The 143,722-nt window shown below is 43.7% G+C and overlaps 3 protein-coding genes across 3 annotated transcripts in view; all 3 read left to right on the top strand.

The window, feature by feature from the left end:
* The first annotated feature begins 31,720 nt into the window (after positions 1 to 31,720).
* Positions 31,721 to 88,625, top strand: ACER3 (alkaline ceramidase 3). The gene is made up of 11 exons (XM_048294325.1): positions 31,721 to 31,918; positions 51,479 to 51,589; positions 58,721 to 58,773; positions 62,935 to 62,987; positions 65,133 to 65,214; positions 66,343 to 66,378; positions 74,362 to 74,420; positions 77,673 to 77,774; positions 80,180 to 80,284; positions 81,825 to 81,870; positions 82,376 to 88,625. Exons 1-11 carry the CDS (start codon positions 31,816 to 31,818, stop codon positions 82,427 to 82,429), a joined length of 804 nt encoding a protein of 267 aa, XP_048150282.1. The 5' UTR covers positions 31,721 to 31,815; the 3' UTR covers positions 82,430 to 88,625.
* Positions 88,626 to 102,587: 13,962 nt separating this feature from the next.
* Positions 102,588 to 143,722, top strand: part of CAPN5 (calpain 5) — a 53,026-nt gene continuing 11,891 nt past the window's right edge. Inside the window, exons 1-5 of the mRNA XM_048294728.1 lie at positions 102,588 to 102,676; positions 118,262 to 118,438; positions 134,457 to 134,588; positions 142,902 to 143,110; positions 143,526 to 143,718. Of these exons, the coding sequence (XP_048150685.1) occupies positions 118,277 to 118,438; positions 134,457 to 134,588; positions 142,902 to 143,110; positions 143,526 to 143,718 (696 nt within the window). The 5' untranslated portion in view covers positions 102,588 to 102,676; positions 118,262 to 118,276. The remainder of the gene's footprint in view (positions 102,677 to 118,261; positions 118,439 to 134,456; positions 134,589 to 142,901; positions 143,111 to 143,525; positions 143,719 to 143,722) is intronic.
* On the top strand, positions 136,100 to 139,275 carry LOC125321617 (olfactory marker protein). Its single transcript, XM_048294729.1, has one exon. The coding sequence runs from the start codon at positions 137,788 to 137,790 to the stop codon at positions 138,265 to 138,267; it is 480 nt and encodes a 159-aa protein (XP_048150686.1). The 5' UTR covers positions 136,100 to 137,787; the 3' UTR covers positions 138,268 to 139,275.

Consider the following 143,722-nt stretch of genomic DNA (forward strand, 5'->3'; position numbering starts at 1 on the left):
GCAGACAGATATTTTTCTAAGGCAAAGGGCTCTCTCTGACTATTTCTCAGCAGTGAAAATGGATTTTCCACATAATCCATCTAGAGTAACCTACAACTTCATCTAACAAGAAAAGAAAATTTAAGAGAGGCTGAAACTGCCTGTAAACACAGGTTGCTGTGTGGTCTTCTACACTGTCTGACTGGAGAGGATGCTAAAAAATCCCAATTCAGCAGTGTCACAGATGAGGTGTGGTAGCCAGAAGTCCAGACTGGTGATTTTCCTTTTTTTTGTTTCTTTTAATTATATATCTCTGAGAGGAAAATTTTAAAAAGGAGGGGAAGGTAAAGTTAAGACATGCTAAACAATGCAAAATAATGTCAAAATTTTCATTATGGACAGAAAGTGAATACCAAGCATTAAGCCACAATGAAGTTACTTTCAGTGGTTTCTATTATTTGGTAGATTTTTTTAAGCATCTCACTGAAACCCCCTTGGAAGACCCCTCTTGCTTCAAACAGAAGGGAATTTTTTTTTATCATTTTGATATCAGTCAGTGAAGCACAAAATCCAATTTCAGTTCAGGTCTCTCAGACAGCCCTGGGCACTGGTGATGCAGAGGCCTCTGTGCAAGCAGGAGCAGAGAGCGGATGGAGCCATCCTAGTGAACACACACACTCTTACACACTGCAGGAGTGGGTTTGCAAAGTCAAATCATGCAGGGTTTCAACCTTTCCCTCCTCTTCTGCTGTCTCAGGTCCCTGTTCCCAACAGGAAGAGGATTCTTTTTAGCCTCTTCTGCATGATTCCACACAGATCTTTCTCCCATGGGCTGAACTGGCTGCAAGGTGACCCTTCTGCCAGTGGGGCCTCATCCAGCTGCGTGGATGGAACTCTGCAGTGACAGGACAAAAGGGATCCTGCAATTGTCAGGGGCTGACCATTACCGATCGACAGGGGTGGGCCTAGTGGGAGTGAAGGACAAATAAGAACATGTATTGGCCCGATCAAAAGACCCCTCTGCCCACCCAGGAAATGCCCAAGAGGGTAAGTGCTGCTCCCCAGAGTGATTTCCTTGACTCCGGACACAGCCCTGGATTCTCAAGAGGCTTCTAAGCTGGGGCTGGTTTCTAACAGGCCCCAGTGGATTTAACTTCATGAAGCTAACCAGTTTCCCATGGAATTTATGTGACTTTGTCACACTGCCATGGTTCTTCAGCAAGGAATTACTCATTGCATGAAGAACAACCTGTGTGTGAGAGAGAGAAGTAATGAGGAGACAGGAGAGAGAGAGAAAGAGAGAGAAAGAGAGAGAAAGAGAGAGAAAGAGAGAGAAAGAGAGAGAAAGAGAGAGAAAGAGAGAGAAAGAGAGAGAAAGAGAGAGAAAGAGAGAGAAAGAGAGAGAAAGAGAGAGAAAGAGAGAGAAAGAGAGAGAAAGAGAGAGAAAGAGAGAGAAAGAGAGAGAAAGAGAGAGAAAGAGAGAGAAAGAGAGAAAGAAAAGACTAAAGCAGCGGCCCTGTCACTCCCTCTCTGTCCAGGGCTTTCTGCCACAGCAGAGATGGAATTACAGTGCTGGAGGAAACTCAATGAAATAATGATTACCCTTTGGATTTAATTAGCACAGAGCTGAGGCGGTGTTGAACAAGCATGTCTGTACATCAAAACATTCCTTGTGGCGCCGGGGAGCTCAGACCCAAACCGCTCATGCCTGCCAGGCTCAAACCAGGAATGGAGGGCAGAGACCTGGCTGTTTGTTCCCTGCCCATGATGCCAAGCCAGTCCAGGGCACATGCCTCGCCAAGGACATGGGGTCAGGGATGGCCCTTTCAGCCATCAGATGGGTCTGTGGCTGGAGGGCCAATCTGATCCTCCAGGAGCACTTTGTCATGCTGTGCGCTGCACAAACTTACTGAGGGTGCCATCCCCCCTCCCAAAAGACTGGGTGGTGCTGAAGGGAAGACCATCTCATCATGGAGCTTCATGTCCCCTATCCTTCAAGGTACATCTCCCACAGAGAGATAAATTCCACCCCCCATGCAAAAAAGCTGCCTGTTATTGACACGTCACAGGGAATTAGGATGAAGAATGGAAGCATTTCCATGCCTGAGACATGGGAGAACCATCCCTGAGACATCCAGCCTTCTCCAGCAGCCAGGTGGGGACAGGACAAAGGGACTGGGAGGACTGGGAGAAAGCCTCAGACATGGAGCAGGGCTGTAATGGAGGCTCAGGAGGCAACTACAAACTCACCTCCTGTCCAAGCGTCCCTCTATGATTTGATTCCAAGAAAAACACTTCTAGGAAAGCTGATTTCCCTCTTCTTTTGGCCACAGGCTTTGTTTCGGGTGCAGGACAAAACCTCAAGTGAACGGTGCTCAGGGAGGCTGGGAAACCCAGCAGGACCAGGAAGTTCACAAAAGCTCTTATCCCCAGGTGCTTGATATCCCATGTTTTCCATGCCAGTATCTTCCTTTTCCCACTGGGGAAACTAAGGCAGAAAGCACAGAGCTGGGATCATCATGCACCCATAAGACTTCCCACTACACCAAACAGCAGCAGGAATAAGATCCTGCCTGTCCATTCACAATGGACACCTTGCAAGACCAACCCTGCAATTATAGGGGCCAGTAACAGAAAGATGTTGAAGGTGAGTAAATTAAGGCAGGATTGATTCACTTACAGACAGAAAACAGGCACTCAGAAGGAATGGCAGGTCTTGGGTTTCTCAGCAAGGTTGCTGAGACCAAGAAGGGAAACACAACTCTTTTAATTTTAATTAACTCTTAACTGCAGCTCAGCAGTGACGTGTGAGCAGCACTTGACCACTTCTATCCTGATTTTCTGTCCAGTCCCTGCATCATAGAATCACAGAATCATAGAATGGTTTGGCTTGGAATGGACCTTAAAGATCATCTGGTTCCAACACCTCTGTCATGCACAAGGACACTTTCCACGAGACCAGGTCACTCAGGGCCTCGTTCAGCCTGGCCTTGAACACTTCCAGGGATGGGGTTTCCATAGCTTCTCTGGGCACCTTCCCCTTCCTTTTTATTACAGCTACATTTACCCTGCATGTGTTTGACTTTAATCGTGCAGGTATTTGTGATGACTTGGGCAGCAGTGTGCGAGCACCATCCCCTAAATCTGAAAGTTCCCTGCTCATTCTTCCATCACCTGAACATATTTGTTAACAGCTTGGCAAGGTAATCACAGTATAAATTATGCTGCTTAGCTACATGTGCAGCCCTTGAGATCCTCACACCATGATCACAACACCAGACAAAATCCACAGGATGCTGACGCTACTTCTTCATCCCTCTTACCACAAGGATTTTCCTGGGATACACAGAAAAGGAATTAGGTGGTCCCCACAGCTGGTTACAGGGGCTTACAGTAACAAGATGCACACTCTATTAGGTCTAAATGAGTAACATTGTTGGCTACAGGGTCTGCTGAGTGCTGGCAGCTGATCTCAGATGGTGTGTAGCTGTGGTCTTAGGAAAGACCATTTAAAAAAGTGTGAAAAAAAATTACAGCTAATTGCATTGTCACAACACTAGCACTGTAGTTTCCAAACACATAAAACTAAAGGCTATTGTCACTTCTGGCAGCATCCAGCATCATCAGACAGGGCTGAAATTTCCAAATTTTCCCATTTAATGGGTCTCTATGGAGTGTTTTTCATAGCCTGCCCAAGCATGACTCTTCTGCTGGCTTGAAATAGCCAGGGGCCAAGAGTGATTTCTTGGGGTTTTTTTCCAGGGAAGATATGCAGCCTTACCAGAGGGAAGACAGCCACACTCAGGTCCAGGGAGATTAAATGAGCCAAAATTACTGACTTTTTGGTGGGTGGGAAACTAACAGATTAAGGAACTCACTCCATTTTCCTCTCACCTGCATGTCTGAGAGTTGAGCCAGTCTGTATTAAGCCCTTCTCTATACAGATGATTTTTGCTCTGTCCCATGGTCTGTAAGCAGAGGACTTGGATCTGGAGCTGTTTCTCTTCTTTCAGCCAAGAGAAGGATTTTATTCCTTTAAAACAAACAGCTGACTGCCTTATTTTTCAGCTTGCCATGCTCCCCACTTTTATAATAAATAGGATTCCACCCTGGACAAGGGGGGATCTCAATATGCCACTCCTAGTCAGAAATGTGTTCAGGAGAAAAGAGGAGGGATTAACTTCCTCATAAATCATTTGCAATGAAATGGGTGGGGAGGCTAATGATTTTAAATGGGTACTTTGGCAATTCCTTTAATGAGAAGGAGGTAATTACATTGACCTTGAAGATCACATTATTCTCCTTGAGCCAGAGGAAAGAAGATATGAAGGATTGCCCCAGTTCTTGCTAAGCACAGGTTGAAGTTACTGAAGACTGACATGGTCAATAGCTAAATAGGTATTTAATCATAGCTAATATCTAAATGAGGCATTTGCTGTGTTGTCTGATTCATTTGTTACCTCCTAAGTGAAACATGGAGTCATAGAATATGATGAGTTAGAAGGGACCCACAAGGATCATCAAGTCCAACTCCTGGCCCTGCACAGGACACCCCCAGAATCACATCACGTGCCTGAGAGCATTGTCCAAACACTTCTTGAACTCTGGCAGGAAAGTACTTGTTCTTGTGCCTAGTTTTCTTTGTCTTTTAATTTTGGATCGGTTAAGGCCCTTGGGTTTGATTACCATTCCTTCTTGTGGAGGCAAATGCAGTGGATTGGAGGTAGGGATCTGAGTTGTCTTTGCACCCAGAATTCTGTCCAGGAGCCTGGGCCTTGGTGAGATCTGCACAATGCAGAGCCACAAGAGTTATGCCCTCAAACTAAGATGGTCCTAGAAAGCAGCCTTCTGTATTTTCCCAATGGAGCAAACTAGAGAAGTCCTCAAGGTTCACCTCTGAGCCTGATGCAATGCCTCATGTAATCCCAAAGCTGAGTTATGCTGAGCAGAAATCTTTCTGATTTAGAGCCACTCTTAGTTATTTGAGAAGACCCTGCTATGACTGTTGAGGGTCTCTATATCATGAGAGAGGTGAACATGTTGGACCAAAAAACAGAGACAGCTCAGGAGCTGGGACAAGAGGCAGGGGCAGAAGGCAAGGATTTGTTTTATCCTATGTAGGTATCCCCATTCAAGCTGGCAGCCCAGACTCAAGGGAGGGGACTGCTCTGTATGAATTAGTTCATCCAGGGTTGAAGATCTGAAGTGGGGGGATCATACCAGAGAAGTACTTCTTTCCCTCCTCTGACTATTAAGGAAAGCCATGGTGTCCAGCTCCATGATGATCCAGAGAGAAGAATCAAGTCCCACCATGGGGCTGTTCAGAGAAACAATTTCTTTCAGCTCTGCCCCCAAACTGAAAATTTCAGAGCAAGTGCAGCAAGAAATTACTCCTGTTGTCCTGATTCCACATAGTTTCCAGACTTTTTGCTGTTCTACCTGGTTTCTCTGTGGGACAAAGCCACAGGCAAAGATGGAAATGGGAATAAGGCTATGAAAAAAGCCAATCTGTTTTCTGCCTAATTTCTCTTTGCCAACAGCTACTACAGGTGGCAGACCAGAGAAAGAACAATTTAGACCTGAAGGGAAACTGCAGAATCTCACTGTATGATTGACTCTTTCAGAGATTGATGCTTTGGGCAGGTGCTGTCAGACATGTCTTAAAGGTTAGGACTGAAATTCTCCTCCAGAAGAGCTGATTTTCAACTTGTCACACTGAGTTCTGCTGTTTCCCCTATCACCTGGAAAAGGAGACACACATCAGCATCATCTGTCACCTCTGCTCATTGAAATAGCATCCAAATTAGTTGGAATAGTTGGGCGGCAGTAAGGTCACACAGTAAAAGGCTGAGGCTCTGATGGAAGCAGTATCTGCTACAAGAAGGTACAGCAGGGTCATGCACAAGCTTGAATGCCAGATACACTTGAGCTATAAGAAAGTCTGCTGTTAAACGTATGTGAAGAAAAGTAGATGCTTGCCCTTCTCCCATTTATTTTCTCCCAGGTTGCCCCATTCATGCCCGAAACTTTCTAGAGAAGAATCCAGTTCGGTCTGTGGCCTGGGGTGACGTTATGAAGCCGCTTTATTCCTTAACCATCTGCTCAATGCCCAAGGCCACTGTTTCTTTGAGATGGACCCAGGGGGCGGGGCCACGGGACCGAGTGCGGGGCAGTTGAACGGCTCAGCCCAGCGGCTCGGGGGCTCTGGGGCTGGGCAGGGCTCAGGAGGGAGTGCGCCGGGAGCGCTGTGCTGCTCTTTGGGTTTCTTTTGTGTCCTGGCTAGCTGGGGAAAGGTTCTGTTGGTTTTTCTTGTTCTTTTTTCCCTTCTCTCCCCCCCTTGCCTCACTGCCTCCCTTCCCTCCTCGCCAGTCCGGGGAGCCCATGGGGTGGCCCTGGCTGGTTCGAGCCCGTGTGTCTGTTCCCTCTCCGGGAATTTGTTGTATTTTGAGGTTTTTTGGGTTTTTTTTCCCTGTTCTACCCTGTTTTGTTTGGTGTTAATAAACAGTTTGCTTTTTTCCACTTTCACTTGCTGTGACCCACTTGTCTTATTGGTGGAGGAAAAGGGGAGGCCCTTTTCCCTTCAGAGGAGACACTCATTCCAGAGTGTTTCCTCCTGAAATTTTGTCTCCAAAACCGAGACCGTCTGGTACAGACAGATGCTATGATGGTCCACCTAACTTTTGATCTTTGTCTAAATTTGCCTGCTGACCCCTCATATCTCCATCCAAACAGGTTAATTCCTTGCTTGGCAACATCCCAGTGGGAACCACTGCTTGGTCTAAATAAAGCCCAAAGGAAGTTGTTTAAGAACTGGAAAGGGAAGGTTGAACAAAACTAAGCCATTTGAAGTTTGTGAAGGAGATTGTGGGCTTGATGGGATAAGGAGCTGCTGTTCTGCAGTGTAGGTGGAAGAGAGGACTTGGCTCAGTGGGAATGTGAGCTTGCCACTTTTCCCTTTTCTTTTTCATTCACACCAACCAAGCTCAGAGATCTTGCTGTGGGAAGATTCCTGCTGCCAGATGGCAAAATATTGGACACTGAAGACCCAATAAGACTGTGCTAATGTCTTTGTCCAAAATATGATCTTTGAGAGGTCTACAGAAGAAAGAGGGGGCAGGAAAAGTGTGATTAGCTAAAGCATAGGAGCCTGAAGCAGCGAGAACTTATGTAAGCATACAACCATCTCGTTCATACTGTACAGCTTCCTTCCTTTTGGGTTGAACTGGGAATACTCTAAAGAATGGCTTTGCTAAACCTGGCCACAGTCCAAGGTAATTTAATTGACTGTTAACACAAGTGCAACAGATAGCAGAAGGCATTTTTTGGTCTCCCGTGAAGGTCCTATGGCTCTCCCTCGCACCCATCTTCACCTATTTACTGCTGCATCTGGGTGGTCACACCAGCCTGCACCACCACTCCACCACCTCCCCCCCCCCCGCCGAGGTCTCTTGCAGCAGAGCTTGGAACAAGGGAAATTTCCCCATAAACCTCCTTTTTTGCAAGTGTTTCTGTGATCAGATTTTGTCCTAACAGAGAAAGAGCCCAAATACGTGATGGAGACGAACTGGGGGGGGGTGGGCTGTGAGCAACAGAACAGAGCAAGGCTCAAGAGTTGTAAGAGAGGAGCAGAAATAAAGTGTGCAAAGGTGTGATTTGTATATGGTATGTGGTAAAGGTGTGTGTGGGAGAGAAGAGTAAGAGCAAACACTGTGGGAGGGAACAGCACAGAAGCATGTGTTTGAAGGAAAGAAATCCCCAAACCCCATTCTAATTTGTTTCGTAGAAACTTCTCCCCACACTTGTTAGAAGGGAGCTGCCCTCCAGCACACGATGGCAACCAGCCACTTACATTGAATTTGTTGAGCAAGCCACCAAACAACTCCCCCAGGGAGGACAATCATTGTGGATCTAATTAAAGCTCGTCATGCTGCTCTGCTCTGCTGACCAGCCTCTGTGTGAATGAGATGACCTCCACTAATTTTATCTGACAATTATCATTGCATCAGGGCCAAATCCCTACATGGGATTTGACACCTGCCAAGAGATGGACAAAACAGCCAGAGCTCTGAAGGTGCAGGAGGGAAGAGGGACCTGGAAGCCCCAGTTATGCACTGGATGGGTCTGGCTGTCTCCTGTCCCAATGGGTTGAGGACACTGCCTGATGCCACACTGGTGAGACAGCAGGTGACACACTGGTGAGCAGAGCAGGCAGTAATGGCTGGAAAACTGGGTCCCCTCTACACAAAAGTATCATCAGCCCTCTTCTAGGAATATGGGACCAGCTCACACTGTCATTCACCTCCACCAGAGCAGTCTTTCAGAGAGTAGGTGGTTATTATTAAATGACAAATCTACTTAGATGTGGAACAAAAATCTAAAGGTATTACCTACACTTTGCTAATAATCAGTGGGCAGATGTTTCTGTCTCCCTAACAAGCTTGGGAAAGAATTTTGAGACAGATGTCTCCTCTCCATCCATGCTCCAGGGCCTCAAGGAGTATAGCTGTGTTCCTGTACCTATTCCCTGCACAGAGTTGTGTCAGGGCTCAGTGCAGTGCTAACCATGTCCTGGTGACAGCTTGGAGCATCAGGAAAATAGCAAAGGCTGGCCTAGGAAAAGCTGTCCAGCATGACAGACAGACAAACAGACAGTGTGCTACAGCCCCTGCATCTCTGCTTGTGCTCCCTGATGTTCAGCAGGTGGGGGAGTTGAATATCACTGCTCTCAACTGCCTGTTGGGAATGGTTCCTGCCCCATGTTATCCCTTGAAACCTGCTCAGGAATTGAGCAGAGATGTCAGCCAAACCACAGCCCAGTCTGGCAACACAGCAACAGATAATTGAAAGGTGCGCCAGTCCCCAGAGAAAGCCCTGGCACTAGTTAATTGATTAACATGGAAAAATGGGAGCAGATTTTTGATCAAATTATCCTTCATAAGATCCCTGAAGGAATGAGGCTTGAGAGAATGTGAGAGGAATCTCATTAAGCAATATCATTCATTTGTAGCATTTAAATAATTCCTCTGAAGACACACCCCTTAGGAACATCAAAGAACTGGGAAATTGCGGTGCGTCTTCAGGTGATAAACATGGCCCTGAGTGACCTCTGGGAATTTGATAGCTGCATAGTGCGTCTAAGGTTGAATCAGTGTGATTGACTTAAAACTGCTGTAAAGTCACAGGTAAATAACAGGGAACACACACACAAAAAACCACACACATTGCTCTGTATGGCAGCCAGACCAGAACTGTAAACCTCTAAGAGCACCTGACAACACGAGATCTCAGCTTGTTATTCTCTTGTTAGAATCAAATTCCCTTTTTAATATAAAAGCTTTTAAAATTATTTTCTTGTAGTCACAATATGAAGCCCCTGTGACCCTCTCAGGATCATCCTGCACACCAGAATGCACAACTCTCTCCAATCAAAAAGAAAATACGAGTTGCCAAAATCCAACATTCTCATTAGCATGACCAGTTAATCAGCTCTTACATACCTAATTAAACAAGTGTCTGTTGTACAGCAAACATCCCACCTGCTCTGATTCCTCTCTGTTTGCAAGGTCCTGTTTGTGGAGGGGCTGGACACAAGGGCCATGAGCTGCTCTCCTGGCTCACAGGCTCCATCTCCAAGCCATCCTGCCAGGTGGGCACTCAGGTGATTTATGTGATATCCTCAGCCTGGGGATTTACAGCACAGCCTTAAATATGAGAAACTGCAGCTGAAGCTTGATTAAATTTGCTTGTTCCTTCTCTGCTCTCATAGCTGATGGAAACAGTTTGATGCTATGGCATATGGGGTCATTACAGGTATCTAGTCTTGGAATCCAGAATCTGTGGAGAAAATGTGGGGGGTTTTCCTTTTGTTTTGAGCAGACACTCAGAGAAATTTGGTATTGGTTGCATCTGATGAAGCAGCAACATCTCTCATCAAGACATAAGTATCAAACTGTGGGGTCCCTCCCATCAAGGATGTGAGTGGGTGATTCCTTGAGCTCATTTAAGATGGTACAGGAAGATGAGAGCTTTGAGAATCTCTTGGGAAATATATGAAGACCAGAATTACATGAATAAGACCTTGAAAAAACATGAAAACCACAAGGTGGGAAGCAGTGTTCAGTTGCTCAGCTCAGTCAAAGTCACTTGATTACAGCAACAGTTTTCCGACTCTTGATTGTCTACCTGAGAGTGAAATAATGAAATATTCTAGAGTCAACCAAACTGAGATGATCCTTATGCAGCCATACAAATCCAGGTATTTGTGAGGCAGAGAACAATGATTAGTGGGTGCTTTGATGCTTCTGAAAGGCATTTTAAGAAGACATGAAAAACCTGTTACTGTTTTCCTGAGAGGCTAGCTTCCAAGAAGATAGACTTAAAGCTCATTCCTTGGTGATAACCAAGACAGAAGACACCCAAGCTGAGTGTTTGATGTGAAAACAAGTAAGCAATAATCAAAGGAAAGGATCTGTGAGGGAGGCAGAGGGTTGTTTTGTCTCTTTCAGGCTGCCGACTAGGAATTGGTCTCAGGCAGGAGATTCGGGGTCGCTACACTTTTGGTGTAAAGACTGACTCTGTTCAATACCACCTTTTCTAGTAGCACCACTGGATTTCTGCTTGTCTCCCTGAATCTCCACATCTGAGGAATCTGGTTCTTCTTCCTTGGGTTACTTTTTTCCCTGGCACCTCTGCATTACTTATTGCACTAATTGTCTCCTGTGTCAGACAATTTGATTCTAACACTGATGATCTGCTGCATCACCTCAAGATAACTTTACCAAAAACAATGGGCTAGATTCTTTGTTTAATGAGAGCAAGAGTCCCAGTTAAACCTATAGCTTTAGCTTTTACCTTACTAGTAAACCATCCAACTTACCCCATCTGTGGATCCAGCCATATGATGCTACACCAGACACCAATCCACAATACATCAATGGAAAATAAAGGCCACTTAAGACTGTTAGGTTTTATTACAGAAAACAAATGTTCCTCTGAGTTGGAATTACAACTAAGATATTCATATTCTGATCTGATTCCTCCAGCTCAATGTACTATCTCTGAAAGATAGAAAGATATTAATTCTATGTGCAAAGAATGTCTGGCAAACTGCCAGGGGTTTTTTGTTTGATTTTTTTTTTTCCTTTAATTACTGGAAAGTAAGATGGGGAGCTGGCTCCCTACCTAAGAATTGGAGCTAAAAGCATTTCATGATGAGAAATAACTCAAGCAAACATCTTTCCCCTTATCTCTCACAGTTCCTTTAAGTTTGTTTTGATTTATTTTTTGTTCTTAAAACCAAACCCTGTGTAGTTAATAAGCAGAGTGATAAAAAGAAAGCAATGCTCCATATCCAAACTGATGTATTTCTGCTCTGAGCACAATTTTACCAGCATGTCTCTTAAGGTCTCACTCAACTTCTCTCTCTGTTTTGTTTTTCCGTTGGTCGTTGCACATCAAATAAAAAGGAGAAAAAAGAAAATCAGGCTGAAAGGTGGGATATAAGATGTGAAGATGTAGAGAATAAAAGGTATATGGCACTGTCCCTATGGACAGGCTGAGGGAGAGGCAGCAGTGGTCTGCAATTGGCATTGGTTTGACAGTGTAAGAATTTCACAGTCACTGTACTCACCTCCTATCACAGTTGTGTTTAAGGTCTCAACCTGCCATGACTCTGCCCTTGGGGTGAAGAGGCATTTTATATTGTTACTGACGCTATTGACTAAGCCCTGCACATTTCAACTTTGAGTTCCTCTGTCTTATCAGTGCCTGCATGAGTTATACTTCCCCTAGGAGCAGAAAAAGTGTCCAGGTGTAAAGGGATGAGCTCCTACATGGTGTGATGAGGTCACCCCAATTTGCTGCTGTATCTGTCTACCATGAAGGTTCCCACAGAGTAGTTATTGGTCTCAGAGCACATGAGCTAGGACCCTCTGCATGAGGACTTAGACTCCTTCTTTGCTTTAGCTTTCAACACCCAAATAAACAAGCAGCCACAGATGTCACGTACCTAATGCCTGAAGACATGAGCACAAGGTCACATTACACTGTCTTGAGATACTTCTTGTCAGCAGCCTGCAGATAATGAGGGGTAATCTAGTTTAGGCTCATCCTCTGCACTCGTGAGCTAAACTCAGACCAATAATAGTGCTTTTGCCTGGCGATGAGTTTACATCCAAGAAATTGCTGCGGCTCAGCTGATTTGTTGTAATCTGCTCATGCAACAAGCACCAACAATTTCCAAGGCTGCTGTAACAGCTTGCTCCAAGGACAGCAGCTACAGCTTGGCAGCAAGACCATTTAGCTTTAAAGTAAAGGCTCCTCGAAGAGCACCGCTGCCTTTAAGGCTGGAAGCAATAGGCTCTTGACCTCTATTTGGTTCAACAGCTATCGCTGAGAAGAAATAGGAGTCTAGCGCAGCACAACAGCTTGGAGATGTTGCATTCCAGAGGGTACCTTTGCAGCAGGGATGCTTACAAAGCAGGGCAGGGGGTAACTGGTGGAAATGTCACCCCTAGTTTAATTCAGACCATAAAAACCAGCAGATTCCTGGTTGCATTTTTGGGAGTGGGCATTCCTACTCAAGTGAATTAATGAGACTCACCTTGTTCTCGTGCATATTTGATATTTCACTGTCCTAGGGCATTTAGAGGAGCTGGGTTGAGTGCCTGGTTTTTCGTAATCCATGATATTTTCTTTATCTTTCTTTGCCTTAGATTTCACCAAGGCTTTCCATGTGTTCAGTCTATTAAACCCACCAAAGGGAGACATTTGAAAATGCTGTTGTGCCTTGCAGAGTTCAGTCACAATGGATTTCACAGGCCACGCTGCTCCTACAAAAAAGGAACAGGATTTGGTCATGCGAGACCTTGCTGAAATACATCAGTTTAATTAGGGATTATTTTGCAAGGGTGGAAAATATTTATCCTGCATACAAAGTGGAAATGACCAAAAGTTGCCTCATTAATGTTGATTCACTGCAGCCAGCACAGAGACTGGAGCTCCCTGATGAATGGCACTCCCTTCATGCCAATATACTCCACATCCATAATGGCTGAACAAGGCTCATTTTATGGGAGCACTGGTGTGGACAAGAGGCAGGACCATGGGCACACAACCTGCACATGGACCAACACCTGTGCAGCCCCAGAGGTTGGAGCTTGGGGCATCCCTGAGGGGATGGTGCTTCCTCCTCACAGCCCCCAAGCCCATCCTGGATTCTGCTCCAGGGATCAGGCAAGAATGGCAAATTAAGGGAAGGGAAAAATTTGGGATTAAAATTGGGAATTGTCTGCAGTGGGGTCTTGGCTGCACTTTCATTACCACTGGTCTCAGATACCACTTTTCCCTAGGCCAGGAGTTTCTGATCACGCTGTGAGTCTTGGCACCTTTCATTATCAGACACAGGTGACACAGGAGGACACAACCCCGCCCCACACATGCTTCTCCCAAATGGACAAATCAGTGTGTCCTGGGTATACACCTGCAATGACAGGGAGAACCAACACCATGGAGTCTGAATCACGATGAGGATAAGGTTTGCCATCATAAAGTGACTTTAATGCATATGTCAGGACAGCCTGGAAGAGGACAGGTGTGACAGAGGTGTTTGACCTGTACCAGACAAATTCCTTCATGGAGCTACAGACTTGTGTACAACAGCTGAGATAGCTAAGCCTGTTGCTTCTACTCTCTGCTGGCCCTTTGTGGAGGTCTCATGGACTCACAAACATCAGTAGACCACATGATTAAACTGTTCTTGTATACCACACAGGGGTGTGACCTTCAGAGTGAACCAAAGCACTGCCCAACACCTCTGGGGTTTATTGTTGTGCTAAATTGATTTTTGTCTACATTCCTAAATACTTGGAGAAAATCCTTTTGCTGATTTGGCAGGTGAGGCTTGGTGAAGTTTTAGTGGGGCTGTGTCTCAATCCTTTAAAACTGGCTTAGGCAATCCAAGTCACTGAGGGGTTGTCTCATTTCGTGTTAGAGCCACGATACATTATCTGGCTTATCCCAAGGCAGGGACCTCACATGAGTTGGGGAATTACTTTAGCAGTGGCCATTTATTTTCTGTGACTAAAAATGGGAGCTGGAGGTGGCTCAATCAAATGGAGTGGAGATGTTTGCATTTAGATGTGTGAAGGAAAATTAAGTTCATCCCACCCGGTGATGGATGTGGCTTGCATGTAGCTACACAAGGATGCAGGAAAAGGAGACTTTTGTATTGTATGTATACATCATAGAAAAAGATGGAGATCGTGTTAAGAAAGCAGAGGATCAAGCAGGAAAGAAGAAAGGAGCAAAGATCATGTTCTTGGTGATCCAATGAGACAACAGATCATTATTTGAGCCATTTGCCACTCAAATCATTGCATCTGAAATTGTCTTACTAACAACCAGGGTGTCTTTAAGACTCTTGATCAGTGGTTGCTCCTTTAGTCTATGAAATAGTGTCACCTTCTGCTGCAGCACAGCATGAGAAATGTCTCTACTGGAAACTGGTTTACTGGGTACCAGTTTTCCTCCCTTCTTTCTCCTGAATTTAATTCAGCAAGAGACATCCCAAATAAAGACCTGCACAAGCCTTGAGGACAACTGAAATAAGCAGTGAGCTGTACTCTCCTTTCAGTACCAAAGTTCATCATACTCAGAAAAAGCCAAAATGGAGGGCCATTTTTTCCCAGGGACTGAGTGCAGTCTGAAAGACTGGATCTTTCAAAACCCCAAGGGTCAGTAAATGCCAGTCCATTCTGACAAAGAAATCTTTAGTAGTAAAATAAAATCTTCCCTGAGCAAAATTTTCCCTCTCCAAGGAGAGAACCACTCATTTTCAGTCTAGTGGTACTTTTTTTTTTTTCATTTTGGGTTATATGTAATGTCAAAGAAGAATAAAAATAAGGAGGGCTTGGTGGCTGCACTTACAGCGAGACATTTCTGATCAGCTCTCTGTCTGATGACCTCTTCAGATGCATATGCCCTTTTGGAAGAAGCTTTTTCACTTACTCCAAGGAATGAATCAGAACAGAAACTCCACTTTAAATCACGTTCTTTCTAACTTCCTTCCTCTGGAGAGAAGGAAACCAAATTCTCTGTGTAGGCAGTGATTTATATACACAGAGACATCCAAAGCAGCAAACAATAACCCAAGCATCTCTAGTTTTCAGGCTCCACATATCACAGTCGTGTTCAAAGATATCCATTAAAAAAGAACAATTTTCCATCGGAATGCTTAGAAAAGAGCTCTCTTTCTGACCTGTTGGGAACCACGTGGTGCTGGCAGGCCAGCAAGGCCCTTTTCATCTCAAACATCTACGTTTCCATCTCTTTGCACATGTAATTTTGCACCTCATTGCTCCTAATTGAGTGGTTTTGAAAACCCACCCCATAGAGCTGTAATTCTCTGCCATGGCCACTGTGTCAGGGAAAATAAGTTCTCAGACACTTCTGTCTATAAATAATTCTGCTGCTGTGAGGTTATCCAAGGGAGTGTTGAAAACTATCTCATTACTAGCATATTTCTCCCTTTTCTATCAAACTGCTTGTTTTTTCCCCCAGATTCTTCCCAAAAGCAAAGGTGTAGGATTTCAGGGCTTCCTAAATGCAATTTCCAGCATGTTCTTTCTCCCACGATAGACACCACAGCTGTTGTGGGAGCTGTCATCTCCAGAATGGGACTCAGGAATGAGACTCAACCTAAAATCCCTCACAACAGTTTTCTGGAGTGAAAGGATGTCAGGTCTAAGTCTAGTCACAAAGCCAAACTCCAGCTCTGGTAATTATATCCTGCTAACCCAAAGTCCCTCTTACAGTTTCAGCAGGACATGAGTCTTCTTGCTAATACTCTGCTGTGGTTTATCTCACAGACAGATACATTTTGGTGGGGAAGGCAATTTCTGTAGATCTGGCCATCAAAACCAGTTGTGAATTTTGAGCAAACACCCTAATGCCGGCTTTTCTCAGATGAGCATCAACAGCCTGGTTTCTAGCAAGGAAGAGTTGTTACTGAAAAAGGAGCTTGGAGCAACAAATAATGCAGGTATTCATAGTAATTACTGAAGAGAACTCAGAAGCTGAAAGTGGGTAGATTTAGATTGGATATTAGGAAGAAATTCTTTACTGTCAGGGTGCTGAGGCACTGGCACAGGTTGCCCTGAGAAGTCTGTGGATGCTCCATCCCTGGGAGTGTTCAAGATCAGGTTGGATGGGACTCTGAAGTCTAGTTGGCAGGATGGTGTTGCAACTAGATCAGGGGAGTTGAAACTAGATGATATTTAAGGTCCCTTCTAGACCAAACCACTCTATGAATCTATGATTCTAAGCTTCAAGGTCACAATACTTGCTGTCTGACCCAAGCAACCATGCCCCAGGTGCTGCAGGCAAGCCTTCACCTCTTGCTGTCACTTCCCCACAAGCCATCACCATGAAGCAAATAGTAGTGCAGCACAGATTTAAAGGTTCTGCATTGCTTTTGTGCCAAGTCATCAAGTACTTGCACGCTCTGGTTTCTACCACCTTTATGTTTAGTCCATAATTAAACAAGCAAGGGACATAAATAGCTGACAGCTTAAAAGCACCATCTTACACTCTTTTCCTTGCTTTGTAAACACAGACCTTACTTCTCTATACATAAACTACGGAGCACAGCTATAACTCACTCTCCCCAGCACTGCTGGTTTTTGCCTGAGTCCAGGGTATACTGTAATCAGCTGAAATGCTTTTATTTTTTTGCCTTGAAACTTGTCTTTTTAACAGAAAGTGGCTTCGTCCATCCTGAGGATTTTTGGGTACATCTCTGAGCTGGAACAGAGTCTCATCAAAGCACTGTGCTCAAGTCAAGGCAGTACTTGATTTCTATTCCAACATGATGTGAGCCACAGTTCTTTATGAGTAAGTTACAAGAAAGAACTAGTTGACCTTCTCCAGAACAGATCAGCTCTGATAAAAGAAGTTAGTATATTTGTCTTAGCCTGGAAAGCCCCTCTGCCAAGGAAAAATTCTGCTGATAAAAAAGGCCCTGGAGGACGGATGGGTGGAGCTGGAAGATGTCAAAGTGAACATCTAACTTTGAAACTTCATCTTGAGCATTTGGCTCTACAGAAGCTTCAAGGTGCAGTGCCGGGAGTGGGAAAGCCCTGACCAGCTACGTGCTTGTGCCAAGGTGTCCCTGCCCTGGGCTATGGGGCAGAAAAGCTAAATTTGGGGGTCTTAGAGCACCATCTGCTGGCACATTCCCCGAGAAGGAGCTGGGGTGGGATCAGAGATTTCACCATGGCCAGGTCTGGGAGCAGAAAAAGGCTGCTGAAAAAACCCCAAGGTCTCCTTTGAGCCTCCATGGGGAGATGGAACAAGAGAAAACAGACAAAACCCACTCTTTTTTCTGCAATCAGAACAAGCACTGAGATGGGGTGGGTGTCATCTACCCAGGAGAGCAAGGGACAGACAAGGAGACGATGGCTCCAGCCACACTGCAGAGACAACAAACCAGGATTGCTTGCATAAGCCCCCTATTCCAGCAAGGATTTTGGATTGTTTTAATACATCATCTTTGTTGTTCACTTGCTGGACATCATTGGGAGGACGGTGGGCTGCTTCCACCCCACTTGAGAACCAAAAGGCTGTTGGTAGGCAAATATTCTAGGTCTGGGTCGAAATCCTTGCTAGAAGGGGAATAAATTGAACCTCTGACTTTCCAAAGTGTTTCTGATCTCCAGGTCAGTGGATAAAAAGTGGAAAGACAGCAACCACCTCCCTGCCTATTTCACTTTGGCAGAGGACCCAAGCACTGTGTACCATGTGAGGCAGTCCTCAGCATGGCATATGCATCCCAGAGATCAGAGGGGTTTTCCCTGTGCCAGGGGCTGCCTTCTGCCTGGTTTGGAATTCCCCATTTTGTACCAGCTGCTTGTCCTCCCACTGCACAGGGACCTGGGTTTCCCCACTTGGGCAAAGGAACCTAACATCTGACCCCTTTTGTGTGTCCCTTAGCATCTGTGTTGGCTTTCTCCTCCCAAGATTTTACTGTTTCAGGATTTAAATATCTAAATTAGGTGTCAGTACATGCTGTGTTGGCCTTTAGGTGCTTCAAAGAAGTTCATTCTCCATAGGGCATTCTCAGTCATTACCTCAACCATGTTTTCTCTCCTTTGTTACCTTTCCATGCATCTTTCACTTGTATCCTATTTTTAAAATCACAGCCCCACAGGCCATAGTGGCTTTCAACTGCAGCTTGGCTCTTCACTCCTGAAATAGTGTACTTTGGGGCAGATCAGATAGGAGAAATCTGTACAGGGAATTCTAGGCTGCTGGATCCCATCTTGTTCCCAATTGTGGATCTCACCTGTTCCACCACACCTCCAGGACAGAGGTCTAGCACCATCTTCCTGGTGAGCTGTACGGTCAAAATTTGGCTCTCTGTAAAATCATAGAATCATGGAATATCCTGAGTTGAAAAGAAACCACAAGGATCATCAAGTCTGACTCTTGGCCCTATACAGGACAACTCCAAGATCACAGCATGTGCCTGAGAGCATTATCCAAGCGCTTCTCGAACTCTTGGTCCCCACTTCCCTGGGGAGCCTGATCCAGTGCCCAGCCACCCTCTGGATAAAGAACATTTTCCCAATATCCAGCCTAAACCTCATCTGACACAACTTCATGCCGCTCCCTCTGGTCCCATCTTTGGTCACCAGAGAGAAGAGCACTGTGGAATTAGAAAGGATATCTTTGTCCATAGGGACCAGCATTCTCTTTTCACAAGCCACACAACCTGTAACATCCTCCATAAATCCTTTCCTTGCACCTATAATTTAGATGGGGATACAATGTAGGAGCATTTCCTGTATTCATGCAGAAAATAGGCAGTGTTTTGCTGGAAGGAGATAAACTATCTGCATATAATAGCAGAGCAGAAGTGACTGGGATGACAGTCAGAGATATGTAAGTGGCATATTGATTTTTACATGCTGCAGATAGCAAAAGGCAGTTGTCTCTTGATACACTTGGATCAACAAAGCACAGCTTTTGGCACTGGAAGTGTTGCTGCCACAAAGCAGAAGATGGGACCATAGTCTCTCGGCCTTAGACACAAAGCAGGCTGAACAAGTGAAATGCCTGCAGTCCCATGGAAAGCTGGCTGTGAGGCATTCATCAAATATGAGTCACCAAATCACCCTCAACTGAGCCTTTCACTGTTTTCAGTTATCTCTGTGCTACCATGAATCTAATACTGTGGGAAGGTGAGGAAGCGGTGCTGTAATTGGGGTGAGTCCTAGCTCTTGGGATTGTTCAATACAGGGGATTCAATACAGGGGATTCTTAGTCTGAAGTTTTAAGCAGATTTCTAACTGCCTTAACTTGGAAAAAAAAATAAAAAAGAAAATCAAGAACCTGATATATGTCTTACAGGGAAAAGAAAAAGGAAGAAAAGTCCCAAATACTTTATTGGCCCTAAACCAGAAAGGGATAATGAACAGCAAGAGGAATGCAAGGTGGAAACCACAGCCTCACCAGAGAATCACAAAAAATGGCCGAGGTTGGAAGGGATGTTTGGAGTCCAACCTTGCTGATGAAGCAGCAAGAAAAGAAAGCTCTAGAAATGCAGAAGACATCACAGGATGTGGAAGATGCCCTGAGATACAGAAGATGCCAGGATTCAAAACCTGATGTCTAAGATGAACCAGCCCTACTCTAACCTATGCATGCTGCAGGATCCTCCTGAAATATGGATAAGACACTTGGACTTCCGCATTGAAACAAAAGCCCCATACAATAGGAACCTATTTTCCCAGGTACCAAGCAATAGGACATGAGTAAATGGCCTCAAGTTGTGCCAGGAGAGGTTTAGATTGGATACCAGGAAAAATTTCTTCAGTGAAAGGGTTGTCACGCATTAGAACAGGCTGCCCTGGGATGTGGTGGAGTCAGCACTCCTGGAAGGATTTAAAAGAGTTGCAGATGTGGCACTTGGACACATTATTTAGTGCTGGATTAACAGTTGGACTTCATGATCTTAGAAGTCTTTTCCAACCTTAATGATTCAAGGGAAATAAAGATCCCCTGTGGCAGTTCCTTGTTAGCAACAGCACAGTGCAGCAAAAGGAGGAAATTGCAGGGTATTGCTCTTAGTTTTAGACACCCACGTGGCACAGAACAGAAGCTTGTCCTAACTACATTTTCAAGAACTTTTACGTAGGAACTAGTGCCCCTACTAAGAAGCATAATGACACAGGTGAGAAAATGGAATTGGCAGTGCTGGATTAGCAGTTGGAATCAATGATCTCAAAGGTCTTTTACAACCTAAATGTTTCTATGATTCTGTGATTTGAGTTCTCTTTTCAGACAGCAAGCACAGCTCAGAAACTGCTTCAGCCTTGGAGCCAGACCTGTTGAGCACCACTCAGCACTGCTAAATGAATGCAATCATAAGACAGGTATGAAATAGAGGGTGGCCAGGTTGGGGGTTGAGGCACAATACTATCTGCTTGGTTTGGGCAGTGCTGTCCCACCTTTGAAAAAGAAGTAGGTCTGTTCATGTGGGGCTATGAGCAACCTGGTCTAATGAAAGGTGTTCCTGTCCGTGGCTGTGGGGTTGGAATGAGATGATCTTTAAGGTCACTTCCAATTCAAACCATTCAGCCATTCTATGATTTAGGAGCACTTAATCTTTTTGAAGGGGCCATTACAAACTGCAAGATAATCTATTTTCTTATCTTCCCAGAACCCCTAGAGAATAAATCTTGCATCCTAAATTGCTGAAACAGAAGGTTTCCCGCCTGCTGGCAGCAATCCCCTTCCTCCCTCCCTCTCTCTCATGACCAGTCTCTATGGGATAATAAGTAAGTCCCACTAAGAAAATCCACAGACTCTGCTTCCTTGAGTCCTGCTCAGTCATGTAGATGAGCTCTAAGTCCCAAGCACCTCCTCCTGCTCAGTTGAGGGCAAACTATACTGTCCACGAGCTGAGGCAAAAGTTAAAACCAGGTTTTATACCATGGTTTCGCCTTTCCCTTGCCTCCCTGTACCCAAGGTTCCTCTCTGCACTTTCAAATTAGGAGGTATGTCAGGCTTGTGGAACCAAGCCCAAACTTTCCTGAGAAAACACACTGGAGTCAAAGCCATGTTTTGAAAATAAATAGCAAAGCTGGCAAGCAAGGGTGATGGAAGACGGAACTGGCATTGTTAGAAGCTGGTAGGAGTAAACTAAGAGGGGCTCTGCATGGCAGTTTCACACAGGACTCAGCCTCCTGCCAGCAATAGCTGGGGAATATTGCTCAATGACCAAAAGAATGAGCACTGAGTCTTGGGAAGGGAAGAAATTAGAAGTGTCTGTCTAGGCCACTCCAATAACATGAGGAATAATAATAGAGTGGGAGAAATAAGTGTGGAGTGAGGGTTAAAAAAAAAATACAAGGAGAAACTGGGCAACAGAAAAGCACATCAGAGTTATAAAAAGAGACAGAGAAGGGAATTTTATTCATGAGCTTTCCAAACACATTTGCCATTATCGCAGGCATGAGAATATTATTCTGCTGCTGTCAGGGGGCATGTGATGGGGCTCCAGCCATCAGAAAATCACTGCCAGCTGTCAGAGGGCCAAGCCATTAAGGGCCATGGGCCAATACCAATCACACTGTCAAGAAATACACTTGCTTGTCAAGGGATTAGCAGTCTGGCCTCCAAAGCCTTCAGAGAGCGTTGGCTTCAAAACTGGCGACGGTCATGTGAATAGCGCAGTCTCTGACAACGGAAGCAGAGGGTAGAAATGCTCCTTTTAAGTACAGGAGTAAGGACTACAAGGAGGAAGGTGTTCAGCTGTTTCTGATTGGCTATGGTACATAAGGAGCTCTGAGTAGTAGAGAGCATCTTTGATTTGACAGCATTTAAAAAAACCAATTAAATTCATCCAGAAGTACTGCATAGCCTTTGATCAAATGGGCTGATGCACGACAATGACCTCTGAGTGCATTGCAGCTTTCCTAGGGAAGACTGGCATGAGAGAGCAGCAAATCTGTGCTGGAGTCCCACTGAATTTTATTCCTCTTTCATTCAAGCATCAGCAGTACTCTAACCTATGACAGTTGCACCTCTTCATGAATAGGGCACATGGTTTGGGTAGCAAAACTGATGCAGACAATTCAGTCCCCAGCCTTGTTCAGCAATGGTCCCAGAAAAAAGCCAGTCCTAGGACTAGCAGGGCTTATTCTGTGGGTGCTTTCCTTATTTTACAGGTGATGAGCCTAGACTTGGCTTTTGAAGTCTAGCCTACAGAGAAGTGACTGTATCCATTTCCCTGAGACACTCACACTCGAGGTTCTACCAGAAAGCTACAAAGCTATATTAATACAGATCACAGAAATCACACAGTGTTCATGGAGGATGTTCTATGGTTTGGGTTAAGCCTATTGGATCAAGTTTAAACCATACATAAGCACTGCCTAACTTTTAGGTCACACCTACTGTGGAATTTGAATGCAACCACTGAGCGATTCAGACTGTCCACAGCTGCCATGCTCAGCAGTCAGTGCAAGGAGAATTTGCCCGAGACAGGAATTCAGTATTATATTATATTGACTTACCATTGCAGTCATAATGCTTTAACAAAGGCAGAAGTCAGTATATGATTTGTGCCCATGATGTAACTTCGTATGTTATAAGCAGGTAATTCACATCACAATTAAATAATTATGTCATACTTCTGGATGAAACTTTTCAGAAAAGTGTGTCATCAGGGACCCACTCTCACCTGAAGTTTTGATGTGATACACCTATGAATTTTGGGGTGTCATAGAATCAAAAAATCATTTAGCTTGGAAAAGACCTCCAAGATCATCGAGTTCAACCTTTGACCAAACATCACCATATCAACTAAACCATAGCACTATGTGCCACATCCTGTGATTTCTTGAACACTTCCAGGGATGGAACCACATTCCCTGGGAAGCCCATTCCAATGCTTGAGAACCCTTTCAGTGAAGAAATTCTTCCTGACATCCAAAATGAACCTCCCCCAGCAGAGCTTAAGGCTATGCCCTCTCGTCCTGTCACTTGTTGCCTGGGAGAAGGAGCTGACCCCCACCTGGCTACAACCTCTTTCAGGCAGCTGTAGAGAGCATAAGGTGTTCCCTGAACCTCCTTTTCTCTGGACACCCCCAGATCCCTCAGCCACTCCTCATATGACTCACTCTCTAGACCAAAGGTTCATTGCCCTTCTCTGGACACATTCCAGCATCTCAATGTCTTTCTTGTCCTGAGGGTTTCAGGACTGAACACAGGATTCAAGGTGTACACAAGTTCATGGGGGCAATCACTGTGCTGGTGCTGCCGCGCTATTTCTGATACAGTCCAAGATGCCATTGGTCTTCTTGGCCACCTGGGCACACGCTGGCTCATGTTCGGCCACCTGGTTGTCAAAAAGTGCCTGCAGGTCCTTTTCCACTGGGCAGTTTTCCAGCCACTCTGCTCCCAGCCTGTAGCGCTGCCTGGGGTTGTTGTGATCCAAAGGCAAGACCCAGCACTTGGCCTTGACCCATTGATTCAGCCTGTCCTGATCCCTCTGCAGAGCTGTCCTGCCCTCCAGCAGATCAACACTCCCACCCAACTTGGTGTCATCTGTGAACTCACTGAGGGTGCCCTCGATCCCCTCATCCAGTACATCAATAAAGATATTAAACAGGACTCACACCAACCCTTCCTCCTGGGTTACTGGGGGTCTCTTCTGCTCCCTGTCCCTATCTACCAGGCCAGAGGGCTAAAGATAACTTTGCCTTACTGTTAAAGACCGAGGCAAAGAAGGTTTAAGGACCTCAGCCTTATCCTCATTCTTGGTGACAATGTCCCTCCCTGCATCCAATAAAGAATGGACATTTTCCTTGGCCCTTCTTTTGTTGTCAATGTATTTATAAAAACACTTTTTATTATCTTTCAAAGCAGTGGCCAGATTGAATTCTAGCTGAGCTTTCGCTTTTCTAGTTTTTTTTCTGCATGATGTGATGGCATTCTTGTACTCTTCCTGAGTTGCCTGCCCCTTCTTCCAAAGGTCATAAACTCTATTTTTTTCCGAGTTCCAGTGAAAGCTTACTGTTCAGTCAGGCTGGTCCTCCTCCCCAGTTTAGATTGGATATCAGGAAAAACTCCTTCACCAAAAGGATTGTCAAGCTTTGGAACAGGCTACCCAGGGAAGTGATGGAGTCACCATCCCTGGAAGGATTTAAAAGACGTATAGGTGTGTCACTTAGGGACATGGTTTACTGGTGGGCTTGGCAGTGCTGGGCGTCATGAAAATGCACCACCACACTGGGTTAGTAGTTGGGCTTGATGATCTTAACAGGTCTTTTCCTACCTAAACCTGTCTGTGATTCTATGACTCACTTCTGTGACATCAGCTCCACTTCTTGGCAATTGATGCCACAATAAAGTAGGGTCCCTGGTAGAAAAGCTCTAGAAAATGTCTTTCTTTCCCTGTCTAGTAATGAGCTGTCCTACTGAGGCAGCTCATCAACAATTTACTGTGGAAATGAAGGGACACAAGTCACCCCAGAAGAAAGTGTTTCCTTTTATTCCCCTTTTAGTTCATAGGTCTGAAATATCCAAGCTATGCTAATAAATTTGAATTGTCTGAGCAGCCTCTTTTATTAATGACTTGTTAAAGAAAAGACTTTGGCTGAGGTGTAAGTTGATTAGCTCACAGGTAATTAACTGATATCCAGAAAAGTAACAAAGGATTTTGTCAAGTAAATAATGACTTGATTTTTCCTTTCCTCCTCCTTCCTGCAGTAAATGAGAGAAATGTAACATTACATGAGCAGAATGTGCTTCATTTCCAGGCTAAATAGAAAAATTTGCATATGGTTGGGGTAAATATGCCATTTTCCCAGAGATCAAGGAAAAAAATAGCAGCTGCCTTCCCCACTGTTGGTGCAGTGCTACTGAAGATATTTGAACTGATTTTTTTTTTTTAACATTTGACATTTTAATATATGTGCATCTGTTTACCACTGAGACTCTTTGCTTGTTCCTAGTGGTTTTCTCCTTTTGTTCCAGAGATTTTTCAAGAGCAGCAATATAAGGAAATTGCTTTTGCTGTCCATGAGACCAAGTGACAAGCAGTGCACAGTTGGATGGACAGGGTTTATAGAGTATGATAAATCACCTTCCGTATTCAGACACTAATTGATTCATTACACAAAATACAGTTGATGAATGGTTTTTGGATGCTTTCTTCCTCAAACTGAAAGTTATAAGATAAGGGGAAACACTGGCAATAGCTAATTATTCCAAATCCATTCCTACTGCAGTTTTAGGATAAAAAGTTTCAGCCTTTCTCCCTCACAGAGCAGATTAGCCTGTCTTCAAGCCAGTTTCTTGCTTCTTGACAATATTTTTCCTTCAAAATTTGCCTTAAGTAACCCTTGTATCATTGGGACTTCCATTCCTGCAGTAGGTGGTCACTGAGCTGTCCTTGACCAATCCCCAACTGATCACAAAAGAGCTGGGCAGGGATGTTTTACAGGGGCATGCAGTGATAGGACAAAGGGAGATTGTTTTAAACTGGAAGAGGGTAGGCTTAAATGGATATTAAGAAGAAATTCTTTAATGTGAGGGTGGTGAGGTACTGGAACAGGTTCCCCAGAGAAGCTGTGGATGCCCCATCCCTGGAAGTGTTAAGGCCAGGCTGGATGGGGCCTTGAGCAACCTGGTCTAGTGGAAGGTGACCCTGTCTCCCGTGGCAGGGGTGTTGGAAGGAAATGATCTTTAAGGCCCTTCCAGCTGTAACCATTCTATTCAGAAGTGGAATCACCATCTCTGGAAGTGTTCAAAAAACCTATGGATGTGGCACTGGGGGACATTGTTTAGTGGTGAACGTGGTGGTGGTAGATTAACAGTTGGACTCAGTGATCTTAGAGGCTTTTTCCAACCTTAATGATTGCACAATTCTATGATTCTAAGTGAGACTGCTTTCCATAAATGCCTCAATTCCAGCCATCAGAGATCAAAGCAAGTCCAAGAGCCAATTAGGTGTGCACCTTCTATAGATGCTGTGAGTACAGAAAACCTAACAGGAGCTTCACTGACCTCAAACTAAAGTGCAGTTCTTATTCAGAAGAGAGTAAGTACTTGGGATTCATCATCTCACCCAACCTCATCCAGCCAAAAAAGCCAGACATCTAAGCTTAATTCAGTTCATAAAATCATAGACATTTAGTGGTCTTGGAGACAAAGCACCTGAGCACCATATGGGATACTACTCTGGATATAGGGAAGTTCCAGTGATCCCAGGACATCCTGCCTGGCCTTCAGCTTTTGCTCTGAAAGAATCTTCAATGACACAAGATGCCAGCATTTAAGAAAGTCAACTGAGCCTGTAAAGCAGGATTCAAACTGGAATTAACACACTTAAAAATTGTTACAAACTTTGTGTGAGTCTCTTCGTATTGAGGTCTGTGTACGTAAATTAGCAGGCAGAAAAAGACAGCTTGCTATGCTTTTCCTAAAGAGAAAGCTGTTTACAAGTGTAAACAATGAACTGTTATGGCATTTGCTTTTGCTATTTTAAAGCACTAGAAGAATTCCAAAGCACAAAGGCAAACCGATTCCCAGACTCCTTTGAAAGTCAATGAGATTGAGGCACATGCCTTTTGTGCTTTTGAAAAGTCTCCTTCCCTTGACAGATTTTCATTTGATGTTTCAGCTTAAACCAGTGTACATTTACCATAGACATTTTGCAGCTGGTAAGGGCTCTGATTCACATATAAGGGTGAATTAAGCTCTGATAACTGGAGAAGAGCTCTCCTTCCACAATTCTCCCTGTGTCAACTGCTTCTCCCTTGGGAATGAATGAACAGCAGGTTTATCTCCCCCTTTACCAATTTCAACCCTGAAAATTAGTTCGAAGTGACATGAATTTTACTTCATACTAGTAGAATAGGTTGAAAGCTGCAGGTGCTTGGAGAGACCTACACAGGCTGTGCACTTGCAGAGCAATAACCACCAGGTGCAGAAAAGCTTCAGCTTAATCCACTGCTACATGAAAGCAAACATCCTGATATTGGTAAAATGGGGCCTGCTGTGGATGGTATCACCTGCCTCAGCTTTTGATTTTAAAGGGTTTGGGATACATCTTGATAGACCTAAGCAGACAGGCTTTAGCTGGAAAAAGGGTGGAGAGAAAAAACACTTCCCTAAAATCTGCTTTGAGGATTGGGTGTAGGACTGAATCATCCTTTGCATGAGGGAATGTTCTGTCCCTGGCAAGTCGCACCTCCTTCCCTAAATATCTGCACTCAGGAGCCCCTGTTTTCATCAATCCTTTATAACACCATTCAGGTGGTTGTATTCATATCTGAGCCCATCAGTGCTGGGTGCTCACAGCATCCACAGAGCTGCAATCCATGATGTTGTCATTCACCACCGCAATCAGTTGCCAAAATGCAACAATAGCCTTGAGAATATGACTAAGAACAGCCATATTACACTGGGGAAATGATGAATATTTATATGGCTCTAGGACATGAGTCCCCTTGATGATAATTTACAAATGTCTGTCTCCATTAACTCCAGCACAGGCATTTTTGCTTTACCCAGCAATGAGCAGGCAATCAGATCTGCTGAAGTCCATTAAAGTTTCTTGGATCAGATCTTTCTTCATGTCAGGAAACAACTTCTCTTTTTCACTCATTCAGGTGCCAATAATTTACTGTGATATTACTCCAGGTGTAATTATCATCATCTCGGCACCAGTGCTCATAAAGAGCCCTCAAACTTCAGGGCACATTACAAAGAGTCTGATTCAACCTCTTATAATCCTACTTTTAGCATCTTACTCATGCTATCTGCATATAAATCAATGAGATAAATTACATGTTACACAGAACTGGGCTTGCAGAACCTAGAGGTGTTGATGGCCTTTTTCTGTAACTAGTATAGACCAGGCAATTCAGAAAGCTGCCAATAATGACATTTGGAGCTGCAGTATTTAGAAACTGACATTATCATGGAAAGTAAGGCTTTAGAGCTGAGAGTCATGACTCAGGATTCCACACCTGAGATGGTGTAAATGCTATGACCCAATAGAAAGAAAGGCCTTAAAACAGGGGCAAGTTCATAAAATCCTCAGAGGGCAGGAGCACCTCTGCTATGGACACAGGCTGAGAGAGTTGGGATTTTTCAGCCTGGAGAAGGCTCCAGGGAGCCTTCATTGCTCCTTCCAGTACCTAAAGGGGCTCCAAGAGAGCTGGAGAGGTACTTTTGACAAGGGCATGGAGTGGTAGGACAAGCGGAAATGGTTTTGAACTGGCAGAAGGCAGATTTAGATTAGATACTAGGAACAGTATTATTATAGTAATATAATAATATTATTATATTTCTATAATAATTACAATTACTACTATATAATTATTACTATTATTATATAGTACTATTATTACTCTATGATTAAAATTATTATAATAATATATTATAATATTAAAATATAGATTATTTTATATGAGGATGGTGAGGCACTGGAACAGGTTGTCCAGTTAAGCTGAGGATGTCCCATCCCTGGAATTGTTTGAGGCTTTGAGCAACTTGGTCTAGTAGAAGGTGTCCCTGCCTATGGCAAGGGGGAGGTGGAACTAGAAAATCTTTAAGATCCCTTCCAACCCAAGCCATTCTGGGATAATTACCTGTAAAATTTGAACAGGCAATTCGTAGAACAAAATTCAGCTTATTTTTGTGACTGATATCTTTATTTTAACATTATGAGAACCGAGCAGTGAAAACCTCTTCAAGATTTTATATCAGCTTTATCTTCCCCTTTGCACACATACACTGATGAGATGGAGTAAGTACAGTCTTCCCCAACATATGTCTCCATAACGAGTTCTAAACAATCTGCTTATTAGGTCTCATTTTACACAGAAATAAAACAACCAGCAGCACCAGCCATGATAAAGTGTTTGCACAGAGCACAGAGAGATAAAAATGTTCCTCTGGTGTCATTCCCTGAATTTACCTGATCACAAAGAGCTCAACATGTGCCATTTTTGAACAGCAGTCCTTTCCCATTCCTAAGCAAAATACTAGTGGATCCACACACTAAAGTGACAGGACATATCCCTCTAGTGGTGTAAACTGACATGATGCAATTACCCACTGATCAGTTAAGCCATGAGGTTTCAGGGCAACATTAAACTGTATGGAAAGAGGATCCTTTGCCACAGGCAACCTGAGGCCACAGGAAACTACTCCATGGGCATGGCAAGAGCATTTTTAGTAATACTGAAAATAAGCATTTCAGGGGCTCTATGTTTGGTTTTCATTATTTCAGAAACAAGACATTCCCTCCATAAGTTGTGCAGATCAGACAAAGAAAATCCAACACCTGGGCAGAGGTAGGTTTGATCCTTTAATCAGATAGACCACATTTAGATGGAAAGAACTTCAGGATGTCACCTTATATCCTGTGCAGTAATGGACAGAACAAGGCATAGCTCAAGGTTACAGAGGAAAAGTACTGATTTTAATATGTATTTTTGTAACAGGTGAAGCAGTCAAGGTTGGTTTTGTGGAAGACAAGTTGAAGTCTACAAAACATTTTCAGGGGAAAAAAAGTATGCATTATAATAGTTTGGGGCTGCCTCTTCAATATTATCCTTCTGAGTGCAGTGACTGAAAGGTTTGTCAGAGTTCAACAGCAGAGAACCAAGCCACAGAGTAAGTCAGAAGTAAATGCATATTGTGATGGAGAATACTCCAGAAACGTGCCAAATAAATAAAAATTCCCTAGTTATTGAAATTAAGGCCTAGCTATACATTTTTCTTGTATTTCTGTGGAAATCAGAATGGATGACAATCTACATTATTGGTATCAACCACATACAATTTTCATTAATTTATCTTGCCCAGTTTTAAAGCCAGTTTCATGTCTGACTTTTTTTTCTAGTGTGGTGGCAAATCTTCTCATGGCCAGCATGCACATGATGAGAAAAGAAACAAGCATCAATATTTTAAATTATTTCTTTAAAGCCAACTGTAATTCAGTATTACAAAAATTGTCTACATTTTTCCACATTGTTGCCATTTTTGCTCCTGGTGAGCAAATATTTAATATTTAACTATTAGTGAATATTTAAAATATTTCATAGTTCTCTCTTTAGTTTCTGAACAACCACAATTTCAAATTTTAATTATTTTTCTATCAAGAACTTCTAATCTTAAAATGGTTCCTAATTAGAACAAAAGTTAGATCAGAGCCCTACTTCCTTATTATATAAACTGAACCTTTGAAAGTCTGAAAAGCTAAAGTGCATCAAGCAGGCCAGAATCCTCCTCATTGTTCACAGCCAGTTTTGTGCATCTTCATCAGTCTGGTACTCTTCCACCTCAATCTTGAAAGTCTAAATCTGTGGACGTAATCTAGATCTGAAAAATATAGGAAGACAGGTCTGCATATAAAAATCCACAGGGGTTTTAAAGATTTTTTGACAATTATAGTGCATTGTCACTGCCATCACTAAAATAAATTTTATTTTAGTGCTTTATAGCAGGATGAAAAATAGTGATATATGTTAAATACAGCTCTACCTGATGCTGGAAGCAATTATATACAAACTGAACTTCAGAAGACAAGATAGTCTTCAAGATAGATGTATACATTCTGAAACAGCACTGTTTACAGTAGAAAAGGCCTGTGTTTAGATTGGCATTTCTTAGCTTACAGAAGGAAAGGTGAGAAGAAATAAGATGTGGAAAAAGAAGTCTGTGTGTTTATGTGTAGGTATAATAAATTCTGCTGGCTAGCAGGGTGTAAGCACTGTGTACAGCCCCCAGGGTCTGCCCGAAGCTTCTCCTAAAGTCTTGGGATCACCTTCTGAAACATAAAACACACACAGTATTATTAGGCCTTTACTGGTGCACTTTATTCTTTTCCCTTGTGTCTCAAGCCTTTCCAATTTTAGATTGTACTTGCCTCTGGATACCAACTCTGCTTGAGAAGCACTTTGCATATTATGGGTGTAAGTATAGTACGCGTAGTAAGCACTGAGGAAACTAAATAAGGCATCAGATGAGAGGAAAACCCCCGTTGAGTAGGCAGTGCTATAAAAAAACTCCTTCCTTCTCCCAGCCCACGCCTATGAGGATTACTTGCCTCTTCATTGCCTTCAGGAAGAAATTCTTCAGTGTGAGGATGGTGATGCACCGGCACAGGTTGCCCAGAGGAGCTGTGGATGCCCCATCCCTGGAAGTGTTCAAGGTCAGGTTGGATGGCACTTTGAACAACGTGGTCTAATGGAAGGTGTCCCTCTCTGTAGCAGGAGGCTGAAAATAGAGGGTCCCTAAGGTCCCTTCCAACCCAAACTATTCTACGATGTTGTGAAGCTGTGTTTTAACAACAGGAAGGCAGCACGCTGCCTCGCTCACCTTACAAACCCTCCATGAAGTCTATAAGGAAAACAGGGGTGGAAAGCTGGAGGAGGAAACCTCCTCATTGCCCCCAGACCAGCTTGAAAAGTGGGTGAGGAGGGCGCCGTGATGTCGCACTCCCGCCTCATCCCCACGGGGCATCGCGCAGGTTCCCTGAGAGCCAAGCGTGTCCCGCGCCGGTGTTTCCCCCCAGACTTTCCCCGTATCCACGTTTCCCATCACAACGCGTTTCTCCACGCCCTTTCCCCCGTCCGGCAGGCGGCAGGCCGCAGCCCGTCCCCATGGCGACCGCGGCTCCTCCCCCAGCGGGCGGGCCCAGCGCCGGCCCCGCCCGCTCTCCCGCCCCGGCCGCCGCTGCGCTCCGGGCCCGGCGCCCTTCTCCCTCCTCTTCTCCGTGTCCTGGCTCCGCTCTAGCCTGGAGCGGGCGCTGCAATGGCTCCAGCCGCTGACCGGGAGGGTTACTGGGGCCCGCCGACCTCCACCCTGGAGTGGTGCGAGGAGAACTACGCCGTCTCCTACTACATCGCCGAGTTCTGTGAGTGGCCGCTCCGGCCGCGGCTCCTGCCCCGGCCCCGGGTCCCACCGCCGCTTCCTTCTCCCTCTCCGCAGCCCTTCGCTCTCTCTCCCCGCGGCGAGGGAATCCCCCCTCCTCCCTGGCCACTTTCTTGCGGGGTGACGGTGCCGCTGCCCCTCAGCCAACCCTGGTGGGTGGAAATGGGTGTTTCCTACCGCCTTCTCCCGCAAATCCATGTCGTAAGGACGGGGTGGTGTAGCCCCTCTCTCCCCAGCGTGTTGTTTGAGCCTCCATCCCAAGCGTGTCCCTTCGGCCTGTGTCCATAGGGATGGCCGGCCTGGAGCGGGGGGGTGGCTGAGATGAGGTGGGTCCCGGGGTTATCACGGGAGCTGGGGTGGTTGTGTGGCACCACAGGCGTGGGTGAAGAGAGGGGTATTCTCTGGAGTCGTGCTCGGGCTGCCGCGCCGTGAAGCCGCACGGGTCTGCTGCTCTGCTCCCCTTGAGGTGGGACCATCTGCCCAGCCTGGACAGCCAAACCAACTGAAACTGCTCTTGGAGAGAAAAGGTATCTTCCTATGCAAGACACGTCTTTATCCAGCGAGAACACCTTCCCCTAAGTGGTCTTTAGTGCCTCGTGATGACCATCATCAATCTGGTTGCTCTGCAGCAGGTGGTGGGAGTTAAGAGAGGCTGGAAGGGTCGCTCTGTTGCCCTTGGTTGTCTTTTAGGATAGCTCAGAGCAGGCCATTGGTTTGACCTCGAAACTGTGTTGCTCAGAAACAGTCAGGATTTAGCATGTTTTAGGGAAAGAAAGAAGGGGCTTCAGCTACAGAGTCATCCATCAGGTGCTTGAGAAGGGAGTCTGTAGCAGGTGATAAAGGATCAAGCCCTATGTCACTGAGGTTTTGTTGAAAAACAAAGTATTTTTTGCATTCTGGGCAGCGACTTTAAAGGGTGTAGTAGCTATAATTATGTGCTGCTGCCTGGCAGACGCCCTGTACTACGAAAAACTTTCACACATATAAGGTAGGTGCCTGCCTTTGAAGTGTTAGGGCCCTGGGAAAATAGTGCTAAAGTGACCAGGCTCACCTACCCTGAAGTGCTTGAAGTGGGCAATGTGCGGAGGCTTTTCACATAGCTGGGATGCTTCAGCAGCAGTTTAGAAGAGCTTGGCATGCAGAAGATGGAGAGTTCTGGGTGTCCATGCCAAGCTGTGACTCCTGGGTGTACACAGTGACCTGGGTGAGGATCCAAAGTGAGTAATTGAGAAAGAGGCTTCAGAGTGTAGGAATAGGAAGGAGAGCAGGACCTGAAAAGAACAACGGCACATAAGCAGCTTAGAAGCTCAGAGGAAAAAGGAAATTGGTGTGTAGATTTATGGCTGAGAAGAGGCAGGCTGGCTGAAAAGGAAACAAAATTAAATACTCTTAAAAAAGGGACACACTTAGAAGTTTAAATAGAATGAGACTTTTCCAGAGTGTGTATTTTTGTGTTTTCATTGTTGTCAGCCATAATTTTGGGAGATAATTCGCATAGGGAAGAGGAAGCTCTGTTGCTTCACTACTGTAAAAATAAATTTGACTAGCATGTAAATTTTTTAAATAATCCCTGCATTGTTGGCCTTGTTAACTGATACTTCCCATCTACTTTTAGATTATTCAGAAGGAAGATGAGGATGAGTGTAATGGGAGGCAGAAAGGCTTGAGTTCTGAAGAAAAAGGGAGTAATTATACAAAGTCTGGTTCCTCCTTATGGTTTCAGTGCTTGGGACCACGGTTTGTTGGTCGGTCAGTTGCACGGAAAAAACTGTATATAAGGGCTGTGCTGTAAGATGAAGCATTTAAAATGGTCTAAGTTTAAAATGCAAAACAGTCAGTAAGTCTGCTGTGGTTTAGGGTTAGCTTAACAGCAGCTAATTTCAGTCCAGATGCCAAGATGGATTAGATTTTCTTCAGCAGTAGTTCTGTAACACTGCTTTCAGGGTCTGAAGCATTAAGTGTTGTGGGAATATTATTTGAAGTTTTGCCTTACAGAAGAGTGAAAAATCAGTTTGGTACCACTCAGGTAAAGCTGATTGTATGTAAAAATTTTTGCATTAAATGTTTGTTATTAGTAATTTATAAGAAACTTTGGAGGCCCAAAGATTGAAGAATACTGGCAAATCCAAACCAAATAGGTTTCAGGCTGAAGAGCCAAATAGAAAGCTTGTTGTGCAAATTACATTTTCTTGGCATTTAGCAATTTGGTTTTAATATGCTACTTTTAGTACAAAATTGCTACATTGTGTTCCAAAAGCCCACATGTAGTTCCTTGCCGTTCACTCCTTAAAAAACTAGTGTAAATTATGACAGCTTATCAGTTATATGTAGTGAGAGATGTGGAAGTGAGGCAAGGTGGTGGTGTAGCACTTCATACTTGCATTCTCTTGATGTATCCCGAATACAATGACCTGTATTCAAAAATTCTTTTTTTTTGTAATGAAAAATGCTTTTTCTTGCCTTTCTAAGTCTGCACCTAGCCAGTTTTTCTCCCCTGTGGAGGTGGATGACTAACTGCTCTACATCCTTCTGTAGAATATTAAACCAATTTAAATGGAAAACCAGTTGAAAAGAATTGTTTTGCGAGCTTAACTATGTTAAACCTTAAAATGAGTCTTATAGCCCTCACTGATCAAACCCATTGTATGGTATAGTAATTCCTTTTTCAGGGTTTCTCAGGAGTTCTGGATTGATACCTGTGTGCTGGAGAGCAAGTAGTAGACATGCTTTTTTTTTATTCCTTCTTTAAAACTAAACCTTTCCAGATCCCAGTGCTTGAATGCTGAATTACTCAGACTTTTGTACACTTGATTAAGAAAAATAGTAAAGGATAAACCAACCATCCTCCCACACAAGCAAATAGAAAACGGTCAAATATAAGTTCTAGTTTTTAACACTTAGCACTCAAATGTTGCAGTTTACTCCTTATTTTGGCAGGGTTGATGTTTCAGGCCAGTTTAGCCCACGTAGCATTGAGTTTTGGGGGTCTGTTTTGATGTGAATGTCTATGACGGGAGCTTTACCCTTCTTGCATTCAGTCATCCCTGTAAGAAGAGTTTCTCTTGTAGAATATGATGAGTGAATATAATTAATCTTCACATATTCCCTTTCCTGAAAGCATGTACAGTAGTACCAATGTAAACAAATACTTTAAATTCAGAGGAGCCCTGTGTGGTACATGAGGGCTTACAATTCTCAGTCAGGAGAATCATGGGGGCGAATTTGTTGTCGTTATCAACAGAATGCTGTGTTCCAGTTTGGATCAAATTTGAGTCATGTTTCCAGTTATGTTGCTTTGAGCTATCATTGTCCACGAGTAATATGCATCATCTACAACATGACTGGTTTAGAGATAATATATCCTTATGCTGGCATTTACAGTAGCAAGCATCTAGAACATTGCTTCAGGCTTCTCAAGGAGTTGGTGAAATTGTTTCTTTCTTGGCTTCTGGTCTTGTCTCAGCATGTTCTGATATCTTCATAGAAGAAGATATTTTTTTATTGTTATTATTATAATTTCCAGAGTTAAATCCATTAGTTTTGGTTTTCATTAGAGATCTGGTAAGTGACTCCTTGTAACTGGGCTTTCCTTATGGGACTCTTATCTAGAAAAAAAACCCACCCAAGTCATGAGAATCTGCCCATGTTTCTAGCTATTTTTATTCCTCTTCCTTAAAGCCGTCTGATTTTTGCTTCAGACAAGAGATTGAAATAAGGTTAGTGTTACTTGTGTTGTTCAGTGTGAGATATCTCATTATCTCACATCTTGGATGACACAGAGTGCCATCCAAGCATTCTCTACATTATGAAGTGACACAAAAATACTGTTGTTTCTTTTTAGGCATTATTCGGAGAAGACAGCTGCCAAAGCTGCACAGATCTCTGTTTTCCATGGGGATAATTACTTTAGAACTTAAAAACTTGCAAAATTTACTTCACCTTAGAATAATGTCATTAATGTTGCATTTGTACTGCCACATATGGATTGTCACTTGTTCCTCTTGGGTGTCCTTTTGCATTTTGCCTTTTTTTGCCAGAGGCTTTGGAAAGCAGCTAGAGACTGTTGGGCTAGGTACTGTCTATGTGAGACTAAAAAAACTAAAATAAAGCCAACTGTCTGCCTTCAAGAATTCTGCCTGGTCTTTCAGTGATTAAGTGGCAGATGAAGGAAGCATCATCAAGTTTAATTTGGTGTGATCATCTCAACTGCCTGGCTGAGAGGGAATGATTTAAAGATGACATGACACAGATGAGTTCTAAAGAGTGGATTAGCCGAAGACAATGTCACAGGCCCGTAGACTTAATTTAAGACTGAAAGGGATTTGAGTGTGTAAATTTAATGACCTAATTGGAGGAAACCACATCACAAGTTTCCTCTGGAAATTCATCTGGCTTCTTGAGGGAGCTCCCTCAACTGAAGGGACACTGCAGGCAAAAAGGTAAAGGAGACATTAAACTAATTGATGGTGAGTGTAAAGTCAAGTGGAGTGTGCAGAACAGTGCTCAGCTGTGCAGTGCATTTTAGGATGAATGCTTCTAGCTTGCTTTTTGTGCTGCAGACAAAAAGAAGTTGAAAGAGGGGTTTCTTTCTCCAAAGAATAGTATAGCACAAGCAAAATCGTAAGCCAGATGGTGTCTGCTGTCATGTTTTTTTCTTTCTTTCTATTTGATTTTGAATCAGTGGCAAATACTGCTGCATTAATTTATTTCCTTTCCTAGGCTGTAAATGTACATTCTTGGCTTAAGCCTTAAGATAGTCTTGTCGCACTGTTTTGATGCATTTCGCCACCACTAATCATTTATATATTATTTTTAATTCTTCCTTGCTTTTTATCTTTCATCCATGATGCAACTCTACCTTTTATCTCATGACAACTTAATTTTCAGTTTTCCCAGCCTTCATTGAAGGATGGGGCCGAAGGCTCTTGGGAAGTTGATTTCTCCAATCATCAGTTCTCATTTATCCATCATGTTGTGGATATGCTTAAAACTTGGCAGATGCTGTGCTAATGGAGCACGTGTGTGTTTATCTGCTAATATGTGTGTAGTTATTAAGTGACAATAAAATTCTTAAATATGGTTTAACAAAGCATTTGATTACTCTGTAATTAGTGCTTCATATTCAGTACTTGTGCAGCTGGCAGTTAGGCATCTGCCACTCCAAATGGTAACAGAGCGGTGACATTTGTACAATTTAATTTTTTTATGTGCAAACTGAGGCAGACAGGTTTATGAACTGCATGATAGGAATTTGCAGAATATAGTAGCTAGAAATAGGAAAATTAACGTAAAATAAATTATTTTAAAGGAACACTGCTGACTTTTAAGCTACTTTTAATGAGCTTTTAGTCACAGATTAAAAACTTTTGTCATAATTGAAAGACAAAAAGTCTTTAGTCTGGCGTTTGTTGTGTTGTGTATGTGAAACTGCTATTTATGTAATGCATTTTCTATATTTGCTGGTGCCTTTCACAGATAAGTGGGAAAGATTTTTTTTTTTAAAAAAAAGAAGACTGATTTAATATGCACTGCAAAAATGTTCAGAGGAATTCTGGGAATTGTCTCCAGTCCCAACAGCCCAGCAGTGTATGGTTGTTTTATCTTGCAACACGTGTGAGTGCTCATACGCTCGGCTGTTTCTCTGACTACCTCAAGAGGATCATGGAAAGGTTTGTGGCTCGTGAAAGGTTGAGAAAATACAAAGAGTTCTTTTAATTCAAAATACGTATCAAAAAATGACATTATAATACTAGAAGGAGGAGAACCCACTTGCAAGTCGTTATCAGGGCTAAGCTACCTACCTTAGACTGCCTTCTAGCTGGGGGGCTCTTTGCACCTGCCTCATTAATTACAGACATTCTTCCGTCCATTAGCAGAGAAACTGAGCTGCTGCATGAATTAAAGGTGCTTGGTTATTGTGTGGGGAAGTACTACAAAGAGCAAAAGAACGTGTCAGGAAGAGAGAAATTCTAGAGAAGGTTGCAATAAAAAAAACCCCAGAGCAACACTGCTTTAGTGTCAATCATTTACCATTAATTGATCTGAATATACCCATATAGGCAAGCTCAGGGTAGAGGCTCAGTGATTTTGCTGCATCCTGTTTAGATTTAAGGTTTTGGGCGCAGACCCTCCTTTGTACTTGAAAATGCAACTATAAAATATTCAGAGTTTTTGTGCTAGCTCAAAACAATGGAGTGTCTAACCATGTTACTTTTTTCTGTTTCGAAAAATTAATTTCCTTGAAGAAGTGTGCTGCATGTGCACTGTGATCAGTGACTGAAAAACTGGTATTTCTAAATAATCAGTGCAGTCAGCATCTGCAGGATCATTATCTCCTTTACAGTCAGGTCCATCATCTTCTGGCAGAGTACATACTTCAGTGTGTCTGGAGTTCGGGAGGCAGAAGTTGTTCTCTCTGTCAATCTCAGTGGAGAGATTGCATCCTTTGTGCCCCTTCCTCAGCCTTACAAGATTCCTCTTCAGTTCTTTGCCTTTCCACCAACTGGTGACTCAACCTGCCCTGCATATTGCAGAGCTTTCCTGAAGGAAATTCCAAACTTTATTTCAAAATTGAGATTAGTGTCCAGCAGAATGTCTGTTTCCCAGCTGTGTCCTGGGGCTTTTGTTTCTTTTATTTGGTTTTACATTATTCCTTGGTTCCTTTTGACATGTTTTTTGAATGCAGTGTCCTTGGAGTGACCCTGAAATGATACGTGCAGAGTGTGTGTCTCTTAAAAGATCTCTGGCTGGCTTTGTCAACAGGAAGGTATTTTCCCTTAGCCAAGTGCAGATAATGCTCAGATTCTCCTCTCTAACCAAAGGAACTGGAGAAGGGGACAAGAGTGTGGCCTGATTAAACTAGGCAAGGTTCAGGATGTTAGTTTGAGACCTGACTTTTACATTTGAGAAGGCAAGATTTGGACTTCTTCAGGCAGAAAAGCAGACAAGCAGAATTAGGAAAAGACATGGTGTTAGGGATGAGCTGAACATCTGTAGGCTTTGTATGAATTTTATATGTATTCCAACTAGTAGGATTTCCAGGTATCAACTTAATGGTCATAAGACATGACCCTAGAAGCTCTTGATTTATACAGTGCTTTAATGAGCTCATTATTTACAGTAAGCTCAAAATGCTACTACTCTGTAAGCTGGATTTTTAGTAATTGCTAATTCCAGTTGGATAAGGATTTTAATTTGAACAAGAACCAGCGTCTGGGAAACAGATGCAATATTAGCTCAAAGAAGTCCTTTAGAGCACTGAGCATTAAAATTAGTCTGGACACTTTCAATCTTGGGACAGAGTATTTCTGTGTTAACCTGATGAACAAATGACAGATCTCTTCATCTTCCCTGGTCAATACCATTTGTTTGTTCAGGCAAAGACCTGCTTCCTGACTGGAAAGCATGCTGTGATCCCTTCAAATGGGTATTTTAAGCTTCATTGAGGAAACTCAGGGATAATTGAAAAATTACTTGTATGTCTCTGAGAAAGAGGATCTGCAGATCTGGCTTGCTCTGAAATCAAATAAGTCATCTGCAACAAGAAGCTAAAATGACCAACAGAACTGATGAACTGATTTTGTTGTCACAGAGAGGAGTTTGTATTTCTTCTAGGTAAAGTGGGTGTATTTTTCTTCTACAAGTTTCTTCTTGCCCATTCTTGCACAGCAAACCTTTTCACATTTGTGTGGTTCTCATTACAGATTTGATTGTTCTTGGAGGGAATTTGCAGTGCTGCTCTCCTGTCAGAGACTTCCAAGTCTGGTGCTGGCCCCAGATTGCAGCAGCCAAGCTGCTCTGGGGGTTATTGCACGCTGCAGGGTGTATTTCTACTGATATTCCTGCATTCCTTCCACAGGATACAGACTTCATTATTTTTTTTAGATTTTAAATCTTACAGACTTAAGAAAAACCCACAAATAGATAAACTCAGAGTTGTTCCAGCTAATATTTTGTTCATGAATGGAAACTGATGTCTTTGTCTTTCTTTTCTTTTTTTTCCAAGTCCTTTTCGTAGTTGTGAAAATTACCTGTATAAGCACAAAGAACAAACTGTACACAATGTGCTGACCAGTGTATGAGTAAACTGCCTGGAAAATCAGAGAAACAAAACTTTTTGCTTTATTTTTTTCAATTTAGTAGCAAAAACGTAGAAAAAAGTTTGGCAATGCACTCCTGTTCATACCAGTTTAATACCATCTCCATAAGCTGCCGCTAGCAGCAGCAGTGTGGAAGTTCAGGGCTTTCTTTAGATGCAGCAGAGCAAAAACCAGAGGATCATTGCTGGTTTGTGCTGCTGATGGGTGCAGTGTCTCTCTAAGAATCAGTTCAATTGAATTGTGTCGATGCCTTGGAAAGCAGCAGAGAAGTGCTCTGTAGCAGTGAAATCATACAGCAGATGTTGTTTTTGTTCACTTAAACAAACTGCTATGCCTTTGTGGTCTGTGATACCACAGTTGCTTTTCACTCGGAGTTTTGGTGGCTGTTAAATCTTTCAAGGCCCAAGTTTTATAATCCTGCAAGGCTCCTCTTAATATGTTCTCCTGAACAATGCCTAACATCAGTGCAGTGCTGAAATTCTTGAGTCTATCCCAGTTTAATTTTTCATGTCCTTTCTTCCCCTCTGTTCTGGGCTGCCGAGAAACATTGTAAAGCAATTTCCATTTCTTAAATGCACTTCCTTCCAAGCTCTTCCATGCTGATTTCCACTTGACTTCTGTATTATTTTTTTTTCTACACTTGTCTCAAGCATTTCCTCTGCCAGCGTTTAGGCCACCATTTGTGTTGGGAACATGGTTAATTTGTATATGGTTTTCAACTACTTTGTATCTTATTCAGTAAAACAGACTTCTGCCCGAATTCCTGTCACGCACCTTATAAACTGTTATTGTAGGTACTATATTAATTTATATTTATAACAAAAAGATAGTCTTTAAAGCTTGAACCTTCAGTGTATTTCATATCTCTTCCTTTATTTGGCTAAGACTGTGAGATACTTAAGATACGGACTTTGATCTTACTGTCTTTGTGAGAAGAAGCGTCATTTTCCCTCCAGATAAATAGCTTTTGCCAAGGTTTGTGGATGATAGATGACTGCCAATTTTTTTCTTTCCATTTTTCAAGCAAGAACAAGAGGGTTATCTTGAAATGAGAATTGGACAGTGACTAAAGAATACAGTTGGAATTAGAAGTTGTACACTAGGAGTGACAACCTTTGGGTCTTGCATTATTGAATTAATTAGGTACTGTTGAAAGTTCTTGCTGGAGGTTGTTACATTAACTGAAAAAGGTTGTGAAGACTTTAGAGAAATGAAGTACCTATGTAAAAGAGATAAAGTTAGATATTTAGGAGTGAAGATGATGGCTCCAGGTCATTTCTGGGATCAGTTGCTTGTCATCACATGTTCCAGGTAGCCTTAGGATTATTCATGTAAAGCAGCCCTGAAAAAAAAAAAAAAAGAAAAGAAAAAAATATATGAGTTGCAGAAGGAATTTAGTTTGTATTAGTACTGCTGATAAGAGGGTGAATGTCACTAATTAGTATTTGAGTGGTTGCTGTATGTCTGAATCAGGCTGTAGTTGCTGACCAGCTTCATTATCCTCATGTGTTCTCCTACATTTGTCACGTTGTATCTCACTGTTAATTTCCTGCTATCCAAGTAGGGGAAAAGAATGGTGTGAGTCCTTAGTAGGAGAGGCTTTAATTGTTCTGGACACCCAGAGGAAATCTATATTGACAGTAAGAAAGGGAAGAGAGGATTTGGATTTTGAAGATAGGCTACTCAAGCTAAAGCTACAAATACCTGGACAGGAGCACTGGCACACATTATTCTCTGCTGTTCACTATCCAGCGAGCATATTGGGCTCCTCTAAGGCTCAGCTCTCCTCTGTCACTGCTTAGTGCCTGGAAGAGTCCTGCCAGAGCCTCTGGGCTGATACCCACAGCTTCCATGCCTCAAGCTGGTTTTTCCATTTGTAGTGAGGACTGATGGATGCTGGGTTGGATGTACTTGGTAGCTCAAAGCTATCAGCTGCTAAAAGCTGTGCTTTCTGCTCTGGACAGACCCTTAGACTTAGAGGAGTTGGTGCAGACACTGAACAGGAAGCCAGGATGCTGACACTAGCACAGAGAAGAATGGCTGGAAGGAGTTAAGAATGGTGAAAATTGAATGGATGATCAGTGTAATATCATATTGGTCACTGCTTAGTTTAAGCAGGGGCTGAACAGTAATCTTCTCCATGTCTGTTATTTCCTTCCAGTCTGACATCATCAACCTGCCTTAAAATAACATTTAAAATACGTTTTATTTTGGTTTCCAGTAAAGGATATAAAAGAAGCAAATCTGCCCTTCAGCAACAAGCTTATTGCATGTAATATTCTAACTTTACATCATCTCAGCCTAATCTCTTTAGACTTTGATTGCATTTTCCAGATGTAAGCACTTGCTTTTAGCGAGCTTTCTAGATTGGTATTTCAAATTATCTGCCTGTGTCAACTGTTTTTACTTTAAATTTGCTTTCAGAATCCTTCCAGGTGTACTTCAAAGTAATTGGTGTGCTTGCTATCATCTTAGATTCATGTTTATTAGGGAAATTATGATTTCTTTTCCATGTAGTTTCCCATACCCTAGGAAAGCAATATTAAAATATGACAGGATGGCATATCAGCTGGCTGTAATGCAAGTTTATTCCTTGTAGTCCAGTTAATTGTGAATTTCTTGGATTAGGAATAAAATGTCCTGTAAAGATGGTGTGTGCTATCCTATTTGTCCAAGCTGCTTCCTGCAGTCTCAAAACAATGGGCATGAATAGATTCTAGCATCTTTATTATTACATTTTTAAATACTGTTATTTTTAATGTAATGGTATGTTCAAAATGCAAAAACCATTTATTAATGATCCACAGTGCCCTGCACTTGTGACTGGCATTGGTGTGATAAACATAGTGTTACAGCAAGCTAATAGGCTTCAAAGGAGAGACAGTACTTGTCTTTTAAATTTAAGTGTTGTAGCTATCTCTGTTCTGGCCTATCACCTCAGAATATTTTCATTGCAATTGCTTTCATAATTATCTGTTAAACTTCACAGCTGGTCCTCCACATTTTTAATCTGCCCTTTTAATGCTCCTCTGGGGAAGAGCAGTTCATGCTGATCTCAGACTTCACTCATGAAAGGTTTTGAGACAGATCCCTCTGAAAAAATCAGCAGTCACCCTTCCTCAAAAAAAAAAAAAAAAAAAACAGTACAAGTTCTGTGGCTTTACGCACTTCTTCTTCATTTGTGATAGCCTTCAAGAATTCCAGAAGAAGGAGAAGTTCATTATGCTAAACATGAGAATTGGTAACAAAAACACTGTTTCTGGAAAGTACCCAGTTCTTACTGTGCCTGTAGTTTCTACTTTGAAGCTTTACTTATGAGAAGTGGTGTATTGAACTCATTCATTTTTATTGTGGCACCTGAGGATGGTCATGTGGCTAGAGGAACACTTTGGTGTTTGAAAGTCCTGACTTCAGTTTTATGCAGATTTCTTTGTGACTCAGGCACCTTTATCCAGCCTGTCTTGCACGGATATTGAGACCGAAGACTGGGGTTGCTTAGACCCTGCAGTAAAGGAGACTAAATAGGTGACCAATGTGTTTTAGATTTGAGTGGAATGAGCAAAAATTTCTTTGGCCCAGCAATAAATGTTTTACCATCTAAATTTAAATTTGCACTATAAACACAAATGTTGTGTTTCTGGGATTGCAAGGGTATCCTCAAGGGTATTGGTTTCTTATGAAGAAACAAGTGGAGCTTCAAAATGTGAATTTGTGTAGTATTAGCTTTCACTTATTTATTTTTAGTAGAATTTACATAAGAAGCAAGGTCAGTGTTAGTATAGTCTTCCGTTAGGTGGTAGTTTTCGAATGTCTTTACTATACAGTAGCAAAGCAGATTGCAGAGATGAGGGTAAGGAAAAGGATAGCTTAATTGTAACCTGGGGCAATTCAGAAGCAGTTTATAGTAAGGGCTTTTGTAGGGTGTGCATACCAAAGAGGGTGGTGCAAAAGAAAATACACCTACACTTCACAGGTTTGAACTGAGCTTACTTCTGTGTGTTTTGTTAGTCAGCAGTGTCAAGAGCTTTCTCTTCTAATACCTTTTGATTGTTTTGAAGAACACAAATGTAACATGAAGTAGTGTAATCAGACTAAAATCGTCTGAAAATATTAGCTGGACTAGTGTGATGAATGCCAAGGGAAAGAATTCTGTGGTTGGAATATGAAGTGTGTAAAACCATAAATCAGAACATATCACTTGATACAGCGTGTGAGACCCACTTATAAATGTGCACTGGAAATAAAAATCAAATTGTATTGTTAATAATTCTTTTTTTTTTCTGAAATTGCCTTGTTACCCCTCCCTAATCCAATATATCACTGAAATGGTTTACCTCTTCAGAAGGATATCAACTTACATATCCTGGAAATGGAGGCCCAGCAAGGGAGAAGCAGCCTAGTAGATCTAGAAGCACTGCCCCACATGCTGACTTTAAACACTTAAACCTCCCAGTTGGCCACCAGCTCTGCAGCAGCAATGTTGCTTCAGTTTTTTTGGCCTTGTCCCAGCACTCGGACTCACTGGAAGCAGCTCTGCTGCTGCTGGGGCTGAGACACGTGCAACTGGAACACAGTGTGCTCACACCAGTGGTATGCATCCCAGTTGGTGCTGGCCTTGGGAAGGAGACTGTGTTCCCGCCTCGTTTGCCACCTTTCTTCACCCACAGTGGATTGTTTTCTTTGCATATCTTACAGTGTGTTGTCCATTCTGTTTGAAACTCTTCCAGGATTCATGGTTTCTTTTGGGAGATGTTGCTGCTGCCAATGTTTGATTTCTAGATGTCCTACTGAAACATCCCTTTCCCTTGGTTCAGCCTGTTATTGCTCATCAGAATGCTCTTCTTTAGTAATGCAAATAATATTTCTTTTCTATCCTTCCCCCATGTAAATCCTTTGGATTCTACATTGCTTTCTTGTAGCTTCTGCCTGGCTGAGATTTAGGTAGCTGTTCTTACCCTTTTGAGATCTTTCTTTTCCTTTGTAGTACTCCTAGTTGTTGTATCCACTCCCTCCCTCTCATTTGTGCCTTACAGTTTTTCTCATAATAGTATGACAACTTCTGTACAGAACTATATTAATGCAGCATTCCTTTGTAATGTACTTCATTACATTTTTCTGTGCTGTTTTATCTGTCTTTTATGATTCCTATGATCTATGTGAACTTGCTCTATAGATTTCTGGTATTATTTTAAATACCTAGAAAGATCTAGTAGTCTCAGTAAAGATCTATTGATTTGAGTTGTTATTTATGTGTACTCATTTTTCTAGTTCTTCAGGAGGCTTTCATACACAGTTTATACAGTTCAGTAGTTCCTTCAGTATTTGTTTCCTTCAGTATTTTTCCCATTTTGTTATTACAAGTGTGGTGGCCAATACAAGTTGCAGCTGAATTGCTGATGTTTTAACTTCAATTAACGTCCCAATAAACAAAATCAAGACTAGCTTAGTATTTGGAAAGGAGAATAATACAAGGTAAGAAATGGATCTTGTAGCTTAAAAACAAACACCCCACACTCCCATTTTTTAATTTTTCTTTTATAATTTATTTTTAAAGTCTGTGTTGATCCTGTGTTCCAGCCTGCAGTAACAGTGTGTCGTATTTCACTGAGTGACGGGAAGTTTATATTGATCCTTCATGCACATTAGCAAGTAAGGAGTCCAGTAATTACACATTGGCAAAATTCCTGTTGGGATGACTTGGTTTGCTCCCCTTGAGGTCCTTCTGAAATATCAAATGGAAACAGGAGCTTTCATTTCCTGACACTCCGAAGTGCAGTTATTGTAGACTTTGAGGTGGAAGATATTAAAACTGGCTGGTGGAAGTGAAAATCTAATTGCTGCTCTGCTCTTCTGGTGATAAGCCGTAAGCGAAAACAGCGCGAGATTGGAGTTAGTGGCCAAACCAGGTGCCTCTGTGTAGTTGATTCTTCTGAACAATCATGAAATGCTATTATTTTCAAACATCAGTGATACAAACCTCTGTCTCTGGTTTGGTTATTATTGACTGATAATATGTAGCATGTGCTGTAGGGAAACTTGTTGGGTTTTATTCAAATTCATTCCCCTGTTGACACTTTGAATGCTGTGGTAGGTGAGCTATGAAATACTTGGATCTTAGCAAGAACTCCCGTATTAGATTTAAATGAGTTCCTTGTTCATATAAGGAATTACTCTAGATCCTCCTCAGTCTTTAAGCTGTTAGACTACCTACTCCTCCAGTTAATAACTAATTTCCAAATATCTTTTTTATCTTTCATTGTTTCACCTTATCTGTTGCTGCTAGGCCCCAGGACTCACCTTTCTTTCGCTTTCATGTTAATTCTCTTGGTGTGTTCATCTTTGGTCTCATATCCACAGAGATCCTTTCAAAAAAAGGAAAACTCTTTTTCTTTAAAAGAGAGCCTACCTAATGGTAGATGGCTATGCTCTCAAATGTGCCTGAATTGCATTACTTTGCAATTTCTTTAAACTTAGTAAACTCTCTAATAATGAACTGTAGTTTGCACCAGAAGTGTGTGAGATGATTCCAGAAACAAAAACCATGAAATAGAATTCCTTACATCCGAAAGCAGCTAGAAGGATGAATCAAGTTCTACATGATGCCATCTGGCAGGCTTTGTTTTTTTTAATTATTTTTAATTTCTTCCTGCAGTGATGGAAAAAGATAAAGCTACTTGATCCAGGAATTGACTGTGAAGAGCACCATGATATCTAGACAATTAAATGGGTGTTTTCAGCCTCAAAACCTTGTTTGTTTGCTTGTGTTTTACTTAAAGGCCTACTTTGACTCTGTTACAACTTAGGAAAGTGGCCACTATTTTCCAAAAAAAATACCCTTTCTCCTGTTTCACAGTGGGATGCAAAAATCTTACTGTAATGAAAAATCTTACTGCTGAAAAATCTTACTGTGATGAATATTGTGTCCTGATATTAAATGAGCTCTTTATGTATAGTCAACTTTTTAAACTGCAAGTGTTTTCTTCTTTCCTCTCTGAGGGTAGCATCTATTTCTATTGGTTTTGAGTCTTGTAGAAACCATTAGAGAGTGAAAAGTCATTTGTTTGACGAAGAGAGCAAGAACATTTTAAAATTTGAGAAGATCCTTGTGGTTAGTAGATCTTGCAGTCATTCTGTGTACAAACATAGGAGAAAGCATCTCTTAACACTGGGTAAATTACACTGATCACCTTGTCAAAAGTTGAACATGATAATTTTTGCTTCTTTTTTATGATAGCACTTTTCCTCCCTCACCAAAAACAGCATGTTTGTTCTAACTCCCAGTGTTTCCCTTATCTTTTTGCATCCTGTTCGTTATCCCTTTATGACCATGTTCTTTTACAACTTACTTCCAACTTTGCTTTTTTTTCTCTTTTAACTCTGCATCCAAACTTATTATAGCAATTACTTTCTAGTGTGGAATTAACTACATATTTGGAAAAATGGAAATTTTATGAAAGGTACTTCAAGTTTGTGTCCTTCCCAACTGTGTGTACAATGTCTGTACAACAGTAAGCTGTATATTGTGCCTGCATTTGCCTGTAGAAACTATTTCTCCTTTTAAGTTATTTTTCTTTGTATTTGTGGTCAGTCTTTGTACAGATCTTTGTGTGTTAATGATAATATACATATATTTTAGGGCATGAAGGTGACTGTGAATATACATGCATTATAAAAAGACTTGTCAGGTTTCGCTGCTGGATTTGTAGAACGGGAAGCAGATGTGGTTTAACACTCATACTGTTCTTCCTACAGACAGAAGCTTGTTGAAGAGATGTTTTGCATAAATTTGATTTTGTTCCGCTACCTTATGGCATTCTCTCAATGAATAAAACATTACTTTGAAACAATGGTTTGCATTAAAACAGTCTTGAAAGACTTATATGAAAATTTGTGCAGTCAGTCACATTCTCATGATTAGACGTTAATTTAGCCCTGTACCTAGTACCGTGTATGATCTTTGTGGATGTGGTCTGGTTTAGTACTCAGATACGCTACCTCATCATGTAACCTCATTGTGGAGCTTCCTGAGCTGCATCCTGACAGCAAGTTCATCGTGCTGCTCATTTCTGTTGGGAAGCAGTTGTAAATATTTCCTCTTTAATGGGAAGCTTTCCTCTTTATTCTAGCCTGCATTTATTTAGGGTTAGTTTATATTGATGCAGTCTTTGTCAGTATTATCCTTCAGCTCAAACAGCTCCCTTTTGTCTTTGGCATTGACCCATGATGTCTTTACAGAGCACAGTTTTATTCCATCCAGCCGTTGTTTTGTTCAGTGAGCTGAGCAATTTTTGTCCCTTCAGCCTTCTGAAATTGTAGGCTCCCATTCATCACTCCCATCTGAGTAGAGCTTCTCTGCACCTGATAAGCTTTCTCTTTTACCAGTAACTAGAGAACAGTGTATTCTACTGTTGACTTGCATGAAGACATAACTATTTTCCCTGACTCTATTGGAAATAAATTTAGGGTGCATACAGTGCATACAGTGATGGTTTATGGTCTGTTACCATGCAGTTTAAATTCATTTTTCTGCATTTTTTTCTATTCTTCAAATAGATTAATTCTGCATATGGAATAAGGATTCGTATTCACACTGAAAGGTGTATTCTTGGCCGTCATATTTAATCCTGTTCTTGTAATTTCACTCTGTAAGTTCATTCATTTCTCCCTCAGATAATGTGCTTTGCCCTTCTGTTGACAGACATGTTGAAGACAAAATGTTGAGAAGCAGTCTTTGGATCAAATTAGAACAAACGAGATCACTCCCTGGACCAGTATTCAAGGAATCCAGTACTGAAATATAAGAATGCTGTACAGAGTTAAGCCCAGGTCCATCCATGTGCATTCATCAAATTTCTGATGTACTCTATTTCTTGTAGGCATAACCAATAATTTCTTCTTTAATTATTTTGCATATCTTCTGCCTCATATCTTAGTTGCAATTTCCCCAGTCTCTGGTTTTCCCATGGAGTTCTGCTGCACTATGTTTCCCCCATTTTAAAAAAAGGAAACGTAGTGAAAAAAGATCAGATTTTTTTTTTTTTTGACAGTTTGAACTGTTTTACCCTTTTCAACTTCCATATCTATTTCCTTCAAAGCTTGTTTCACTTCCTTGTTTGTTAATTAACTTTAGAGTTATGTGTCTGCATTGTGTCACGTTTTTCTTCCTTCTTGGTATTCTTTGCTAATCTCTGTGCGTATCCCACTGCCATTTTTTGATGGAATTAGTAAATATCCCTTTTAATGAATTTATAAGCTATTCTCTGTGAGGATAATCCTGAAAAGACTAGCTAGACTTTTATGAAATATGCATTCCTGAGGACCCTGGGTTTGCAAGAGGCCTTGCAGTTTTCATTCTTGAAAAAAGTAATTTTGCTAGCAGCATGCCAGAGGGCTTTATTGTTCCCCTGACCCCATTTCCCCTTTTAAAAAAATGTACACAACTTTCAGTAAGTATGTTTGCAGATAGGCTTGCCTAATCCATGCTGCAAATGTTCTGAGTAATATGAGCCAAAAAGTGCAGAGAAGGAGTGGCAGGAATGTACAGCTAGATTAGGTCTATGGTATTTCCTCTCTCAGCAAGATGGTCCCAGATTAAATGCTCGTAAATTTTCAATAATTTAATGTAATTATAGCTTTACAGGAAGTGTTGAAACCTTCCCTTCCCTTTCCTACAGAAGAATCTGTTTTCTGCATTCTTACACCCATCTGAAGTTTGTTATCCTACTGCAACTCTCTTCTACAGTCATGTGCCTTCCCAATTGCGGATAAACATCATGGTATTTCTTTTGTTTGGCATTTTCATATTTGAATTTTTGCCAGGTTTTTGACAGTTTCATAACTAAGTGACCTTGAACAGTGATATTTATATAACGTCTACTGACTTCTCTTGAAAATGGGCATAATTGAGGACTGTTCTAGAAAGCAGAAGTTTTGCTATCCAGACTATGTAACCTTTATTCTACTTTTCAAGGCTCAATGACATGTTTGCATGATTTACAGGAAGACATGGCAATGGTCAGTATGTCACAAAACAGCATTTTAGTGAATGTCTTGCAAACCTGGTCTCTGCTAAAAGTGAATCACTACCCATTGCAACACTGTGGGTATGTGGTAAAAGGGTAATGATTCCACAAAGAATTTAAACATAAAAAAGGCCTTTTATATTGGTATAAACTTGTATATCCTTGCAGAAGGTTTTTTGATTTCAGCTGGGCTTCCTTTACATGGAGGAACTCACTACAGAGCTGACTAGAAGAGCGAGATCTCTGACACATCTGATTTGACTGTTATAACTTGGTGAAATTCATGGTTGGGCAGGATATGATGTTAAATCAATAAGGAAGTGATTTAAAGAAGTTCTGGTATAAATCAGATGCGATTTTTATCTGGTTGAGAAGACTGTCTCAGGGTGAGATTTGTATCTACTTTGTGAGAATATAGAAGAGCTACCTTGTTCCAGGTAACGAGGTACCCTTCTGCTCCATTTGTTCTGAAGTAACCTTTTTTCCATTTGCGTCTGAATTTTCTTGAAAACTGTGAAGTATGGATTTTTGTTTTTAGAGGTGCTGCAATATCTTAGGGTTATATGAACATAGCTTGGTAGGTTTTGCTTTTCTTTAGGATGCATCTTCGCAAGTAGGACTCCTGAAAAATAGCTGCTTGAATTAGGGGTGTGACTCAGACAGGACCTGCTCACTCTTGTTCTTTGTTCTACGATGTGAAATGCTTCTGGGATTTTCTGCTGAATAAAAAATACAGAAATAGGGGTTTTTCTGGTATCTTCATAGCCTCATAAATTGTATATTTCATTGGGATATTTGCAAATTGGATTTCAGTTTTATATATATTTAACTGATGGTATGTGAAAATGTGTCGTTTATCTTATATAAGCCTTTTTTAACGGATTAGTTAATTTTCCCAAATCGTATGGCATTTAATTCCCATAACATAACCTCTATTCTCAAAATTATGATTTGTGGTTAAGCTAAAAAGCTGAATCTGCATCCCTTCTGTTGAGAGATGCACCATTTCCTTTTGTTTCATTTAAACTTTGCAGGATTTCATTGCACTTTTGCTTAGGTCAGCACAGTTTGGAAAAGAAAAACCAAATCCAAATCAGTATACAAGAGCTGGGCTATTGGCTTTTAGTGCTTTCTCTCGTGTCTGCAAGACGTGTAATTTCTTTGCATGGGGTAGAATGTAGGATGAGTCCTGGAAAGGTTTGGATTGGAAGGGACCTTCAAGACCATCTAGTTCTAAGCCCCTTGCCATGGACAGGGACCCCTTCCACTAGACCAGGGATGAAGAGCAGTGGTGTCCTGGCAAGTAGCTTTCTGATGAAAACTGTTGGACCTGTCTCTAATGAGTGAATGTAATTTTGTTGGATTTAGTTAAAGCGCATAGTACCCAATTCTAAATCTCTCCTTTGTGTTTCTGTCCTCCAGGGAACACAGTGAGTAACCTGATTTTCATTCTACCTCCAATCTATGGTGCGATTCAGACCTATAAAGATGGCCTTGAAAAACGGTATTTAGCTGCCTATTTGTGTCTTACAGGTATGTGTAAAACTTAATTTGCTCTTTCATTATAAAGAGAGCTCAGATATGCAATGAAAACTATATCTAGATATTAATAAACCAAGTCGTTAAATCTGAGTACAGTGTGTGTGAAAAGTAGACCTCAGTTTGCTATACTTCTTAATGTTTGCAGAAAATTTGTATTTGTTGCAGGGACATGAAATTAGCATTCAACTAAATAACTATCAGATTTTAAAGTGATCCTTTTCTGGCTTTGGGTCCTGCTCAGTGCATCTTAGTTTGCTCTGTACTTTTCTAATGATTTACAGAAGGTCTCTTGTGTGTTCTACTTATAAACTGTTTCACACTACATTAATGTTTTTGTGGCATTTGTATGGAAGAGTAATATAGGAAGTGGCCAAGATGTAGAGGGAACTGGAAAGGCATTCTTTCATGGCTTTGAATTTGTTTTCAGTTCCTCTTTGGCATATATCATGCAACAGCCTAACTGCCATCATATCTGGGAAGTTTTGCAAGAATGGAAGAACAACATGATATTCATGTTTGTATCAACTCAAGGGAAGTCTGTCCATTCTAAAATAACAAAATTCAGAAAAGAACCAACTTCCTTTGAAATGTTAGTGTGACTAGAAGTCTTGTGTGACTAGAAGTCTTGCTCCTTATGAGAAAAGATGTTTGAAGATTGTTTAGATTTGGCAGTTGGGTGTCAAAACTAGATTTCATTGAATTTCTGTGTTTCATGGGATTTCTGTGTTTGCTATAGCTCTTATCTATGGAGATGTTTCCCAGTCTTTGGAGTGGTAAGGGATTGGTAAATGTTACTTTTAAGATTGGCATATTATGTATTTAGGCAGACATTGTTGAAAAACACATATCCATATGCTAAATATATCCTTGATGCCAGTTAAACTGTAACATATACAAGGTGCAACTTCACAAGTTTTCAGTTATATCAGCTTTGCTCATCTATGTGAAAGACAGGCAGCAGCAATGCACTGCTTTGCACGTTGTCTGAACACTTTCTAATTAGCCACTTGTAGGCTTTCTGTGGTTTCAAGTAATTATTAATTTTTGTCTCAGTATGAAACAGAGAGAATTCTTAAAGGTCAGGGTTTACTTTTAAAAAGACGTGGTAGGAAATGGTGTGTAAATGTTTGCTGAAGTTGACTTTGGGTGTTCTTGAATCAAAGTGTCCTATACTGCCACTCTTTTTAAACTATGAAAAGAAACCCCTTAAATTAAAACTCAGTTTGAGACTGTTTTCACCATGATTTATGGCTACCTCTGTCAGTGACACATTATGATAGACAAAGCGTGCCACTATCTGACCAGAATGTCAGGCTGTCACACACAATGGGCATTTCTCATGTCCCATTTAATGATTGAAATATTTTTTTTTTAAAAAAGTTATCTGTCTTTGATCACAGTAAATACCTTAGACTTCAGTTTTTCTTCTTTGTGGTGTTGCTGAAGGGGTGTTCAGCCTGCATTTAAACAGCAGTGCTGGAAGGCAGTCCTGAGTTCCATCCAGGCCCTGCTCATCTGTGACTGAGTTGGCTTTGATTCCTGTCTGAAGTGATAAATGCTTGCATGGCTTGAATTTTATCTCATATGTTGGAACCTAACATTAAAGGTTTCTTCCAAAAGCATTTCCCTTCTGCTTTGTGTCTGCTTCAGTATTCATAACCCTGTTTTACAGCAACTGAAAGATGTAAAGGAATGTAGAAGACTTTATAGCTTCTCAGTGAAAAACAGGAACAGGATGATTTGGAATCAAAAACCTCTTAACATTTGCTCTACTACAGAATAAAAGCAGTGAATGAGAACATAAGAAGAATTTTAAATATGGTTGAAATGTGCCAGGAACATTGGCATTCTTTCTGTGCATGTGACTGAACAAGAAGCATATTGAAGTGGAGATAGAGTAAGTGTACAGAAAATTCTTTTTTAAGAAAGTACCAGACAGAATTCTTTCCATTGCATGAATTTTATTTAGTAATAGGTTTCACGCTATTTATTTAATTTGTAACAAACAAGTGTAGACTTCATCTGTGAAAAGATAGTGAGTGTAACACGAAGTTGTGATTTCTCTTGAGGCAGCGTGCTTCATTAAAGACCACGTAGCAGAGCCTCTAACTGAGGGTTGTTTTGTCAAAGTAGAAATTAACAATTCTGCTGTGAAGATGGAGGTGGAAGGGAGGGCACTTTAGTTAGGTTTTAACAATTTTGAATAGTTACTGAGATTTTACAAGATACTAAAAGACAGCTGTCAAAGCCAATGTTAAAATTAAATCTGTTAGCATTTGAGAACATAAGAGGTGTTGTTTCTAGACATTATTTTGATCCAAGTCAGCTGTTTCTTTTGCATGCTTCCAGACATTTAACTGATTGTCAGTTCCTTTGTGTTCTACCATGCCATGTTCAGTGCTTGAGTTTTATACCCACAATTTCTTTGGTTGACAATTACTTCCTTTTTGAAGCAAATGCATTTTGAATTATGGAAGCACTGTTTGTTTCACATACATGCAAAGATCTTGGCAGGACAAGAAGGGGTATTTCTAAATAATTGTTCAAATAAATTTCTTGCTCATACTGATGCCAAGAATGAGTTACACTTTTCAACAAGGCCTTTGAGATACAGCACGCTGTTCTCAGCCCTTTTTTCTGCTGCCTTTCAACATAAAGTGCATGTTCTCAATTAACTCAGTGGGAATTGGATATTATTTTTAAGCTGTAGAGAACCATTTAATCAATGTGTAAATTATGAAGAATAATCTTAAGCCATTATTTCAGTATGTTGCATCACCTGAAGTAGGTGGAACATCAGACTGTTAGTACCTCAAGGAATAAGCAGTTGGTTTTGAGTAGTTCCTTATGATGCTGGGGTATTGTATCAGGTTCTACCAGATGCCAGTTCCTCATGCATCCTGGGGAACTGTGATTCTGAAAGGGCTCATATTCTAGAAGGGTCTTGATTTTTAAAAAATTGTGTGTGTGTGTATATATATATATATATATATATACACACATATGTAAAGTGTAACTTCGGAACCTAAGGAAATAAGAAAGCACTCAATGGAGTAATGTTTGGTAGATACTTCACTTGATATTTGGAAGGATTGTTCCGATTTGTATTTCTTTGGCCTGTTTAATAGGGCTGAGTCATTCAAGCAGTGCCAAAGTGGAGGGAAAAAAAAGTACAAAATCTTTTCTAAATTAGGCATAGCCATAGGAACTCTTAAGCAACTTACTAAACTTAATTTCCAGTGAAACCATGTGTCAGTGAAAACAGTTCAGTCAAAGTTAATTCCCTTACTCTTACCTAACACCTGTAGAGGAGCTCCCAGGGCTGTGTCAATGTTGGTAAATCAGCTGTGGTTGGGAACATTCCTGAGTGCTGAAGCCAAGCAGCATGGAACAGCTCATGTCTGTTCATCTTAGCCTCCAAAACAAGGTGACCGCATACAAATTCCCTGCTGAGCGCGGGCCCCAGGCTCTTCCGGCTGCTAGGCTGTGCCTGGAAGCTGCTTGGGGAAAGTGCTCATTGGAACAGGCCAGATTCATACCACAGACTGTTCCAACAACTCACTAGTGCAGACACTTGTATTGCAGTGTCTGGGAATAGTACCAGCCAAGCTGGAGTTTAACTGTAGAGCTGTAGCTCTGGTGTAACCAGGGTGTCTCCTGTCTCTTATGCTGTGGAGGGAAACCATTACAACACAAAATAAGCCATTAAAAATAGTTAATTTAATTCTACTTTTTCATCTTGTTTCTTTCTTTAACTTTTAATGATGCAATATGTTGTTGTTTAATTTAGTTCTATCACTGTAAAAAAAAAAATGGAACTCAGCTCCAAATTTGAACACTTAAACATATGTGTCTAGCTGTGCAGAGGGTTCTGTCTGCCAGTGCCGTCAGTAAAGCCAGGAGAATCATTTGACTTTTTCCAAAATACCTGTTTGGCCAGCTGAATTACTCTTAATAATGACATTCTCTTAGTGGAAGCTTTGACGCCTATTTCATGTGTAGATACCTAAATAAAGGTGTTTGCATCTGGAACATCCTTCCTTCAGGATATTTTCAAACAGTGCCTGTACAGTTACCATTTCTGCAAAATCCTAATAAACTGCTTTTTCTGTGAAGGATTTAGGCTCATAATGATACTTTTCATTGCTGATGGATAGTTACATCAAACTGAGTTATCACTGATTGTGATGCTTCTGATGCTTCCTAAACTATTGAAAAAAATCCCTCTAGGATTCACATCCTGAAAGTTTATAGAGTTCATCTATAGAGCTGGATCTTTTGTATAATATTAGATTATTTCTAGCCATAGGTAGAAATGTCTCATTATTTCTAGCCATAGGTATTGCCCTTAAGTTTTTTGACAGTACATGTATGAAGTAAAGTTTGTAGATGTATTGGTTTTACATCATCTTAACACCACTGTTTTATCCACTGGCAGTAACCACACAGGGTGTTTGCTGCAGGACAGAAAAAGACTCTGTTGGTCTACGTGTAGCAGCAACCCTGACTTTGCAATTCTGGTCTTGTGAAGTGCCAGTCTGATCTCATAATATTGTGATTTAATGTGTGTTCCGTGCTTAGTACATAATTTATATATATCCCCTGTAACTTGGGAGGTTCATTGATGTAAAAATGTCAAATGACTTGTGGTATTTATGAAAAGTGAGTTACAGTAGTTAGAGAGGAAATGGTACTTACTGCTTCAGATGGTGTTAAAACTTCCCAGTCAATATGCAGCTTTTAGTGAGTTCATCTTCTTTGCAAAAGGAAACACCTAAAATATGAACTGTAACCCCTGCTTAGAAGATAAGGAGCAAATTTATTGTTCAGTGTGTCAGTGGCTGTACGGGAAAGTTGCTTCTCTTTAAAACTTGTGTCATTGCAGTGATCATGATCACTCGTATTTTGAAAAGTACAAAGCTGGCAGAATGTATCATTGCAGATGGTTTTTGTGAAGTAAATATTTTTTAGAAATGTCTGGAACCTGAACCATATGATCTGTCCTGTAAGCTTTTCTTCTTCCAGGTATCTATTTTAGATAGATAGATACTATAGATAAAACATTGTTCTGCAATGCATAGCAAAATTTCATAATCAGAGAAACCCCAATATGATTATTACACAGAAGAAAAGAGGGGATTTATTCATTTTAACCATAGAAATTAACTGTAGTCATAGGATTAATGACTTGAAACCCTAATATCTGCAGCATTCTTGATTTTTTTCAAAGCCTGGAGAGGAAAAACTAATCTAGAAATAATTGCTTCTCATCATATAGGAGGAAGGGAAGGAGTTCAGTTGCTGATTGTTGAGATTTATTAACCCAAATAACATTAACAAAGACAAACAAAGAAGAAAACCCCAAAACCATATTTTGTTAATTTAAAATCTGTTTAAATTTCTTATGCAATGATTTTGCCCGTACTTGAAAATTATATTTGTTACAAATTGTAAGAGTTTGTATTCTGTGACAGCCAGGATAATGAATGACGCTGTTTTAATGATGATCTTAATGAGTTTTTTTTCTCCAGAATGAACAGTTGTTGTCATATATTCTGTATACATAGAAAAATGGCTATGAGAATTTCCCATTAGAATCTCAATGAAGGCAAAAGCAGTTGTTGCTTATTGTTTGGAAAGATTGATTTTTCAGAGGCAAACCAATGTAATTAGAGTTTACAGAAGTGCATGTGGTTGTTTATTTTCTGATAGGGAGCTGTGCTTAATTGTCCCAGAGAATTAATGACAGTGAAGTGTTTGGTAATACATTTTGAAATGTCGCTGTATTACAGTTTCGCGTTTCAGTAAAGTTACATGCTTAGGTATTTAATTTCACTGGGTAAGAGTAATAATCACAGTTCTAATTAATAACATCTAAGGAAGCATCTCCAGACATGTCTCGACTGTCTTGGGAATCATTTACAGAGTGCACAGAGATAGAGTTCTTGTTTATGCATCAGTGAAACTTGACTGGTGTGTGTAGACAAGGTGATGCTCCTGCCGTAAAACATGGTAGCACTAGTCAGTGATCAAGGCTTGAGTGCAAATTACTTGGCTTTCTCTGAAACTAGAGTCTGAGGTAAAACATAATTTCTTGAAGGAAGACAAGACATCACATTACTGTACTTGTTCTTGCAAAATAAAACTGAGCTGGTGCTTAATGAGAGTGTTTTACTGATAATATTTCAAAGTAATGAATGATGCATTAAATACTATACTAGCTTTGCTCTAAACAGTGAAATCTAACTTCCAAGAAGCATTATTCATGCCTGACTGAAAAAACTGTGTATAGGCAAAGCATACGTCTAATAAAGTAATTTCAGAAGTAAATTCAAAATGTGTAAAGAAAGTATTTCAAATAAATACAAATCATTTCTTAAAAGCTCATCTTTCTGTGTAGAAGGCCCAGATATGGTGATCTCATTTCATTAAAGGAGTCCATACTATGTGGGGTTGGTTTATGTACCTTGAATTTCTAGTTCTGAGTTGTAATAGCAATTCACTTCTGCTTTTGAATCACAGAATAGTCTCAGTTAGAAGGGAGCCACAAGAATCATCAAGTCTGGCTCCTAAATGAATGGCCCCTGTGGGGATCAAACCCAAGCCCTTGGTGTTATTAGCCTCATGTTTTATGGAGACAAAGCTTTGGTAAAATACATGTTTTAAAACTGGGCAATAAGCAGAAACATTGAGAGGCTTCCAGGAGTACTAGTTACTTGAATGATGCTTTGCCTTATAGAAGGACTGGAACAGAGAAATCTTAATTTACTTAAAATTTTAAAAAATAAAAGGAAAAAGGTAAATTGATCTATAATATTCCATTCATTCTGGGCTCCCTCTGCTCCTCTCCTCTTTGAGATTACACCCAGTTCATAAGACACGGTATTGAGAGGAGATAGAGAGGACACTCACACCCAAAGCCCCATAAATTCAGGGATTTCATTGGTGACTAGTATAAAAAGTAGAAGACTGTGGAAAATTGGGGGTATGTCCCTGCAGTGGAATGCTGATAGTCTAATTTCTTTTTCACTGCTAAGCATGCATTTCATGCATTTAAGTTAATGTACCTGAAAATTTTACGTGTGTACTATTATGTTGATGATAGTTTTGATTTGTTTTCAGCTGTAGGATTGGGATCTTGGTGCTTCCACATGACCCTGAAGTATGAAATGCAGGTGAGTACTGATAAGTAGCTGTGAGTCATTTTCTGTGTGTATCTCGCTGTACAGTCATACTGCCATTTCCTGGCTAGATGGAACTTGTATAAAATGAGTTAATCTACCTTAAGTATCATTGTACATGACTCCTGCTCTCAACAAGGCAGTAATGCAGGTCTTGTTTCAATAGGTATTTTCCCCTGATTATGTACGAAATATATACTTGCATCTAAAGTAAGAGCAATAATCAATTGCTTATGTTGGTAGAGAAAACTTTATCCTTTGGGAAATCATGTAATCTTTTACACGAGATGTTATTTTAAAATTCCCACAGCTTTGGCACAATAGCAAGCAGTATAAATGAGTTACTGCTATTTATTGTAACTTTTCTCATCTTTATGTTTCTGTATATCTAGTTGTAGCATTAGTACTGAAATCAGTATCTTCTGAGTAGCAGTAGTTGCGTCATCTTCTCTCTTATTTTTGAGTAGACAGCATTCTATGACAACTCCCAGGGCACAGGGATTGTCCTGGTATTTCCTGTTTTCTAAAGGGACACTGGAAGTCTTGTCCTGTCGTCCTCTTTTAGGTCTGCAAAGATGAAGGAAGTGCATCTTTGAATTAAAGTCAGGGTGAAGTGGGATTCTGTTCAAAATTAAGAAACCTGCATTTAAAAGTCTGTGCTGGAAGTCTGTGTTCCCACCACAGTCAGTGGAAATACAGTTAAATCAGTGGAGTGGAGAGGGGCAGTTGGCTGGGCTGAATCATTCTCCAGACATTGCCATTGGCAATCCTTGCTCAAAAAAGATTCATTTGTCTAAACAGAGATGTTTAGTGTTATTTTAGACCATGTGGGTGTTCTCTCAAGCCTCTAGCTTCCATCCCACAGATGTGCAGGTTTCTTAGACTCCTGTTACATCTGCCAGTCTTGGATGGGTGTATTGGAGGTGATAGAGCATCTCAGGTAGCATTAGGCAACTATGCTGTGGCAGCTAAATTAAGTCCTGCGTTTCTGCTGATCACAATGGGACCTACCTATTGCTGACTGATTGATGTTTGCCTCCATAATGCTCTGGTTTGTATCTCTCTGCCATGTGGTGGCACTGTCAGCTTCCAGAGAGCACACCGTTGTCACTGTGTAAGAATATCTGGTGCTTTTCTTGGCATGAAAAAGGTGGTTTGTAGAGCCATTTCACTACTCTTTCCCAAATTAGGGTGCCATTTACCTGTATTCACTTCTGTGGTGAAACTGCCTTGAATTTCCGCCTTTTTCATATGTCTTCCCTCAGCTGCTTGTTTGTATTTGTGGTATTGCAAATCCTCTTTCTCACACTGATGCAGATGTGAGCGAGGGTACCCTGAAACCATGATCATTAAAATTATCCAGACTTTAAACTTTTTATGAAGGGGGAGGTTGTGGGTTTTTGTTTGTTTTGGTTGGGGGGGGGGGGGGGGGGGCGGTGTTTTTTGGGTTTGGTTGGGGTTATTTTTTTTGGTTGTTGTTGGCAGTTTTGTGTGTATGTGTGTGTGTAAAGGCTTTACTTTAATCCAAGTCACTTTGCTGCTACTTGCCCAATAGTTCTGGTGTTGCATCAGAACAACTAAGGGGCCTATGAACTGTGGTAAATAAAGTGGGGAAAGAAGCAGATGAGAGGGAAGCAGGATCTTGCATCATCCTGTCGACTGATGTAAAAGGCTTTGTGTGAGGCAGAGAAAGTAAGTTTATTTTGGCAGCCAAGTGAAATCCACAAGTAGTCCATAATTATTCCAATTGCTTGCTTGCTGATCACCATGGAGGAAGCAGTTCAACCAGTAAATAAACTTTTCTCATTCACTTTATCTCTTGTTATGGTTAAAAATCAGCACTGATAGCTGTTCAAGGAGACTTTTTTACATTTGTTTTGTGGTCTTAGTACTGTAAATGATCAATTCAGTTTGCTTAATTAAGAAAAACATGAAAGATTCTGTTCTTGAAAGCAGTTTTTCAGAATACTTCTGAAGAGATCACCTCTTTTTCTCGTATTTTTATGGGAATCTGCTTGATTGTGCATTCCTCAAGAGTCCAGAAGATTCATTTGGCCAGTGAAATCAGCTCCCTGAGTTCCCTTCTTTCCATGGTTCTTCATTGTCCAGGCATGCCTTTAACAGTACTTCTAGAAGCATTACTTCCTTTGGGTACAAAAGTCATTGTCTTCTGCATGCAAATTCTAGCTAAGATCTTTCGAGAGGCTCTTTGTTGCTACTGTAATGTCCCTGAGATGCTGCCAGCATATGAACTTGAGTGTAATCACCTGTCCAAATTTTAAAAATTTTCCTGTATTGTATTTCTTGTTTTTCCCCCGCCTTTTTCTTTCATGAGGTGTTAAATGACTCACACTCTTTAACATCCATGTGAATTAATCATGTAGCTTAACTCCTATCAGACTTGGAAAAGCACATCACTGAACTTATAAAATACTATTACTATAAAGCTGAATTCAGCTATTGCTTCTATTTTGTGCCCTCTAAGACACAACAGCAAAGATAAACTGATATGATGGCAAAGTGCCACCTAACATGCCGGTTAGCTTCAGCTGCTATCAGTGTTCCTGATACTGTCTTTGTGCTGCCTATTGTGGTCCCTGACCCTGCAATGAACAGGTCCTGGGATTTACACCTCGCACTGCCAGGTTGGTTGTGGGCTGGCTCAGCATCGACCTGCCTCCCCATGGGTCAGACCAGTCTGATCACCTCACTGGAGAGAAGCAGAGACAGTGTGGGGGAAGAAGCAATGCCTGCCCTATCAGTGGCAGCTGGTCAGCAGAGCTGTTTAGCACTACTGTGAAACATTTCCTGAACTTTCTATGACCAAAATAACAACAAGCTGGTACTTCACACTCAGGATAATACATCTCTCTCCTTCTGTAAAGAATTAGATCCTTTTTTTTTTTTTTTCTTCAATAGGAAATTTCAAAGCTACAATGCAGTTTTTGACTGTGCCGTTAGAAAATTACCCCAAATCGAGCAGAATCAGGCTGGCTGTATAAAAGGGTTTGAGTAAGCTGCTTACTGCTCTTAACAAGTCTCATTGTTCAGAATAGCATGGTTATGAACTTGTTAGGTACCCTATAGCAGTAGTAGGAAAGCCATTTCTTTACAGGCATGGCCATCAAGAACTTGGAGTGATAATGGAAAAAGGTCAAAATCTTTTTTGCATCTAGTTCTTGTTTTTCTTAGAAGTCAAGCTCTAAAAGTTCTAAAAGCCCTAACTATTAATGTTTGCTTAACATATTGGAAATCAGAGGCTGTGGATGTTCATTGATCCGTTTGTATGCTTTTTCATTTCCATGATTTTCAGTCCTTCTTAAGAGAAGGTAAGTTTAACTGTATATTTATAAGCAGAAATTCATGAAAGTTCTTTGATGAGAAGTTTTACAAGAAAGTGATGCTATGATTCTCTTTCCTTCTAATGATAAATGGCAATTTTGAGTGTACCTGCTATTGAGAAATCAACTCTCTTATGATTACAATTTTAATTCCATTCTATTAAGGTGGCAAGTTCCTGAAGAAATAACTGTTTTAGCTGTAACACACCAGCCTTCTCCCAAAGTATAAAAATTATTTAAGACAATAAAACATTATATGCAGCTGTAATTTCTGGGGGGAAAAAAATCAACAAAACAGCCCGCAAGAACCCCACATCAAACAAACAAAAATCCCTGTCTCTGAATTAAAACAATGTAAAAAATTTCTAAAATTAGGAAGTAAACATGCAAGCATATTGCCCATCCTAATAGGCTAAAATTGTATCTTATGCTATGGAAAAATTATGTTTTGGTTTCTCTGTCAAGTCAGAAGATGCTACTGACTGTAAGGCTGTAGATGGGATGGTCTTCTTCAGCCTGGATTTACAGAACTAATTCTTACAAATATTTTAAGAGGTATGAGCAGCAAAAATGTCAAGGTTCTTTGAAGGCATGGGGTTTTATGAAGCCTAATCTTCAAAAGATTCAGAGTAATAAGCTTTTCAATGCAGTAGCTTTTGGTAGCTGAACAGGGTGTGAGAGTACAGTCAAGAAGATGGATATCCAAATGACTTGAAAACTCCTGTTTACTTAAGACTTACCTCTCCTTAATTAACTTAGACAAGCTTGTGAGTTAAAAGTAGCTTTCATGTTTTGATGTCTTTGCTTTTTATAGCTGTTGGATGAACTGCCAATGATATACAGTTGTTGTGTGTTTGTCTACTGCCTGTAAGTATTTGTTAATTTTTTTTCTTGAATATTTATGAAATGTTAACTTCTGAAATGTAGAGTCTCTGAAGCCAAATTTAGTGCATATAGAGAGAAAGCTTCTACTCCTTTCAGTGAGATCTGGTTTTATACAGCATTATGATGTTAGAGTACCAGGCTGGCTTTAGTCCTAGTTTTTGCTAATTTTGATACATTTTACCAGTTTGGGTTTTTTTAATAGGGAAAAATCCCCACTCATTAAAGACTTAGTGTAGTATACAAGCAGAACTCAGTGCTACTTATCTAAAAACAGCAGCCATAATAAAATCAACTTCAGTAATGCCTACAAAATTAGCAACATTATAATTTTTTGGAACTGGATTTCTATGATGTAGTCTGGCTTCAAATGCAAATTTCAGGTTTCTAGCTAAACCTGCTTTTCACTCATCTGGAAAATTAAAGGGAAAAGATTTTATGAAGAGTTGAATGCGTATTTTGGGGAGAGTGTCTTGGAACATGCGTGACAGCTTAATGCGATGCCAGGATGTTTTCTCCCATTTAATTTTGGGAGCAGTGTAGCATTTGACAACTGTAACGATACCCGAAGTTGGCTTTTTCTTGGCTGTTGCTGCAAGGTCTGGATTTAACATGACTTGTTGTGTCACTTGGCAAATCCAAATGATAAATCAACTTGTTGCAGACAAAAAGAGGGGAAAAAAAAGTCTTTCTGCTTTTGAACTTATCAAATATTCAGCTGTTGAAAATTGTGCTGTCTTGGTGAAGATTACTCGTAGCTTGCAATGGAGATGGAATGCTGTAGGACTAAACCCCTATCTGTGGAAATTGCCCTCAGTATGTGACTCATACATTAGTGTGATTTGTACAAATTCGGGACCAGAATCATAATGCCTCTTTTAACAGAAATATTTCTATTGTAGCTCCCTATCTCCTTGCAATTGCCTTTGCATTTATTTTGTCTGATTTGAATGTGACTGGAAGAAAGGATGAGAAGTGGCTATAAAAATCTATCTGATTTTTTTTTGTGCAATGGTTACTCTATTATCTTCAAAAGCACTGAAGTCTGTTACTGCATTTATAGCTCTAATAAGATTCTGTGTATGTATGTCTGGTAGCAATTAAAATGTTCAAAAAAATGAGCTAATATGTAGTTTAGGAGGCCTTTAATAGTTGTTTTGGTTTGCTTGAGGGTAGGTTGCAGGTGGTTGTGCACAGGACATTCCCTTATACATCATTCAATCCTGCTGATTCTCAAGCTATGTAATTACTTCACCAAGCCATTTTGCAATGTAGCACATTGTGCTGCCTTTAGACTTTTTGTTTCCCAGATGCGTTTGTATTTTATTTCCTTTTATCCATTCATGATGGTGTCTGTTTCTCAAAGTTTATAAACAAAGGAACTAGACAGATGTAACTTGGAATTATATAGACAACTTCCTCCAGCCCTGATGATAATGGGCTTCTCAAAATTCATTTTTGTTGGGTTTTTTTGGACCTTTTTTCTGGTGGAGATACAGTATGGGATGTGTGTGTATTTCCATCACAGCTGAGACTGAGGTGTAGCATAGAGATTGTGAAGGTAATTTTAATTGGTTGTTTTACATACTGGGAGCAGTCAGGTGGTTTTGCCTTCCACTTCTACCAGTACCCAATCTAGCAAATTTACTGCACTGCAGCTGTAGTGAAACCATAAACAATCTACATTCTTAACAGATCTGAGTTCACTGTTTTGTAAGGCAGTCCTTTTCCTACCCTGCCATTTGCCAGTAATGTTTTTTGACAGCTGTGTTGCATTTGAAACCAATTTCTAACTTGCCATCCATTATCACCCTGTGAGCACCTTCTGAAAACACTTCTGCTTCACAAACTCTTTTCTAAGAGTGGGTTACTTCTTGGCATATGCTTGAGCTTATCAGTGTTGGGGGGTTTTTTTGCCTTAGATGGTTTTTTTAAAAACATTTATTGGTAAAAGTATGAGTTTTTCTCCTAAAATAATGCATCTTTATTGGAGGAGTTAGAACTTCTTGAGGGGCCTAAAACTAATTTAGATCAATTTTCTCACAATTTTTTTAATAATATACCTTGGAAATTGCATCCATTATATGGTAAGTGATGAATGTTATCTCTCTCCTTTATCCTCTCTTCCAGGTACGAATGTTTCAAGTACAAGAATACAGTCAATTATCCACTGCTTTTCTTATTAATAACATACAGCGTCGTAGTCAGCATAGTAAGTAACTTTTTCTAATAGGCATTTTCACCCTTAGGTTGGCAGTTTTTCTGACGGTGGAGAAATGTTATAGAGGCAATACTAAATCTCTGTCACTTCCAGTCAAGAAAGACAAATTATTCTTTTGTTGGGGAAATTATGTTGCTGGCCAGAGAAACCTGAAACCTTTCTATCTAAACTCCTGTATAGAATAAATGAAGAAGAAAAGTAATAATCCAGTTGCTAGAATAGTAAAGTGAGAAAAACAGTCGCCATTGACTTGCTATGAGACCTTGGATGAGCTGTATTCCTCACCTTCTTTCACTTTAATTCATCTATAGAAATAGAATCATCCTGTTTGACTACAAAAAAGTGAACTGCGATACCCAGTCCAGGATGCAGACTGCTGTTTTAAAACAGGCAGTATAAGAAGAGAACTGTTAGTTAAAATGCTTCTAATGTTTTTGTGTCACAGCTAACTTGACTCCCTTTGTTAATGGAGTTCTTCCTTTATGAATAAATTTAGTTTTGTGCTGGCTATCAACCACAGATGGAATTTCCTTTGTAATTTTTATTGATAACCATTTCTTAAAAAATTAAAGTATTATTTTAAGTCATCTTCAGCTGCGAAAATCCTTGCCTCTTTTGTTTCTCCTAAAATTTTTTACACTTGTAGCACATTATGTCTAATGTCTAGTGCCCTTCCCTCTTCAAGAACATAAATTAACTGTTTTAATGGAAGGACTGGAAGAACTAGTAGCTTTTTGTGAAATGAATTGAAATGTTAAATTATTGTCAAAAGCATTAATAATAGCAAATCAAAGTTGAGTATGTTTTCTTTTTTGCAATGCGTACCAAGAACATCTGGTAACTTCAGCATCTTAATTGTTTTTGTATGTATTCAACTCTATCAAATTAGAAGTCTTATGTTAGATGTTAATGTTTCTATTTGTGCTTCTAAGTTTAAAATAATTCCACAGTTAAAACCTCGGGATTTGCCAGAGGAAAATTCAAATATTTAATCAACTTTAAACATGCATGAGTAGGCACTCATGGTTTGATTCTAGCAGAACAAGACTTGGCAATATTTAGATGAATAATGTTATGATGGTTCTGTTGCAAATTATTTCTCTTTTTTAATCTTTCCAGGTTTACCTAAATTTGAAAGAGCCTGTATTCCATCAGGTAAATCTTGCTCTGTTGGAACAGCAAATTTTGGTTTTTAACTATGCTTTTTTAGTGGAAAGTGTTACAGTATTTTACTGCTGGAAGAAAGATGGAAGGGAAGCGCAATTTGCCTTTTGCTTTTTCTTTAAGCAGTATTGGTGCCTGTCGTGTCACCATCCTCTTACTTAGTGACCTGAAAAACTAGAATGCTTCAATGTGTGTTGTGTTTTAGCTTTTGACCTAATATTTCCCATGGTTTTCATCAGTGGCAGTTGTAATGAGGTGACCCTAAGGTGTGTGAGACAGGAAGAGCTAAATGAGTCTTTTTCTGCCATTTTCCATTAGCAGCTGCTTTGAAACTATGACCTTACATCATAAGATGGCTTGATTGACTTACCATGTTCTCTCTGCTTTAACACATTAGTTTATTGGGTTTTTTTAACTACTCAGCTTTATTTTGTGGAAATTCAAGGTGAATTTAAGCACAGAATACCCTCTAGGGTTAGGTAGCAGGCTGCTTTGCACAGGCTTAAAGGCATATTTAGTACAGGTTCCTTTTGTAGCAGCCCAGGACTATTAATGTGCATCCCCTGCCTGTGGGGATAGGACTTGTACCACTTACCTCTTCACAGGAGGTTAGAAATGATGCTCATTTCTGTATGCCATGGGTAGTTTTCCCTCATTTATGATTTTTTGATTAGGGATAGCAGCTGAAAAATTGCCAAGCAAAAAGCACTGAGCTCCTTGCAGGACAGAGCTTTAAAGCCTTAATTTCTGAAATTGGTAGTGCCACTGCTTGTCAAAATGTGCCTGCTGCATCAGCAGTTGTAAAAGTGATACGTGACTCCTGTTGGTGGATTAGTGAAGCTCTGATCAAGAGAATAAATTTTCAGCCGCTCCAAATAATCTCCCCTAGGAACATGAATTGTTGCCCTACCTGTAGATAAAAGAGAAATTTGCAGGGTGGGTTTTTTTGGTAATATTAATTAAATCCTTTCTTTTTTTTCCCCTACTTACATTTCCAGCAGAAATATACTGGCTGGGATGAAAGTGACAATTTCTGGTGCTTTTACTGAGCTGGTCATAACCAGTTTTGAATGAAGTGACTTATATTCGTTTTGTTAACAACAGTGGCAAAATTTACTATTTATAAAATGAACTCTTATCTCTTTAATCAGTTATTTACCTGAGCTACATTTATTGGAATAAATACATCACAGCTTCATTATAATGCAGTTTGATGCATTGGCATAGGTAGTGCCCCATGTCACAGAAACTATAAGACAATAGATATTGTCTTATAGACTTCTTGGAAAAGAGGGAAATAGGGAAACTTTAACTGTTACCCCAGACCTTTATTTTTTTGCATCTGGTTTCTCTTAGGTTCAGAATATGAATTCCCTGTTATAATTTATACATGAGGAATCAATGTAGAAAATATTTGGATCCATAAAAGTGCTGGACTTCTTACAACAATTCTTTGCAAATTGATTTTTATGGAGAACGTACAGTTATGGCCAAATTCCAAATGTTCGAGTGCTGTACTCATTTTTTCACAGTCTTTGCCAAATACATTGTAAATCCTTAGGAAATATTTCCCTTACTGCACAGCTAAGCAAGGTTATTTTCTTAATACTTCTGCATTATTTTAGAGTGCATTTAAAAAAAAAAAGTTAAATCATTTCTGTAAGCATTTTCAAACTGAATGGGTCACTTAGACTTGAAGTAAAATTAAATATGTTCATGCAGTCGTAGTTTAAATCACAATCTTTGTAACTAGATTAGAAAGCAGTATCAGGAGATAAAGCAGCATTTGATTCCTCTAGGTGTTTGTCTGTGATCATTAAAAGTTGTCAGCAAAAAGAGGAATAACTACAAGGATAACTTTTTATTGTTCATTGTTTCAGTATGGGTTGTGGGTTTTTTCCTCTGGAAGGAGACCAGTGAAAATGGAGAAAGGATCCTATTATATTTAGCAGCTAGGATCCAAGTCTCATTTTTCCCCAAATTACTTTCTACTTCTCTTCCCAATTTAGGCTGAAATTGCTGGCTGCCAGCAGGGCACGAAGGTGATTTCAGTTTGTTATTCATGGCACAGTGGCAACAGAGACCAACTTCTTTTTCTGCCTCCCTATATTAAAGGAGATCTTTAAGGGTTTTAGTGCTTCAACCATAGGAGGGATGAGATGCACGTTTTGGGCAGTTGGAGGCAGCACATCATTAGAAGGAAAAACCAATTCTTGCTTAACAACTCATCTAGTATTTTTTGCCACCTCATCGACTAAAAGAAATATATTAATGGCCTTTACAGGCATATAGTATCTTGTTTATGTTCAAATTTATTAGTGTTAATTTTCAAGGTGCTAAACAACCCTACATCCCAGCTGTTCGGTTGGTTTTAAGCCAGCATCATTGTCACAGAAAACAGCTGGGCCTCTCCTCTCTTTTCCATCTGGCATACAAATTTATTTTCTGATGTGAATTTGATTGGGGAACTCAACAGGTTAAAACTCTCCTCCGAATTAATTTTAAATCAGATTAGTTGTTCATCCCTGTTTACCACATGTATATTTGTGCTTATACAAGGAAAGGGGCAGGGGAAGACTGACTGCTTGTGTGGAGTGATCCACAGACATACAGAGACAGCCCTGGAAGTAGAAGTTACTCTGAAGTCACACTTTTCAACTCAAGTCTTACAAGTAGCCTTCTTCCTAATATAATGAGGCCTAGGAAGCTGTCACGTACAAAGCAATGTGTTCCATCCTGGTTTGTCTGCTTGCTCCATACCATATCTGATCACTTGTAGTGATCAAAAACCTCATTCAGATAATGGGCCAATTTATGTGAATGGTCAAATAGAACTGAAAACCTGTTTTATTTGCATAGTCATCTGCTGTGGGAGTTTGAAGCAAATTTTAGCAAACAAATAATTAAAAGTTTAATGAAAATTAGATCAAATAGCTGTTTCTTCTACATTAGGAAATGTGATGTAAAAAATAGGCATTCTAAAATGTTGTTGTGGTGTCCCGTGAGAAACCAAGCAAGCTGGAAAAGCAATCAGTCGGAGAATTGTAAGGGAGTGGGTAGTAGGGTAAGGGTGTAGGATAAGGAAGTGACTAGTGAAAAATTACTAAAGGAGATTATGAAAAGCCTGAATTTTCTTGGAATCAGTAGTGGGACCGTTTCGTTTGGTTGGTTTTCTTTTTAACAACCTGTAGAAGGAAAAAGAAAAGTGTGCTGGTAGTATTTGTGATGATACAAAATTCAGAGGCCTCAGCGAGTACTGGGGAGGAAATGAAGAGATAACTGGGAGACCTTGAGGACTAAGATGACGACTGATTCAAAATGGAAGAGATGCACTGATGGGCAAATACAGATTATTCTTGTTCTAAACTGCTCACAGTTCACCAAAGGGAGGGGAAGGAGTGCCTGGATGTGTTTGCTGATCACAGCATAACAACATGACCACAGATTTTTTTTTTTTTTTTTTTCTTTTTTTTTTTTTGGATAGAAATAAAATAAATACAAGTATTGGATTTACCTACTAAGGGGACTTTGAGTAAGTGGGAGAAAGCAAGCATGGCAGGAAAAGGTATTTCATTTGCCATAATTTTTTTTTTTCTATATGGGTGTTCTAAATACACAAGTGCAAAGAAGAAAGTGAAATCGCAATGAAATCTGTGTATAGAGTACATAAGGGAGCCTGAAACTGCATGAAGAACATGTTATGTAGAGCACAACCTGTTCAGACTTGCAGGATTCACCGTTTTGGGGAATCTGCGTGGACCCACTCGATGTCTTACAGCTAGCTCTCCAAAATCCCTCCTGCTGCTAAGGCAACAGTTAGTTGTAAGCTTGTGGTTATATATTGTGCCTTTTAGTGGAATGTGTTCTTACTTTCTGTATGTTCAGATTCCTCAGTATTCTGTTCAAAATGTTTTCAGGTGTGTCTTCATCACAGAGATTTTTCTGTTCTGTCATTGTCCTGCTGATGAGCACTTACGAAGCAGACTTGAGTGACATTTCACCCTTCCACAGCTCATTTGGGGACGTCTTCCCAAGCGAGTACAGCTTTCATTCTGGCTGGTGCTTCTTACCTGCACAGTAGCTTAGGGAATGAGGAAGGCTATTCTGACTCTCCAAAGGTTCAGCTCTACAAGTCATTGGAGGGGCAGCTTGGCTTTCTGTGGCAGACAGTGTTGCAGAAGCAGTGACTTGTGTGTCACTTTGCTATCTCGTATGTGCATCTAAACAGGACCAAACCCAGTGAATCTGAGTGAGTTCATTCAGGAGCTGTCAAGGCAGCCCATCGTACTACACAGTTGTAATCGTGCCGAGTTACTTGGTGCTTCAGTGTCATCTTGGGGATTGTCCTTCCTTTTCCTCTCAGCTCAGATTTCTTCTCCAGAAATCCAAAAACATGTAGAACTCTGTTTTCTTTGTTGCAAATTGCAAATACAGTTTCCACATTCAAGTACTTAAGGTCAGTATCTTTGATAGCTGGTTGGGGTTAAGTTAAGCAGGTTGCCACGAGCCCAAATCTCTCTGTGCAGTTCCCAACAGCTCTACTAATATTTGAGGCTGATAAATTGATTTTATTAGCCAAGGATGAGTAGAAAGCCAGGAGCAGAGGAATAAGAGAAGTGGAAATAGCAAGCTATTGCTGCGTTCTGTACTACAAGGGTAGATGAAGAATCAGTTTTGTATGCTCCCCCTCTGAATGTGGAGTACCAGCCTTGCTGCTGACCCTTCATAAGGGATTCTAAGTATGATTTGCTTAATTGCTTCCACATCAAAAATGCTGCCAGACATTGAGCCCTGAAGTGCTTACTTCCCATTTGTGAATTAGAAGGACGTTCTTCATATTTGGCCTTCTTAGAAGGTAATCCACTGTGTATTCATCAGACTTTGGGTTTTTCCCTCAATTGCAAAGACACCTTCAAAGCTGAAATATGCACAGCTTTATTTGCATTTGAAACAGCAAAGAGGGAATGGTCTAGTGGTAACAGAAGTTTGAGATTCTGATGTTTCCATTTGTTTCAATTGCAGTCCAAGGATGTTCTTTGGCTTACAATTTAATGGCAGCATGAGACAAAATAGCAGAAAACTTGCTTGGGTTCTCATCTGTCACTTAAGTGATGTGTTAGTTAAAGAAAAGAAGGACAAAGGGGGCTAAAAGAATGGAAAACTTTGAGTTAACTTGAATAAGGCAGATTTTTCTTTTTTTATATATTACTGTACTTTGTCCTTCTTGGGGTGGATGGGTAATACCTAACAAAGTTTTACCATTATGAAAGTAGTAAAGCCATGGGTTGTAAAGGAGATAAAGTAAGCACTGCTCCCTGACATCTGAACTAAGTTGTGCAGCTTGGTGTGTAGCCCTCTAGTAAGAAACAGCTGAGGGAGAGACGTGAAGCTACAGTCTGTATATCACAGCAACACCTCCTGGGTGCTCACCTTCAGGGAGGAGGATTAGAGCATGCAGAGCAGAACAGTTTGTTGTTCCAGTCTTTCACAGGCTTTTAAACACAAATGTGTTTTACTGCTAACAACCTGTTTGGGTGGGGAAGCAGAAAAGGCAAGAAATTGAAGTGTCAGCTCTGGGCATATTTTTCTTCAGTCACTGCAAGGTTCTTTTTATTTTTTTTTTCCTTCCTCCCTCCATTAAGACTGTCCTCTTCTGCAAGCCATTAACTCACTAGGAAATACCAAGCTGGAAACTTTGCAAAGAAAGCTTTTTGTAGCTTTTGCTTTTTCCTGCTTTTAGCAACTGCTGAAAAAGGTAGCATTTACCTGGGCTTTGGGCTGCTGTAAGATCTGTTTCTCTAGGCATAGTCTGACACTATTTAACTCCTTGTACAACGAATCCAAAAGCAATTTGGGTACAAGCATAAGGGTGGCCACAACCCCTAACGTGTATGAGAGAAATTGCTCTTAATGGATAGGTTTTTCCCATATCTCTGCTGCAAAGGAGTATTTTAGCAATGAAAATTTTAAGAAGGAGGAGATCAGCAAAGAAAGAGATATCAGCAAATCAAACTGTAATTTGGATTCTAGAGGAGCCTTTCTATGACTACCTTCCTCTGTACCATCCCTCTCTTAGAATAAATTGCTGGATTTGATTAGAAAAGTGAAACGGGCTGTTTTAAATGAAGCTGATAACGTATTTATGTGGGTGGGGTCTTTTTAGGCAAAATGGCAACAATGAAGAATTTTACCAGCGTGCAGCACCTAGCACGCCTGAGCACTCACCTTCCTACCCTTAGCTTGGGACTGATAAGCACTTGATACTCAGGCTGTGTCTAGCAGGTTTTGGTGGTTTTCTTTTTTTCCTGGTTTATGTGGTGTACCCCAACAAGGGGACTGGAAGTAACTAACAGCTTTGTATAAATTACAAGCCAGAACCAATTAGCCTTTCAAATAGTTTTGCTTTGTTTAGCTCTACAGAGCAGAACACACAGTAGTAGTAGTTTATTTACTGAAGTTCTTTAATCTTGTGCTGAATGCAAATAAAGAGCTACTGTGCTGACTGACTTTGAACAGTCAGCATTGGAGCTTGCTTGTACCTGTTGTCAAACATAAGGGCTCTGTTGTCTGTCCTGTTCTGTATATGTGCACTGATAATATGGTGTGTGCTACTAACCTCATCCTTAAAGCTAAAAGGAGTTTGCAAATTTGCCTTTATGGACTTTTGGAAGGCAGGTTTCACTTCCCATTATCACAGTAACCTATTTTATGTGAGATGCCTAGACATGCTTACAGGATAGTAGGATCTGAATGCCCCAGTTACAGCAGAGTGAGAGGCAGTCCCTGTCTCAAAGGCAATTGAAAAGAAGGAGGGGTATGAGGAGGTCAGTAGAACATGGTAAGGACACTGGTTTGTAAGCACACTTCTTTCTGTGAGGTTTAGTGACTTTTAAAAATAGACAGCAAAGGTTTGTAATTTTTCTGTTTCATGTAAAACAAAGGCAGAATTAGCCAGTAGCTAACTAGAAGCAAGATGAGAAAGTTAAGTCAGTGAACAAAGAAGAAAAAAATACTGAAAGGCTTGTGGGCTGCTGGAGAGAGGCAAAAAGAGGAAGGCACAGCTGCTTGGAACAAACTGCCTTTTGGCAGGAGGAAACCAGTGTTCAGAATAAAAAATATAGAAAGTAATTGAATGTCACCAGTGTTTAAAAGTCCTCCCTGCTGCAGTGACTTCTGCATCACTTCTCAGGCATGACTGGCCACATTTTTTCCTCTTCTTTAATCTGTATATCTTGGAGGTGGTGTTACATGGATTTTTAAATTTGTGAATAAAAAAAGGAGAGTGATTTAAAGATCACGAGGCAAAAAATAAATTATTACTTTGACTTTTTATATAAGTCAGGTGATTGCATTCAAATTCATCAAGCCTCTGGTGAGTCAGATTTTGCTCATGGATCTTTTCAGAGTGTGCAGCCTTCCCACTATATAATTAGATTGTTTGGATTTAATCTGTAATAGTTGTTTGAAATGCTTCCTGGAAAGTTTTTCCCCATACTGATGCTCAGTGTGGGAATAGTGCATTGTCTATTCAGGTGTTTGCTTTCAAGAAAAAATATTAATCAAATATCAGTGAAAGTAGTACAGCTTTCAGAAACAGTTTTAGCTGATGCTTACACTATCCTGGGCTAAAATGCACAGAGAGAGAAGAGAGAATAGGGGTTAGTTACCGGTTTTGATTTCAGGATGCTTTCCGAGTGCCATCTAGTGTTTGCTTTCTGATTCAGAACAGTGAAACATTGGTTTTACACAACTGACCTTTCCTGCAATTGTATAAAGGACACTGTTTATAATCATACTTTTGTTTGAAACTTTAACAGAAGGTTTTGTGGAGATGAAGTTAGAAGGAATGCTATTTTCCTGACACTTAAAAACAAAAAAAAACCAACAGAGACTTCAAAATGTTTTTACTCCTCTAGTAATTTATAAGATATCTTGAGCCCAACTGCTGAATTTTATCTCTTTTTTTATTTTCAGGTCATGTATGGAACACTAGTTTCCATCATAGTTCTAAGATCTGTTTATATAGTATTATGGTAAGTAACCATTTAATTCAGCATTAAAAGATACAGCATAGCACTTGCAGCTTTTTTTGGTGGGCTTAACATGAGAAATTGGCAGTGGGAGAATTTTTTAACTAGGTACATAATGTTAGCTCTCGGGCTCCCCTGGGTTGAAAGGGAATATGACTCATCACCTTGCACTTTTTTGAAGCCACTGGGATACCATTAAACTAAACTGAGATTTCTACACTTATGATCAGTGTTTACTGCCAGGTGTTCTGCTGGTGGCTTCAGCTGTTAGCCTGGGATTTAAACAGAAATGGAGTTTGTCTTCATATTGCTGGGTAAATCTGTTGCTAGTGTTGAAACTCTACTGATGATACCTGGAGAGTGGTAAGACTGCAGAAAGGAACCATCACTTAGTAATTTCCTTTCCTCTTCCCTGCTCAAGTATTAAAGTTCAAATGTAAAAAGTAATAACACATGGTAGTTTTTCTTACAGTTTTGATAGGGTAAACTTAGGTGCAATATTATGGAAATAGAAATAAAAACTGTAACAAACAAAAGGCATTAAAAGTGTTAGGAGACATTGAGAAGCATTAAAACCATCAGAGCACAGACTTGGTAGGTTAAAGGAAGGAAAATAGAATTTAATCAGTACTGCAGTAAACACATACCTTTAGCTCTCAGGGGCCCATTTCTGTCTATTCCCTGTGAATACTGGTGTTCTCATGTGTTTGGGGATTGCTTCTGAAAATTACTTATTTCTTTCTTCTGTCATCATTTTAACTGTGCTTTCTGTTAAACTTTGTTTCAAGTTCCACATGTATCTGTTCAGGAACACAAGGAAGAATTTAACAAAATGTGAATTTGAAGTATCATAGAATACTCAGATATTCTGAGTTGGAAGAGACCCACAAGGATCAAGTACATTCATTGAATCACCTTCCAATTGCTATTTCAGTTCCCGTGGTTTGGCTTTCCCCAAGAAATTCCCACAGACCAAGTGCAAATGTTCACAGACTTTTTTTATTAAGCAAGAAGAACTTAAAACTGATAGTGTATTACAGCTTTAGGAACAATTATCAATTTAAAGGCACTTTTCAAACCCATGAACTGGAAATTTTAATCCTCGCCTAGAGATCTCAAGTGATACTACATTAATTTACCTCCAAGGGGAAATAAATTGAATCAAATTCAAGTCATTTTAATTTTGGTCTTATTAAAGGATTTATCACAGTTCTAGTCACTTAGATTAAATTTCTGTCTGTGTAGACAAACTCTTGGACCTGCTATTTTTCTAGTTCTGCAAGTTCCACAGTTATGCATTCTCATTATTTCTGAGGCATTTCATAGTCTTCTGTCTTTACCAGTAACATCACCACCTTCACTCCCAAAGTATCATTCATTGTTTTGCTCCATCTGAAGTTCCACCTACTTTTTGCTTCAGTTTTAGGGGCTTGGAGTGTATTTTCTTAATTAGCTTGATCACTTCATTGCAACAGGGCCCTGCAAAAACTTATTTCCCCTTTGGTGTTATTATGCAAACTGGGTAGAAAGTTGGGATGGGAAGAGAAGTAGGTCTGAACTAGTTCTAAATTTTAACTAAACTACTACTAATTTTAAATTAGTTCTGCTAGAGAAGCTGTGCCAACCTGAAGGTACCCTTTTTTTTCTCTAAAATTCATCCCCAAGCACTCTTGGATTTACTTCCTCTGCACTGCTAGAACATATTCCTGTATTTCCATCAGTAGTCCTAGCACTTGGCCAAGTCTGTTCCAGCTTACATACTGACCCTGATTTCTGCTTGTTTTTTCTTACTTCACTTCCTATCACTCATATCTCTTAGTGTGGGGCTTGAAGTCACTCTGAGATTAGAGTGAAAATCCCAAAGAATAGCATGTTATTCCTTCCAGGCTACTACCTCATCCTATCCTCACCAGTTGTTCCTCTTCCTGCCTGTTCCCCCCATGCTTCTCATCTCTTTCTTAGGTCTGCTTCCTTCCCAAGATTACAACTGGGCAAATGTTATTCTCTGTTCACAAAGCATGTTCCCTATTAATAAGTGATGCCAGTTGATTCCTTCACAAAACACCCCTATTTGTTCCTCAACTATTCTAGCTATAATTACCTAATTACCAGCATGTTTAATATACTATTTTGTGCTCTGTCGTGTCCTGGTCTTGCTTATGTCTCTGGAGCTTTGAGGGGGGAATACTACAGTGTAGTCTCTGCCATGTACTGCATGGTGCTCCACATATTTATTATACTAAACAAATAATAATTTTGCTAGTTTATATTGGCAGTCAATTTGTGAATATGTACAGCTTGTATCTGGTTAGCTTGCCCTGTGGAGGAAGCTCTACCTGTTGTGTTTTGCAGATTTTGTTTCCCAGTGCTCACAGCTCTGAAATGTGCTGTAACACACACAGGGGAGGAAAAAGCAGCTCAGGAATGTGTTTTAACCCAGAATCTCAACTGTGCATTCATAATGCTTAAAAATAACCTGAACAGTATGTTGTGGCAGCCTTTCGGGATTGGATTTGGGTTTGCTTTTGGACTTGTCTTATTAGTGGGAAAGGAGCCTTCCATGTAGGAAGTTTACAATTCCATGTTCCAACCTGAATGTAGATAGGGAAAGCAAATTTATTAATGATGCACTTTCTTGCACCTGAGTCTTCAGTGTGTTTTCCATATCTTAAAGAGGACTTTTTTTCTCCCAAAATTAAATTGACATTTTTCTATTCCCAGTAGCATTCAACTAAAAAGAACTAAAAGTACTGGGGTTTAATACCATTCATTTGGTTAGTTATTGGTCACAGTGGTCTACATTCACAAAAGAGTAATTTTGAAAGACTGTATTTATACAAATCACCTAGTATAGGGATATTGTCTCTTGGAAAAGAGCCTCTTCTTTTGTTTGCTTGTTTGTTTGTTTTTTCAATGAAAGAATATACATGGGACTGAAGAATTAGTACCTTTTAGCCAGCTTTAGTTTTCCCACTTTTTGGTTTTGCTCGGAGAGTGCAGTATTTGGGAAAACAATTATAATTATAGAAGCAAAAGAACAGTCTCAGAGACTGAGAGAGGAGAAGTAAAATACAATATTTAAACAGATGAAATTTGAAGTTGGTATTTTTTTTCTTTTGGGGAGAAAACCAAATTGATAAAGCATTTTATTTATATATAACAGTATTTTTGTATGTTTCACGTATTTAATGTAGTATAGTTCTGTATCTTAAAGCATTCTGAACTAAACTTTGCATTATTTCTCTCTCTCTCTAGGGTATACCCATGGCTTAGAGGTCTAGGCTATACATCTTTAACTGTATTTTTAATGGGATTTTTTCTCTGGAATGTGGACAACATTTTCTGTGATAAATTGAGGTGAGTCTTTTCACTTGTCTAGATAGCTCTTAATAGCTTTTTAGTATAAAGATTGGATTATTTCTGTGGTGCATATTCAAGTCCATCTCATTATATATATGGTGTGCTGCCTACAAAGCATCCATGAGGTTTTATGCAGATTGCTCATGGCTAGAGTCAGTACTTAAGAGGCCTTTTTTTAACCATTTATAGATTTATTTTGTTATTTCTCTTTAACTTCAAATTAAATTGGGAGAAATAATGTCACTGAGGTAACTCTGAGGATCTGTTGCTGACTAAAGCCTGCTATTCACACTTGAGTGAATGAGTATGTTTTCATCTGAGTGTGTTTTTATCCTGCTGGTTTGGGCTTTTTGGGGTTTCTGCTCTTACATTTCCCAGGAAAATATTAAAAGCAGTAGTTCTGCTTGTTAAAGAAGACATGCAGAACTACTGCTACTACTACTGCTACTACTGTTAAAGAAATACCTATTACAATATCCATGTTACCAATAAACAACACCTAGTTGGAATTCATGTGTTGCTCAACAAGCTGGAGGAGATGGAAAGGTTAATTCCAGCATCCAGAAAAATACATTTTTGACTGTTTGAAATGCTGTAATGCCATGGAGTCTGTGTTGTACAGAATTGTCCTGGTAGGTTGCTTTGTCAGAGCCTAATAACAGTGTGCTGTAAAGAAATCCAAAGTTTTCTATCCTGTCTTGCTCTGTAGTCCCTGTGCTAGGTTAAGCCAACTGAAAGTTAATTCCAACAGAGTATTCTTGAAACTTTTTTCTTAAATGAATATAATACATGATCCTCATCCCTAGAAGCGCTTGATACAGGTGGAATGGAGTAGTTATTTGGCAGCACAAGTGGCTGGGTTTACAGTTACTTTGCAAATATTGGCACCAGGGTTGATTTTTGCAGCTGTCTCACATCACTGGTGAGGTCATTACCCCCAATTCACCAAACCTGCTGAGCTGCTGTGGGTCCTTGGGGCTTTTGAACTGGTTCCTAGGCCCAAAATTGACACCAGCTGCTGAGGCACTTTTTTCCATCCTCATTTCATAAGGGGAAAAAATTTTAGTGTCTTTCCTGTAATACTTGTTTGGTTATGGTGCTGGAAAAAAAAAACCAAACTTGTTTACTAGCTTTAATCAGACATCTACAGAGCCTTGGATTTCTCCAGGGGGTATTATAATTTGAACCTTTGGAGAAAATACATTTCAATTCCTTGCAATTCTTTATTCTGTGAAGGTCTAACTTGTGAATCATCCACCTACCTGCTCTGTTTGGTTTTAAAGTTCAAAACTGAGTTTTGATTCAAGGTTTTTTGTTCCATATTTCATTAAATCTGCAGCTTATTAAAAAAAATCAAAATAAAAAATCTGTAACAGTTTCTCTGGTAGGAACCACACACTTCTGATTTTGGGCTTTGAAATTTCCTGCCATCCAAAGGCTTGGAGGTTGTGCTGGACTGACTGTGTATTCCACTGTGTCATTGCTGGGCTGACTCAATCAAAACTCTGTGCTCATATTTGTGGCTGAGCAGCTTTGGACCAAGCACTGTAATATCAAGCAGTAAGGATGTATTCCGGGAGCTGCAGATTTTTCTTCCTTAACACATGCAATCGTTGTTTTCCATTTTTTGTTTTGACAAGTGAAATGAAAGTGAAAAAAAAAAAAAGACCAGCAGATGCAAACATTTGTTCCACCATCAACCAAAATAGGCATTATCTGCAGAAGCCTAGTGAGCAGGAGAAATAAGAGCAATGTAGCTCCTTCTCTTTATTTCTTTACCTCCATCCCTTAGCCCCTTCCCTAGTAGTTCACACCCCATAACTACAAAATACAAAGCATGTTGGTGGAGTATTTCAGACTCTCTGCTTTAATTGCTTCCTCACTAAACACCCATTTTGTCCTTGTTTTAGAGTTCAACAGAGAAAGGCAAGTTAAGCTTCCATGGACCTGCAGGATAGGTGATGTGATTGCCAGATTTAAAGTGATGATGTCTGATAAATCCCATTTCATCTCTCAGACCTTAAACTCAGCATTTCATCCTATGGACAGAAGTTCACAGGGTTTGGGGGAGAAGAATGGTAGAATTCATTTGGGACTGTAGGATGCCATAAATATATTCCCTGAAATTTGAGTCCAGAAGTTATTGATCACTCATCATATGAAGAAATGTCTGTTTTCTTTAAATGTATAAGAAAGTCAGTTTGCTGATATGTCTCTGTACTGGCACTGTAAAGTATAACTGCTGCTCCTCACCTGCTGAAAGCCTGATTCCACAAAGCCTGACCTATCAAGCACGTGCCTGAGATATGGAAACAATAATGCGTGATCTGGCAATCCAACATTGTGATTTGAGATGCTTAGCTGGGGAAAAATATCCCACTGATGATATTTCTTTCTTTCAGAGCACTACGAGAGAAGATGCCTCCTGTGGTGGGAGCTGTGACACAGTTTCATGCATGGTGGCATATCCTCACAGGCCTGGGTTCTTACCTGCATATCCTGCTAAGGTAAGAAATGTTTTCTAAACTGGATGTTCACAGAGATCTTATGAGTTTTCTCAGGTTCAGATGTACTTCAGAATATTGTATCATCCAGAAGAGCAGGAAAATTACTTATTAAACTGGTGTGAGGTTTTCTTTCCTCTTTGCAACTGATCTAAAAACTCTCTAAAACTAGTTTATATTCTTCAAAATGTAACCACTAATCTTTAAACAGTTACGGTTTTTCAAGAAAATTTAATTCAGAAATGGGAACCCTGTGGCAGTTAAACCAAAACCATTTGACAGTATGTGAATTTCAGAGTGTAAGCCATTAATACCTGTCTGTTCTTGAGCAGCAATCCTGAAGTACTTGAACATGTTTAAATTTAGGAGCTTAACTAATCTTTTGCTAGGCACTGTCGCTCCTGAAAACCAGCAGGCATCCTGCTGTAGTGCAGAAGGATGATGGCTGAAGTAGTTGTAGTGGAGCTGTTCCCAGAGGGGTAGGATATAAGGTTTAGGAGGAGACTTAAAAAAGAGTGTAAGGTAGCAAGTCTAGATCCAGCAGATTTGTCTCATTTTGGCTCTGTACCACCATCTAGTGGAACCAGGGGTGAGGATAGAATGTAAGCTGAAATCTGTGAAGAATTTCTGCAGTTTGTTCATCATATAATGAAATAATATTTTACCACTTAACCGTAACTGAGAGAATGTCTGTTTTACATATACATGCTGTGTAGTTCAGGGAGCTTGATTACATATCCGTTTTTCTACATCTTACATGGCATTCACCTTTTTTGTCAGATGTTAAAATACCTAATAGAAGGAAAATGAGTACATTTCCAATAGATTATCTGATAGCTTATAGTTACATTTATGTGTATATAGATGCACACATATGTACCTATACATCTGTAAATGTATATATACAGATGTACATTTATATATATATAAATGTATACGTTAAATATGTCAAGTATGTGGAAAACAGTTGCTCCATTTTGGCTTACAGCTTGTCTGCTACCCTAAAGAGCTTGAGGTAATATTTTAAAGAAAATTCCTTACAGGAATCAAGCATAGGCAAGGGTTTTCCAACATGCCACAAAGTGGCATCACCACTTAAAAGTCGTGAGGTCATTCACAGGAAAAGATCTACTGAGAGGAGAAAGCGTCTCAGAATAAAAATAAGATACAGAATCAAGCTATGCTGCTTTTTACCCCTTTAACATCTGCTAGATTTTGTGGTACACTGATTTAATTTCATCCTTCTAGAATGACAGGCTGGAGTCCCTGTTTAATTTATTTTTTTTTTTTTTACCTCTCAGGGTTTCTTTCTTTCTCCCCACATAGCTGATAGGGTAAATTAGTTTGCTGATTAGTCTGCTACAGAGGTATTTACTGGAAGTTAACATCTCCTATTTCTACTAAATCTAGGCAGAATAGGTAGCTCTGCAATCACAGAAACAATTCTTTTCTTGTTGGAAAATAAAACTGGGTTCAAGACATCGTTATTTTATGTGCTGCCTTAGACCTGAAATTTTAAGCATGCTTTTTTCCTTCTCCTCAGTTTATATACAAGGACACTTTTCCTGAAACACAGGCCAAAGGTGAAGGTAAGCTATTTTGTGTTTATTAATGTACATTTGAATATCTTGTGCTTTGATCTTGTGGTGGGGCTCAATAATTATGCCTGTTAGGACTGTCTTTGAATTCTGCTTACATCCCAAGAAATGCAGTTGAAATTTTCATAGAATCAGAGAATGGTTTGGGTTGGAAGGGACCTCAATGATTATTTAGTTTCAGCCCCCCTGCCATGGGAAAGGACACCTTCCCCTAGACCAGGTTACTCAGAGCGCCCAGGTTACTCCAATCTGGCCTTGAACATTTCCAGGGGTGGAACATCCACAACTTCTCTGGGCAACCTGTGCCAGTGCCTCACCACCCTCAAAGTAAAGAATTTCTTCTTAATAATATCCAATCGAAACTTACTGTCTTTCATTTTAAAGCCATTCCCCTTTCATCCTATCATTAGAATATGTTTAATAGTGTTTGGTTTCTGTTCCAAGAAACATAATATTCCAAGGAGTCTTTCCTCTATTCCTATTTTTCTTTTGACAGTTTGTTTTTGGAATATGGCCTGTTCTTCTGGTGGACCCACCCAAGAAGCTTTGACGGAGCCCTGGGCAGCAGCACGCGATCACCTGGCCTGGCTGAATAAAGCATTTCAACAGTTACTCTGGCTGAAGTGTCAAAATTATGGATCAATCCAAGTACCATTGCTATTAAAGGACTTCTCTGTGCTGTGAGGCCAGTCAGCCAGAACAGAGCGAAGAGCTGGCACACTAGGGAAATAGCATTTAGTACAGCTTTATTCTAAGTTGTTAAAACAAAGATTAAGACACAAGGGTTTTATGTATATATTGTATAGCTGATGATACTGAGGTAATATTTCGTGCTGGTCACAGAAAACTAACCATTTTTGAAGTGGATTGCACACGTTTTTTCATTCAGTTTTTGTTCTTTCTGTGGTCGAAACTAATATTAGTAACTGAATGACAAAACCAGGCCATTGATGGCCAAGCTAAGTGTTTGTGTGGCCTATAGTGAACTGAATGCTTAACCCAAACTACTTTAACCTTGCACTTTTATAGAATTAATGAAGTATGTAATGGTTGATTTAAGCCTTTATTCTATCTTGCTTTTCCACAGCCTCCTTTGGCAATTTATATTTTAAGCAAAATGGTTGCGATACCATTAGTTCATTTTGTACCAAGCTTCCATTTTCTCTTTAGTCCAACCAAGAGGTTCATCATGGAGGATGTTCCAGGGTGTGACCAGCAGAAGACACTGAAATGGTGAAGCCTTATAGATGTTCTTGTTTGTGTCTGGAAACTCAGTTCCTAATTTGTTTGACCAGTGATTCATCACAAAACTGTAGAGTGACTGTAGAAACATAAGAAACACTCTTTTATTTTTTTGTAATTGTTATTTACGTATGTCCTTTTCTAACCCTGCCTTTAACTTCCCATTTCCCATTCATACTACAGATTGACAAACACCTCAGATATGCTCTAGTTTAGCTTTGAATTCATCTTTCTCTTATTTTACAAGTCTTAAATAGTGGTCTAACTTTCAGATGCATCTTCTTATTCAGAAACATTGAAGGAGGTATAAAGAACAAGACTGAGGTTGACGATACCCTCAAATATAAGTGGCAGCACTTTGCTTGCTTTTAATCTATCACATGGTTAGTCTGTGAGAAAGCTGACCACCTTTTAAAACCAGACTTTGGGGATTAATGGGGGAGACAAACCCTCTATTTTCTGCAATTTTTATCTACCCAGCTGATGGAAGTTAATAAGTAAATGTAAAGAAAACATTAAACTAACACAGTTTTTCAAGATATACCTCAAGTGAAGGCTGTGGTTTTGACATTCTTGATTTTGGGGCAACTAAGAGAGTCTGTGCCTACTTGCTGCCACGCTATGCAATTTTTGTCTGCTTTTGATGCTCTGAGGGATTTATCCTTCTTGCCATGAAGAAAAAAAGGGAAATGCTCAGAGTGATCCAAAATCCCATTCTGTATTGATTTACAACATGCTCACAGCAGTAAAGCATGGTAATGCAGCTGTAAAGCTGTCTGCCAGGTCTCAAAGTCCTGACTATTGAACAATCAGTGCTGGCTAAAATGGTCTCCTCCCTTTAATGTCTTTTTCTCTGTTTGCAGTTTCTCTGCATCTTCCACGTCCATCAGTAACTCTCCTACTGACATGAACCTCCAAATAAAACTGTGGCTTTTGTTATGCGATGACCCTGGACCCTTGAGGTCAAATAACACCAAACTCTGGGCTGGAAAAAGATACTTAACCTTGAGTGAGTTCAGTGAGGTTTAAGCATGTGCTGATAGCAGTACATTTCAACCTGTACATCCCTATAAAGACACCTGAAGGGTAACTTTAGAACAGCTTTGCTATCTGTAGGCTCCAGTTCCATAGACAAGGTCAGCATCTGTGTTGGGAAATTTGAGCGCTCTTCAGACTGAAAGAAGTTAGAAGAACTAGCATAGAGGCAGGAAAAAGCTGTTCTGGATCAAGTGTCTTTAATTATCCAGAAGGCATATTTTTTGTAAAGAGATTTGAGAACTGTTTCAAAAATGTAGCTTGAAAATAAGTGCCTGCCTGTTCACCTCCAGGCTTTCTCAAGTATTTTTCCACAGACTGTATCCCATTTTCTTATTTAGTATGTTTACATGTGTTCATAAGTTAGGGAAGGAGTCCCGTAAGAGAAGCAGTGCAGCAGGAAGACATATCAACAGTGACTTGTGACATCTGCTAGGTATGGTATTATTTTTATGAAAATGAAAAAAAACTTTATTTTAGTGGCCTTAGTATTGTTACTGAAGGATCTGGGGGCTCTGTTTAGTTTAGTAATTGCAAGAACCAGAGTGTCTTGAAAAGCCACTTTCTTATTGATCAGGCATCTCTACAATGGAATATTTTAAAGAAATTTGTTGATTCTTCTACACATTTGCAACAAGGAAGTGTATGGTGGGGGGTGGTTTTCAAGTCTTATTGAATTGTCAGGATTTAAAAAAAGAAGTTGGAAAAGCTCATATTTTAATTTTATGCTGCTGTTAGTTTTTCATTCATGTATCATTTGTTGTTGATGTTATCTTTAAAAAAATTATGCAAATTGGCTTCTTCCTACATTCCAAATGACCAAAAACGTGCACACCTCTGCCACTCTGCCAGCAGCCTTTCTTTCAACAGGTTATATTAGACCCTGAAGAATGTAATTTACCTGTGTATCCTTCTTAGCATAAATAATCTAAAATCATGGGTGCTTTGGTTTGACTGCCTTACTGATCTTGTGAGTGATATTGAAAATGACAAGCTGGTTTTAACTGCATGTCACTAAAATTCAGACTGCCTTTTCTAGTGCCTGGAAAGACATACATTCTTAGTCCTGTAATGTAATTACGTTAATTAATTAATGTCTGTTAATTGCTTTTTATTTGTATCATTTGTATGACAACGCTGATTTTTTTTTCCTACAGACCTTAGAGCAGCATATCCCAAACTTTCTTGCACTACATCTTAGAAAGTCATGTGTGATCCTGTTTTTTGAGAGGGATTCGGACAGCAGCTGCTTTAAAGAGAATTATGGGAGTAGCAGGTGTCATTTGGTATTAATTCTACAGGATGTGTTGGACAGACTTGATAGCAATGAATTCTCCTATTCCTTAATATCTATGAAGAACTAGGAAATCTGCCACCATACATCAATTTGACACAAATGAGCAGCAAAGTACCTCTGCAGTCCGTGAGCTGAAAAATTCTTTCTTGAAAATAAGAGGAAAAACTTCAAAATTACTCTCACAGTACAGATCAAACCCATACCTTATTCTGGGAATTTAGATTTTTTGGATACAGCTCAAGACATGAATTCTCCAGAACTAAAGATGTGAGGAGGAATCTCATCCATGTTTTGAAGGCAGTGTTGTTGGCTAGCAGTATTAGTCATCTCCAGACTTCATCTTAGTGCTTTTTCTGTTAGCACAGGCATGATGTGCTGCCCATGAGTGTTTAGAAAACTCTCCCCAGTCAGAGTTGGAAGATGCAGTCATGCCACTTGCTGATCTACCTCTGTCATGTATTGTACCATACCTGTGCCCTTAATTATATTTGCCTGAATGTGTGCACGTCAGAGCAGCCTGACTTAGACCATGCAGCCCCTGAGAGTGGCAGGAGTATTGTACTGATTTGTGGCTGCCTCTCTTCACTCCCCTGACTTGTTTGGTGTCTGTCATTTACAGCTTGTGCTCAGTCTGCCACTCGTCTGTGTGTAAGTCTGGCTGCTTTAGAGAGAGATTCGAGTAGGAGGACTTCAATTCAGACAGGTGTAGCAAAATCTTTTGGGAGGGACATGATGGAAAATATTGCTTTATAATTACTTTCATTCTATTTTAATCCTGTTTTGTGCTGTCTTGCTTGGCTAAAGCTGATTCGTATGATTTGAAATGCAGTTGATTCTTTGGGCCATAGTGGATTTGCTTCTAACACCTCGTTTCAAGCAGCTGAATGTCTTTTTCAGCAAACACTTCCACATGAAACTCAGCAACAGAAAATCCTCCTAATACCACCAGTGTTTCTCACCACCTTGTTCACTACCACCTTGTTTAATCTGCATTTGAGAATTTCAGTAATACCATTTTTTTTAAAACCTGTTTCTCTCTGTGGATATATTACAGCATTTAATAGCAGGTGGTGAAACAATTCAGTACAGCCCTGCTCAGGCAGCAGCACTGCTGTTTCCTTTAGCAGACATCAGAATTCAGGAACACACATCCATTTTGGGGTGATCTGTGCCCCATAATTTAGATTAACATATTGAGGTAAAACTTTCGGTTTACTTTAAACCCCATCTGCACTTTATAAGTAGGCACTGGGAGGCTTTAACTGCAAAGTGCTGTTTGACTGAGAGACTTTATCATGAAGAAGGATAAATGATGGAGTCTTTACTACACATGAGCAGAGCAAAGCCAGAAGGAGATTAAGAAATCTTACATGAAAAGAGAATAACAAAAGATTAAGCACAGAATCCTGTAGTATTACGTCAACCACCCTCCTGGTATCTGCACTTTAGATACTTGAATGTCTTGTTATTTATACTTTTAACTTCCCATGTTGACTCTGCTCTCTTCACCACAGAAGTGATGTAGTTTCTGTTACATTCAGTTCATTGTAGATGACTTAGGGGCTGTTTTATGAGGATGGAACATGACACAGATTGTTTCATACATGAATGAATGCATTTCTGATCCATCTGGAATGTCCTCTGCCAGCTTTATTTGAGTCTGTAACCTAAAGACAGAGAACATCCTGTGTAACTTAAAATTGGTTTGGGGTTTCTTTGTTCAGTTCCTCACGCACAACTGCCTACAGCTGCCAAGTGCCTGATCTCGCTGTTGCAAGGCTTTTCTGAGAGCTGGGGCTGTGTTCTCTTCTGAGGTCTGTAAGACAAGGTCTTTGGTAGGTGGGGGGTCAATTTTTGTTGAAAATTCTCATTCTGCAGGAATCACAGTGCTATTTTTAGTGGCTTTCCAGCTAGTTATCCAGTACATGTCTGCCTCTGTTTGACTCAAACTTGAGCCTGACTACCCACCTTCCTGATGCTGTTGCCTCTTTCCAGGCTTTGAAAGCTGGCTGAGGGATTTAGCAGTGCAGCAGGTGTTTATTTTGGGTTGTGTAGTTCAGTGACAGGCCGTTTGTGGGCGCAGCAGTCAAGCAAGCACTTTATGCAGAGCCCCCTTATCGGAGCTCCCAGCCAGATGCTCTAAACAGGGCTGGGATAGGGGTATTCATATGTGCAATTTGGGAGGCAGGTTTGGTGCCTGAACCTCTTACTTTAGAAATCTCCCATTTTACATGTTGAAAATGTTTAGGTTTGACTAAGTATGTAATTGTACATTTAAGAAGAACCAAGTTCAGAGTTCATGTGAGACCCTAAATCAGTGCCTGCAATTTTTTTTTTTTTTTTTTGCACACATACCACACAAATTGAATCTGCCTGATGTTAAAGAGCAGATTGTCAAGATTTTTAAAAATGCAAAGATAAAGGGTCTTTTGTTTATTTGTCCACAGGAATAGCTATAAGCACAATCTTAGATTCCTCATTCTGTCCCCAAAGCTCTGGAACATACATACGTTTCTCCAAAGACAGTGTTAAATAAAATGGCTCATAGCAAGTCATGTACCAAAATGTTTTCTACATTAAAGCTGTGGAAGAACTTTGTGTATACTACTGCTCCCTGGATTTTGGAAGAGAGGTTTTCAAGCAGCTTAAGCAGTAGTTAGTCCTTAGACTGAACAGGAACTAATTTTTCTCTTGATTTTCCAAATTGTTGTTGACTGTTTCATGTTGACAGTTGATCTCGGCTTAATGCACAGATGATGTTACTGTCTGATCAAACAACATCTGTCCACCTGGAGTGGACAGGAAATCTCTTGTGCATTACGTGACCAAACTTTCTAACATTGACACTATGACTTCTAACATGTGGTGTCTCTTCCTGAAATTCAGTACATTGTTGCAGATGGATAGCAGCACTGTGACAGATGAGTAGCAGTTGATTTGTAGAACACACCTACGTTGAGAAACGCTTATTGACAATTTTGATATGCTGAACTGACTCTTCCTACTAAACCAGCTGGTAACTAATGTTAGGCTTATATGTATCAGCATATCTTGTTTTCCAAAGCACAGTAGCTTTGAAATATCTAATATGTTTCATTTGTTATTCATGCTGCAGTCAAGCACTAATTTGTGTCTTTATAGTACAAACTATTAAAGAATTTTGTTTTAAATACTTCTCCCAAGTGGTTCTTGGCTTTTGTGTTGCACAGGGCTGGCGAGTTCATCTGGATGCTGTTCAGTACATGGGTGGTTGTACGTCTTGGCTGGTGGTGTGCAAGTAGCACAGCAGGATTTGTGTGTCCTACCTGGATGGGGCAGCTGCCTGCCTGAAGCCAAAAGCCTCCATGGCAGTAGGGTTCCCCGATCTTTCTGCCTTGTGCTGGGGCCCTTTGAGCACTGGGCCTTGCTCGGAGTTGTAGTGTTGGCTGTAAATACTGCAGGACCTTCTTCCCTTCAAAGGCCTTCCCCAGCACGCACCAGTTAGAGGGGACCTCAGGTATGGGACATGGGTGGGAGAGGAAAAGGCAGGAGTCAGGGGAACATGCAGGCAGACCAGAGTGTGCAGTTTGCACACTCTTTGCTTCAGCCTTTTCCTCTTCCTTTCAGTGAGAGAGGAGGATAATCACTGCAGGGCAGAACCTCTCCAGGCAGGAATTGTGAACAACCAGGCACTAATCCAGCAAGTCTCATTACACCCCAGCAGCCAGAGTCTGGTAATGACCATCAGGTGTTTTCCCCACTTCTGGCTGCTCTCCCAGGTGCTCAGAAACCCCATTTTCTCCTGCTTATCTCTCTCAAAGCTGTGCCTCTGCAGGGACAGCCTGGAGTTAACTATTCAGGGGCCAAGCCACGGGGCAGCAAACCTCAGAGCCAGTGGTGTAAATGGCTGGGGCAAGCTGTGCCACCTGCTCTCAGTGGTGCTGCGTACAGAGGCCTATCCAGACTCTGCAGACAAGTGTTGCCAGAACCCTGGGGCTGGGTGAAATCCAGCTTTGCATATTGAGCTTGTGGCTGGCCTAGAACTGAGTAATACTTTGAAATTTCCCTGGGGATAAAAACATTGTGGTTCTGTAAAAGCCCTCCTCCCAACCAGAAAATTGAATTTTGAGCTTGATGATTCCCTTTCAAGATTGCCAGTTTACTTGCAGCTTTATTAATTTCTCTCTTTCCCCCACTTCAACTCCCCCCTTGTTTTTTGGTTTTTTTTTTTAATTCAACCTGTTCAAAGGCTAGAAGTGAAAGTCTAAACTTGCACCACTTAAATCCCAGTGGCTCTAATCACAGATGTGGCTGCTCATGGTGCTGTATGGAGACAGTTGCTGCCAGTTAGCTGAGGAGCTGACTATCTAGCCTGGATATTTGTTGCAAAATTCATGGAGATGGATGAGATAATGCACTCACTACTGGAGCTGCGATGGGTTTGTCTCTTCTGTGGGTCATTTTTGAGGGCTCTTCAGATGGGTCACCATGGGGACATGGACCATGGTTGTGCTGGCATGGGAGAGGATCAACAGATCAAGGACAAATATCTGGATTCAAACTCAGTTACCCAAGAGCGGATAATGTGATGAGCTCAAGAGGTCCCTTGCACCCTCAGCAGGAACAGAGCTGGGGATGATGTCCTCATTCAGCTTTTGTATGTGAGGAACTCTGCATTTGCCAAGACAGAACTAATGTTGTGTGAAGCACTGCATGTGATGGAACAAACATCCCAACCTACAAGCAGAAACTTTGCAGACTTACTTTAAACCTGTTTTGCAATTGCTATGGTTAATTTAGCATCCTAAACTCCTTTCCAAGGTGAGTCACCCCCAAGCTGGGTATCTCACCTTGCTCACATGCAACACCCAAGGCTCTCAGTGCATGACACTTTCCAGCTGCTATAGTAATACAAATAGACACTAAAAACATCCAACCTCATTAATCACCTTCGCTCAGAGTGACTTTATAATTAGCATGCAAGATGCACACACCACTTTAACGAAATTAGCAGTAATTAGTGGCCCTGACACAGATGTAGAGCCAACACAGGGACCAGGTGGAGCATGGGGTGTGCAGCTCCTGTGGACCTTGTGCCCATGGCACAGCACCCAGAAACACCTTGGGACATCAAGGGTGCTGACTCTGATACCTCATCATAGAGATCAGATAGGTGAATGCTAATGAACAGCAGCTCGCATGATCCCACAGAAATGGAATTAAGCAAGTTACTCTGCTGATGTAACCTGATGTCAAACCTCTAATATTTATAGGCTGGCCGAGTATCAGAGCTGCAGTGATTTATGTGGATGTCTAGCCTTAGCACTGTTTTTTCCTCATAGCTGGTGTGTTGACTCAATGCCAAACAGCAGAATGAAGTCCATTTGTTAAAATATTGCAGTATTGTAGAAGCCTGGGGACAAATCCAACTTCTCAGGTAAGAGAAGTGATGAACAGAACAACCAGATCCACTCGGCAGCCAGGCAAGCCTGTCCAGGCACTTGTGAGTCATTGCTTCACAGGGTTTTATTGCTTAACAGGGTTTTGTTCATTTAGAGTCCTCTGAGGGTTGATTTATTTTAGGATTTTTTTCTTCTATTTGTTTGGGATTTTTTCTTTAATCATCTCATTTTTAACATCCCACCTCGGCTGGAATGAAAGCAAGATTAAGTGCTACTTACAAAATGAAAAACAACAATGAACCTACAAACCACAGCATGAGAACAGAGCTGCTACAGAAGGGATATTTTTATACAGGTTATCTGACAAGCAAACAAACTCCAGATGTTTTCTTGCTGCTGACATTAATTGAAGCAGGAGGGCTGATTAACGCTGTGGACTTGTTTCTGCTGAAAATCTCTCTGCCGCATCCCCCTGGATTTGACAGTTCACTATCAATTTGCTTTGCAACCGAGGCGCTCATGCACATCCCTCCGGAGTGGTTGTGGCTCTTCAGTAACGCCCAGGACATCTCATACTAAGTGGCTTTGTCCATATGCTCACATCATGTGGTGTTCATGTTCAGGATGGAGTAAAAAGCCTCTTTCCCATGCCATGAGCTGTGTTACCTCCCAGCAGCTCCCTTCCTCTCCAGTAAGCATCGCAGGGCACATCAGTCAGGTTTGTATAACCATGAGAACAAAAACGCCAGGCCAAACTCATGGTGATCAGGCTTTAGGGGAAATCAGTGTTTAAATCAAAATAAGAACCTGGCCATCCTTGCCTTAATTAGAGTCAACAGTGGTAAACACAGTGCTGGAGGCAATTACCTCCAGCAAGGGTTGTGATTTACATCTGGCATGGAAACATCCTCATGTGGGAAGGCTGGAGGTAAACATCTAGTTGCAGCCTCCAATTCCAAATGAAACCCTGGTGTTATTCTTCCTGAATCCATGCCCAGCTTAGCTGTCTCTGCTTAGAGAGCCATAGTTTAGTTATATATATATATATATACACTGTCTGATAATATCAGAGATGGTAGCTTGAAGCTTCAAGCTCCTGAAGCTTGAAGTTGGAAGTCAGCAAATTAGAGAGGGCAGAAGGAGTCTCGTTTTATTCATTAAGGTGTGACAGTAGTTTTAAGTCTCACACATGGGTCCTGGAAAGGAACATACATCTATATGAGCTGTGAAGGTACAGTTCATGTCAGTGTGAAGACTAAAACTCTACTGCTCTTGCATTAAAGGAGTTTTTTTTTCCTTGGCTTGGCTAGTGAGCAGTGACTGATGTGATTCCTGCAATCACTTGCACTCACCCAGATACGAGGCTGTGGGACCTCTCTTGACAGAGACCTCAGGCTGACAACATTAATCTGTGGGTACGACTGGAGCAATGCCTCTTCAGTTGAGGTGCCCAGAGGAAGAGACAAGCTCTGTGTCCCTGGCTGAAGTGCCTCACTGGTTAACTCACCCCCAGATACAAACTGGCACACAGCCACGCTGTGGCAGTGGGAGCTGTACCAAAAGCTCAGGGGTGTTTGTGCCTGGGACTTACCCTGTGTCCCCTTGGGGGACAAGATGAGCCAGTGAGGGCTGGCACGATGCTCCATCCCTACAGCTGCCATGCCCTAGCACAGCGCAGCCTCTTTGAAACTTCTGGTGACAGGGATCCTATAGTGTCCCCTGCCTGCCCACTCCAAAGCTAGACTTGGAAAGTATTCCCCAACAGCTCAGTTAGATACAAGCCTTGTCCCTCCTTTGGGCTTTTTACCTTGTAGGAAGCTGAATGTGAAGGGGATTTTCATCTTCATTTTTTCTCTAAATTATTGATGTCACTAAATTGGATTTTTTTCTTTTTAAAATTTTTTTCCAATCTTCAGAGTTGAAATAGAAACTTTTGAAGCACTCCTTCCTCTATCTCTTTTTGGCTTCAATGCCTTCTTTTTGGCAAAGACATCTAACAATGAAAAGACATTTCACTGGCTGTGTGTAACATCACCCATTAAAACACCATATGCAAAGGATGAAATAATCTGCATGCTTTGGGATGGATTTATATCCTTGGGCAGTAAGACTTCCCAGCCTCATACATGGTGATTAGTCTTTTTGTGCTATATCACTACTGCTGGGTCTTTTTCTTCTCTCTTTTTCCCTTTTAAAACACAGAGATATGCACGGGAGACAATGCCATCCCCCAGGGAAACCACTGAGCAAGATCAGGGGCTCTCAAAGGATGCAACACCCAGGTCAGGCATCCCAAACCCCTCCCACCAGCCCCATGCAGGAGAAATCATCTCCTTCCACAGCCCAGACTACCTGAGGTCCACTAGAAGCACTGTGGCAAGTCCTGGGGATTTAGGTTGCAAACACTTGCCCAGGTGAAACCAGAATTAAAGGTAAAGCTAATAATTTTGTCTTTGCTCTTCTTTACCAAATGCTTCACATGATTGTTTGCCAATTAATACAGGCTCTTCTTTGCAACTGGCAAGTAAGTGAGATGACTTGAGTTACTGCAAAATAAGGAGGACTTCAGATTGTAAGGAGGACTGCTGGCTGCTGTCCCCGATTGCTAGCCTGTATATTAATTATTTTCCTCCTGATTCAGAGGGAAGATAGCCAAGCTGTGAATCAGCCCTACCTCTTCTTGCAACACCTATCATTTCCCTAGATCTCCTCTCCAAACCCCAGCCAGGTCTGGCAGTGCTTTGTTAATGAGATCAGTAATTGCTGCACAAGCCATACAGTTGCAGAGTCAGGAGAGAACTGGAGTAACTCGGCTTTCTTCCACCTTGCAAAGCAGAAAATGCTAACTGTGAACTGGATATCATTTTCTCCAGAAGATGGATTGATATTTACTTTTTTGCAAGATCAGAGGGTTCCTGGTTTCTTTGCCATTGCTCTTCACGCAGACGGTGCAACACCGATTCCTTTTAAAAAAACCACTGAGAATCCAAAACACAAAAAAAGCCCGAATTCTCAGCTCCTAACCACTGTCCAGCAGCCAAGACATGCCTCCTTGTGCGAGTGAAAGTAGATATGACACAGATTTAATGAGGCAACAGCTTCTTGGCAGCACCACAGGTCTCCTCAGAAACAGTATCATTATTCGTTTACTTGACTAATGCAGTTGTGTTGTGCAAAAATATGGGAGAAAGGTATTTGGAGGGCCAAGTAAATAAGGTTTGGGACAAAACCCCATAGATAATTCAGCAGAGTTTCCTTGACGCTTAGGCAGGCCTTGGACATGTCATAGTTTTGGCAGTTGTGCAGAAGCATTTCCAGGAACCCTCTGAAGACTTAGGGGGCCTTGTCACCATGTCTGCAATGCCTGAGGCTGCACTGGTGATACAGAGCATCTAAAATTAGAATCATGGAATGGTTTGGGCATAAGGGACCTTCAAGATCATCTAGTTCCAGCCCTGCTGCCATGGGCAGGGACACCTTCCACTAGAGCAGGATGCTCAGAGCCCCATCCAACAAGGCCTTGAACACTTCCAGGAATGGGGCAGCCACAGCTTCTCAGGGCAAATACTATTGTCACGTTCTCCTCAAGACTGAAACATTCCTGTTCTCTAAAACTTTATAAAAGAGGGGAATAGAGGTATTTGAGATGCCATTGGTTTACTTATCCAGATTACTGGTGTGTGAGGGGACTGTCTGCTGGTAACCACGAATCCCATCAGCAGTGCTGGATAATTGCTGCTTTTCCCAGTGCATTTTAAAAAAGTGTATCCAGAGCTTTTAAAATTACACTTGAGTTCGTTTCTCAAACTGGCAGCAATGAAAAACTACTGGTGACAAAGACCTCCGAAAAAAGTACATTTGGGAACATCTCCTTCTCCTACATACTTTTTGGCTTCAGTACAGTACTTTTCCCCTAAAACATAAAGCTTGGAGAAGAGGAAGTGGCAGAAGTCAATCACCAGACACTGCAAGAAGCGAGGATGATTTCTGAGCAAACGTTGAGTACCCAAGTCAAGGCTCTTGTGAACTCCCAAACATAGCATCACAGTTACAGTTCAGGGCTTAGATGAGGATGTTAAAAAGTGCCTTGCTACTGGGGTTTTCACAAAGAATTACATCACTCTTGTTTTTCCCCCACAGCCTTGGCTCTACCTTTCCAGCCTGTCTGTACTGCAGCAAATAAATCTTGATTGCGCTGATGGTTTTATGCTTGCCTTGTGTTTGAAGCTCAGCCTGGATGAAGCTGAGGTGTGGAGGTGACCTCTCCAATTAACACCCAAGCAATTTCCCCTGAGCCCTGTAATCGGAGACACCTGGGAGCAGATTTTGGAGTTGGTTTCCTGCCCAACTGCAGGAGTCAGCACAAGTGCTAGAGTTGGCTGCACACGCATGTTAGGTCAAGGTTAGGCTGATAAACAATACACAGAAGGAAGTACCCTACAAGCCTCCAGGACATGTCCTAGAGATGTTCCTTGCTGAAGAAGAGAAGGTTGTAGAATGAAAGTATCTGCCTTGGAAGTGGTGGGGAAATTCACAGGTGTCAGTTCCCATGGGGTGATAGTGATGAAAAGATGAGTGCATGGCTCCTGGTGCAGGGGAACAAAGGGACTGTTGGAACACATGGCCACTGTGGCAAATTATCCTCTGCCCCTCCAAAACCTCCATTTCCTTTAAGTGCAATTGATGTGAGTGGCCAGTCCATGGGTCCTGGAGTGTGTTGGAGGTAGCTCAGTAAGAAATATATTTCACAAAATTAATAAATCCCTGGGGAAATTTGTTCTGTCAGATCCACTGGCTACTTGTCTTACTGTCTTGTCTTGCAGGGAATCATCTGAGTCACATTTGTCTTCTTCTGGGAGCTTTGCTCTACATTTGTGGTAGCAAGGACTCGGACAAGGTGTTCCTGTGAGGTCTGACATTTTCCTGCTCCTCTTCCCCAGGTATGGGCAGTCTAAAAGTAACATCTGAGGATCACTGTCTGGAAGGACAAAGTCTTCTTCCAAAAGAAGCAGGCAGTGCTTTGATGTATCTACACCTTATAAATGAGCAATATTGCTAGGCAACTGGGAAACAAGGAGAAACTCAAAACACAGCAGAGTTTTTCAAAATTTCCTTAGGAAAAGCAAAGCCTGCCTTTCTGTGAGTCCCTCAGGAACAAGCCACCACTTTTGCACAAGAGAGCATGTCTGGTAGGAGAGGGAAGCTTTAATCAAGCCAAACTAGGTCTCCATTACACCAATGTAAACCCAAAGTAATTCAAGCGATCCCAGGTTGATTTAGGCTTGAGAAGCCAAGATCAAATTTTGATGTCACAACAAGCTACTTATCTGCAAGAAGAATTTTGGGGAAGAGCCTTGATGTGCAGCTCTGCCTTGCTCAGCCCAGGAGCTGCTGGAATCAGGAGTTTCCATGTCTCTCTTCTGGGAGTTGAAGGCAGGAATGGTGAGAGAAGGGGAAAAAAACTTCTTTTTTTTTTTTGTGAAGAATAGGATCAGCAGACAAATTGCCTTAAAAATGCTTGTCAGGACTATTTGGAGTCACCATTTGTTAAGATGGCTTCTGACCTGTCATAAACAAAGAGCAGTTGAGAGGCCAGCAGTGCCATTTGCTCCTTTCATTCCTCTCCACTCTAGGGATATAGGATCACTGGCAACCTGCTTGTTTTCCAAACAGTCTTGCTTCTCACTGTGGAAAATCCTGTGTAAAAATCAAGGTCACTGACTGAACCTCTATAACACTGTCTGCTGTCAGGCAGAGGTGCACTCCTGCCAAAGCAGCTGAGCCCTGGCCCCCTCCAGGAGGGTGGTCATGGCTGAATGACAACCAAAGTCCTGGAGGGTTTGTGGCCAGGAACTGTAGAATGGTTTGTGTTGGCAGGGACCTTAATGGCCATTTAGTTCCAAACCCCCTGCCATGGACAGGAACACTTTTCACTAGACCAGGCTGATCCAGGCCCTCATCCAGCCTGGCCTTGAACACTTCCAGGGATGGGGCAGCCACAGCTTCTCTGGGCAGCCTGTGCCAGTGCCTCACCATGCTCACAGGAAATAATTTCTTGCTAATACCCAATCTAAACCTTCCCTGTCAGTTTGAAGCCATCCCCCCTTGTCCTATCACTCCATGTCCTTGTCAAAAGTCCCTCTACAGCTCTCTTGTACCCCCTGTAGGCACTGGAAGGTGCTCTAAGGTCTCCCTGGAGCCCTCTCTTCTCCAGGCTGAACAAGCCCAACTCTCTCAGCCTGTCTCTGTAACAGAGGTGCTACCCACCCCTGGGTGTGTTCAAGGCCAGGTTGGATGGGGCTTGGAGCAACCAGGTCTAGCGAAAGAGGTCCCTGTCCATGGTAGGGGGTTTGTTATAAGTTGATCTTTAAGGTCCCTTCCAACCCAACCATTCCGTGGTTCTATGAAGCATTTGCATGGAAACCAGATTGACGCAGGCTAGGAAAGGTTTTTTGAGTAAGTCCAGCTCTCTTCTGATTATGCAGTGCTGAGCAAAAGGCTGCTCGCATGGCCATGGGACTGGAGACCTCAGCCCCATTTCCCATGCTTGTGCCATCTGGTGTCACCCCTAAGGAGAAGGATTCAAGGAAGATTCAGGATACAGGAGAAGAGTAAATGCTTAAGCAACCACGTGCTGCCAGAGCTTGATGTGTGATACCTGAGTTACCTTCTATAGATACAATCACAGATAACCTTTCCTCTGCTGATTTACCTCACTAGATTTTCAGGGAAAAGCCAGTCCCAGCATCTCTCAGGGCCACAGCTCCCACTCTGATCTCAGGAACCCTCTCCTTCACTGAGAACCCCAATGCCATGATTTCATTCCTCTAATCAAGGAGCTTCTTGCTCCTTGACTTCCCTGTTGCTTAATAACAGACAGCCCATTAGAGAGCTGCTTGATTTGTGATGGTGCAGAAGTAAGTGCTGATAAAGACAATTAATTAATGGTATGGATTTCCCAGCAGAGCTCTCAATTAGCGTGAGCTGTTTGCCAGCCAGCCGCGGTGCAGATCACAGAGCGGGTGCATCCCGAACCGTGGCTGATGCATTCAGTGAGGCAGAGGGTGGGTTTCATCAGGCCTTAGGGTTTCCACCTTGCATTGTATGCAAAAACTAGGAAAAAAGGGGTCTTCTCATGATGAACGGTTACAATACGGATTTTTGGGAAGAGATGTCATTGCTGCCATTAAATGTTTGGCTGCCGTGTTCACACTGCTCTCCTGGGGATGGTTGTGCAACAAGCCACAAAGCGAGGATCTTCTGGCTGCCAGTGACCCTGGGTTATTCCTACCCAGTTTATGAACTGAATTTCCTACTTAAGCTGATCATAGACTCACTTAAGTTGGGGAAGTCCCCTAAAGCCATTGAGCCCAGCCATTAACCCAGCACTGCCAGTCCACCATGAAATCACATCCCCGGTGGTTCACAGTAGAGGAGAATGGAAAGGGAGGAGAAGCCTGACTCTAGGGAGTCTTAAACGAGGAGGAAAAGGATATTACAAGGTCTCATAGTTGCAAGAAGATGCTGATGATGCTCAAATGGGAAATGAAATACAAGTATTAACAGAAGGGAAATGCAGCTTCTGAACTGTCTGCCAAGAGAGGTGGCAAAATCTCGGGCAAGAGCCTGTCTGCATGAGTGACCAAAGTATCTCGAAGTATCTCAGGTTCCCTCTGAGACCTCCCCCCGCTGAGCACCTCCCCAGCTTCTGGCAAATGTTTTTGTGGAAGGAGCATTTCTGAGTTCAGCCCTGAGACAGACATTGAAAGGTGAAAGTCCCTGGTCCATGCTTTGTGGGGAGCCACAGGGTCTTGCTGAACATCACAACATTGCCTTTCAATAGCCTTAACTTCTCCATCGTGGTCAAGGACAGCAATCTGGCTTCTCATCCAAGAGCTTCTTCTGCCAAAAATAGGAGGCGTTGCTACAGTTTGCCTTTTTGTTACAACTGCTGGTCCTTTGGTCACAGTGACCCCCATAAATAAAAGAGCTAATTAATGCCCATCTCCTCCCACTGGTGATTGACTATGACCTTGAGTGACCTTGCTTAATTTAACTTTCTCGACCAGCTATTTTTGACAGCAAATAATTTAACATCCTTGTGACCCCATTCTTGCGTCTCTCCTGCCAACTGGCTCTGCAGTTTAAATGAACAGCAATAAATAAATACATATCTGCAGAGGGACCTAAATGACTCCCATTACTGGAGCATCTGAAGGCCTGCTTAAATAAATCAAGGGAGTAGGAGATTATGCTGCAATCATGTGGAGAGGGAAAGGAGAGAATACATTACTGGTATTCCAGGGGCTGCAACTCAGGGGTGAAAAACTTTGCAGAATTCAGAACAATGAGGTTTAATTCAAGTGCAGATGGACAACCAGAGGCTCATTTTGTAATGTCTTCAAAGAGGAGCAGAAGATTGCAACCTGATGGGATCTCCAGTGCTTAGAACTCTCACCAGGCAGCTCCTGCCTTGGGGATGGGGCTGTTGGAGGTTGCTCCACGGCATGAAAGTGAGGGTACGGGCACCACCTGCCCACCTGCAGTCATTGTCCCACTTTTCTCCCCCAAACATGCCCTCAGGAGAGGAAAGCTGGCCTTGTAGGAGCAAGAATGGCAGGAGTGAGCAGTTCTTCAACTCCCACTGCTTTGGGCAAGCAGACACTCGCTTTGAACCATGCCGGGGTTAAACCTCACCTTGGGGGCCCCCTGCATGAGTAGGAACAACAAATATTCCTGGGAGGAAGGAAAACCTCACTAAGTCATCTGCTTTGAAATCCCAGAACAAACAATGATATTCTATTTGTTGGAGGGATCACTAGCTGCAACTTTCCTCGTCCACTTTGCCTTTTCCCTTATTCCTACTTATTTTCGGGGTCTGGTTTTAAAGCATGGCTATTTCTGCCTTTCCCCTGCACAGCCTTCAAGTCAGCCCTGTCACCGTGGCCTCATTTGCATCACACTGAGGAGACCGAAGTGTCGTTATAAATTGTATTTACATAATTTTCCTTCCCCCGCTGAGGCTGAAATCAAAAATGCAACTAAGTTAATCAGGAAGATCTGGGCCTGGCATAAGTGCAGGCTGGGGCTCCACATCCCTGTGGGGCAAGAGGAATGTCTGGGGACCCACTTGCTGCTTAAATGCAGTGGAAGAGATTTTCCCGAATGTTTTCCAGCTTCTCCCTAATGCTTTCCAGCCTGCTGACAAAATAAAAGCCAGGCTCCTGCTGTTGATTTGTCTCAAGGGTGAGTCCATTTTCTCTCGTTTTTCATTTTTCCTCTTTTTAATCCTTTCATCCAGCTCTGCACAGCATCACCCATCACCCCTGTGGGTGACAAACTCTGCCCTGTGCCCGTCTGTCCCCATGTCCCCAGCAGTGCGATCCTCCCCCTCATCAACTTTGGGGTCAAACTGGTGAAACAGCTCAGTAGGAAATTACTTACTATTAAAGCAAACCCACAGCGGCTAACTGGGCAGGAGGTACCTCTACTGGTGAGAGGAAGGATGGATGATCATATTAATTAATTTACACTGATGGAGTGTCTCTCAATTAAAACACATCACAGATCAAAAGAGGCTCTGTGCTCTCCTCGCCCTCCCAGGGGGCAGCAGCAGCACCATCCATCCCTGTCCTAGTCTGCCTGGCAGCTGGTTCTAAGGCTATTAAGAGGATTTTGGGGTTGTAGACCTGTTTAGGGTCTACTCTTCCCCCTTAAAAATCTTCAGAGATTGAGGGTTTGTCTTTTATTTTGGTCTTTGCCTTTTGCTGCTGGAGTTTTCCCTGGAGGGGGTGGTGGTTCAGCACCGCACATGGACAAGCCTGAGACCTAAATATAGCAGGGGTTAGGGTTATTTTCTTGGGTGATTTTGATGAGGGGAGAGAACAGAGATGTATGAAACACCTGGTTTTGGGCAGCCCTGACGTCTGTGGGGGAGAGAGGAAAAACAAGCAAAGAGAAGGAAAATGTTAGAAAACAGCTTTTGCTGCCAAATAAAGCCTTTGTGGAACTACAGATTTTTGGCTTTCCCATTCATTTAACTAATAAATGAATTAACATAATTCTAACGCAAATATTGCAAGAATTGAATAAGCAATGAAATTAAAAAACTAACAGGAAAATACTTTAATATGGAAAGTCCAGGAGGGTTTCAGATAATGAGAAACTGGAGGAAATGGCTGGTGCTAGAGGAGTTGGTGACCACGTACAGCTGCAGGTGACACCTCGATGGGAACAGGAGCCTGTGCCAGGCCAATGCTGCTCTGGGCACGGCCTCCTTTCTAATTTTATCACCAAAATTTCACTGCATTACCACTAATGTGGCAAGCAGATGTCCTTAAGCACTCACTCTGTTGCTGGCAGGCAGCAGCTAACCCTTCGCCCTATTTTTTTGTAGTTTAAAAGAGTCTGACCACCCATGATTTTAAATGTGAGAAGTTTATTCTTGTCATGTCTAAATGTTTTCTTTAACTGTTCTTCCCTTGCCATCTATTTTTGGCTTAATTTATGATAAACCATGAACACTACCAATAAAGCTTGTATGTTAAGTCAGTGCATCAGATCAGAGCTGCCCCTGACAGAGGGTCTGTAAAACCTCACTGCCTCCTTCCCATCGGGGGGGATGCACTTTTGTGTGGGTCATGTTTGGTTTTCCTCTCTTGAATGTCTATTTGTGAGCTGTGAAAGCTTTCCACCAGTCTGGATACCTTGGCCCCATCGCCAGCCCCACAATGCCTGTTGCACATCAACATCCATGGACGAGCAGGAGGACTAAGTGCATGCCCATCCTTTGATCCCCCCCTTCCCAGTGTCTCAGCTTCCCTCTTACAAAAGAGAAAAGGGGATTAACTTTGGTCTTGGGCTGGAAAACACATCTCCTCAACCTCTGTGATCATGCCCATACTATTCCTTACTGGGAGATGCGGCCTTTGCACCCAAATCCTGCAACCTCTGATGACTCTTCCCTGCACCTTCCATAGGTTATGTCCCAAGGCCTCCCAGCTGCCTGGTATCTAGATGGCCCAGCTGGTGGTGGTGCATGGTGCTCCAGTCTGTCCAGTTCCCTGTGCCAGTGCAAGGTCCCAGGCAGTGCCAGTGGGACTTTGTCCTATTATCTAGTGCCACGGCAATGCTGGGCCAAGTGCCAGTGCCTGGAAGGCCCCAGTGGCTACTGCCAGTGTCCAGTTACGCAGGTGCTGGTCCCAGTTCCTGTTCCCAGCTGGTGGTGCTGGTGTCAGGGTAGTCCCAGTTCCCCATTCCTATTCCCTACCCAGAACGGTGCCAGCTCCTGTTCCCACCGACGGGCCCATTTTCTGGATGATCCCAGGTCTTGGTACCTGAGCAATGTTGGACCCGGATCCCGCTTCCCAGCAGGGTTCCCAGTTCACCAGACTGGTCCCCAGCTCCTGGACCAGCGCCAGCTGGCGCCGTTCCCATTTCCCACTACCGGGTGGTGCCAGTCCCCATTCCCAGTAGTGACTGGGGAGTGCCGGTTTCCGGTGTCGGTTCCCATTCCTAGTTAGAGTTCCCTGTGCCGGTTCGCTGTCCAGTTCCCGATCCCGTTCCCGGTCCCCTCTGTCCAGCTCCCATTCCCGTTCCCAGTGCCGGTTCCCATTCCCGGTGCCAGTTCCCGGTCCCTCTCGCAGTGCCGCCGACCGGTCCCGTGGCGTGCCGCGGCTGCGGGTGCCGGTTCGGAGCCCGGCGCGGTGCCGGCGCAGGCGCGGTCCCTGCCCGCCCGTCGGGGCGGTGCTTGCGGGAGGCGAAGCGCTGCGGGCAGCGGCGCGCCCGGAGCGGCGGCACCGGCACCGGCACCGGCACCAGCCCCAGCCCCAGCCCCGGGCAGGTAAGGCGACCCCCGGCTCCGGGAGGGGGGTGGCCCGTCCCTGCAGCCCCGCCGCTGCTCCATTCGCGGGGGGACGGCTCCGCGCCCCGCCCGGGGGTCCCGCCGCCTCCTCGGGGGATGCTCCGCGCACCTGTGGCTTTGGGAACCGGGGGCAGCTGCATTCCGGGGCGGGGGGCAGTGTGTGTTTGTATGTGAGCGTGTATGAGCGTAAGGGTTTTTTGGGGGGGAAAAAAGCCCGAAGCAGGCACCCGGCGCCTCCCCTGCGCGGAGCACGCTGCTGCCCTTGCCTTCAGCAAGCGCTGGTGTTTGGGGCTGCTGGAAGTCGGGGTGCTCGGCGTGATGCGTAGGAAAGTTGCATTCCGGATGGTTAAAACCCCACAGCTGCCCCCCAGGTCAGCTTGTGGAGCCAGGCTGGACAGAAACTTTGAGCAGCGAGGCCTCGGTGCTGGCTGGAGAGTAGAATTTCTGTGCTGAGAAAAAATCCTGAGGTTTCAGTATTGTTCTTTGTTCCATTTTTCTGGGACAAACGCAGGGGCTTTTAAAAAGTCTCCTGGAAAGTTAAGGCAAGAGAGAGCTCCTGCTCCCAAGGCAGGCTAGCTCGCTGCTAGGGTGCAGGAGACTGATGGCTTTTGGCGTTTCCAAGCAGAGAGATGAATCTGGATTTCCCAAATCCCATCCTTTTCTCCCTTCCCTGAAAAATGTTATTTTGAGCTTGAGACACCCGCCTGGTGCTTTCTAGCAGAGGGTGTCCCACTGGTTATGGCTCTGGTCTTCTATCCCCCACCTCCCATTCTGGTAGCTGCAGGTGAGTGTGAGCTGCACGCCTGGCTCTGCAGATCCACCCTGTGTCACACTTGGATGTTTATTATGTATTTATTATATTTATTTATTACCAGTTACTGTTTCTGCCTGGATGCTGTGTTAGCTCTGAGCTTGGTGGGGAGTGCAGCCACGGCAAATGGAGCTGGAAGCAGAGCAGCGAGCTCCGTGTGTCACAGAGAATGCTCTTAAACTCTCGGCTGCTTGTCTTGCTGCATCCAGCAAGGACCATCTGCAGGCTTTCCCCAGGGCACCTTTTTATCTCCAGCCCATCTCGTATCTTAGAGGGATCCTCCTGCCAGGGTCGGCCTGGGTTCCAAGTGTGCTGAACTGGTGTTACACTGGAGGGAAGGCAGCACAGGGTCCCTGGAGCTGCATCTCCCACCCCCAGCTCTGCACGTGGATAGCCCAGGGCAAGTGCAGGGAGCCTGGCTGGCCCTGCTGCTTAGGGTAGGAGTGAATTGAGGAGGAACAAATTTTGGGATAAAGGTGAGAGCAGGTTTCACCCGTTGGGAGCATCCTTGGGGCAGCAAGGACTAGGGTGGGGGAAAAGCAGCGGAGTCAGGCATGGATGGACGTGTAGAGCCTGATCCAAGTGCTCACCACTTAGCTCCTGCTCGGTGCAACTTACTGCTACAGGCACACCTATCCTGCTGGGATCTACTTCCCCCTACTCTTCCCAGGAGCATCAGCTGCCTCCTACTTATTTAAGCAATTCTTTAATGTGAATCACCTGGGGGCTCAGCTCCAGCCCATGACCCAGGCAGTGGGGTTGTAAAACCTAAGAGGGAGTAAGGGATGCTCTTTCAGAGATCTTCTCTCCACCCTTAGGAGCGGGATGTGAGGTCTAAATCCCTCCTGCAACGGGTTCACGTGTACAGGTGCTGCTGTGGGTGTGGGAGCTGGCTCGCTCGGTGGCTGGTGCTTGCCAGCAGCCATGTGCCAGAACTGGTTGGGAAAAACTTTCTTGTTGGCAGCAGAGTTAAGGATCAAGGCATGAATGAAAGGAAAAGCAGGTTTTTGAGGAAGTCAGCAGGGCTCTCTGTAGCAGGCCCTGCCCAGGGTAGAAATCAAGCCCCTTTGTCATGCTGTAAGGACACCATGGTGACATGCAGAAGGAATAATGCTATCTGTAAAGCAGTGGCACATGAAATAGGGGCAAAGTCACATGACCAAGGCACTCAGGAGGTTTGTGGCAGGCTCAAGTCCACCCTGCTCCCTGCCACCAGCACCCCAATCCTTGTGTGAAATTACTTAGGTGGGGCTTTGACATGGCCACAAGCCCAGGAAAACCTCTGCCCTGCTGCTGTGTCCTCCATGGCATTGTCTGTTCAAGGGAGCTTTCAACCAGTGGTGGACAGCTACCGTGGGTATTCTCAAGCCTCTGAGGTGGGGGGAGATGGAAACCCAGAGCTGTTACTGAAAGAGGCTGACCTGTAGCTGTGCTCTCATTTTTAGGGAAAGGAGATGCCCCAGGTCTCCTTTACCAGGATGTGCCAGCACTTTACACGGTGCATGTGGGAGTGTGCCAGTGGAGAAGATTTCTACCGGGGAGGGGGCTGGGGGAGGTGACAAAGGGCACTGCTGGACAGATTAAGCCCACACAGCAGAGCTTAAATCTGCTTAAAGCCTTTAAGGGAGGATCTGAGCTCATTCTCATTTTTCATGCCGAGATTTGCCTGCGAAACCAAGCTGAGAGGTGGATGAGGTGCTCAGCCAGAGGGGAACAGCTGACCTCGAGGATGGGTTTCAGGCTGTGGGGATGTCCCCTAGGTCTTATACCAGCCCATACAGTGGGGCACTTTATGTCTGGACTTTGTGCTAGGTTTAGGGATTGAATCATATTGGGATAGCCCAGACTGAGGGTTCGGGGCTGTTTTGGTCCTGGATGCCTCTGGGAGTGTTGCAAAAAAAGCAATGGGAAACAGGCAAAGGGTGTTTGTGGGACATGGGTATGGAAGAGTTAACATGGAAGGACCAGGCTCTTCGATCTGGTGCTTGAGAGGGATTAACTCAGCCTGGAGCAGGTGCAGGGAAAAGGGCTCTGAAGCTGCTCAGAGGGATGGAGAGCTATTATACAAGGCTATAAAAGCCCAGTGAAACAAAGGCAGAGAGGGGATGTGCTTGCTGACTACAAATACATCCTACGGGTGAACTCCAGGCAGGCAGAAGAGCGATTTAAACTGGGGGCAGTGTTGGTGCTGGGGTGTGAATTCATTCAGTTTAGCTTAGGAGGCTTATCTAGAGGCTCTGCAACTGTGTCACATCAGAGGAGGGTAGGAGAGGGTGAATTAGAGCACATCACCTCTCTTGCAAGGTGCTTGGCTGTGATATAAGGAGGTCTTAACGTTTGTCAGTGTAGGAGGCTGGGACTCTGTGGTCCAGACACCCTGTCCTGGTGTCTCCTTTGGGAAGGGCTGTGTTAGCCAAGCAGATCTCACCATCTTCCTCATGTGGGACCAGACCAGCCATGAAGCAGATGAAGCCCAGCTGAGATAATTTTTTGTCTTTGATTATGCCTCAAAAAACTGAATCCATCTCTCCCTTGCCCGGTTGCTGCGTGGATTAATAACAAAGCATCCACACTTTAAAGAAGGCTTTGGCTCTGATCCCAAGAGGAGATTTAGACAGTGTTCGTGCTGGTGTATGATGTTACGGAGAACGGGTGCATCCTCTAAATCTGCTCACGCTTGTGCATTAATTATTGGATATTTTTGGCTGCCCAGAGATGCCAAGATTCCTCTCCTAATGCTTTCTCCAAGCAGGGCAGCATCAGGTTAATACAGAGAGAAGGAGAAGGATGCAGCTGTGCCTTGAAGGCTGGGATCAGGCGCTCCTTCTCTTCCTCCTCACTAATCTCCAGAGTTGTCAAGTCCTTTCTCTGCAGATGTCCAGAGGTGAAACCTCTTCCCCAGAGAAGCCTCCTCAGCCCACACAGAGGTGTTTGTTGTCCTCTGCTCGTGCCATGGTGGTGTGGGGCACACTTGGGCACCATTTACTCCCTTATGTCTTCACCTTCACCTGCTCTTCTGAGGGGCTGTGGGGCACAAGGACTCAACTCTGGGCTTGCACTGACCTGCTCCAGGCCAGACGGTGCTCCTGCATCTCCCAGCCCCGCGGGCAGTGTCACGGGTGGGGAATGAGGGGCGGTGATTACTCCAGCTCTGCTCACTTCCAGTTGATTACCCAGGGAGAAAGGGCCAGGCTCTGGGCACTGCAGAAAATGGACACAGACCCAGTGGCTTCATGGAAGCTACATTTTTCACCAGTCAAGCATCTGTCTGGCTGTGTTAACCCTTTACCTGCTCTGAGCTTTCCCCTTCACACCATGGAGACTTTTCACCCATAGCTTATTCCTACTAAATTGGCTTACACTTTAGGAGGCACCCCTTCGACATAAGGGTGACTTCTTGAGGTCATGGAGGGGAATAGGAATGGTTGCCATTGAGTTTTTCACCCTCTCTGGGAAAAAATCCTTTCTGCTCCACACTCTGTGGCCAAGAAGACTTCACAGTTTTTACTCTTCTGCATGATGCATTAGTTTTTCAGCCAATATTGCAGATCCTTATGCTTTGGGGATCTTCCTGGACTGGAGATGTGACAGATGATACCCCTGCAAAGCCGTGCTGGGAGCCCGCGGGGTTTGCAGCATCTAGGTCAGAGACTGGCTCCTTTGGGCATGGTCCAGCCCTTCAGAGGGGCTGGACTGAGCTCCTCAGCCCCTGCCTGCAGTTTTGTGTCCCAGTTCAATAACACTTTGATGCATTTTGCCTTAAAATACTCCTCTGGCAGAGAAAAGCTCTCCCCGCCCCTTGGTTTGCCCTTGTGCAAAAATGACCAGTTTTAGTCCTCCCACCATCCATCTGAGCATCATCTCTGTTCCCTCCTGTCCTGTGACTTCAATCCATTGGGAATGAAGGTTAAAGGGAGAGGGGACTATAAAGCATCCCAACCACCTTAAGTCTGCCCCGTGCTGGGAGGCTGGAGACCTTACTGTGAAGCTCTGAAATGCTATGTGGGAGAGGGCTCCTTCTCCCTACCATGCAGGGGCTTTCTCAGCTTATCAGAGCCCCCAGCAGAAGACAGATGGGTTGGAAAGACACCAGAAGAGACCATGAGGGTGGTCAGAGGGCTGGAGCACCTCCACTATGAAAACAGGCTTAGGGAGTTGGAGTTGTTCAGCCTGGAGGAGAGAAGGCTTCAAGGAGACCTCAGAGCACCTTCCAGTGCCTAAAGGGGCTGCAAGAGAGCTGAGACATTTTAAAGGGCATGGAGTGATAGGGGGAATGGCTTCACACTGTCAGAGGGTGGTTTAGATTAGATGTTAGAAAGAAATTATTTCCTGTGAGCATGGTGAGGCACTGGCACAGGCTGCCCAGAGAAGCTGTGGATGCCCCGTCCCTGGAAGTGTTTAAGGCCAGGTTTGATGGGGCTTTGAGCAACTTGGTCTAGTGAAAGATGTCTCGTGGCAGAGGGGCTGGAACTAGATCATCTGTAAGGTCCTTTCCAACCCAAACCATTTTATGGTTCTATGATTCTATGAAATTTGCCCCTTGCCTGTCTGCAGCTCATCCTTACATGAGGGAGCCTGCAGCCCTGGTTGATTCCTTCAAGGTTTATCCTGCAATCTGGACATAGCTATCAAACAAGGCTGCAGCAGACCAGGGCAGGGCTGTGCTGTGCTTTTACCATCAGGGAAAGGGACACAGAATATTGCTTCCTATGTAGCTACAGCATGACAGGCAGCAGCAGGTCTCCCTGAGCTCCGGGTGAAAAGGGCAAAGCTTCAGCTCTGCTCCTGCCTGACCTTCCCTTAAACCACGATGCACTGTGTTTTTGTGGTTGTAGCTGGGGTGTTTTTGTTACATCTCCAAATAATCCATACAGTGATTTCTCTGGGTGACAAAAGGCATCCCTCCCTTGCAGCAAGCACCCTCCATCCCAGTTTTCATCACATTTTGACTGGTTCGAGCTTCCCTGCCTCCATGGCGCAGGATGCAGGTGGCTCTGGTTGACTCAATCCCTTTACAGCCCCTCCTGGGCTGTTCCACCATTTTTTCCAGTCCTGTATAGAGATGAAGGATGCATGTCTGTTTGTCTCTCAGGGTTTGGGGTTCATTTGTTTTATTTTTTCTGAGGTACACCCTAGTAATCAAAAGCTTCGTATGAAGTGTTTGCAGGCTTGTTGCTCCCAAATCCTTGAAGAGCTGGTCCTACCAGTTGTCTGAGCATATGTAAATACTGTGAGGATAGCTTAGGGGTGATTAAGGGAGGTGATTTCTCTGCTGAACAAAGGGAAGCCTTGATTTGATAAAAGCTGCCGCTGCAAACTCTACTTTTTCAGAGCCAGACCACCGCTGCTGCATGAGTGCAGGGTGGGGATGGGGATGGTTGCTGCTGGCTGCTTGCCCAGTAATTGGTGCCTTTGGCTTCCTGGCAGGTCTTCATGCAGGAGCAGGAGAGTGATGATTTGTTGCATCTAACACGGGGCTGTGTCAGGTTCCTGTCCCATGCAGGGGAGTGGACTCCTCCCTGTGTCACAAGGTACATCTCATGCATACTCTGTGACTCGCTGCTCCAGCTCAGAGCTGCTGCAGCATGAGGGAATCTAAAAGGATACATGAGCTCTAAAAGAGCAAGGACTTGCAGCAAGGTAATGTCTGGGAGACGAGGAGGGGGCTTAATCCTGATCCCAGAGTGCTGTGCTCAGCCCACACTCTCCTGCTTGCTGCTCAACATGCATGAGGAGCATGCTCTGAGCCACCTCCTGAAGACAAGCTGGACCTGCTTCGTGCAGAGAATCCAGACAGACATCAGAGCAGTGATGGACATTTTTATTCACGTGAGAGCAGGGTGATGGATCTGGCTGCCAGCTGTGGTAGCAGGAGCAAGCACCAGCCATGCTGGACTGCAGCAAAGCAGTAGGTCTCCAAAAGAGGAGGAATCCTCATCTCAAAAGTGAGAGGTATACCTGTCCACAGCAGAGGGTGTTGGACTTCATGACCTTTAAGATCCCCTCCAACCCAAACCATTCCATGACTTTATGATCTGGAACACTGAGTGGAGAAAACATGCAGTGCTCAGCATCTCATCCATCTCCCCGGAGGGGGAGGAAAGCTCATGCCTAGTCCCTGCCTGGAGAAAGAAGCAGCCTTTCTGCTCCAAGGGTTGTATGGCAAACTCTTACCTCTGTGTTTAGAGAAGAGCAGCACTGCTCAAATGTAGGAATAATGGGGGGGAAAGTTGGCTGGGAGGTTGGGGGAGTTGCAGCATCCAAGGCAGAAACACAGTTTGAAGAGCTCAAATTAAGACAGTGGGAACTTACATTCCAACCTTTCCGCTTGTAAGAGCCGAGTGGATCCAGTAACAAGGATTTCTAATAAATCTCACAGATTTGAGGTGGTCCAATCTGCCTGAGAGAGGCTACCCTGTTCAAAAGCACTAACACTATCAGTTGCTACAAGCCTTTAAATATGACTTTGGTGCTCATGATGCTTTAGACTAGTCACAGAAAGAAAAATTCATTTAAGACAGAGAGGGAAAAGGAGGTAAAATTAAATTTTAAAAAATCAGATTTGCTGGGCGATCCTGAAAGTTTTACGGACAAGGAGAATGTTCTTATCAGTCTGTACCCAGGTGTGGTCTGATATTTGCTGTTGTGGCTTTGGAATTTATAGGATATGGGTTTCAGGAAGGGACTGGCAAGCGGGTTGAGGGCCTATCAAAGAGAAAACTGAACATGGAGGACCCAAGTCAGAAGTGGACCAGAGTGCCTTGGTGCTTCTTTTCAGGTTTGGGTCAGGCAAAGAGAAAATTGTAAGATGTTTCAGGTTTATTAGCCAAAGTTGTGAGTCTTGGCAGAGGTTTGAGACCTGACTTGAGGCCAGCAGCTGTAGGGCTGGGGCAAAGCCTGTGGTGTGGAGCCTGTTGTCAGAGGCAGTGGGGTGTCCCCATCATCTGGAATTGCAGGAGATGATCATATCCCACTTGAAGTGGAACAGGTCAAGGGATACATTCCTGGAATGGCCAGGAGCCTCTCAAGAGGGACCTGAAGGACTTGGTTGTACCTCCAGGCCTCTGTGGGGATGGAGTTTTGGGCTCTGCCTGCAGCAAGGGATGAAGGTGATGGAGAGAGAAGAAACCCATTGCCTTGGGGATGGTGTTGTTGTAGAATCACAGAATGGTTTGGGTTGGAAGGGTCCTTGAAGACCATCTCATTCAGCACCCTGCCATGAGCAGGGACACCTCCCACTAGACCAGCTTGCTCAAAACCCCATCTGTCCTCACCTTGAACACTCCCAGAGAGAGATAGGGCTTGTTATGAAGTGATCAGGGCTGAAGCTGCAGGAAGGATGCTCTGGATCAGCCAGAAGGGCAAACATCACAGCTCGCCTGGGAGGGATGATGTTGAAGGATCCAGCTGCCTCTCCTCACTCCTCTACAGAGTAGCTGCAGCCCCGTTATCTCTTCTGCTCCTCCTGCATGTGTCTCTGTGCTTCGTTTGAAGTTCAATTGCTTTAATCATCCCAGAGGCTGCGGAAGCTATTGAAGGCAGAGCATTTGCATGGAGACGTGCTGCATTTTATCTGCATTAATGATGAGTTTTCTGAATGGATTTTCCAGTTCCTCAACCTCTTCAATACGCACCTCTGTGACCCAACATGGCCAAGAAAAAGGCTCACATGGTGATGCCAAGCAATACCCTGTGACTCTTCTGTCCTTCCCTCTGTCTACCTTATAAAGGTACAGGCCTGCCTTTACACCATAGTTTTTTTGCCCAGCTGGCAAGAAAACCAGCGTGAGTGTATTGATGTGGTGCAAGGCTTCCAGTGGAGTCAGTGTGACTGGATTTAAAAGGAGCTGGTCTAGCTGTTCAATTAGAAACACTGAATAGATAATAGAAATACGTGCTCAGTCGGGTACTGCAAAGATAGCATCTCCTCTCCTCTCCTCTCCTCTCCTCTCCTCTCCTCTCCTCTCCTCTCCTCTCCTCTCCTCTCCTCTCCTCTCCTCTCCTCTCCTCTCCTCTCCTCTCCTCTCCTCTCCTCTCCTCTCCTCTCCTCTCCTCTCCTCTCCTCTCCTCTCCTCTCCTCTCCTCTCCTCTCCTCTCCTCTCCTCTCCTCTCCTCTCCTCTCCTCTCCTCTCCTTCCAAATGGATGCTGAGAAGGGCACAGCTCTGTAACTTCATGGGGTATGTTTGTGTTCAACATGATCCTCACGTGGCGTGGCAGCCCTCTTGGGCTAAGCAGGAGCCGTGTGGCTGGATGACCGTAGGTGCAGGTGGCTCGATTCTGTATGTGTGAATCTGCTCTTCCTAGGTTGTATTTTTCCAGTGCCTGAAAACCTGCTCTACGTGAGCAGTGTCATGTGCTGGACAAGATTCCTGCCTTCTCCTTGCACAAAGGTGTTTTTCTGGAGGCTGCATTGGCTGCTGAGTGAGCTTGGGAGTGCTTTGGTGTTGCTGGCACTCTGTGCTGCTCCTTACAATTATTAACCAGGGTCAGGGTGTGCTGAGGCATGAGGGGTTAGTGAAGTTATGGCTGTCTCCAGGGACTTGGCATTGGCAAAGCCCATAAATTTACCTTTTGTTGATTGTCTTGCAACTCCTGCTGATCTCCAAGGGTTTTTAACCCTGCTGTGGCCTGGGAAACAAGCCTAAAATAACACAACCAGTAATGCTGGCTCAGGGACCAAACAGCATGTGGAAGGTACCCAAAACTTAGTGTCTCTGTTCTCCCCAAACCATGAGTGGATTGGGATGAGCTGGACCCTGTGTGGTGAATATATTCAGCCCATCTCTGCTTTCCCTCAGCCAAGGCTGGCTGCCTGGTGGCATGTTACTGCCTTGCTCTTTCCACTGCTTTTGGGGCTTTCTGTTGTTGCATCCCTCTCCCTGCTATTCCTGCATCCCTCCAGCCTCCTGCATTTTCTGATCTAGTGGGAGATGCTGCCACCAGCTTTGCTTTGAGCTTGTTACTCCTTCCTGTGCCAGGATGCCTTCAGACATGTGTCCTGGTCCCATCTGATCTTAGAGTCTGTGCTGAGGGAAGGGCCAGTCTGGCTGGTGCCACAAGCCCGATTTGTGTGCACTGCTCTGGCCAGGCAGAGCTGGAGCCAGCACAGGGTTATGAGAGTGTTCCCAGTGTGGGGCTGCCTTTTCTTCCTGCAGCTCCAACATCTGACTCTGTTTGCAAGCGGTGACTCATATCTGCAAGGAATGAGGAACTCCCGAGTCAAAGGCCTCTGTCCCAGCATGAGTCATCCAAGCAGAAAGGGAGCTCCTGGTCAGCACACCCAGCTGGTTCCTGAAGGAGATGGGTATTCAAGGATGCCCAGACCCTCCTGTTAACCCTGGCCTTCCCAGGAAAAAAAAACCCAATCCTGTACATACATGCAGACCTGCTAGCTGGCTGTGTCTCTCCTTGTGCTGTCATCTTGCTGTTAAGCAATAAAGGAGTGATACTCTGGAGGAAAAAAATCCAGAGGAGATAATGCAAGTATGATAAAAATTACTGGGCATTGCCAGAAACATCCTCCAAATGTGACATCTTGTATCCAGTTGATTTTGTGCAGATGCTGACAGCCAGGCGTGTTTTGATATTACAGAGTCACTTGCAGAAGCTTTCTGCCAGAATATGTGACCCCGCCCTTTCCCTGGCCCCGGATGCAACTGCACTTATTAATGAAAGATTGCTCTGGATTTACAGAACCATAGAGTTCTTTGGGTTGGAAGTACCTTGAAGACCTTCTAGTTCCAACCCCCTGCCATGGGCAGGGACACCTTTCACTAGACCAGGGTGCTCAGAGCCCCATCCAGCCTGGCCTGGAACACTTCCAGGGATGGGCATCCACAGCTTCACTGGGCAGCCTCTGCCAGTGCCTCACTACCCTCACAGGGAAGAATTTCTTCCTGATATAAAACTAAACCTACTCCCTTTCAGTTTAAAGCCATTCCAGATTGTCCTATCACTACATGCCCTTGTCAAAAGGACATTTCTTTTGAGTTTATTTTCAGTAATAGCCAGCTGTTAGACAGCACCTTTCTTCGTAGGTGTTGGAGTGCTTTGCAGAAGGGACCAGGATCTCTGCAGAAGGAGAGTGATGCTTCTTCCTGCTCCATAGAGGAGGAGGATTCATCCGGGAGCATTTGCTGTACTTATATGCTTGCAAAAAGCCATGTTGATGCAGAGGGTTTACTCACTTAGAACAAACAGCCCCCAACCCCATCAGGATGTTTTTTGGGGCTAAATCCACCTCACTGAGTTTCTGAGGGGGAACAGCTTGTCCCTGTGTGAGCTCATGTAAGATTAACCCTCAGGCTGAAAGGTGGCATGTTAAGGTGTCCTGATTTGGATGCCATCTGTCCTGCAGCAAATCTCTGATTAAAATCAGAGCTTGATATAAACATAATTAAGAGTAAAATTTATTATTTCACCTTTAGCCTAGCGGAGATTTTGGCTCTTAAGTGAGAACAGAGATATGACCTGAAGAAGAAAAGAGATAAAGGCCAGAAGGGGACATTCAGTGCTCTGTTCTTCATCAGTTTTATTTCAGCAAGTAACCACTGTAAATGTTCAGTAATTTGCATTTTGGCTAAAGCATCTGGTCTGTAAAGATGTCCAACTGTGCTCAAAAACATCTGGAGCTGAGCTACCTGTAACTTCCCATGGGAATTAGCTTCCCTGGTTAACCGCAGTCAGTTTGAGAAGAAATGATGTCTTGTCTTCTAATTGCCATCAGTGCGGTTTCAGCTTCCACTCCTTGTGGACATTGCTAATGCAGGATGCTGCGCTGTGCTGCTGGCTCTGGGCCATGCCATTTGGGGTCCAAAGCTAAGCTACGGTGCATGCACAGCTGGGAGTGGGAAAGGGCTTTGGGAATGGCTCAGGTTTCCCAGAGGAGCTGCATGACCAGGCTTGGAACTAGACAGTCTTGAAGGTCCTTTCCAACCCAAAGCATTCTATGATTCGAAGACAGCTTCAGGCTTTTTTTTGTTCATGGTTGGCCAAGAGGTGTGGAGTGCTTATCTTGTGTTCTGTGTAAACAGTGACAATTCAAGTCCTCCTTCTTCCCTGGGTCCTGGAGAAACAGTGTGTAAAGCTCTCCTTGCATCGACAGGGATGGATTCCTTTGCTGAGCTGGACTTTTGTGTTGGTAGGTGTAAGGATAACCCTGTTGTTGCCCCATGTCTGTCAATAGAAACACCCAAGGAGGCTGTAAAAAATTGTTTAAATAACATATTAAGAAAAAGCCTGGTGGTTGCTCTGAACACCCTGCTGCTGAGCCCCATAACATTGCACCTGGTTGAGGATTGGGCAGTCTGGTTCCTGCTTCATCTTCTCCTTGGCTGATCCTGTGCCCTTGCAATGTGATATGAAGCCCTCTCCTGTTTAGTGAGAGTGGAGCTGAAGGACAGCAGATCCTGTCCTTTAGAACAAAGTGTTTTGTCTGACCTGGAGGCAGACAGCTGTAGGATCTATAAGTAAGGAGGCTTTGCTCCTGGCCAGGCTGCAGCCTTGTGGTAACACAGGTGTGGTGAGCCCCTGCCAGCTACCCAAGGTGCAGGAGCCTCTGAGCTGGAAGGCAAGGAGAGGAAGATGTTTGTAGGGGAGGAAGGAAGCGTCTTTCCGCAAGTATTTGGTCCTGGCCAATGCAAAGGCTTTCAATTCTTCTCCCTGTTACAGTCCTTAGAGCCGTGATTGTTAGCAGCTGGCAGGAGCTGGAGCACTTGGATGATGCTAGAGGTGAAAAGGGGAGTCCACAACACCCCTGAGTCATAAGTCTGGCTCAGTCTTCCAACAAAATAGTTTCTTTAAACTCCTTCGTGGCAGGACTGAGGTTGGGATCAGACCACTGTTCCTAAAAACTCAGCTCTGCTAAGAGTGGTGAGTGCAGATTCCCCTCCCTGCTCACATGCAAACACATGCATATGCAGGTGTAGGGTTGTTAATTCAAATCAGGCATGAAAACACCCAGTTCTTGTGCTTCTGGAGCATTTGAGCTTGGTGCAAGAAGGCAAAGAGTAATTAGACAGCCTTTGGGCATTTTAAGGTGGCAGAGGTAGAGTTCAGCCTGGTGAGCATGAAATGCTGCAAATTAGAGAGAGTAATGAATTTGAACACTGCCCTAAGAACATTCCCTCTGCCACTTCCTTTTAATTATTTAGCAAGGTGGGTTTTTTTTGTTTGTTTTTCTAAATGATCCTGAGCAGTAGCCCTTCCTTTGTAACTCAAATCCATCTACACGCTGTCATGTGAGAGTAGCCCTGCAGCGAGGACAGATGGCTGGCAAGGTGACAGTCACTGTGGGGTGGGATAGCAGGGCAAAATTCAGGCAAATTTGGGTATCAGAAAGGCTGGAACTCCTTGGCTAGAAGACTGCGGTCTTGTTCTCATAGGGACGGACATTGCTCAGGGTCTCTTGTGAAAATCGGTGTTGCAGGGATCATTGGAAAGCACGGCTCCAAGCTGCAGGGTGTAGCAGTAATTTTATGAATGAGCAGCCAAGTGCCAGCCCTTGGCCATGGTACAGGCTGCAGAGCAGCATCCAGCATCTCCTACATCAAACCCAAAACTCCTGCCTTTAACTCAAGCGTGGCTTTTAGGAAGGCTCCAGACCTCCTTCCTCCCCTCCTTTCCAGGCTCCCTCCCTAATCTCGCTGGTTCTTCCTGCACAACCTCCCAAGGAAATATCCTTTCCTGTCTGTCAGCCCACTTCATGCACCAGTCCAAGCCATTCATCTTGCATGTCAGCCCACAGCATCTTCCTCCTCTCTCAGCCTGTTGTATTCCTGCAGAAGGCAGTTGCCAGCCATCCTTTCCCAGCACTGCTGCTTTCCCTGTGTCTCTCTGTAGCAATGAGTTCTATCACTGTGAAAGTCTTGCCTGATTGTCACTCAAAAGGAGCTCATGCAGTGCTCAGATGTCCCCATGACCTCCCTGGGTACATCTCCCTTATTTTTCACCCCTTCCTCTGCTGGAGATCTGAAGGCCAGCACCTTCCCTGGCCCTCTTAGCAGGGTGTGTAGGACTACTGGCTGCATTCCCTGCCTGCTCAAAGGCTGACAGCCTTTCCACAAGCAGTAAATTTGGTGTATTATTTGGGGGTTTAAAGCAGGCCATTTATTTTTAAGGCTTTTCTGAGGGCTGGTGATGCACTTGGGCCTCTTTGTAGCATCTGGGGTCTACAGAGCATCTGGTACTGATGGCAGGGAGAAAATCCCCACGAACTGCATTAGCAACTTGTCCTCAGAAGCGGAGACCTGTGGAGCAGCCAGCAAGGGGATTATTTTGGGTTCACTTAAGCGCTGAGTGATGAGCACTTGTGCTGCTAATCAAGCTGATAAATGCTGTCAATTAAAACCTGTGCTTTGCTCTTCAGCTTTCCAGAAGTGAAGTGGTTTCGTCTCTCCCAGAGGAGAGAAGGCTGGCTGGGTGGGCAGTGCTCCTGGAGCATCAGAATGGGCATTAGTTGAGCTCTCAGACACCTACTTTCCTTCAGCTAATCCAAGTGGTTCATAAACAAGGGATGTGACACTGCTACTTAAATTGGTGCCAACTGTAACTGATCATATAATCCTTGAGATTTTGGATGTTTACAAATCAGCAGCTTCCAATTAGCCATTATCGCAACTTCATTATCCCACCACGTGTGATAATACCACAACAAGCATAGGGTTTCTATGTGTCTCACTAGGAGGGATGAGAGGTCAGCTTGCTGGATGCATCCACCCACTGCATGGGGCACCCTTAGTTTTACCATGTTGGAGATGAAAGCTGGGATTATGCCACTTAGGGACATGCTTTAGTGGAGGACTTGGCAGTCCTGGGTTAACAATTGGAATAGGTGGTCTTAGAGGTCTTTTCCAACCTGAATGATTCCGTGATTCTATGGTTATGTGGCACACACATTCCCATTTCTTTAGGAAAACATACTAGACATTTCCAGACTGAGGTCGCTAATGGCCAGCTTTTGAAAAAGGACATCCCGTTTTGGGGAGAGATAAGGATTGTACATGGCTGTTACAAATAAATACAGAGAAACTTTAGGGAAGGAGTTTTGGAAAAAGTCTGTGATTAAGTAGTGGGGTACTATGCAGAGCACCCATTTTCCTTGTGCCTGAGCAAAGGGGTTGGTACCCAGTGACCAAAAGGCAGGGGTGATGGACAGGTGCTGATCTCTCTCTGGGGGGCAATTGAGCAATGGTTTCCTGCTGTTGTCTGGGTTGCTAAATTCACATCTCTGCCCTGGAAGCAAGACACTTGTCAGAAAAGAATAATTAATCCAGAAACACGTGGTGCTCTGCCAGGAGACTTTTTTTAAAATTAAAACCAGATCTGATAAAGTTTGCTGAGAAATTGGCGTCTCTGACAAAATCATGAACTGCATGATTTTGTGAGTTGAGGCTCTGTGGTGGGGGTGCTCTGGGTAGGGCTCAGCCCCCACAGCTGTGCACACCCATCTTGCAGGGGGTGTCTTTCCCTCCTTTGCCTCTGAGGGCTGTGTTTTTCCCACATGAGTTACAAATTTGTTAAGAAGCAGGACACCAGTTATCATCTACTACTATGCCTGGCTTGGTGTTGTTTGGCCAGCCTGGGGGGTAAATGGGAGTCCCAGTCCCAGGGGATCAGCAAGGTGCACTTGGGCTCAGAGGTGGTTATCTTCAGCCACGATGTCTTGGTCCTGCCACGGAGATGTTGCAGAGGAGGATTGAGCATCCCTGGCCAGACCCTGCCCCATCTCATTCCTGCTCTGCCTGTCCTCCAGAGCCGCTGGGGAAGGATGTTTTCCTCGGTGAAGCCGTACGAGAACCAGCGCTACACCTCTCTGAAGAAGGAGTGCCAGCGGCGGAAGCAGCTCTTTGAGGACCCACTTTTCCCCGCCAATGATGACTCGCTCTTCTACAAGTCAAGGATTCAGGGCATCCAATGGAAACGACCCAAAGTAAGTGCACCCATCCCCTTGCCCCTCCGCACTGCTTTCTGCCATCTCTGCTCTCAGGTGTTCCTAAAAATGCACAGTTCACCCTTCACTAAGGCTGTCAAGCCCCAGTTAACATCCCTTCTCCCCGACAGCATTTATTGGCCCAGACCTGATATTGCGAGCTTCTAGGGTGCCAGGAAGACCTGCTGCACTCAGGTCCAGACTTTTCTGCATCCTGTGAGGACCAAGAGCAAAGGAAGCTGTTCTGTGACTCAGTTTCCCCATGTATGAACCAGAGAGATGGTTTGCAGCTGGGTTGGTGTTGTGTACTCCTATAAGCCTGCTGGGTCCAGCAAGGCAGAGTGTTATCTCTGAATCACTGGATGGTTTGAGTTGGAAGGGACCTCTAAGATCATCTATTTCCAACCTCCTGCCAAGGGCAGGGATACTTTCCACTAGAATACTCTTGGTGGTCCATTTGGAAAGGAAAAAGAAGATTTGAGTAGGTGAGGTTGTTTTGGAATCTTTAGGGAAGGGGGTGGTCATACCCATCCTTCCTCTTCTGTGCAAAAACCATGTCCTCTGGAAAATGCTCTCTGCCTCTCCTCCATGCTTCTGTGTCTGTCATGAAGGCAGGTTGTGGGAGGCTGGGATAACACTGTCTGTCCACAGTGTTGCCAGCCCCTCTTCTGCTGTCCTCAGTGCCAGCCCAAAGGATGCACATCAGGACCTCAGGGCACTATGGGGAATTTGTATGTCCTGTTATGGCCATCTGCTTGGAGTTGACCATGAGACCAGTGCTCTGACTGCCATGAAGCACAAGGAGTCCCAGGTAGCAGTGATAATTGTGGTTGGGGAGTGGCAGTATCCCAACATCTCACACACCTGAGGTTACTTCCTTCCCCGTGGGGAGCAGCAGCCCTCTCTGCCCAGCCCGTGCTTTTCCACACGTGACTTGGTGGCATTTCAGTGTTGTAGGGTTGCCTGAGCCGCCGTCATCGTCTTCGCCCCCGCTGACAGACCAGAAAATCAGCTGCCCTTCCACAAGACAAGGCTGTGTCTGTCTGGATGAAGGCAGTCTGGAGGGGGGTGGACAAAAAGGCTTTGTGCAGAGGGAGAGATGGAGCTGAACTGACTCTTGTTGTGTGGCCAGAGGGGCTGAGCCCCCAGCATCCCACTGGGCTCCTTGGGGGGGGAGGTCTCTCTTCCCTCTGCTCTGCCTTTGTCTCTTCCACACCAGCTCTGCCTGGACACTGGATTTGTGTAAAGCCCTGTGTATGTTTTAGTTTATTCCCTTTGTCTGCTGGAAGGAAAGGAGGCTCTGTGCCTTCTGAAGACAGGGCTGACCATGGTTTGGTCTCACTGTGGGGGCCGACATGAGCACGCCTTGCATATCCTGTTTATACAGCCAGCAGGTGATGGCTGTGTGTTTCTAAACAACTTTCTCTGGGACTAAAAGGTGGGGATGTATTTGAGACCCCCTTGCTGGTTTGCAGTCAGGTCACACACATTAATTCAGCCCCACGTTTAAAGACAGAGGGTTGGGTCCCTTTGTAGAGGGACAAAGATTGCTTGTGTTCTGCTGAGCATCTCAGAGTTTTTCTCCATGTGCTTTTCAGGCTTTCATCTCACTTGCAGCCCTTGGTGTTCAGGCAGGTATTATCTTCTTGCTGGCCTTGCTCTGTAGAGCATGAGGTCTTCCTTAGAAAGCTTTCTGAACCTCACCTGCAAGGTGTCATGCTCACCGAGGCCAAACCCATCCCTGCTGAAGCATGGAGTGAATTCAGACTTTTTCAGACACCCAGCTCTGCAGTTTTGTAGGATCATAGAACTGTTTAGGTAGGAAGGGACCCTTAAAGTAATTATCATAGAATGCTGAACCAGGGCTCTTTCTGGCATGGGCTGTCAGTGGGAATGGGGGCTGGAAATGGGTCCCATGTGCCAGCAAGGTCCTGTAGCTTAACAAGACATAGAGGTGGTCCTTGTTTTGCTGCCTCTGCACCAGACAAAGGAACTTTGCCAGCAGTTTGGGCACCAGAAGGAATGCATGCTGAGCAGTAGCAGACTCATGATGCCACTGTCTGGTAGGATTCTTTGATCCGACCTACTCAGCTGCCTTGACCACAAAATCACCATTAAAAAAAGAATTTGAACTCACACCTGCCCTGTTTACTGCTGAAGTTTCCAGAAACCTCTTTCTCAAAAGCATTTCTCTAGGTTCTTAATCGTTCATTTCAGCAAAAGTAACTAAATTTCATGGGGAGAATTGCTTTGTGCCAGCAGACAATGCAAAATGACACTTTTAGTTCTGGACCTGAATTCAGACTGGCTTTCTAAGGGAGAGAGTCCAGGAAAAATCCCAGCAAATTCTGCAGGAAAGCAATCACTATCGGCTTTCCCAAGCTAATGCAGGATTCAGTAGGGTCCAAAATGTCCATGAAGTTTAAATGAACTGTTCTGCTTGTGTGCTAGTGAATGGCATGGTGCAGTTATTAAACCACAGCATCTTGTTTCTATTACAACCAGCAATTCTTGTCTTAGGTGAAATCTTAGGCAGTTAAACCTTTTTCAGAAAAAAAGCAAGTAGTGTTACTCCCAGCTTTTGGCAGATGCTGTTTTGGGGATTTCCTTACCCAGAAATGGAGTCCCCAGTCCCAGGGATATTGTCTGCAGGGAAGGGATGGTGTGTACATGCTTTTATCTCTCAGGGCCATGGCCGTGGGTTGTTCTGGAGAGTTTCAGCTAAAACTGTGATAAAACATAAGAGCTCATGGTGTCTCTAGCTTTGTTGTGAGAACAGAGTGGGTGGAGAACGGAAATAAAATCTGTCCACTATTGAAAACAACCACTTGCATTCTCGGAAAAGTTGTCACTTGTGATCTATGAGAAGAAATCAGACATATGAGATAAGTCATGCCCTGAAAAGCTGTAGCTGCCTTATCTCTGGAAGTGTTCAAGGCCAGGTTGGATGGGCTTTGAGCAATGTGGTCTAGTGGAAGGTGTTCCTGGCCACAGTAGGGGAGTTGGAACCAGGTGATCTTGAAGGTCCTTCTAAGCCAAACCATTCTGTGGTGTTTCAGATAAAGCACTTGCATGTGAAAAGTAACCCTAGTGAACTCACTGGGGTGCTGGGAATGTGCTTTGGCAGAGGCAGGATCTTATTTCTATGTACTTACATGGTGCTGGTATGGATCTAAACAGCCCATCCTCTGTCTGTGCATCTCTACTTTCCCAGCTATTCTTCTGGCATCCTTTCTGTTTCTCCATGCACTCCCAAAGCTTGAGGCTGCTTTGGCAAAAAACCCCCAACAAAACAACAAAACCCCCAATCTCTGCAGTGCTTCCCCTTTTGCTTGAGGTTTTTCTGGGCAGAAGGGAAAAGGAGAGGCTGAGGAACAGCTCTGGTCCCTTCTGTGGTCAGGCTGTTTAGCTTCAACTTCCTTCTGCATCCGGCACTGCAGCCTTTCCTGGAATGGGCTCAGCCTTATTATTTCCAGCAGGGTGTCCTCCCTCCCACTCTGCTTTCCTTGGCCTCCAGCCCTGCTCTGGATGCCAGATCTTTGCAGAGGGAGCAGCTGTTTGAGCCCTCTAATCGTGTTTTGGCTCCGGTGGTTGTTTGCTGGATGCCTTCGTGATGCAGCCCTGCAAAGCCAGAAAGCCAATTACTGGAGTGCTTCGGAGGGAGGGAAACCACAGCATCAGCCTGAGCAGGGAAGGGGGTCCTGAAGAGCCCTGTTTAGTGAATCCACTTAAAAACAAAGCTGGCTGCTTGTTGCCTAGCCAAAGCAGATTTTGGAGCTCACTCAGGCAGCATCAGCGGCTCCTTTTGGCAGCAGCACTCAGCTGTTGCATTAGAAATTAAACAGAACTTTTGAGCTTAGCCCAAATCCCAACACCTTGCTTGAAATTTCTTTCCCTTGTGCTCTGTGTGCTGCCATGTGAAGGAGAGGGAGATCTGTATCCAGGCAAGTAGGACCACTTTTCCCAGTGAAAATCTTGGCCTGATCCCGAAGCTCTGAGTTTTGCCCTCCCTTTTTGGGACAGGAATGCTGGCAGTGCACCTTAGAATCAGGAGGTTTGGTCTGTGCATTGGGTGAGCTGGTCTGGGTGTTTGGGTGGAGGGTAAATAAGGAGGGGTGGCACAAAGATGAGTAGAAGGGGATGGATGAGGTGCAGGATGGATGGCAAAACTAAGGGGAGATCTGGGGCATCTGCTGTGTCTGTTGATCCCCTGTAGAAAAAGCAATGATAGTCTAAGGTAGAAGAGACTCATCTACCCTTTGGGAAAAAGAGTTCATCTCTTCTAATTATCCCAGTCCTAAGCTCTCTTCTTGGGTACAGATTGCTTCCAATGATGCCATGGCATTGGTACAGGCTTCAATTAGGGTCTGTCTTTAATACCTCTGGGCCTTACCCAGGGCTTGTTGTCTCTCTGCAGCAAGGGGGCCACTTGGTTCAGGTTCAGCCTGCCAAGCTATGACCTGCTGCTGGGACAGGTCACCAGCCAGGACAAATTTGGGCATCACTGCACCTGTGGGAAGCAAATGAAGCCTGGTGAGAGGCTTACATAATGCACAGCTGCGATGTTGAACCACATGAGCTGCATGCTCTGATCCTTCAGCTCTTTCCAGAGAGCAAGGTTGAGCATGGAGACAGTTTTTTCCTCCCTTTCCTGGGAGGCAGGTGGGCTGCTGTGTGCTGAGTGTATTCCTGTCCACAGCAGTGTGCTGCAGGATATTGCAGGAGCACCTCATGGTCATCCCTAAGATGCTGAGCGGCTGGGACATGAGATCCCAAAAATGTTTGGAGGGCTCCAGGTGGGATCTCAGTGCCAAGCTGAGCCAAAAGTGCTGTGATGAGAAGCTGTGACAAACACAAGGGTTTCCAAGCTGGCTGTTGTCACAGTGACTGTGTGGCTCAAGGTGACATGTGGTTGTTGTTGAACCTGAGCTGCATCCCTGTTCTGTGAGTTCAAGCCTGGATGGTTGCAACCACCAGAGAAACGCTCTTGGATGAAGTCTACACCCTCCCATCTTCAGGGAAAGAGTTTTTCCCTCCATCCCTGTTTCTCAGTATTTTTATCTCTCTCCAGTATTTACTTGCAAGCGCTGAATTATCTCTGCAGGAATTAATTGTCAGGGGAGATTGTCACTGATTAAAGAACATAAAGGTAGATTCTTGCTAAATGGTGATATTATTTTATCTGGATGAAGGCAATGTCATTTGAAGGGGAAAGCCTGAGAGAGTAGTTTTGGGGGAGAGAGACAGGCCAGATGTTTTGGGAAGGGTTGTAGAAGTAGGAGATCTTAGGGCACTAGAACCATGGCATTTTCAGGCCTACTATGGCACTAGGGAGACATGCTCTCAGTCACAGTCCTGAGGTTTTTTCCCAGACATTCAAGGGAAATCTTGTTTCAGAAACCTAGAAAATAGGATTTTTCAATAGCCATTCCCTGCTGTCCTGGTATATATCTACCCTGACTTTTGTATAGGGGTTTTGCCCACTCACAGAACCATATAATGGTTTGGGTTGGAAGGGATCCTAAAGATGCTCTAGTTCCATGGGCAGGGACACCTTCCACTATCCCAGGTTGCTCAGAGCCCCATCCAACCTGGCCTTGAACACTTCCAGGGATGGGGCATCCATGGCTTCTCTGGGCAACCTGTGCCAGTGCCTCATCACCCTCACAGAGAAGAATTTCTTCCTAATATCCAATCTGAATCTACCCTATTTCACCTTAAAGCCATTCTCCCTTGCCCTATCATGCAGGATACGTTATGTCCATTGTCTCCTGAATGGGATGTTGTTGTCTTTGGAGAAGGTGTTGCAGGATGGGAGAGCATCTCTTAGCTCCACTTTTTTTTACATTATTAAGCACTTAGCTCTTTTCTCTTGCTGAGTGAGGATTATACAGTCAATCCCCATGGGGGTTTCCTGGAAGGGGAAAGGAGTCAGTGAACTAATTCACTAAAAGCAGGACCAGCACTTCCCTGCCCACAAGTTTCTGCATTAAAAGGTCTTTTCCCCAGTGTGTAGTGCAGGCTGGGAAGCTGGAAAAGACACAAGAGTGAAGATAATGGGGAAGACAGAGGTTAAGTTCTTGCAGTTCTTTGCTCTCTGAAGCTCACCAAGAATTTAGCAGGGAGGCACTTACATTGGCAATGGCCACTGGCTGCAGAAACCTTCTGGTGTCCCACTTGGCGGTTTTTCTTCCAGAATGAGTAAAATACTAACTTCTGTGCTCCAGGGGTGTCTTTGCTGAGCTTTTTGCAGTGACTTGGCCTGTGTCTCTCAGTTTTGGTTTCTCCTAAAGAATGCTTGGAGTTAGTGTTGACTCTGGGGCTCCTCTGTGCTGCTGGATTGTCTGAGAGGTCGTCTCCTCTGAACAGAGTGAACAGACTGTCTGAGATCCATCACAGGGGTTGAAATCCTTCCAGACCTTTGCATTTCTTGGCTTAAGAATTTATGAGCCACTTGCCTGTTAATTTATCTGCTGTTTTCAGTAAAACTGGAGCTGATTTCCAGTCTGGCTGCTCCTTGCCAGGAAAGGATTTGGTCATCATTTAATTCAATCTCTGAATTGACCTTGTTTTTACATTTTTAAGCCATTCATAGGCTCCCCCCATCCCTCAAGGATGAACAAGAGATTCATTGTTATTACTTGTACTTATTTTAAAAGGTCTCTACTCCCATTAGATGTGATGCTGACCCTGGCTGCATTCCAGCAGGTCTCGCCGGCTCCTCCCAGGGCCGTGGCCTCCTGTTGTCAGGCAAACACACTCCCCCCCTTAGCCCCAGTGAGGACTGGGGTTGATAAGCAGTGCAGCCTTTGATAAGAAATTTCCAGCCAGTCTGCTCTGTCCTCAGCATCAGAAGGACGTGGCCTTAAAAGCAAAAGCAACAGTAAAATCCCTGGATTAGATTCATTGCGTGCTTCTTAGTGCAGCTGCGTGTTGGTGACAAGAACTTATTGTATTGGTAATGAGGAAGAGCAGAACAATAGCAGAGGGTGTTGCAGAAAGGAGCCCTGAGCATCCACTGCCTCTGAGTTCCGTGGGAGGGAGCGTGCAAATCCTCCCAGACTGGACTCTGGGGTCCTGCAGGGGCACGTTCAACCTGCGGAGCAATTGCAGAGCTGCTTCTCATAGAATCACAGGGTGGCTGGGTTTCAAGATCACCTGGTTCCAACCTCCCTGCCATGGGCAGAGACACCTTCCACTAGACCTGGTTGATCACTGTTAAGGAAACTTCCTGTCTGACCATCCAGGAGCCACTCTGGCAGTCACACTGCCACCACCTGAGCTGGAACCGAAACCCCTTCGCAGCAGGCGGCTCCAGTGAGACAGTGGGTGCCCCACTTGACTCCCTACACTCAATGTCAGACCAGGTTTCCTTACTGGAAACCCAGCTTTCCCATAGCAGAGTCTCAGACATCTGAGTCATTCAAATTATTTAACCTTGGTGCAGTGATAGAATAATGGTCTGAGCTGGTGCCTCTGAGGAGGGACCAGGAACAAAGGAAACCTTGGGATTTTATCCTCTCGCAGTCCAAGCATAGGAGTCTCCAGTGTCCGGTCACGTGGATGGGCCACAGGTGCCCCTTTTTTCTTTGGTCAGCAGTTCACAGCCTCTTGTCTCAGGCTCAGGCTCCCTCCCCCCAGAGCTCAAACTGCAGCTGCTCACCAAGATACCTGCACTGAATGTGTTCCTCACCACTCAAAGCCCTATCCTAACCTGTCCTGGGGATGGGGCATTTACAGGGAAACCTGTGCCAGTGCCTCACTACCCTCACAGGAAAGAATTTCTTTCTATTATCTAACTTAAACCTGATTTCATTCAGTTTAAAGCCATTCAAGCTATTCCTCCTTGTCCTGTTACTCCAACTCTCTTAGAGCTTCTTTAGGTACCAGAAGGAGCTCTAAGGTCTCCTTCCATCCTTCTCATCTCCAGGCTGCACAACCCCAACTCTCTCAGCCTGTCTTCATAGCAGAGCTGCTCCAGCCCTCTGAGCATCTTTGTGGTCTCCTCTGGACTTGCTCCAGCAGGTTCACATCCTCCTTATGTTGGGGGTCCCAGAGCTGGATGCACGCTCTGAGTCAGCCAAGGGATTTAATCTTGGTGCAAGTTGGGAGTTTCTGCACTGCCTGTGAGCTCTAATCCTTGAGCCCTCAGAGAGGATGGGATTTTGGGTCTGCATAAGAGCGTGTGTGGGTGTGTAAGAATGTTTGAGTGTTTAAGAGTGTGTAAGAGGTTGTGTGAGTGTGTAACTGTGAGAGTGTGAGTGAGTGTGTGTGAGGGGAAATATAAAACAAGGCATCTTTGATATTTCTGGAACTTTGGGAAGAAGCCACTGCTCAGTGATGCATTCCTCCCAGTCCCTCTCCAAGAAGGAAAAAGATGAACAAACCATCTGAATGGGGACCGGTCATGGATGGTTAAATTTTGACTGTGGTCTGATGCAAAGACCACTGACAGAGTTACATAAGAACTAATGTCCCTTCTCCCAGTTAGCAGAAGCTCATGACTCCACATTCCTAGACGGCGGTTTTCTCGTAAAGCAGGATTCTGTTTGCAAAGCTACACCCAGTGTATGAATAACCAGAATAGGTGTGGGCTGAAAGTACTTTCTTTAAATGGCTTAAACTCATGATAACCTCATTTTTCATCATCTTTGGATAGTCAGGGATTAGTTTAGATTGTGGTGAGGTCAAGTCCTGTTTTTGAATGGAGGTGCTGTGAATGTGACACAATCACAAACCAAAGGGTATTTCCTTGCCCTGGGACAAGGAAATGGAGAGAGTATGGCTCAAGGGGGTGTGGGAGGTGTCCCACAGAAAAGCAGTTAGGAGATTTTGATCTGAGACACGCACAATGGAGTGTGGAGGTAGTTTTCCTTTGCAGCTTCTTATTATTCTTTTCCCATGAATAACTTGACTCTTAGGATGATTAAAAACAAACAAACAAAACCAACAAAAAAACCCTGCACAATTTAGATTTCTAAATCCTGTTTTAGAAGGTTGGCTTTCCATGAGACACAGGATTTGGGATTCAGGCAGGGCAGCTGCTGAATTGTGTTGCTTGGAGGCAGAAACAGTGCAACTGAGCTCATGGCCACATCAGCTTGCTCCAGGATTTCACATTAGCTCTGTGATGAATGGCTGGGTTTGGACCATTCCTTCCAAAATACTGTAGTTTTTCACAGCAGGACCTACTTGAATAAGCCCCTCCCATTCCACCAGCATGGCCCCACCACTGTGTCCTCCGGGATGGGGATTGATGACTCAAAAGTGGTGCAAGATGTGGAGCATCCTCAGGGCTGCTGCCTGTGGTTCATGCTCCTTCACTTGTACTGCATGACTGTGATCCTCCAAGTCTAAGGCTTGATGCATCATAGTTTCAAGCCAAAGCAGTTCCTCTGCTTGAGGTTAAACCCCACAACTAAAAGTGCTGGGAATAACTGAGAGCATGGTGTGCCATGTGAGAGGACAGGCTTTGGAATGTGGGTGTATTTTAAACTCACAATACTGCCAAACAAGGGTTGGTCTTCACCCTGCGAGTCCTTCCCAAAGGAAGCTGGTCAAAGGAGATCTCTAGGAGAGCTCAAAACTGGGATATGTCGGAGGATGGGGGAACTTGGGTGGAGGTGGCCAGCAGCACTGTGCTGAGTCGGAGAGGTGTACCTGTCAGAGGATGTTAAACAGCCTTGGGAGCTTTTTTTTTTACCTCCTCCTCCTCCATCTCTCTGGTGTAGCTCCTAGAGCCCATGCCTACATGGACTAGGATTTAGGGAAGGAGATCCAGGTGGAGCCGTCTCTGAGAGCTGCATTTGCTCAGTGTCCTCTCCACTTCTCAAGACTGTAGTTGTGTGCAGCTGTAAGGGTCAGGCTGGCTCAGGCAATGCAGCATGAAAAGGAGCCAGGTGACATCATTTCTATGAAGGAAGGGTGGCTCCCATGGTGACTGGGCTGTGCTGGGACTGGAAACCCAGGGGGACCACTGCTGCCTCTGGATGGGGTGACCTGTGGCATGTCATCTCACTGCTCTGAGCATTCTACCCCCTAGTTTGTCAGTGAACCATGTGAAGACTTTCCTGCTTTGGCAGTGACTTCTGCAGACCTCAGGGCTGTTGGTATCCAGGGAGTATTTTTTTTCTTAGTGGCTTTGCAACCAGACAGAAGCACTTGCTGTGGGAGAGATGGTCTAGGAGAGAGAGAGAGAGGGCTGTGTCTGGATGTGTGGTGATTCTAAAAGCCAGGCTGTGCCAGCCTCTGCATCAGTCTTGGCTGGGTAAAAACTGAAGTAGTCCTGGGCTGAGTAATGGTGTGACTTCCCAAGAGTGCATCCCTGGAAAGTGTGTGTGGGAGGAATGACAGGTCTGGGGTCTCTGTACTTGTGCCATTCTCCTTCCCATCCATCTCCATCTGCTCCTGGGGAAGTGCAGTACTCTCACAGGTTCTTGTGTCTCTCCACTTCTCATTGCTTTATCCCTCTTTGGTGCCTTTGTACTTTGGATACCCGGAAAATAAAACTGCAGAGGGACCTGTCAAGGTCCTGCAAATTGACCTTTAGATCTTGTTTGCCTCTGTCCCAGCTCTTCCTGGTGCCAAAACAAATGCTGCCCCCACTCTTCCTGGTGCCAAAACAAACACCATTGCATGGTGCTGTGGTACACAAACTGAGTCGAGGAGTTTGTGAGGAGCATGTTTTTGGGATGCCTCCCTTCACAAGCAAGTCCTGTTTGCTGTGGGTGGAGTGTCCAGTGCCCTCTGCATGGTGTGGGAGCTGATAACAATACAAATGTGTATACACTGAGATACTGTGAGTGGATTAGCATTAGGGATGCCTGACTGAGGCAATACAAACCCGCACAAACAGTTCTGTAGGGTGTAGATATTCCCAACCAAGCCTATCCTTCCATGTGTGTGAAGCTGATCTGCCAAGTACATATTTTTTAGCAGAGCCTGTAGCGATAGCACAAGGGATAATGGTTTTAAATGGAAAAAGGATGGATTCAAAGTAGATATAGCAACACAATTTTTTATAGTGAGGGCGGCAGGACACTGTCACAGGTTGCCCAGAAAAGTTGTGGCTGCCGCATCCCTGGAAGTGTTCAAGGCCAGGCTGAACGGGGTTTGAGCAATCTGGTCCTTGTGGAAGGTGTCCCTGCCCATGGCAGGGGGGTGGAGAGAGATGATCTTTAAGGTCCCTTCCAACCCAAACCACTCCATGATTCTGTGATCCTATAATAATCCATCTGAAAGCTTGGCATTCTAAATTCACTCCATTTCCCTTTTCTCTGTCACCCTGGTGCAAATTTTTTGTAACTCCCCTTTTTGCACAAGCACATCCCAGTTGCAGGTACCTGCAGCAGGGCAGCACGGGGACCTTTGTGTCTGCTCTGTCACCGTTGCTCGCCATGCTTGGGCGCCTCTTCCTCTCTTGTCTGTGTGAATGACATTTAAGACAGGATCCTTTCAGTTCCCAGTTGGCCAGGAGGGAGGGCGGAAGCGCAGCCATGCTAATAGATTATTTTGCTGATTTTGCAAGTCTGAGTGAAGGCATTGTTCTGAAACAGCCAGGCTCTGCAATGAAATTAGACCAGTCTGTTCCTTACAAAATCTTGTTAGAAAAAGTGCTGCATGCAGCAGATGTTGTATCTCCCATGGTTATTCCTCCTCCTGCCATAGCTTTTCCCCACCCCACATCTGGTTTGACATCATCCGGATCCCCAGTGAATCTCAGTCTCAGAAACCAGCACCAGGAAATATTTGTGGTAAAACAGTTGCCAATTATAAAGCCAGTTAGAGAGTGATTTTCTCCTTAAAACCCTGTGTGGAATTGGACTGGCTGGAGAAGGCAAGGAAGATATTTTCTGCTTTAAATGCATTTGGAAAAAAATTGTGCGTATTTTGGGAAAGCGTACCAAAAGGGACAGCAGAGGAAAAGACCACATGCTTTTTGGTGGGAAGCAAAAAAGTACAAGATAATGCTCTGATTGGGTCTTTTTTTTTTTTTTTTTCCTTAATGGACTTCAAAAACCCAAAGCCAGAGGGAGCAAACTGCCCCAATCTGGGCTCCTGTGAGCCAGACCTCTGCAATCAGCCACTCATTGACCTGCTCTGGCCCTGATTTCCACCTCTGTCCCACATCCATTGGAGGAGGAAGGATATGAATCACCAGGACTTTGAATCGCTATTTTGGCCCTCTCTGTTTTATCTGTCAGAATCTTTCCATAGAACCATCTGCACAGGCTTTCTCTAAATTGTGTTTTGTTGCCTGGAGCTCAGCAGGCATTTCAGCAGACAATTTTAGGGAGAGAAGATAATCTCTGATGGTGCCTAGGATTCTTGGAATAACCATCTCCAGAAGTGTTCAAAAAACATGTGGGTGTGGCACTCAGGAACATGATCTGTTGATGAACATGGAAGTGTTGGATTAATGGTTGGACTTGGTGATCTTAAGGGCTTTTCCAGCCTCAATGATTCTGTGATTCTTGGGACCCTCCAAGACAGGTTCTCCTTGGGGGTAAAGAGACATAGATGACTCCCTTGGCCAAAGGAGAGTTAAGAACAACACATTAAAGTCATAGCTTCCCTGCAGCCATAGCTTTTGGCTTCCCCTTCCTGTTTCTTCCTGTTCTCCATCTGTATCCAGACTAGGAGCAACCAGGGCCCAGGATCTGGCTATGATAAATGAAGGACAGAATGGACTCCCTGTCTGCTGAAGCCTCAAGTGGTAAGAGGCAGTTTGAGCTGGTTCTGTGGTGGCTGAAGCCTGAGCCCAGAAGGCCCCAGGGTGTGTGTGGGTGTAATGTTGGTGTGCTGCCCTCTTCTCTCAGGGTCGTGGTGCTGGGAGGGTGACGTGGTGTTTGCTGCCTGGATAAATGTTATTGCTCACCTGGTTTCTGTCTGTTCCATGGGAGGGAGGGGAGAAAACCAAGGTCATGACCTTCTCTGATCGGGGAATCTCTGCTTCCCTCCTCCCTTTGCAGGTGCAAATCCCAGGCCCTGTAACTCCATCTGGCTGCAGAACAAGCTCCTTATCACTTCCAGCACTTTTCACAGGAAAAGAAATACTAAATGTTCCAAAGCTTCTCTTGGCTTTTTGACCTAGTTCTCACTGTTACCTTGTTCATCACCCACCTCTGCACATGGGCACGATGCTCCATGGCTCCGAGTGTGCTTTGCATCACACACCAGGGCCCTGCTGTGCTCCACGCAATCCTGGGTCATTGCAGCCTGGCTGAAGCAGTGCCTTGCTCCTTGGCTCCCATCTCAGTACAGACAGAGCACACAGGGAATGTCATCCCATTGGATTGAGGCCACACAGTCTAGACCAGGTACAAAATGTGTGAGTGGAAACTCAGGAGCTTCAATGAGGACTGAAGAATCCAAGTAATTTAATATTGGTAAGCTCCAGTCTAAGGAATATGGCAAACCTTCCCAGGGGGTTTTGCTGGGGAGACTGACCCATGGATGAGACTTATTCTGATCGAATCAGTTCCACAGCATTAGAACAAGGAGGCAATGCTGCCTTCTCCTTTGCAAGGATTGGATATTAAGAAAAATTTATTCACTGAAAGGGTGGTCAAGCATTGGAACAAACTGCCCAGGGAAGTGGTGGAATCACCATCGCTGGAAATGTTCAAGAAAGTACAGATGTGCAAAGAGACATGGTTTAGTGGTGGACTTTAGTGCTGGGTTAATGGCTGGATTCCATGATCTTAGAGGTCTTCTTAATGATTCTGTGATTCTTTACTCTGGAGAAGAGAAGGCTCAGGAGGATCTTAACAATGTCCATAAATACCGGATATCCAGGGATGAAGGAGACAGAGCCCAATTTCTCAGTGGTGCCCAGTGACATTACAAGAGACAGTGTGTACAAGTTGAAAGTCAGGAAATTCCATTTAAACATGAGAAAAGACTTTTTTACTGTGAGGGTGGTCCAGAAACTGGCACAGGCTTCCCAGAGAGGTTGCAAAGTCTCCATTCCTGGAGATAGGCAAAACCTGCCTGAACACAGTCCTGAGCAACCTGCTGTAGCAGACCCTGCTTTGATTAGGGGGCCTGGACTGGATGGCACCCAGAAATTCCTTATTAACTGCATTGATTTGGTGATTCTGTGCTTAGGATCACTGAGAGTCCACTGGAACCAGGCTCAGTCTGAGGGCTTGAGTGTGGTGGGCCTTCTTCAGAGGGGCTTATAAGAAAGATGGGGACAAACTTTTTAGCAGGGCCTGTTGTGATAGGACAAGGAGTAGTGGTTTTAAACTGAAGGAGAGTTGATTTAGACCACCTATAAGGAAGAAGTTTTTTACAATGAGGGTGGTCAGACACTGGCACGGGTTGCCCAGAGAGGTGGTCGATGTTCCATGCCTGGGAAACACTCAAGGTCAGGTTGGACTGGGCTCTGAGCAACCTGATCCAGTTAAAGATGTCCTCACTTATTGCAGGGAGTTGGACTAGATGGCCTTTAAAAGATCCCTTCCAACTCAAACCATTCTGTGGCTCTGTGTTTCTCATGATTTCATGTTCTCAACTGTCTCTGTAATATCAAGTGACTCCTTTATTGTATTCTGCAGATCCCCCCCAAGGGCAGAAGGGGCAGCTGTGGTCCTCAGGTGGGACAAAAAAGGTGCCTCTGCTCCCCAGAGCAGGATGACAAAGAGCTGATCTTGCAGGCACCCTCACCACTGACCAGACACATGCCCAGCTGCTGGATGCTTCCCCGGTGCTATGAGCTGAACCCCACTGCTCCTCTCCCATCCCTGCCTGCGCTCAGCGATGCTGAGAGGCGCAGGTGGCTCCTGCCCTTGCTGGTGTCAGCTTGCCTCCCCCTAGCGCTTCATCCAACATCCTGCAACACCAGCATTAGGGGCTTAGTCCTTTTTCTTGGGTCTGATCCTGGCCAGTTTGTGTCAGGTTATTTTTGAGGTATTTGGTGCTGGCTGGGCTAGGTGGGAATAGCAGGAGGTGTTTATGGTTCCTTTTCATCCCTGCGATGGGGCCCTAGGCAACGTAATCTAGTGGGTGGGGTCTCTGCCTAGAGTGCGGGGGTTGGAACTAGATGATCTTTAGGGTCACCTCCAACCCAAACCCTTCCATGAATCTATGGGTAGAGGCAATAGAAGTCCTCATATGCAAAGTCTTGGGGGAGGGCATATTATTCTGGGTACAACCAGCCTGAAAAACTGGGAGGTGTGGGGGAGGAGGGATAATGTGCTTTTCCTTTTTCCTCTTCAAAGTAAATGTAATAACAAAGGGGAGAAGATTCTTTCATCTCTTCGTCTGTCCCATCTGCTCCCAGCCTCCAGCTGGATGTGATGTTACAAACTGGATTGAGCAGGAGAAAATACATTTTAAAAAAAGCAGTGTGTCACCTGAAGCTTCCCCAACACCCTCTGTTATTGAAGTGCTTTTTTGGCCAGGCTCTAAGTGGGAGTGGGAAGCAGGGAGGGCAGCCTGGCAGAGAAAAGCCGATGGTCTTGGTGCGTGGTTGGAGGGATGAGCTCACCTCCCAGCTGCCTCTTACCCAAGTTTCTCCATTCGTGGTGTCCGTGCACAATCCACCATCCTAGTTTTGGTGGCAGAATGAGTGTTTAATCCTCCTGGCCCAGCTACAAAGCTTTTGGCTCACCGAATTTTTTTCATCTGCTGTGCTAGGATCTGGAAGGGCAGATCCCTCACCCTTTATAAAACGGTCACGGAGTAGAGGCATCTGCAAGAGGAGACTTAGAAGGGCTGTAATGGTGTGAAAGCATACTATTATCAACAGGGATAATTATAACAAAGCTGCACTGGTGCTGGGACAGAATAGGGAGCTGGTCTAGTGATGCTGCCCATGTCCTGGTGAGAGCAGAAGGCAGGACAGGGTCCTTCTGCCACCAGCATGATGAGCGAGGCCAGCAGAAAGCTGCAGGTCAGGTTTACATGGAGTCTGAGGAAGAGAGGAAGTGACTTTCCTTTGCCAAGAAGCCCTGCTTCTGATTTCCCTGTCTGCTCACTGACCCACTGTGTCTGGTTTTCTCCTGTCCCACAGGAAATCTGCAATGATCCACGTCTCTTTGTGGATGGGATCAGCTCCCATGACTTACACCAGGGCCAGGTCGGGAACTGCTGGTTTGTGGCTGCCTGCTCCTCCCTGGCATCCCGGGAGTCTCTGTGGCAGAAGGTGAGTGGTTCCCCGTGCCTGTCTTCAACACCTTGGCTTTGCATTGTGTTTGTCCAGCTCAAAGACTGTTTCTCAGGGATGCCTCATGTCCTGAAAAGCTGACGATGTGCAAAAACCTCCCTAAAAGAACTGTATTTCAAAGAGAATTAGTCATCATGACTGCAGTCACCACACTCCAGCCAAACCCTTGGCCAGTTTCTCCTTAACCAAGTGGATCAAATCCCATCCTGTTTTTCAGGTCCCAAATCTGACCCTTTGAATTCCAACATAACCTAAAAATGAACAAGAAGTACAAAACTCAGGATGCTCAGCTGCAGCATTTGGCCCCGTTTCCCTAGTTCCCATGGTGTTCTCTCTCTTTGGCTGTTTACTGTGTTCCCACCTTGGCACTGACACCTCATGCTGGGGCTGATAGGCTGATTTCAGGGCGTTAGCATCTCTCCCAAGTTCACTGCTTGCCCAAAGCATCCAACCCTGGCATGTCCCATGGCTGGATGGCACCATATGGCAGTGTTCCTTCAAGAGTAGGCCAGAAAGCCACCAAGGAGCTGCACCAGAGCAAGGGGCTGCAGACCTGGGGAGCAAGCAGAGAGGTTCAGGGGGAAGGAGGTGCTCAGTGCCACATCCCTGGACAGTCTGTGCCCATCTCCACCATGTCCTCAGCTGTGCAAGATGTCAGCCCTGTGAAAGCCAAGGCAGGTACAGACTCTGGTACAGGTGTGCATCATCATAGGGCAAGGGACCAGCAAGTTGCAAGCAACTTCTCCCAGATTTTACTGTAAAAGGCAGCCAGTCTGTGCAGACAGCACCACCTACTTCACCCACAGCCTCCCATAGCCACAGGTCTGAGATGGTTTCCTCCACCCCACACCTTTACATCTGCTCTGTGTGCTGTGGTTCTTCCAGTCTCTGCTTCCTGTGGTGAGCATAAACAGCAAGCTCAGGGATTTCTTGCAGCATCCCCATTTTTTATTAAAATCAAGGTTTTTCTTTATACAGGAACAGGATAGCTGTTGTTGCCTTCTAGATAAGCAATAAGGCTTCCTGCTGTGGTGGTGGTGGTGACTGCTGTGGCTCTCATTACAAGGGTGATGCACGGGGTTGTTTAGCTTGTTCCTCACCATCAACATCCCCCAAGGGTGAGTGGGCAAGTTGTCTTCCTTCCTCACCATTCACTTCCAGCTCTGCCCTGGGAAATGCCAACCAGAGGCTGCATCCCTTTGGACACTTCATTATTTCAGTTTGTCAAGCATTGCTTTTCGTCCCTTGGCAATTTGGCTGTTGGTGTTTGTGACTTCTCAGTTTCCATTGCTTTAACTCTCAGAGGCTTTTTTTTACCTCCCCCCTCTTTTCTTTCAGAAAGATTTGATTTATAGAATTGTATAGGTTGGAAGGGACCTTAATGACCATTTAGTTCCAGCCCCCCTGCCATGGGCAGGGACACCTTCCACTAGACCAGGTTGCTCAAAGCCCCATCCAACCTGACCTTGAACTTCCGGGGATGGGGCAGCCACAAATTCTCTGAGCAACCTGTGCCAGTGCCTCACCACCCTCACAGTAAAGAATTTCTTATTTGCTGAAGATCTCAGAGACAGAAATAATGGGCCACTTGGTCCTCAGTGTGGTTACACATGCAATTGTGATAACATTGCTGGACTCCAAAATGTCTCTGTTTGGGGTCTGGCAAGAGCTGAAAGATGCTGATGCAGGCTTTAGTATCTCTGAAATATCAGTCCAGGAATCTTGTCCCAGGTTTTCCCCTGCTACTAGAAAATGTTTTCCTGGTGTACACCAGGATGTTACATAGGCTCTGTATGTCCCTTGCTCCATTTCACACAGTGAAACTGTCTCTCTCAAGTGTGGGGAGGGGGAATACCTTCAAGAAAATAAGGCAGGCCAGCACATCCCTGTGTATCCCAGGAGGTTATTTTATTCAAACATTTTCTTCCACCTTGCTTTCTCCATGTCCCTCCCTACTTCCCATTATGCCTGTGAGTCACTGAGTGGGAGTGGGGTACTGGAATTTAGTTGAGAGCTGTTTTCTAAACTCCTGAGCCTTGGCTGACCCTACATGGCTCTAGGTGTGATCTGGCTCTGTAACACCCTTTCTATGACCCTTCAGATGTGTCTAGCTTTTATTAAAAGAAATTGAGACATTAAAATGGGGGGCAAAACCATGCCAGGATGCTGGTGCTGACTTGCTGCTGCAGGAGCAGTGTGGTGTCTGACTCCTGCCAGCTATGCTACCCAGAAAAGGACATGATGGTCACAGTGGTTTGCTATTCATTGACTTATAGTCAATCCATCCCTTGGGACCCTCATGTGCTTTCCTGGATGGCACAGCCTGATGGAGGCCACCAAAATGGTCTGGAGGAAAGTGGGTTTGTGCATCCAGGAGGAGAGAAGGTGAAAGGGGAGCTTATTGCTCCGTGCAGCTACTTAACCATAGAATCATAGAATGGTTTGGGTTGAAAGGGGCCTTCAAAGGTCATCTAGTTCCAACACTCCTGCCAAGGGCAGACACACCTTCCAGTGGACCTTGTTGCTCAGAGCCCCATCCAGCCTGGATAGGGGAGTGTGGACAAGATGGAGCCAGGGTCTTGCAGGGATGCAGTCAGAGGACAAAGGACAGCAGCACGAGCTGCAGCTTATCTTCAGCATGAGCACAGTCAGACACTGGAACAGGGCCCAGAGAGGCTGTGGAACCTCTGTCCATGGAGATACTCAGAGATGGACTTGCTGAAGCTCCAAGAAACATGATTTAACCCTGAAATAAGTCCTGCTCTGAGCAGTAGGTTGGATCAGACTTCTCCAGAGTCTCATTCCAGTCTGAATTATCCCATGAACGTACACTTGGAGAAAGCCATTGCCCCTCATCCCTGCCAAGGTGGCATCCCTGGCTTTGTTTTGGGATAATGAGCCATGGTTGTCAGGGAGGTTGTCAGGGAGGCTGACATCAGACATCCCTTCCCTATAGATTATTGTGCACAGCAGCACCAACAGTTCTGAATCTGCAAACGAGTTGGGAGGGCACTCAGGGGAAGTCCCAGAGGTGTTTTGCGTCACTGGCCTAGGTTGCCTAGCACTGCTGGGACTGTGAAGGGACACCAGCTCCAGGGGCCTGTCTGATCTTTCCCCCTGCGTGTGCTGTTTGAGAGCCACACACTGCTGAGGAGGGAGCAGAGGAGCAGCCAAGGTGATGGCAGCTGAGGCAGGGATGCTTGAGCTGCCCTTCACCCGCGACGAGCAGCTCACCCGGCGCATGCGGCTGCGATTCCAGAGCCTGCAGCAAAAAAACGCGAGGCCCCAGGATGGTGAGAAGCTGCTGCGTCCCAATGAGCACATCTACCGAGTGGATTTCATCCAGCAGCACAGACTGCGCTTCCTCCGCTGGGACATGCAGCTGGAGAGACCTGGGAAGGTCACGGTCACTGGCACCTCCCAGCACTGGACTCCTGATCTCACCCACCTCATGAACCGGCAGCTGCTGGAGCCGGTGGGCATCTTCTGGAAGAAGCTAGGGGCCAAGGAGGTGGAGTGCAATGAGGCAGATGCCCAGGAATTTGGGGAGCGGATAGCGGAATTAGCCCAGATCCGCAAGGTGATGTATTTCCTCCTCACTTTCACTGGCGGCCTTGAACCAGCACAGCTGAAAGGCTCCGTTGTTTTTAAAGCCTGATCCCCTCTTGCTCAGCTTTTCTATGCTTCTTTCAGTTCAGTTCTTTGTTCAGTTTCTACATCTGTCTTTTTCTTTTCTTTATGAGAGACAGCACTGGTAAAGCAGAGAACAGCTCAGTGCTTCTGGTGCCCCTCAGCCCTGTGAAATATTCCCCAAACGTTCTGTCCTCTTTCTGAATGATGGGGAGAAGGGAACCATGAGCTTGCTGCTGCTTTTGCCTGGAGTATAAGACTGTGTGCTTGTGAATTCATCAGGGATTCACGCAGGGTCTTGCTGGCTTGGAAAGATGAGGTTGCCCTAAGTCCTCTCACTGTAGCAACTGCACAGCAAAAACCTGCTGGAAAAATAAGTAATTGCCGTACTGGAAAACAGCAGGGACCCCTGGAGAGAGCCCTGCTTTTCAGTTTCCATTCTAGCCATTAAAAAGGGAGGACTTGTTTGTGATGGAGTTCCTCTCCTTGCAAGGTGCTGACTGCTTGCAGGCTTTGGTGACTAGTGCTGCTGCTGTGGCTGCTTGAAGTCTCTGAAGACCAGTCCCATGGAGAATCCACCTTGCTCTGAAGCTGAAGTACATTTGGACTCACTGTATTCTGCAGATTGCAAACCCACTGAACTAATGGGGAGGTTGGACCAGCCTTTTCTGACCACTGCCTCCATTTCTTGCTCAGGGGAGGGTGGAGTGTGTTGGTCCAAGAAGGGTTGGAGCAGATGTGTGTGTGTGCAGAGTTAATTTGTGCTTTGTTCTGTCCTTAAAGCACCCGTGAAAATATTTGCTCTGCAGTATCTACAGAGAGCCATGAGGATGCAGAGCACTTTGCAAACCGCAGAGCAGGAACCTGCTTCTGCTTCTGTCCCTGAAAAGCAGTGTCTCCTGCCCTCTACAACATGGGGAAGGGTGTCTGGGTGACCATGGAAGCGGAGGGGAGTGGTACATTTATAAATATTGGAATGGGAGAGTGTTTTGTGCCCAGCTTGCCCCATGACTGCGAATAAACTACTAACTTTGGATGTTTCCTTTTCCTCCACCAAAATATGGAGAGTACTGCAATGAAGCTTCTTGAGACAGACAGATAGAAAAGTCCCTTAAAAGAGTTAAGTATTCTTACAGTTGGTCCTTTGCTCAGATTTCACTCAAATGTGTGTGGGTACTCCTCAAGTTGCGGCCTGACATCTTCCCAAGATGTGTGAGGAGAGACCAGTGATGGAAAAGCCAGGGCAAGGTGACTTTGTACCTGTGGCCTGCTGACTCATGCAGACCAGCCCCAAAAAGAGTCCAGCCTCTTCTCCAAAGCCTCCAGACATGCAGGCCCTATGCCTTCCCCAGCCCAACAATAGTGTATAAAATGATATGCACAAGTCATGCCAGGCAGAGAGGAGAAAGAAAGCAAGAAGATCAGCTACTGGCTGGAGAGATGGTGGGAGCTCTGAGTCTTGCCCACAGCCAAAGCTCAGCAACCACCAAATCCTACAGCCATGCCGTGGCCATTGCCGGAGAAGGTGATGTCTTTGTTTAGACCCCAAGAAATGCTGGACTCGGTGAGTAGAGAGAAAAATGGATGTATCCCTGCTTGGCCAAACACACCTCTAGGGTCCTAGCAGACATTCCCTCCTTGTATATCCCAGAGCAGAGTTCCTGACTAGAAACCACTTCAGATGAAGTAACAGGAGCCACTGGCAACATCCAAAGGGGGTTTTGCATGCCAAGTCTCACAATATGCCATTGCTACATTGCTGGGGTAGAGTTCTTGCTGCAGATATCTTGCTGGGTATTGGTGTACCACAGTAAATAAAATCCTAGACAATGGGTTCCCCTTAAGGACTGAGGCTGTTTGTGTCTTATTCATGCTCCCTTTGGAAGCTACCCTAATCCTGCATGCAATAAAGCACCAAATTTCAACTCAATGCTGGTATTTTTGAGCCCCTTTTAACTTCCTGTAAAATGTAAGATGAACATTTACCTTCTTCTCTCCTGGTATGAAAGGCTTCATGGAGTTTTTTTGTGGTTTGGAGAGGGGTTTGAAGCTGGGCATAGAAGGGGAAATGATTCTCAGGTGGATCCTTGTTTTCTTCAGAGCTGGGGAGAGAGGTGAAGGGGGCAGTGTGATCTCTCTCTGCTGCAAGGAAGATGAGCCTCTTTTTACCAGTCACTGAAACTATCCCTACACAGTTTCAGCATCCCATAAAGACTTTCAGATACACCACCCTGTCCCATCTCCCAGGGGAATTTCATCTGAGTTTGTGCCACAGTTCAGCAGATTGGTACAGCTGGGTGCCTCTCTCCTTATCCTGAGTTGGCCAGTTCCCAGCAGAAAGCTTGAGAACTTGGCGTGTACCAATTTCTTGTTTTAATCAGGGACATTTTTTCCAGGGCCACAGGTGCCTTTTCTCTTAATTAGCCACTCTTAAGAAAATTGAAAAAAGCCCTAAATCAGCTTAGGGAGGGGCACCTGGTGTTTCTGAGCTCCCAATTTACCTGTCTCTGAACCTTTTCACTGTAAATTTGTCACACTAAACGGTGTTGCAGCTCCAGATTTTGTGAGCCCCTAAGGAAAAAGCAGCACAGTTGGGTGAAGGAGAAGACGTGGTTTCCACTGCCCCAGTGTCATGCAACCAAGCTGAGTCCAGGACTTGCTGGGATCCTAGGATGGGTGGTCCATGGCATACTCTCCAGCAGGGAATACCTCTGGAGATCAGACTCCTCTTGGGTCAGTGTACAAATACAACCCATCCTTGCTCCTGGACCCTGCTCTGGATGAAAGCTGACTGCTTGTGCTGCCTTCAGTGGCGGAGGGTGCTCCCAGAGCTGTCCCCAAGTGAAGGGATGGAGGAGGATGGTGTCCTGCCACAAATGACAGTAAGAGCAAATCTCAGACCCAGCCAGCTGGAAGCTGTCACTACCAGCTCTGGCTGACAAGCTGCCTCTAATCAATGCTGGGATCATTTCTAAGCCCTCATTAATAGCGAGTTGATTATCATGATGGTCCTCTATGACAATTCATTAGGATGGGCTCCAGCCAGGAGGGAATCGATGGGCACTGATGGAGGGTTGTCTGACCTTTCCTGGCAGTCTCCAGAGGGGACTCTGGGACATTGTTAGCACTCCTATAAAACACCAAACCCTCCAAATGTGGCTCTTTTTCATGGCTTTGTCTGCTCTGCTTCTATTGATTCAGACAACTCAAAGAGTTCCAGTGAGCTTGCAGGGCTGATGGCATGATTAATATTTCAGTGTAGGAGCAATAAGAGCCCTGGGCTGGATCATTGCTGGTAGCTAAGGAGTCGGGGGGCTCTTCAGAGGGAATTCTCTCTGCACAATTCCTGCTTTGTGACAGCAGACAAAAAAAAAAAAGGGCTCTGTCAGCTGGACAAGGGCCCAAAGCACAGTAAAGATGGTTTCACCATGTCCTGTGACTTCTTGAAGAGGCTCTTTCCATGCAATGTAGCTGTGTCCTCTCCTATCCCACCCCAACATGCCCAGCTCTCCACAGGACAGTGATTATTTGGTGTATTGGAACACAATACATGCTTGCATGGACACCTTGGGGTTTTTCCTCACTGAGCTCATGATCCTTTGGGAGCGGGTAAGTGAAGCAGCAGGGGTGTGGACAGTCAGTCACATTCCTGCTGCTGAATAAGTCAGTATCTGTCAGCCATCAACTACAGTAAATACACATGGCCCCACAGCCCGCCCTGGCCATGCAGTAAAACCACATTGCCTCCACCCTCAACAAAAGCTAAACTGCAGTGGGGTAGTTCCTTGCTGTGTGCCTCTGTGTCCTGGTTCTAAACAAGATGCAGATCCCCCTACATGTAATGCCTGTGCCTGGCTGTGCTCATTTCTGTTGCAGCTGTTGGCTGAATTTTCCATCCAAAGCAGAGCTGGTGGTGCCTGCAGCCATGAAGGGCTATGGACTTTGGCAGTTACCCTTTGCTTGTGCCTGCCCTGCTGGCAGTGACACCAAACCTGTGCCTCCTCAGACTCCTCAGCTGCTCTAGGGTTTCTTTCAACTCAGGCCTTCTTTTCCTTCTTTCATCAAGTCATCTTGCTGTGCTTGCTTGGATGAGCATGGTAGCTCTTGACAGGGAAGAATGGAGACCTTGAGGGAATCCTGCTTTTCCCACTTTTATTTAACAGTTCATACAGAGTATCTGCTGCCTGTTCATTGGCAGTAGGTAGATGAATACAACACTTGCTCTTGGGCCAGTCAAGTCACACCAGAATCAAGTAGGAGAATCAAAGAAGGTGCCCTTTGTTAGTACCCTACTGACACTAAAAAAACAAAAAATGCGTTCATAAAAATAACCACCCCTGGTTAGACAAAGAACTCTTCTGCTCCAATAGCCTGTCTACAGAAGTAGATGGCAACAGGTGTCCAGGGCAGGGTTATAAGAAAGAGGACAAAGGTCTTTAACTCCACCTTCCGAGGGACAGTGAAGTCTAAGCTATTCTAGTCACATTAATCTAGTCTGCATTGGTGGAACCAGGTCCAAAATCTGGCCCCAGCAGACTGTAAGCAAATCCATCCCCCTCATATTCTTCCTTGCCTTTGATATTGTCTGCATTAGTTCCAGGATGAGAGTCAATCCCAGGAAAAAAGGGAATCATTTAGATATATGTGCCTCTTCTTTCGCAGGTCATCCCAGACTGGAAGGAGCAGGAGTGGAACCCTGAGAAACCCGAGAGCTATGTGGGGATCTTCCACTTCCAGTTCTGGCGTTTTGGTCAGTGGCTGGATGTGGTGATCGATGACCGCCTTCCTACACTCCACAACCAGCTCATCTACTGCCACTCCAACTCCAAGAATGAGTTCTGGTGTGCCTTGGTGGAGAAAGCTTATGCCAAGTAGGTACCCAGGCAGTTGTAGGATAAAGTGGGACCTGAGCACTCTGTTTTTCCTCTCTGTTCATTCATCAGCTGGCTTGCAGCAGTGGAACCAACATCTTTCCTGTGGACAGGAAAGTAGTAGTGCATAACTCAAACAGACAAAAAATAAGGGGAAAAAACCCTTCTCTAGCCTTAATTTACCCTTAAAGCGAAATACCCTTCATGTTTCTTTAAGCAACGCCTATTCTAGAGATTTCAAGTTCCTTTTACTTTGGTCCTATGGCAGCAAGAGTGCTGCAAGGAATGTGGGTCCTATCTTTTCACCGTAGTTTGCTATCCTCTCCCACTTGAAGTTCAACTGCAAATCTCCATTCCCAAGGCTGCCCTAAGAATTGTCCCAGACCTCTTTGCCATCCCTGTCACCCTCTTTCAGGTTGTCAGGCTGCTACGAGGCCCTGGATGGAGGCAACACTGCTGATGCCCTGGTGGATTTCACTGGTGGGGTCTCTGAACCTATCGACCTGACCGAAGGGGACTACATCGCTGACGAAGCCAAGCGAAACCTGCTCTTTGAGCGCGTGTTGAAGGTGCACAACAGGGGAGGCCTCATCAGCTGCTCCATTAAAGTAA

This window comes from Corvus hawaiiensis, chromosome 2 (assembly GCF_020740725.1).
Source record: "Corvus hawaiiensis isolate bCorHaw1 chromosome 2, bCorHaw1.pri.cur, whole genome shotgun sequence".
NCBI lineage: Eukaryota > Metazoa > Chordata > Aves > Passeriformes > Corvidae > Corvus > Corvus hawaiiensis.

What these genes read in the sequence shown, in the direction of transcription:
- ACER3 (XM_048294325.1), top strand. Translation starts at nt 31,816, where the DNA reads ATGGCTCCAGCCGCTGACCGGGAGGGTTACTGGGGCCCGCCGACCTCC. An exon ending in TGCCTATTTGTGTCTTACAG is followed by an intron (nt 51,590 to 58,720) that starts GTATGTGTAAAA and finishes ATTTGTTTTCAG; the next exon opens with CTGTAGGATTGGGATCTTGG. An exon ending in CCCTGAAGTATGAAATGCAG is followed by an intron (nt 58,774 to 62,934) that starts GTGAGTACTGAT and finishes TGCTTTTTATAG; the next exon opens with CTGTTGGATGAACTGCCAAT.
- LOC125321617 (XM_048294729.1), top strand. Translation starts at nt 137,788, where the DNA reads ATGGCAGCTGAGGCAGGGATGCTTGAGCTGCCCTTCACCCGCGACGAG.